The 107,242-nt window shown below is 59.6% G+C and overlaps 1 protein-coding gene across 1 annotated transcript; it reads left to right on the plus strand.

Annotated features, from left to right (window-relative positions):
- The first annotated feature begins 32,957 nt into the window (after positions 1-32,957).
- Positions 32,958-86,823, plus strand: LOC117643952. Its single transcript, XM_034383139.1, has 5 exons — positions 32,958-33,276; positions 48,347-49,441; positions 74,880-74,941; positions 86,461-86,575; positions 86,798-86,823. The coding sequence occupies exons 1-5, from the start codon at positions 33,111-33,113 to the stop codon at positions 86,821-86,823; spliced, it is 1,464 nt and encodes a 487-aa protein (XP_034239030.1). The 5' UTR covers positions 32,958-33,110.
- The last annotated feature ends 20,419 nt before the right edge of the window (positions 86,824-107,242 follow it).

Here is a 107,242-nt window from a genome sequence, read left to right on the forward strand (position 1 = left end):
CGGCCCAAGCCCTCCAAGGGTCGGCTGCAACCTAACAAGGCAGCACGCCTGCCGAGTGTCCGGAGAGTCGTTTCGTTGCTGCGTCTCTCTCGCACCAGTCCGAGGCGCCGCGTGAGTGCGACAGAGACAGAACGACTCCTCGAAATCAGTCTGCAGTCCGCGGTGGCGCGGTCTTTCCTGCGGCCACTTCATTGTCCGCGGTGTTTCTTTTCCATTCGATCACCGGACAGGAAAGGTGCAGTCACGACTAGAGTGTTCCGTTAGACAATGCTACGTTAAAAGCCTTGCAAATGCATATGGCACTGCGGATATAAAAGCACTCATCGAAGGCGCCGGTGCCCCCTCCCCTCCCCAACACTCCGTCACGCAATGCTCGCTCCGTAGGGTTTCTTCTAGCATTTAACCGCGCACGTCCGCCGTACATATACTACAACACATATTCAACAAATATTATTCACGACTTGATTTATCTGGCGGGGAGGAAGGAGTCGCAATAATTCTTATTGTAGAGAGGGTGCCGTCTTGTCGCGGACCGGAAATCAGAATATTCAGCGTCCGCGGCGACGCACGGGGCGGCCTAGGCCACACCCACCTGTTGCGACATTCCCTCGGACTTTTGGGGCCGACCCAAGCAAAAGGACCTTGTTTTCCTGCCCACTGCGGCCCGGCCCCGCTACCGGTGTTTGCGCGTACTGTTGGCTACTTTGCGAGGGGCCGCTTCGTAAAGTTGCACGGCACATGCCTGCGTTTGTCACAGCGGGGGAAAGCAGTCTGCATTGCAGAAATCTGAATCCGGGGTCGTTAGGTGTGGCATCTAATTGATGCCGGGACGTCTCGCGTGGAAATGTCAAGAACCGAATGCCGGCCCATCCCTTTGCCTGCAACGGCACCTGCAGCACTGGAAATAAAACGTTCAAAATTAAACTGTGTACACGGGATTCCCTTTTCTTCCTAATTTGTGGACTGCATGGTAAATCGTGGCGTCTCTTCCTCACCTTCCTCACCTTCCTCTCATCCTTGTCGGATTGAAGGTCCCAAGAAGGCTCGCTGACAGGAGTACTGACGCCTGGAGGGGAGGCAGCCCCAAATGCATCGCTTGAACATGAGACAGCTTCCAGCAGCAGCGTACGAGAGCGAAATTATCTGTCGGCGATGTGCGTTCTACAACTGTGTTTGTTGACTGACCGTGCCAGCGTCCCAGCGGTGGGTCAGCTTGTCTCCTCAGAGGTGAGGACGTTCCTTTCCCGGAGAGTCCCGAGTCAGAACTTCCCGAGAAACCGGCCCGCGCGGCGCAAATCTCCTCGGCGACAGAAGCCTGCGACGTCTGGTGGCCAATCAGGGAGCTGGCTTGAATTAGGTTGCTCGGCTTCATTTATTTTGCATACCTCGACGTGTGTTTTTGCCTCGTCGCCGCTCTAGGAGACTTTTTTACGCCGTGCGCGGGAGCGGCCGACATTGGTAGCGCGATTACTTCGATAATGGGTCGTGCACTATGCCTCTCATAATTAGAATGTGGGAAATTAAAAAGTCTATCGTAAAACGTTAATTTGAAGCGGACATGAAAATCGGAGCAGTTGAGGAGGCCGGCAAAAAGACGTGTTCGCGGAATGCAACGTATGCGTGAGTTGCCGAGTTCGTGGCGTTGCGTTGAATTTCGTCCGCGGCGACAGGGTAAGGTGGAAACGGCGCTCGTGTGCAACAAGGTGCGGCAAAAGCACCGCTGGCTCCGATTTTTGCTCCTTTTCTCTCCATAAGCAATTTCGGCGTGTTCGCTCATAAAAATTTACACGCAGTCGCCGCCACTGGGCGTGTTATCATTTCAATAAACGAGGGTGTTTTCTCCACTTCAAGACTCTGCTACTTGCTGCCTCGGCAGCGTGCGCATGCGCGCGCGCGAGAGCATGTGTGTACGTGTATGTGTGCGTTTGTGCCAAAGTGTGTGTGTCGTGTGTGTGCGCAGCAAACATAACATCACGCGAAACTACACTTTCCAGAGGCATTCCCTGGGTGACGTACGTACACACTTGGCTGGCGACGCCGCGCTACCCGACGTAGGTTTTCCATACACTACAGCGGTCGTCCCAGCTCGTTGAGAAGGCCTCCTGGATGGAATGGGTGAAGTAACTACCGGAAAGGACCGGTCTTGAATTGGCAGACCAACTTCTTAAAGAATTCGTAATTGCTGCTTTTTTGTCTATTAAATTAACTACATTCTTTTGGTTCAAAAACATGCCAATATTTCAAAGTTACGATTCCTACTCTTTTCAACCACGACGATTTCCGCTAAAATTTTCTCAAAATTTCAACGTTTATTGAACTTACTTTGTTTCGAACAAAATGATAATGCGTAATTTTGATCAAATCAGAAAACCTGTCTGGTGGATTTGCCATAATCAGCCAGGCATTTCATGTGCAAAGTTGGTGCCGTTCGACCGTCCAGGGTGCTGCCTGCCCTGCCTGCTCCGACTAAACTGTTCTTCCACGGGGCGTGCACAGGCTTTCCAGCCTCCGCGTGGTGCGAAGAAGACAGACGTCACGAAGGCTTCACGCCCGGCTGCCCAGCGCACACCTCAGGCAGCGCGAAAAAAAAATAGAGCCGCGCTCAAGTGTTTGAGCTTCCACCGGGCGGCTGCCGGTCCGAAACGGCGTAAGTCACGTGTGAAAGCCGAGGGACTTACGCCGTTACCTCCACCGCTGCAGAGGTGGGGCTCGCCGTCATCGTCCTCGCAAGCACGCCGGTCGCCGAACACTGCCCCTGGCAGGCCGCCGGGTACTCAGCGGCATGGGGTGGGCGAGTACGCCGGGACTGCACACTCACGACAGCAAGACTGCGCGGTGGACTGCCCCCACGCTGTATCACGGTCGTTTCGGCTCCATTTCAGACGTCCTTGGCGCTTTTGCCGTTCGCCGAGGAAGGCGAACTGGCGAGCGGCGGGGGTGGCACTTCATTTCCGTTATCGCCCTGGCCGCCCTGCCGCCCTGCCCGGTGCGCCGTAATGGCGGAGGCTCAGTATCTCGGCATCGCGAGTGCGTCGCTGCGGTTCAGCGTAGACACGGGATTCAGGCTTTTCGAGTGAATGATGCTCACGCACAGCCCCGGCTTCACATTCACATTCGCAATCACACACACACACACACAGGCGTACGTACACCGCGCTGTCGTGTACTTATAATCGGAGGGACACATCCCGTCGCGGGGTGCGTCTTCCTACTGCTGGACACGCCGTTTCCCGGCATTGCGTGGCGGGCCGGGCGGGCCGGGCGGGGCGCGCCCGATCTGGAGCAGTATTTCACCGCCAGATGAAAGTCCCCGGGCCGCCCCGCTCCTTCGCCCTGCGGTACGCGCAGACCGGGCAGACGGATGATTGGTTTTTGCAATAAAACGGGCGGGAAGGAGATGCATGTAGCTACACGCGGGGCGGGGCGGGGAGTATCAATGAACTGGCCGGCGAGTGGTGGGAGAATGGCGACTAGTACCCAGAGGCTGCGTTTCGTCGGCATAAGGCATGAATATGTTTCGCTGTTATTGCCGCTAGTGCTGCCGTCCTAGTGCTGCCCACCGGCTTTCCCCTTACGGGCCACGCGCGGCCACGCGGCCGTGCGCACTGGAACCACACATGCACGTAGTGCACGTAGTGCACGAAGTGCCGGGGGATGCGCACGTCCACAATCGCACGTAACTGCGGCTTTGTCAAATCGCCGCTACTTTAATTGGATTGGCTGGCGAGCCGTTTTAGAAACATAAACGTGCGTATAAGGGAAGGGTGTGGGGGTAGAAGAGAAACTGTGCGGTGGCAAAGACAATGAACCCGCTCCGATTTTCTCAGTTTTTCACGTGCAGCGAGCCGGTAATTTACAACCGCGGTGCGCGGGGCCCGGGCGGCTCATCGGCACATGCGATCGGTGTACGACGGGGACGTTGAAGGCGGGGATGGGAGGGCGGGGGGCCGCTGGCCGCGAACAAGCCCCTGTGCAGCATTTACACGGCCGACGAGTGCTTTACGCTTAGCGAACTGCCGCTGAAGTATGAAGAGAAACGTAGAGCGGGGCGTCGTTCGCCGTACACTTGGACGAAAAAGCAAAACGAAGGCCTTCGCTCTTTGGTGTCACCTTTGCCGGTCTCGCATTCAATAGAATTCCACTATTTGGATTATGCAATTGCCATCCTATTGGCCAGCATCTATTAAGAAAACGAACCTTCACTTTTTTTTGAACTCGTCAGTCATTACGAAAGACGAGTGTTTACCCAGTGAGTCATCCTGGCTAAGGTATTTTGCCCCACGTGAACCTTGTCCTTGGAAAAGACATAGTATTTTGACCAGGATGTACGCCTGGGTGCTCGAAGACTTATCAGCTACCGTTCCGCAGGTTCGACGAGTCTTGTCCAGCCCTTTCGAGTGGCACCGCCATAACCCCGTCCCCGCCACGCCGTGCCCAGCCGGGCCGTCCCGGACAGGCGCAACACTATACGGAGCGCGCACGCGAAATACGGTAATGACTCGAACACAGCACAGGCTGGTCGGTTCCGAACCCGGCTTAGATCGCTCCGTCTCCCTCGCGCCCTCAGGGTGTCCCCTACGGGTGTGAGAGAGACAGAGCAGCGGCGGCCCTGTTCGGAATCGGCTTGCAGGTAGGCAGGTATTTTGTGTTGCTGCGCGGAGGCGGCGCATAAACACCGGCTTCTCGTTCATTTATCCGCCACTCTTTCCGATCGAGGTCCACTTTGTCGGCGTCCTGCGTGCGACGCGGCAGTCTAGCAGTAGCCGAGCGGCAAGGGAGGCCCGCCTCGAGGCTCGCTCCGGACGGATGGCAAGTTATTTGCGGCGATTTCGGCCGGGAAGTTGAAGCGGGCTGACCGCGTTAGACGCGTCTCTGGGAAGTCAAAGAGAACAGTCACGATTCGCATTAGGAATGTGATCGACGGGGAAACGGACAGTCTGCAGCGGGCGGGCCGGTGTCTCTGACAGGGACTTGCCATGTAAAGCGTCGGTTTATGGGGCTTATGTGGACTGCACCATTGACACCTGAGCACATCGCGAGCACCAGATGCGGCGCCCGGAGCTGAATGAATGAATGAACCAATGAATGAATTCATCGATAATTCTACTTGTAAAAAGAATAAATTGAAAGGGAAAATTTTATCGTTTTCTTATTTTCTTCCACTGTTTGCCCTGTTTATTCTGAATCGCGATTGGGTGAGTGCTAATTCGCTACCAGTGGAAGCTAACCTATTTGTTGGGAGCTCCCTCTGCCGGCCGAGACCCGCCCGACCCGACCGCGTGTGTGAAACAAACTGGTTGTGGTCGTGTTCTTTGGCTTTTTGATGGAAACGTTGAGAGAGACTCGTGGAATACAAATCCCGTTGTCGTGTCACTCCTTATCGGGCGCATTTATCATATTCTCACTCGTTGCCAGAAGCTGTCTAGTGCATCATTTGCCTCCGTGCAGGCACGTGGATGTGTAATGGATGAGTCCAGTTTCCGAGGGGCTGGCATCGCCTGCCAGCGAAAGGCGGCTTCTTGGCACGCCCTGTGTGCCATTCCGACCGTTTTTGGCTCCATTCTAGTGCGCAGGACGGCCGTGGTGGACGGCGCGCTCGGAGTGCTAGGCGCTGTTCTTTGACAAAGTACCCCACCACGGGTTACATTTAACGGGTATCTTTACAGCGTGAACTTTCCCCAGAGTAACATTTCCTGTTTCAAAATTTGACATGAATTCCAGGCAGCCTTGTGATAAAAAATAAATGTTCACTTCCTGACCAGCCTTCTCCCCGCTACCGAAACCAAGGCGGCCTGTGTGCGTCACTAGGTCAGTGGTGCGTTGGCTTCCCTAACGAGGCCTGCGGGTTCATGGCCCAGGGGCTCTGCCCCAGCGCTGCCATTTTGGTAAGGCTCCTCGCCTTCAGTGCACGCCCTGCAGTGCCGCCTTGCCGCCCGCTGGCCGGGTGATAATTAGGAACACTAATTCCAGAGATGCGCATTTTAAAAGACAACAGCCCGCGGTGCGCGGCACACTGCACAGCGAGCTCTGCTGCGCGGGCAGGGGCGCGTGACGCGGAGCATAAAAACAAGTTGTGAGACGTCCAAACTAAAAGCCACCATTATTCTTCAGAATTCCTACATCTTGTAAACCAGAATCACACGAAGGCCGGCTCGCGATCTCATTTCAAGCCAGATTCCCCCGTTTTTCTTGCGGCCGCTCGTGCTGCCTCCCTCCCCCTGGCCTGCCCCTAGAGCCCCGTCCCGCTCTCCCGCCTCCCCTCTCCACCTTCTCCCTGTCGGTAGTCCATCGTTTAATTAATCGAATTAATTAATCACTGCGGCTATCGTCTGGGGCTATCGTGTTTATGGAGATTTTTCTGATGGTGTTTCCTTATTGGCGTTGGAAATTGTGTGGAACACCTGGGCCGGGGAATATCACGGCCTGGCCGACGCGGTGCTGGCGGCCACACTGCCTCCGCAGTGCGGCGCGAATCTCCGGATTCCAGCCATCAACGTGGGTGGGGAGGCCGCAACCCAATCCTTGTTTTCTCCTCCTTTTCCTCTTTTTCACGTCTGGATAAATGCGTTTTCCGTGGCCATATGCAGTGTGCGCCCATGGCCAAGGGCAGGGTCGATTTGAACCGATATCAATAAAACCGATTTCTCTGGAGGAAACTGATACTCTGGGGCATCCACGCGGCCCGCTGTGTGGAGAATGTTGCTCATGTCAGCCCAGGGCTACGACTTGGTGCACTCATGGCCGCTGAGCTGCCGCGCTGCCGCCCGCACCCATCAGCCCATGGGCATCAGCTACCCGCTGCCTCGCCGAGGCCGAGGCGCGGGCCGCGCAGCGCTGCGCAGCGCCGCGCGGGCTGCAAGGTGAGAAAACAGGAATTAATGGAAGTGCCTGGGCGAGCCAGCGAGCGGGTTTCCGTGGAGTAGGAGTGTTTCCAAGCTGGGGCCGGGCGGCTGGCAGGGCGCACCATCCAGGCCGGCCGGGCCGGGTAGTGTCGAGATAAACATCGCCTGGCTGGGGCCTACTGCCTATGCCATTCAGAAGTCACAAAGGCAGTCAGAGGAACTTGCCAAAAGTATTCAGGTTGATTTCGTCCACAAGCTCTCACATGAAGCAGCTGTCTGTGATTTGGAGCTCAAAATAAGTATTGCACACGTGTGACTCGTCGTACCCTATATGTGCAATGTGCATACCCTTCAGTTTTCATAAAATAAGACTTTCCTGAAAGACTAAAAAGGCATTTCGTTTCCTCTACGCAGCAACTCCTTTTCACGAACTTTGCTAGAAGATGGCACTGCTCTGAATGTTAAGTCCAGAGTGTTATCAGGGACCGTACAATGGATGCTGCATTAATAGCCTAGCCATTGTTTGGTACAGCCAAGCCGCGCAAAACCGGGTAAAGGATTTCAAGGTAAGATGCGTACACGTTTATGATAATAATGTGAATCGGGACCGCCACATCGCCGTCCTATTATGCGTAGGCAAACCTGCGCCCATCGGTTTGCATAGCAGTGCTGGTACAAACATGCTCCAGAGAAGGCTGGGGCCTCCGGCGAGACAACTGAATGATATATCTCTCATCTTAGAATCAAATTAGAAGAAAGGAACTCTATTGTAGTGGCCTTTTGACACCATTGCAAATATTTAAAGATGGAGTGTGGCGTATTTCGAATTTGAATCCTGCGATGTCCCTCATATGCCAACACTGTGACGGGATGCTGCGATGTAGACCCTAAGAAATATCAAGGGTCGAGAGCCGACACGTCGAGGTATCGATTTGTGTTGCGAGATATCGTGACGAGGAGCGAAAGCCGCAGAAAAAGGATGAAGGAAGCGAGTTGTGGGCGTGCTGGAAGGGCAGAGCGGCATGAATGAACTCAGCGTGCACTTTCCATGATTGATTGAAGGAAACCGAAGCGCTCTGCATATTCTGCCGAGCCTCTCCCGTTGCCGGCTTTGCAGCCCCCCTCACGACCCAGCCAGCAGGTCCAGCAGAACAAGATCCTGTTGCACATGCTCTAGGCGCCATGCGGCCTAAAGACGAACTGACTTTGCCATATTTTATTATTACTTCTCACTACAACGTTTGCAGCAACGCAGCAGGCTTTTGTCCCTTGCTCTACTCCACATAGCACGCGCCGTTTCAATGCATATTTTTCTGTCTCATCCTTTTGGCAGGGGGACCCAAAGTGTTTTGCATCCCCGTGGCTGGAGTGCCACTTCTGTTCCGCGCATGCACGCGCGCAAAAAGGACGCCTGATCGAGCAGCGTAACGTTCACTGGTGCATACAGGGGTTGCATTATGATCTGGTGACACGACCGGTTCGTCATTACGGCCTGCATAATTATCGTTGCCGTATTGATGTATCGATCTCTAATGGATTCCGGGCGGCACCGGAACTGCAGACAATGTTGTGTCGGTGCGACGCGCCAGTTGGCGATGGCAGCACGGAGACAACAACCCTTTGACTTGGACTCGGCTCTATCCATCAAAGGTGTTTGGAGCCGCGCATTTTGGGTCAGCATTTACGTAATCCGGGACGTCATCATCGGGACGTGCCGAACGCGTGTGTCAATTTGCGAGTCGGTCATTAGCCGGGCGAACAATGGGACGCTGCGGCCCGATGGCGGGCCTGGGCCGGGCGGCAACACGCTCTGAACCATGGTGACGGGCTGACTAGCCAAATCTACCTGCAAGCGTCACAAATGTCTAGGGTTTGTCACCAACCTCCAAATGTGTCCGTCTTGTCGGGCCGTGGGGTGCACCCCGTCCCGAAGGCACTCGCCCTTGCCTTTTCGCGCGACTTTGCTTCGTTGGCGGTGGCGAGCCTAATGAAGTTGTCCACGGCGCGGCCGCCGTGACGCCCTGACATGATTCAGTGCCGGGCGAGCGCCCCGTGTGGCCTACCGCACCGCGCCGGGGCGTGGCGGGGCGTGGCGGGGCGTGGCGGGGCGTGGCGGGGCCGTGTCGCGTGCTCTGCCTGCGCCCCCCGGAGGAGCCCCGCGCGCCGCAGCGCACGACATGTCAGATGCGATTCCCGTATTTCATGTCGGCGACGGAAATCGTTTAATTAATACGCCTGATCCGACGACAGCGAAAGAATAAGAGGAAAGCGGATATGCGTGCCAGGTTGGCCGACTTTGTGGAAATGCGGTGCACGCGCGCGCTCTCGGACTTTCGAGGTGAAAAATATGAATAATGATAAGTAATGACGCTGCTTTATTAATTATGAATTCCCCCGTCCCGGGGCTCTGATGTTGTCCCGTGCGCTACGATTCCTGGAGGTGTGGAGCGGAGTGAAAAGTTTGGTGTGCGGAACGGCATGCATCCTTGCAGATTCCTGAATATTCTATGCCTTCGCGTGCACGGCACCTTGTACGTCTTCATACTTGTTAGGGAATCCATCATAGCAATTCGTGGCGTTGCCAACAATTACCATGCTTTGCTTTTTTTCTGCAAAAAAAAAAATAAATAATAATAATTATGTATCCCTGGATAAGCTAAACACACTGGATAACCCACTTCACTTTTTTGTAGTTCTTGAGAGTGTGTGATGGGCGTTGCTGTGCTTTGCCGATCCTGTAGTGCTGTCAATGCTATGCTTCAACAGTGTGGCTGCATGATTGATGGCGGTGGCTCAGCCTCATGTTAATTCCTGTGTGTAGCTTGCGTAGCTTGCGTGTAGGTCCTCTGGATGGCAGTATGCAACAGCACCCCTCTCTCTCACAGATCCATCCTCTATTCTTCTGCACTGGGTCATTCTGAAGACACAAGTCCGTGCACAAAGGAAAGAAAAATTGCTGGACCGGTCAGTATTTACTTCGAACACGTGCTGGGAATTGGGTGAAGCAAACTATCCAAAATAAGGTAGCAAGCGTCGTTTTGTATTTTATCGGCATCAAGTCATCATTTCAACTGATTATTGGGTGAATTTCTTCAGTGGTAACTCGATTAACCACCAACTGTGTTGATTCTAGCTATATTTTTGTTGTTTGTTCGTGTTGATAAATTTGTCCCGCCTGATCGCAGTTCCTGCGAGCGACGTACGCATCAGTCGACACGAACGACATGAAGGAGGCATGAATGCACGAAGCCACCAATGCAGAACACATCGCAGCATCGCACACTGCAGCGGGAATGGAAGAAGGTACGCGCATGTGACACACGCACACACGCGCACAGCCATGTATCAATACAAAATGATATGCTGGAATCAAAATGCGAACGTCGTCCGCGAGTGCGAATAATTCTTTCCATACGCCACCCCCTCCTCTTCATTTTAGTTTGCTGGATTAATGGTGGGAACGGGGGCACCGCAAAAAACTCGACGTGTGTGCAATGCTGCACTCGTACTCCATAACTCCTCGCCACGACCTTACCAGAAGTAATCATCTAGTCATATTCCTCAGGGATACACAATCTGATCAAGTGCTGCTTGTTTTTTTTTTATTTCTTTCTGGAAATCCCGCCGCGCATTCATTCCGAGCCGAGATTGGTGTAGGCAGTGTGCTGAGTCACGCGGTTCTTCCCGCGCGTTTTCTTTTTCTCCCGCCTTCTCTGCGATTTCCCTTATCAACGTGAGCTCCTCCACCGTAATCCTGTTACTGCGAGGCGCAACCCGCTCCGCTACCGCGTGAGACGCCGTGCCGCCCAAGCGCGCCGCGCCGCCGCGCCGTGCACAATGACCTACCTCAAACTTGACCGCCCTGGCCGCGGCCCGGTGAATGGACTGCTTGGCTGCGTATCGATTCGGCGTGTTTTGCCAGCGGTATGGCCTCCGCTCCGCCGCGCTACCCGGCCCAGTGCGCCGGCCTCTGCCTCGCCGCTTGCCGCCGCCCGAGCGGAAATCGCCGCTTAATCCGTTTTGTGGAATCCGATGACCTGGTCATATTATATTATGCGATCTGCCGTGCCGCTGCGCGCTTGTCGCCCCCCCCCTTCTTTTCCCCCGTCCCTCTCCTCGAGCGTTATTTGCCTTCCTTTTACGCTTTGCAGTGCGCGGACTTATGTGTGAGGGTAGAATCTGCGGCGGATGGTTGGAACATCCGGCTGTCGGATGGGTTCTAACCCGTGCAGGGGAGGGGGCTTTCCGTAAGTCACGATCTGGGGACGCTATGTTTCAACTTTCCACTCCGGGTCTAGTGAGGACGCTCCTCCTGCCCGTCCCACGCTTAAAGACTAGTGAGCCTAACCCCTTCTAGACTCGGAGTCTCGCGGGGACACTATTCCTGACCTTCCCCCCGCCCCAAGTCTGGCAGGGGTCGCTGGCGCCCCTTGTGATTTACGCACGGTCCATCCCGCCCGATCGACGCCTGTCTGATGGAGCACGGCATGAGGAATGGGTTTGGCAATCACGGCGGCCGGGCAGGGCAGGCAGCCTGGCCATTTGTTAGACAAGTGGGGGATTAGACGGCAGACACACAGGCCGACCCCCGAATGCGATTGATATGCAAAATATTGGCGGTGCGGCGCGACCCGCGTGCCTCTCGGGGCAAGGATGCGCACGCGTCGCCTAGGTATCGTGGCGGTGCACACACACACACACACTTCTCCCCTCCATCCCCCCCTCCCCCTCCCACACCCACGCCCCCCTTTTTTCCCCCTCCCACTTCTTGAAGCGGCTCATCTCCTGGTTTTCCGAAAATTGAAAATCGATGTCGACATTGCGTTGTGATTTGGGCCCGGCCCCCACTTCATTTCGCCAGTGCTGTGGCAGACTCGTCAATGGCGGCAGGTGAAGGGAGCGAAGCAAACTGCGGCAAACATAACTCGCATACAAAACACGGCCCGGCAGACAAAAGCGGACGCGAAGGTTTTGGCTCGCAGGCCTGGCTGGCCTGGCTCGGCTCGACCCATATTTCGTTGGCGACGGACATCGTCCGGCCGTTCGCTCGGAAGGGAAGGGTGGAGAGGGAAAATGAAGGAAGACAACTCGGTACGCAAACCTGGCTGTTTGAAGAAAAAACGATAAATTAGGACAGCTGCGGCGGGCAAGACCCGGACGACGCGGGCCACCCCAACACACACACACACACATACACACACACACACACCAAGCTATTTATTTGCATGCGCCACAAAAAATGGACATACCGGATGCCATGCACTGTATGCGCGCGCTCACTCGCACATGGCATAAACGGACTTTCCCCGCATTTTCGCCATGAGCTAAAGACTTGAATAATCTTTTCATGGCTGAAGCTTTTCTCAATTTTTTGAAAGCGTCCCTTGTGCGTTCGAGCCTCTGTGCGTCATCGTGTGTGAGGGAGACTAACGAAGGGAGAGAGATTTAAGTTTAACCCGTGCAGCCGGCGCACTATAAATTTTAGGAAAAGAATAATTCGCTCACTGCTTTGCATAAAATTGCGTTGCGGCCGCGCGTCAGGTATCCGGGCTGGAGGAAATAATCAATAGATGTCGCCCGATCGGTCGATTCTTCGATATTCGTCACCCTCTGATGCCATCGGCTGCCATCGGCTGGGCCGGGGCGGTTCCGGTTTGGGGTGCTTTTTTGTACCGGCAGCGGAGGGGAGCCAGGAAGAAGGGCCACGTTGGCCGGCGTATTTACATATCGTGAAAGAAAGGGTTGATGGTACAGGGTGTTTAAGAACTTTCCATCGGCCGCTGGGCCTGGCTGGGCCGCGCCGCCACCGCCGAGTCCGACGCCGAGTCCGACGCCGAGTCCGACCCGCACGCGCTCGCCCTCGCCGAAGATGGTATCGCCGTGTCGACGCCCATCAGGACGCCGAGGCGCGAAATGATTAATGTCTCGTCATCAATTTGGTGACAAAAACGGGCATTTGGGCGTCCAGGCCTTGTTCGGGGAGCGTGATGGCGATATGGGTGACCTCGCGTCTCCGCGTCGCGTCGCGGGTATGCAGATTGGCTTCATAACAGGAAAGGCGTCGGGCCTGACAAATGGGACGTGTCTATAAGACTGGACGCTGTGACGAGACGTGAGCCTGGGCTTTGAAATCGCACGCTCACAACACGAACACACACACACACACGCAGGTGCAGCTCCACCTTCAATCTGAGCAAAGTCTTCATCGAGAGCGCGCTGCAGCAGGGTGTTCGTTGCTTTCAGGCTTTCCGCTGCCGACCAAAATGTTTCAACGTGCAGACTTTGAGAGCGCAATAACAGTGTACAAATGAAACGTGTTGTATGGCGGAGCTTGACCGCGTCGCTCCAACCCCTCCCCTTCCTGGACACGAGGAGCACGCCGAGCCATGACCTCACCATGACGGCCCGCTTGGGCTGCTGCAGCGCGTGGACGCTCTGCCACCCCACTCGCCGCCACGCCTTGCCTGCTTGACCAGTCGCGCTCGAGGAAGGGAGGGGGGAACGCGCAGGGTGCAGCGGAGGCAGGGGGAGGTAGACCTGTGAGTGACAACTTGTGTCAGCCTGGGTGGCAAACCTTGAACAGATTCGGGGAAAAGCCGGGATATTTTAAAAAATTCGTGTTCCCAGATGATCATCAAAATTATCTTTCATCGTTATGAGACGGTTGAAAAATATCAACAAATTGAATTGAATGTTTCACGAGATGCAGAGTGATTTTATCAAACCAACCGTCGACCTTCTGCTAGCACGTGTCTAGGTTTTTTCTCCTTTTTGTTAATCTAATCTCGTTATTTTTTTGGGTTCTTGATACCCCTTTTTTATGTGTCGCGTGCGTGTGGGGACGACCCAGGATCGTCTGTTTGTGGATTGGTCAGAATTGAATAAGTGTTGCATAAAAAGAGGGAGTAATCAGTATTTTTTTCTGCGACGCCGTGAGCTTAAAAAGTTTCATCCGTGTGGTGTGGTGCGGAAAAAATACCTCCTCCCAAAAAATAGTAACTAAGGCAGTTGGAGAGAGGTGAGAACACAGTGAGGGAGAGGGCGTGGATTTAATGCGATGCAGGATGCAGGGTCGGCACACGCTCAGAGTCGGCCTCTCTCCTAGCTGCGGGCTCGGAGAGCAAACCTTATTCAAAGCTGTGGTCTGGTTCATACTCCTCTAGCACGTGCGCCACTTTTTTGTCAACTTGCCTACTTGAAAAAATTCTTCTCTGTATTTAACTTTTTGAAAGAAAAGCAGAAAGTCGGGTCGGTATCGCCAGGATGTGGACCTAGTCTCGATCGGCCTTACGAAACCGTGGCATGCCCCACTTCGTCGCCCTCCGGAGGTCCCACCAAACGTGCCGGGGAATCGATGAGACGAATACATTTTGTAACGATACCTCTTGCATGGCGAGCGAACGGGGCGCGGTGCCTGCGGTGCGGCGCGGCTCGCGTCTAGTGCCGTCATCGGCCGTCATTGTCAGAAAGTAATGATGCCTCGGCTGGATCAGATTCGAACCTCGATTACTCTCTGTCACAGGGCGCCTACCTTAAGCCCATCGAAGGAATCGGGGAACTCGAGTCGTGCTTACGGGCCGCGCACACACTTTGTCGGGAAAGGGTCACTCTCTAGGTCGGTACAAGCCGAGGTTGGACTACTACAAGGAATCTAAACATATCAGAAATGGAACACGTAAGTGTAAGGATGGCCTCTCGAGGCCGCTAAGGCGGACCCCGTCGTACTGGTTGCGCATTGCATTTAGGTCTCCTCGCTGGAATATACAGCAAACCAGGCAAACTAGGTAGCAGCAAGACTGGCGTACAGGAGTTATAATTTTTTTGCCGCAAACACACTGTTACTTAAAAAATATCGGATTATTCTTTCTAGAATGTTGACAAGGCAGGGCCCGAGTGGAGTGATAGCGAGCCTGTGCGTATACTCACACATGGAATGATTACTTGAACTTTGAGATCGAATGATAATTCATTTCGCTTTTTGCTCAGAGACTCAATCAAAGGTGCTCAAACTCTTCTTTTTCTTCTAAAAAAAAATAAGATTACGTATCAAACTTACTTATCGATTTTGTCGTTACTGCGTGGTTTCCCTAGACAGGACCCTGCCAGCATGGACCACCATGCTCTCGCCTGCAGATGCTTTCTAGAAGCCATCTTTCGCGCCGCCAGGAGGCACTCGCGTAAAATTTAGGTTGCGGGAAAAACGCTCTTGTGATGGACAACGCTTTCGAAGAGTTCCTCCCGTAGTCCAGCTGCCGCATAGGTGTGCCTTGGCAGCCCGGCGTCGCGTTCCTTGACACGCTGTGCCGCGTGCCATATGTTGGGAAACACCGCGGCTGCAAACGCAACAATAAAAAGATGCACGGGGCTCACCTGCCTTTTACCTAAATAGGCGGCCCGCGGTTTTAGTGTTTCAACAATGACGGCCCCATAAGCTCCATTCCGCTGGCGCGCTGGCGGTGCTGGCAGTGCAGGCGCACGGCTCGAGGAAGGAGGAGGGGATGCTGATGTGTTTGTGTGTTGAGACAATGCGCATCGCAGACAGCAGAGGAGAATTTGGGACGATGGATGTCCTGGGTTCAGCACTCGGAGCGTAACGCGTTCGTCCCTACTTGGGCGCGTGTGTCGTCGCCTAATGGGGGCCACAGATATTGAACACGCTTGGATTGACAGAGAAATGAGGTCAGGCAGGAAATGGAAGACGCCCTCAGTCTTTGCGCGGCGCAGCTCGGCAATTACAATCGTCATTAGTGTAGGCGTTGCGCCAGGATTCATCAAAGCGTCTCTATTAGGCGGAGGGCGTTCTGTGCGGACAATCACACCTGGGGCGTTCTCTTTTTTCCGTTCAATCCGGGAGCAATTAAGTGTGACGCTGGGCGACTTTGCGGAGTCCGTTGGCGCGAAGACGGTGGGAAGGGTTCGAGAAAACAGAAAACCTGACGAGTCTTCGTAAGGGTAAAAAAGTGATCGATCGATTTTGCGTACATTGTCGATTGGCTGGTCGCGAAATTAGCAACGCTTCCGGGTTTTCGCTGCCGATGGGGACCGCGTTTCCCACTTCAAGAAAGACGGTTGCTAAAAAACGGGCAGTCACCTCCGCGGTGGCGGTATTTTCTTCATATGATTGATGGAAATTTTCGGCAAGAAGGGGTGAAATTGTTAATGATCACTCGGTGCTGACACGACTTGAGCAGTCACCTTTGCAGGGGAACTGGTACAAAACGGCCAACGCAAACCTTTACTTTCTTCTGAGCTAGTTTCGCCGGCGAGGGCAGCCCGTCACCGCCTTGCTAATGCTTGAGGAGCCCTCCGAAAAAGACTGTCGCCTGCACGCTAACCACGATGACCACTGCTCTGCCCTGCCTGGCGGCCGAAAACAAGCGAATCGTAGGTCCGCCTCAAGAACACCACGCCCGCCTCGGGGAAAGCGAGGGCTGCAGCTTGTTACAGCCTCTGAACCTTTCAGACAGATATGGTCAAACTGTCGGCCCGAACCCGATAGCACTGTGGCAGGCCGCTGCCGGTGAATATGCTTGGTCATGAAATGTGCCCAGATTCCATAGAGAAGGCCAGTTATTAATCACTCGCGTGGGTCCATGAGGTCCATGAGGTCACGGGGCCCCTGTTTCACATTTTAGCCGCGAGAGGGCGCAAGGCACCGCACCGCGGCACCGGCCGTTCACACTTGCTTCACGCTTGCCTTCATTTACACGTCTCATGAGAAAACTTCCACTTTGACAAGAAGTGAAGATTAATGGACGCACATCGCGCGGGGCCGCGGCTCTGGCCGTGGCCCTGGCCGGCCACACGGGGTCCTCCATACACCATCTCATTTTGTGACTTTTTTGTGCGTCGCGCTTCCTCCTCTCATCATCAGCACTGCCTTTGAAAACTCTTCAGAAAAGCAGGTCCCTTTGTGGAAACCTCTGATTTCGAGCGGGGAGCAGCGGTGGCGTCGCGCGGAGCGCGGGATAGTTTTTCTTCCTCGTCGTCAACAACCACCACAGTGTCATTATACGCCCCCTTCAACAATTGATTCTTTAATCCAACGGAATATCAGCTGAAGACCCTGAAGACGCGACCAAGTCCGTCATTGTCGAGTGACAAGACACATTCCCGGAGTTTACGCAACACGAAACCCGAGCGGGTCAACGCGGCGGCCAAAAGGCGAAGAGGTCGTTACCTGGAATCTCGGGTAATTACGACTCGGCATTAGGACTGTCGTGGGAGGGGGGCGAGGCTAGCTGGCTCTGCCGGCTTTGACAAGGAGGATCTAGCAAGCGGCGCCATTAGGGCAGCGTGCGCCAACTCGTTGTCCTCGCGTCGCTCTGTCTCTCTCGCGCGCCAACGGCTCGCCACATGCGTGCGACAGAGACAAGGCGGCGGTGCTCAGAATCAGCGTGCTTTAGCCCGCTAACTGGACCGCCCCTGTGCGGCAGTTACGGCCCGGCCGAGGCGCGGCAGGCACCCCGCGGGCCGCAGAGCGCGGCGCCCCGCGCGGCCGAGCGGACGGCAGCGGCCGCACGGGCCGCACGGGCCGCACGGGCCATAGGCTGCCGAAGCCGCGCTTGGCGGTGAAAGTCCGGCCGCGCGGCGGATTTTGAAAACGCTTGACGCATCGCCTGCGGATGGCGCGCCGGCCGTCTGAGCCCGAACAATTTGAATTCGGAAATAATTAATTTCCATGGAAATTCGGCGCGTCGTTTTTCGTGGCCCACCTTTGCTTTTCGGACGCGCACTCATCACGGCTAATGTCCCGTCAAAAAGACTGCTCCAGTGTGCCAGGCCCTCGGCCTCGGCGGCCCCGGCCCGGTCCAGCTAATGATGCTGCGCGGTCAAATCGGCCGCATCGGTCGCAGCCAGGAAACGCTGCCTTTTTCAGGGCGGGTAAAAAGCGCTAGCAAAACCGCGCGCCGCGGAGAAAGAAGCTCCTTAATTAAAGAATGGCAACGTGCGTGTTAATGTGGCCATTTTCTAATTTTTTTGCCGGCCGTGCGCCGCTGTGCGCCGCTGCAGTCTGACACATGAATACATGGTGCCTTAGATAAAGTCCCTCGCACGTCAAAACGCACGCGCGCACTGCTTTGCGGATATTCCCCGAGTCCGTCCGTCCTCTTCCCGCTAGGCACACAGCTCTTCTCGTGATTTTTTCCGGAGGGCTGCCAGCGTAACGGATCCGCGCGGGCGGCGAGCGTGACGCGCACGGGACGCGAGCGCGACGCGGCGCGAGGACGTTACGCGTGTTTAGGCCGTTTACACGCACTTTGCCGCACTTTGCGGACCCCTTTTTTTTGCCTTTCGAGAATACGTACCCATCAGCGACTTGTCAGTGAGGAATGGGCCTCCGGGCCGAGGGAGGCCACGGATTCCGGACTGAGCGCTTCCGGTTCGCCGCCAGGGGGCTTAAGTGAATCCTTTTCACGCTTTTTATGTTTTTTCGAGGGGCTCGAATCCGCGGCCTCGCGCGCGCGGCACGGGAAGGACCAGCGCCCGATTCGACCAAAAATGAAACAAAAGGAAAGCCGGAGACACCGCGGCGTGTGACGATACCAATCCGCGATCGAGATCCCCATTGAGTCCTTATTGGATTCCTTATCAGATCCAGCAGCGTAAGTGGCGGCGGCGTGACACGGCGGTAGTGTGTGTGTATGTGTGTGTGTTACAGTGTGACCTCCGGGTGAAAAATAAGGTGGGCGTGGTTGTCACTGCGTGTCTCGTCGCACGCGCCGTCTGGGGCCAGTCGGCCGCTCCGAAGCGCACAGCCCGGCAAATTGAACTTTAAAAGTCGTTCGGCAACCGCTTTCGCGCGTGGAGCGCCCAGCGGTGTCACCCCGAACAGTGCTCGGTCTCTCTCGGCCCCTTACGCACCGCCACGAGAGTGCGAGAGTGACGGAAGCACCGTTCGGAGCGCAATTGGATTGGTACTACATCTGCGCGGCTGTTGGCCTATGAGTATGACTCTGATTCCGTATGTATTTGTGATAATTTATTTATCGCGCGCGCTCTTCGGCGCCGCTCGCGCCGCGAGTTCTGTTAACTCCACAGGTGGCGCGCGGCGTGGCGCGGCGCGGCGTGGCGCTGGGAACAAAACAGGCAGGCGCGCCGCGGAGCGCCGCGAAGGCGCCGTGTCTCAGCAAAACGGTACAAATGCACGCAACACGCCAATTTGCAAGGCCCGAAATTTGGTGTATCCGCTTTCCGGAAATATTTAACCAGCGTTTCGCGGACGTCGCTGCGCGCCTGTTGGCGTCAGACAGTTTTCGATTTGTTGGAATCAGCCACAGCCCTGGTAGGAATCGGTGGAGCTGGACTAAATTTGGAAGCACAATGCCACTCTCTGCGTTCCTGCGCGGCCGCGTCGCCGCGTCCTTGCCGTGCACCTCCCAGCCACACACTGGTGCATGGTTATGAGGCGAAAGGCCATCCCCGGCAGCCCATTTGTATCATTATGAGAAGGCCGCGGCCGCCGTGGCCGCCGTGCCAGTGGACATGCGGGTCCCGCCAGGCTTCTCGCCTGCCCCCCCCCCCCCCCCCCCGATGACGAATAACATAGTCAATTGGTTCGGTTAGGCTAAAAAGGAATTCGTTTATTCTCGATTTGACGGAATGCGATCATTGGTGGGGGGCTCACAATGTCACTTGGCCCCGAGTCGTCCTCTGTCAGACGGCCACCTTAACAGAGCTCCATTTCTCGCCCAGCCCTGCCGGCATGACAGGGCCCTGCTGCGCCACGGCTGGGTATCGACTCGTTGAAGGTCAGTGGTTCAAGACCCAGTCCAGTGCGCAGATTGCTTTTTTTCCGCCATCTATTTCTCTGGCGTACAAAAACAGAGCATCATCGCTGTACTCGAAGTACCAGGCTCGCCGCTGCCCGGTTGGCTGACTGAACTCTTTTCTCTACATGAAAGCCCCCAATAACTTGAAGTGGAAAGGTGGACGAAGGAGAGGAGAGATGTGTGGAGATGAATTGGTCTATCCCTCTCTCTTCTGCTCCAGCACGTCACTCCTTGCCCTGGCCGGCAGGGTATTTTTTTTTCATCTTACATAAAAAGACACACCCGCCTTTGATTAATGATCGCAGGTGAGTATGCACACTTCTCAGAATTATCTTTATAAATGAAGAGGCATGATAATGAGACGCAGTATGTGTGCTGCAGAGGAACAATGTAATGATAGCAATGTTATTAAAGCGCATGCTGGGCCGAGCCAAGCGCGCCGCGCCGCCAGTGAGGGCGAAATTGCGGCGTCGCCCCGCTAAACCAGGAACAGCCCAAAGCAGCCTGGAGCAGCCTGGAGCGGTCTGGCGTAGACTAAGCAGCCGGGAGCCGCGGCCAGGCCATCACCGTCCAAGCCGCCGTCATCAGCATCCTGGCCTCCATCCTGGTCATGCTGGTCGTCATTGTCCTTTCGTTCGTTTCTCCTTGCGTTGGCGACCTCCAGGCATGCCAGGGCACTGCCAAGGCACTGCGGCAAGGGAAGCAGTTTCCTGCAAATACAAGCACGCGTGTCTTATCAGCATAACGGCCTGCACGGCGGAGTGGAGGGGGTATAAGGCCCGTATAGAAGTGCTGAATCCGCCAACGGACGGACGGTCGGAGCACGGCGGACGTGTAGTACATAATTGGCATTCGCCTATTGCGATCCGGCAGCAGTTTATGCCCGTTCGGGGCGCGGACGTCACGGACGGAAATACTTTTTCTCATCGTTGTGACTGCCGCTAGAAATGAAACTGCGTTGGCTCCTCGTAAAAAGGGGAAAATGTATGCGAAACAATGTGAAAATGTACTGGCCTTTGGTTGAAGAATTTTAAACGCCTGGACAGCCGTCCATGAAAGCTGACTTGGACAACACTGCCGTACGAGTTCCTCGCGGTGACGCGGTTCTTGCCGAAAGCGGGCTGCAGAGGACGATTCGATACGTGCACTCCCACGCGCCGCACCCAGTCGCCTTGCTGGGGAGCGTTTGAGATCGTCGGATAGGGAAAGTTCACCCGGTTGCGTCATGCACAGACCCATGGATAAATCAGCCAGGGGATGCCTGGACAGATCGCACGTCGTGCCGAGCCCCGCCGTGAGGTGTCGATGTGCGCGCCCCGTTTTGGGGCGGCTGCCGTTTGCAGCTGTTTCTTTGCTGGTTTGGACGCTCACTTTTAAGCCCACGGGTGTCATTTTGTTATGAAAGAAAATGTCGCACTTTATAGAGGTACGCACACACGCAGCGATATACGAGCCGTGTGCACTCTGTGTGTGTGCGTGCGTGAGTGTGTTTTGCCGTGAGTTCGCGCGGTCCGCGTGGCGTCCCCTCCGGTTCCCCCCGGCGCGTTCCCGGCGCGTTCCCGGCGCGTAACGAGGACATTTCGGTTCGGATCGGTCACTTTTGGCCGCGATAAAGGCCAGGTACTTTATTCCCGCTGCAAGTCGGCCGGCCTGGCCGGGCCTCGCCTCGCAGTGGCGTGGACCTGGTCGTCTTTATCGACAAGGCTGGCCAGCCGGCCGAGCTGGGCCCGGCAGCGGGCTCCGGGCTCTTTCCGAAACGCGCTGCGTCTCTCTCGCACTCGCGGCTGCTCTGCAGGGGTGCGAGAGAGACGGGCGCGGCTCGGAATGGGACGACGCTGGACGGCGTATCGGCCATCTCGCACCGCGCAGAGGCAGTGCGAGGCAGTGCAGGAGGCACCGCTCCCCCTGCGCGGCCCGGGCTGCCGCACTGCATGCCGGCCGCGCCGTTGCCTGGAGACGTGTGCCGCGTGCGCGGTGCTGGACACCCAGAAAAGCGTGTCCTCCTGGAGCGACTCGATTTCACACCCAGAAAAGCGTGTCCTGGACCGAGCATACTTCACACACTGGAAAGCGTGTCCTGGACCGGGCATACTTCACACACTGAAAAGCGTGTCCTGGACCGGGCATACTTCACACACTGAAAAGCGTGTCCTGGACCGAGCATGCTTCACACACTGAAAAGCGACCCTCGCAGGGTTTTGGTGACCTCTTCCCTGCATGGTGCCCGCCTGCTGCACGTGCCGTTTCCCGATCTTACCTTGACGGCCCGTGTTGGCATGTGTGGCTTTCCCTCCGAATAAGGCGTCGCATCCTGTCTGGCATTATCACCGCGTATTCCTCGGCTTGGTTTGTCCGCGGAGTCCCACCCTGCAGACTGACTCCATCGCTCCGTCTCTCTCGCACTCACGGGGCGCCTCTTTGAGGTGCGAGAGAGACAGAGCGACGGAATGAGCCTGCTGCTCCGCGGGGCGACAAATCAGTGGCGCTGCGGCGAGCGGCCAAGGATAATCAAGCAGTTACACGTCGGACTGCTAATAGGCTTGGCGCCCGCCGATAACCCATTCCGCGACACTCTAGCGGGTGAATAAGGACCGACGGACGGACGGACAGGCAGACAGACAGACCGACGGACGCTGAAAGGGGTCCATAAGGGAATTACACAGTGACGGCCACCTTTGCCCGTTTGGCTTATTGCAGCTAAACAGCTCGTAATAAATAAAGCCTTATATGGAGCGTACGCGCTTGATTGCTCATTAGGACAGGCCGGGCGGACAGAGCCGCGTGTCCGTGGGACACCCGTCTTCCCTCTCTCTTGCTCTCGCTCGCACCCCGCGCGACAACGCGGGGCAGTGCTGCAGCAGGTGGTTCTGCGAACGGAAGATTCACTATTCCCGCATAAAGTATCAAATTTACTCGGCGACGCCGTTAACTCCCCGCATTTAATGGCTGCGTCGCGCTTGACAATGTCTCGCCTTATTCAGATTCCGCCGCGTTTCGTCACCAATGCGGTCATTCCACTTTTTCCCCTGCCGAGTGCAGTAAGAGAACGGTTTGCATATTTTTGCCATAATCCACTGGGACATGACGGCGCGCAAGACTGCCGACGCTGGTGGTAATGGAGTAGTCGGCTTTTCCGACACCTGCCTCGCGCTGAATTTGCCCAAAGGAATGGAAAATGATACGTTGGAATAGTCCCGGTTTTTTCAGATGCACGACCATGCGACGGCAGTGCGCAATGTCACATACATTTGAACTTTGAAACGCGCGTGAACACACACACGCACACACAGCGTCTTCCTGCAGGTTTCTCGTATTGCGTGAAGGGAAACCGCTTCGGGACAATGCACACTTGAAACTTTAAAAAAGAAGTTCTTGGTTGTATAAAGGAAACAGCAAGGAGTAACCAACTCAAGATTTTCATGTATGCACTGATTATATTTAGAGTATGATTACATGTGATTTCTTTTGATTATTTTATTATTTATCACTGATTATAGAAGGTTATTATGTTGATTATTGGGAAATACTCGGGATTATTTGAGCGCCGACCTCGGAAAGCTGTTAAAGTGTCGGAAATTTAATATTGGTGACTTTGGGCAGCCACTGCGTCAAATTTAGTTGCGTTCATAGGCCTTCCTCGACGCCTTACTGTATTCTGAAGACCCTACTCTTTCATGCCCCGCCTCGGGAAGGCTTTGACCGCTGATAGTTTGGGAGCAGTGGTCTCGCAAAAATGGTCAAAAGTGATTGAATTTCAGAAAATCACCGTTTTTGCCGATTCTGAGCGGTCACTGCATCCAATTTAGTTGCGGTCAAAGGCCTCCCTCGACGCCTTACTATTCTGAAGACACTACTCTTTTATGCCCCGCCTCGGGAAGGCTTTGACCGCTGATAGTTTGGGAGCAGTGGTCTCGCAAAAATAGTCAAAAGTGATTGAATTTCAGAAAATCACCGTTTTTGCCGATTTTGAGCGGTCACTGCATCCAATTTAGTTGCGGTCAAAGGCCTCCCTCGACGCCTTACTATTCTGAAGACACTACTCTTTTATGCCCCACCTCGGGAAGGCTTTGACCGCTGATAGTTTGGGAGCAGTGGTCTCGCAAAAATAGTCAAAAGTGATTGAATCCCCGAAAGTATGATTGTCATTTCATTGGATGATGTTGATTATTTTACTGATTACCAACTAGACGTGCAATGATTATCTTGATTTGGGTACCCCTTGGGAAACAGCGGCTTTGCAACCTAAGGTAAACGTTCGTTTGACAATCATTGAAAAAGTTTCCAAAACCCAAGGAGTCCTGAGGTTTTCCATGAAAAAGCAAGGGTTCTACTGTCGGTCAGTTGCCAAATCGGGGCGCCCAGTTCCCTCCGATATTCTCGTCTTTCGTATACTAGTCGCTACCGGCCAATCCGAACCTGACTCCCCTTCCTGGCCAGGAAGTCTCGCGTGTCAGTTTATATACCGTAGTAACGTAGTGGTGGGGCTGCCGTCTCAGCAACGCGCCCCATTCACAGTGGACCACCTGCCAACAATGCAAAACGCCACTTTGGGCTTCATTTCGCAGAAATGGTCAAACCTCTCGTCTCTTTTCTTTTGTCACCAAAAGTAAAGCATTCCTGCTGCGATTTATCTTGAATTGTTTTTAGACTCTTACATTAAAATAGCAAGAAACAATTTTATTGCTCCAACTGTCGCTGTTCTGTTAACTGCCCCACGGTTGACGAAGTACACAAGCCCTCAAATTCCAAGTTTCGTCGAGTCGGCATTCTCCGCTGATGCTTCGGCCCAGTGTCGCCTGACTGCAGGAAGTGGGGCGCTAGCCGAATCCGCTGACTGAAGAGTGCCGCGCGCGCTGCGACACTGTGACGCCTCGCAGCGAGGCAAAAGCCACTGATTGAAAACGGCGGGAATTAGGAGTAATGCTCGGTACTCGCTCGGCACGGTTCCAAATTCGCATGATGATGCTCCCACTCTCGGCCTGGCCGGCGGGGCCGCCTCGCCGCTCCAAGTGGGCCGTTGCCTGGAAATTATCGATGCCTGGATATGGTCGCGGAAAGTGCAGCAAAACGGCGGCGCAATTGGCGTCTTCGACCCCGCGTCGCCTGCGTCGCCTGCGTGCCACTCCCCCTACAGGAACTGCCCGGGACTTTTTCCTTCATTTTCGCGCCGGAGTATGCGTCCCACACGCTGCATTAGCCTGGCGGCGCGGCGCGTGCCGCTGGGACGCGCTTTCCGTGGACGGCGACGCCCTGCGCCCCGCCCCGCCCCGCCCCGCCCCGCCCCGCCCTTGCCGCGACAGCGCCGGAAGCGACGCATCAGCGTCGCCTTACCTCGCGGCGGACGCGACCAAGAAAGCACCACCGTTAACCGATTTGATTGACATTCTGCACGCCGCCGCGACGTGGCCGATGACTCCGACGGCGCGCGTCGCCCGGTGACGTCACCGCCTGCTCCTGCCCCTCTCCAGCGAACTTGGTAATTGGGGCTGGGCCATCTACGGGCACCGTAGACAGTGGTCACGTGGAATCACTGCCTGCACCTCACTGCAAACCGAGCGCTGACTCCACTCGCTGCCTGGGGCGGTGGCGCCACTGGCTCCGCTCCCCGATTCCGTACACATCGAGCGACGTGGCGGCCGTGGAGCACGCGGCCGTGATCGTGTTTCCGTGACAGTAAACCTTGTCGCGCTTGTCACGGGCCAGTGTAGGACCCAAGCCGCTTCTCAAAAACTGTGTCTGCTTATCACGATTCATTTAGAGTAATCGGCGGCGCAAGTCCGATCCACCATCCATCATGCCCGGACATGCCGAGCCTCAACCACTGACTGCCCCCCCCCCCTCCTTCCCACATGTGAAGGTCGGTTTATCCACGTCTGCCCGCTATGATACCCCGATATGTCACCCTGTGTGCCTCTGCCTCAGAAGTCCGCGGCACCGGGCGTAAACTTGATCCTGCTGAAATGCGGTAGGCGACTCCAGAATCAGGGCTTTGCACTTCTCGCTTTCTGACTTGTGTTTTCTGCACACTGAGTACTTTCAACAAAAAATTATTGTAAAAAGCATCTTTTCAAAATCTTTTTAGAAATGGCTCCTGGCACCTCAGCGGGCTGGTGGTCCCTCTTCGCGGCACCCACATCCTGTTAGGCGGATGGAGGATCCGTGTCGCCCTGGCCGCCCAGGCGCGCCCTGCTGACGGACTGACACTTCGCTATTATTGGACGACCAGGTTAAACACCAACAGCTCACAGTCTTTCCATCTCATCAGCCGGTGTCAAAACACGGCATGACTTGGTGACAGACTACTTCCTCCGGTCACGCGGCCCAGCCCATGTCGTCTTCAAAAGCAAACTAGAAATGACGGCAAAAATAGCGTGCTGGCTTACTCACCGACTTTTTTTAATTTTTTGAATGATGATTTTCGTTGTGTTGGAGCACTGCTAAGGTCGTCGGCAAGGTGGGCCCCGCCTCTCACTCCCTCGCTGATACGTCCAAACAAAAGGCGCGGCCGTACATATTGACGTGCACTAGCTTTATACCCCCACCACGCCTTCTCAGAATAATCCAGCAACAGAGACTCATCACGCATGCGCGCTGCAGAAGGTTCACACTCACACAATGACATCTCGTCTAACCTTCTCACCTTCCTTGGCGCCTCCGAAGCACATCGTTCAAATAATAGTGGGAAGAAGGCGGTGAATCTCGCGAGACTGTATGGAGGCAGTGCTGCGTCTCTAGAAAAGGAGGAGAATTGATGATGCGACAAGAATGGAAGTGTAGGACGTATGTCTCCTCATTTCGGTGGATCACGGCGAGATTAATTATGCGCTCATAACCGCAGGACATCTGTCCTGTCCTGTCCGTCAGACAGGGACACGGCTTCGATCTCTCGTCTGCCCCATTGTTCGAGTATCGAGGTCTCGAAATGAGCACTGCGCCACAATCCTATTAGAATGCTGGAAAAGGGTGTGGTGAGGTGGCCTGGCCAGTATTTATGTAAATCGGCAGAAGAAACAAAACGGACAGGGTAAAATCAGAGAGTGAAGCTCGGTGTATGTAGATTGATGGTGCATGGCCTGATCCGTGTGTTCCTTTGTTTACGATATGTTTCGGTGACTGTTTACTCTGCGAGGCACCCGCAATAAGGGGAAAACGCTCAGGGATGATTTTATGCCCCTGTCATTGTTCCTCTCCTAGTGAAATCAGAGCCGTCGCCCCCTTTTTTCCCAGCAGAGTAAAGCCCTTTACTGCTTACTCAAAGACAGACAAGTTTTTACGAGCCTTTAAAAATTGTCAGGGGGAAATGGCCGTCCCTTTATCGTCGAAGATGTTCGATCTTCTCGCAAACTTGCGAGAGGGAAGTGATCATTCATTTTTTATTCGACCAAGCTGTACAGTTTTATACCCCGTGTCGCCCGCTCGCCTGCAGAGGGCGTTTGCGTATTCAGAAACAAAGAATACGCACGGCCGCCGCGCGTCTCCGCAAAACCTTTGCTTTCCCCCTTTTTTGGTCTTCGAGTACAAAAGAAATTTGCGTGGTGGTCACGGTAGGGCATGCTTGGAAACAATGGACAGTGGAGTGGCCGTGTCGTGTCGCGGACGTGTCATGAGGTAATCGTGGCTATCCCACGCCGCACGTCCAGGGAACATCGACCGGGACGCAGGTGTCACCAATGTCGCGGTGAAAAGCTCATATTTTGGAGGGCCGCGGCCGCGCGCCCATACGAATGCTCTGCTGCGCGGGGCCGCGGGGGCCGCGGGGCTCGGGAGGGGGGCGCGAACGGGGCATGGAATGTCCAAGCAGCAGCGAAGCCCGCAGGGTCCGCTGGGACGCGAAGCGACGCGAAGCCCCGCACGCCGTGTTTCTTTATAATATTTGGTGGATACGTGACGGCACGGATTGGTGTGGGGAAAGCTGGCAACCACCGCCATTTTCGCCCACGAGTGCCAACTCCGCCACTTTGTACGCCAGCAGGGGGGCGTCTGAAATGTGGGCATCTGTGCAGTAGGCAACCTGCCCAGCCCGCCCGTTGAATTCGGTGGCCGAGGCGCTCCACTGACTAATGGCACCGTTTGCATGCAGCCTGGTCGGCCGGCTCAGCCTGCAGCCTGCACACTGGTGCCTGCACCGCGCCTGCACCGCGCCTGCACCGCGCCTGCACCGCGCCTGCACCGTGCCTGCACCGCGCCTGCACCGTGCCTGCACCGCGCCTGCACCGTGCCTGCACCGCGCCTGCACCGCGCCTGCACCGTGCCTGCACCGCGCCTGCACCGCGCTGCACCGCGCCTGCACCGCGCCTGCACCGTGCTGCACGCGCCTGCACCGTGCCTGCACCGCGCCTGCACCGTGCCTGCCGCGCCTCCCGCCCCACCGTGCCTGCACCGCGCCTGCACCGCGCCTGCACCGTGCCTGCACCGCGCCTGCACCGCGCCTGCACCGCGCCTGCACCGCGCCTGCACCGCGCCTGCACCGTGCCTGCACCGCGCCTTCACCGTGCCTGCACCGCGCCTGCACCGCGCCTGCACCGCGCCTGCACCGTGCCTGCACCGTGCCTGCACCGTGCCTGCACCGCGCCTGCACCGCGCCACCTGACAGTATATCCGCCCCGTCCATGTCATGTCTTGGACACCTTCCAGTGCCTGCCTAGCAGTGCCTTGCAGTGCCGGACCGCCGGTTTCCCACGTGCTGCCGCAGCAGCATCGCCAGCCCCGTGGCCGTAAAGGCGGCCAAAAAGAAGGCAGGCGCCTCGCTTGTGCCCGGCCGACACGCGAAACGGCGCGTACCGCGTCAAACAGCAAGAAGCTCTTTTTCGCTCCTCCTGCTCATTACTGTGTATTTTATCATAAATCAGTATGGTTAGTTTAGCTTGATTGAACTGAAGTGTCTCGTGACAGCTTGTCTGCGAGTGTAAACTGGGTTCGAGGTACCGGCATTTTTTGGAAAGGCGACTTTTTTCCCCGCCGCTGGTCGCGGAACAGACACACAGGATGTGGTGGCGCCTTTGCAGTGCGTTGCCTGGCTTTGCCTCGCTTTGCCCTGCCGACGCATCGCTGCGTCAACTCGCCGAGTGTGGCCTGGGCTTGCCTGGGCTTGCCTGGGCCCCACTTGGGGCAGGAAACGGCCAGACCGCTACCATTTTCCAATCGCTGCGCTTGGAAGATGCCGCTGACGTAACATCCTCCCCTGACCGCGCGAACGTAAAAATAAAAACACGAACGTTTGCCGCGATTTTTGTGTGACCTGGACTCCTGTTTGGAAGGCACTGGAAACGCCAGGCTGTGGGTCGCGGCCGCAAGGGCCGCCACGCAAACCCTCGCCGTCGAGACTGTCGTTACTCTAGACACGCTCTATTCGCACGCGACGCACGCGAAAGAGCGTGCTATACGCACGGCGTTCATCGCGATAGCAGCAAAGGGTACGTCCACTCCGCAGAAAAATGTTGACGAGCCTCGGCCCTCCAGAGGGAAGGGGTCGAAATCTGCAGCATGGCCTCGTTATCGCTCCGACACCCAACGCAACGCCTTGGGCCGCTGGGGCCGCTGCAGCGTCAATGGCACGGCACGCGCGTCAGGAACAAATTCCCCGGACGTCCATTTTCCAGAGGGCCGCGTGCGAGGCGGCAGGCTGCCTGCGTCTCCGTCACTGCCGCACGCAGCCCTAGGTGCGACGGAGAGCGCCGGCCGCCCAGCGGCGGGTCCAGCCACTCCTAATTAATTGGTTGACGCTGTCCTATCGCGTCTCGTGACCGGGCACGCCGGGCACGCCGGGCACCAGGCCACGCCAGCAGCGCCAGCAGCGTGGTCTCCATCAGCGGGGCGAGGATCTGGCCGTAAAACTCGTCCAATTTGACAAAACCCGACTTTCCAGAGCTACCGTGGAATTCGTGTCGTGTGTCAGTCTGGCCGGCCCCTGTGTGTGTGTGTGTGTGGGGGGGGGGGGCTCCCGCCGAGACGGGCCGAGCCAAGGCGCCCAAGGGGCGCAGGTTTCTGCTTCATTGGGCATCGTCAATAAGAGTGAACGAGCACGGCCTCGTGCCGAACGGGGGCCCATGTCCGAGTTTTGCTATCATATCGGCCACTTTCCTCATAAAACAGTGTACGCGGCCGTGGTCGCTAGGACGGCCCGGCTTCTGTCTGCGTCTCCCTCCGAGTCCCCCTTTGCCGTGCGGTAAAAAATAAATCGCGAACCTCAGATGCAGCATTCTCTCCTCGACGGCGCGCGATTCCGCCCTCCTCTGTCATTACCACGTCCTCGCGCTGCTCGCGATCCCCTGAGGGTGTTTCGCGACCCCCTCCCCCTTCCTCGCCCCTGGCCTCTTCCCTCCTTCCTTGGTGCCGAAGACGTCCCCAAGCCGCGATCTGGATAAAAGTTCAGAAAAAGAGAGAGACAAAGTGAGGTGGGAAAGGCAGAAGCGCTCGAAAAAAAAAGTATCGCGTTTCGCGAATATTCATCCATCACCCCGCAGCGTGCGGTCATTGCGCAGATCTGTTTACGTAGCGAAGCTGCCGTCAACAAAGGTGACCTCCCTCCTGCCTTCCCGTTTTTTGCATAATTTTCGCTCCCACCGCGGAAAAAAAGCGCAACATGCAAAAGAGACGTTTTCTGCCGCATTATCCGGACGTGGGTCGAGTGGGGGTGACCCCGCAGTGAATAATGTGGAAATGGATACAAATGACGTGGCCAGGAATACAAAATGGGGCGAGATAATGTGTTCGCACTTTTTTGCAGGGAAAATATTTGGGTAAGAAGTGGCAGTCTTTTAGCGTCTTATTGATGCACAAAGGACGAGCTCCTGGCGATATTGAGATAGCCGATAAAGAGCGCCTAACTTAAGTTTTTTTACTTGAAAAAGTGTTTTACGTGCCATTTTTTGACGTCCTGCCATCAATAAACGTCCCTAGCTCCGTCTTTGTGTGACTCAAGTGCTTCTTCTCGGCACGTTGTTTCAGCGACCACATGCGGCGACGCCAAAATCGGCCAAATTTACCGTTATTTACAAAAGGCACACTTGGGTCGGCCTTTTTTTCCGGCAGAGACGACGTGGCTGCCGCGCTCGGCTCTGGCTCTTGAATTTGCACTCAAATGTGGCATTTGCAAAACGATGGGAAAGTAGTGCAACAAGGAAATCAGTGAGAGCTGAACCTGACCCCTTGCGGAACGGTGTGGTGACGTTCGTCCGGTCTGGCGCCACTGTCAGAACAAGGCCGAAAGAAGTAATTTCTATTGAAAGTAACGTCTACTCTGTGAAAAATTTCGTACTTATCGGTGTTTGAGATGACTGGTGAGGTTTGCCCTTGTTGTAACGATTTTCCACACTCCCTGCACGGCTCGTATTTGCACCTTTCCTGCGAATGGCACGCCACAACTCTCTCGTTAAAAAAAGGTACCGCGTTCCCCAAAATCAGAGGGCCAATGGTTGCCTCTATTTTTTTTCTGTGCAATTAGAAACACCGTGTACTTGGCGAAAGGTTGGCGGAAATTGTCCAGTCATCTTGCACTCGAAAGGAGACGAAAGGTGATCGATGACTGTTTTTGCAACGGCGGTACACTCGCGCGGTGTGAGAATGGGACGGGGCCAGCCCGAGGGCCGGGCAGGGGTACTGACGTGAGGTGGGACATCCTGGATTCCGTTCGCGTTTCACCTCGAGGGCGAGCTTTGTTTCTGCGGGAGTGTGTAGGGCGTTGCAAATTTCTGTGAAAAACCCTCTTCAGGTACCACTATTAGAATGAAATTTTCTTGGCACAGAAATATTTTTCTGTACGTGTTTGTCAGTGTACTACTTGAGGGCGTAGCTTCTGTGCAGTAATCAGTATCTATTGTCTTTCTCGACATTTCGTCCCAGCTTCCTGTAATTCCCCCCCCTCCCCCCCCTCTTTTTTTGCATTGGAGACAGTTTCCTTCCCGCTATCATCGGCGGCTCTCCTTTCTTTGATCGGCAAGGCGCTCTCGGTCCACCGCCCCACCTTAGACTCGGATTACATACGCAACTATTGCGTATCCTCCTCCATTTCATTCCTTTTTTTTTCTGCCATTTCATCCCTTTCAATCCTTTTCTTCCGCTCTGCCATAGCACGAATCCTTTTCAATTTTTTACACCAGAAAAATGTCCCCATCTTTTACATACACATTTGTTTCGAAAAATTTCGTCGTAGTTGTCTTTTTTTCCCTCTCTCATTTCCTCTGGCGACAATGCGGTCGAGCGGCAGCAGTGACGAGGCGGCGGAGGCTCAGATTCGGGGACCCCGATTTGAGGACGTTTTTTATCTTCCTGCGTTCCCCCACGTGTTTTATTCATAAATGTTTTACTTTCCCTTACTCTTTACCCCTTCTCCCTTGGCACCCCTTTCTTGGTGTTGTAAAAAATGACGCAACGGTTCACATGTAGCCCGCGCGGCTTTGTCCTGTCTACTTTTTGGCGAATGCACCTTGTATATAGGAAGATGACACAGCAGCTACTGTGTGCGCCGAAAACTTGCTTTTCATTTTACTTTATTATATTTTTGCTAGATGTGTAACCTTACTGGAAATGTCCCCAGCCGCGGTGAAGTCCATCCATCATGGTCATGGACGTTCTTGCCACATGACAAACCTGGTGCACGCGAGATGCACAAGGTCCTGGTCATCATCAACGCTGCAAAGGCCTCTGTAGCTCGTGGTGGCCACCTGGATATTTCTAGACGCAATGCGATCAACGGAGTGCGAGTCCCACCTGCTAGAGGGCGTGGTGTCATCGGCGGGCCGTTGAACAGATTGCCCACAGTGTCCACACACTCACACACCCGCTCAAGCTGAGGCCCACTCTTTCCCATGGCCGTCCGGGGCGCGGCACGCGGAGCGCACCTGAGGGTGTACTTCCGAAAGGGGCGCGCGGCACACGGTAAAAAGCGCCGGCAAAAGGCGGGCCATCCTGAGAAAGTCGGTCCGTCGCGGGGCGCGTCGGCGGGGCGTGGCGGGGCGTGGCGGGGCGTGGCGTGGCGGGGCGCCCTGTCGCTTCCGGGGCGCCGCGACGCCGCTCGGTGGGAAGCAGGCAGCAACAGGCCCGGCATCTCCGCGGGATGCGGGCTGCGCGCTGCGCGGCGTGCTGCGCGGAGGGTCGGGTCGGCGTCGGGACGGGGTCTGTCGCGGCCGCCGTCGCCGTCCTGCCGTCCACCCCTTTCGGCACTCCAACAGCTGAGCGCGCTGCTTTGGGCTCGCGCCGCTAGGAGCGCTACCGCCCGGCAGAGAGCGGCCCGGCCGGCCGGTGCGAGGGAGACGGCGGCGGCGTCGAGCCGGTCGAGCCGCGATCGGGTTGAGAGAGAAGGAGAGGCCGGCGGAGAGGGGGGCGTCGCGCGGTGTGGCTGCCGACGCGGGCGCGCCAGTCAGTCGCTGGCCGGGCGCGAGCAAGCATCGTCCGCTGTGCCAAGGGCGTGCGTGCGTGCCACGCGTGACACGGGGCGTGACGCGAGCGTGACGCGAGCGTGACGTGAAAGTGACGATGATGGCGTAGTGGCCCCAGGATGTCGACGCTCATGACGACCCCCACGCCAGGGATGGTCTCGCCGCCAGCGCCCTTCAGCCTGGACGCCATCCGCAGACAAGTGCTGCACCGGGTGGACATGCCGGGCCTGCACAAGGACGAGGACGACGACGAAGAGGACAACACCATGGCCGCGGCCACGCAAGGTGGGGCCCGAGGTGGCGCCGGCCGAAGTCATTAGTGTGTGTGTGTGCGTGTGTGTAAATGAGTGCCACTGTGGATACGGCACGACCAGTGAAGTGACCACCACCAAGTGATAGTGCAGTGATTCAAAAGTGATGAGTGTAGTGAAAATATGAAACGAGAATGGCCTGTGCCGACCCCAGCACGTCGCCGCCAGCGCTCAGTGCCCGGTGCCCTAAAGGACGTCCCTCCCTGCAAATTGAGTATAGCCTTCCGGTGCCCCGGCACTCCAGCAGTGCGACGCGCAGTGCGACGCGCAGTGCCACCAGGACTTGCTGCGGCCGGCGCGGCCGGCGTGGACCTGGACTACCTCGCCGCGCCGCGGCGGCCGGTGCTGTAGCGCTTTGGGCTGACAGCCTGCGGCCTGCCTACGGCCTGCCTACGGCCCAGCCCAGCCTGCGGTGGGTCCTGGGCTGCGCGCCGCTCGTGCAGCCACATACAAATTTATTCCGTATTATATTAGAATTTTACAGTTTGCATACATCGGCGAGTAGCCGCTTTCCGCGGCGCTCTGGGCTGCCCCGGCTCGCCGGCGGCGGCGCAGGCCCGGCATATCGTGACAATACACGGAGCGCACCCCGCCCCGCCTCGCCCCGCCTCGCCCCGCCCCGTCGGCCAATTCATCTCGAACGGCGCGCTACTTTTAGCCGAGCGCCGCCGCGGTTTTTTCCGTCTCTAGTCGCGTAATTTGGCGCGGACAGTGGTTTCCGAAATCGCGTCTCGCGAGGCTCGGACCGTGCGAAGCGAAATCCGGGCGGTGTTGTCGCCTCGCCGATGTCGGGACTGTTTACCTTGTCCTCTTCCCCGTTATCTTGGCGGGAGCCGCGTGGACGGGCCGCCGGACTAATCCTAATTTATTACGTAAAAACTGATGAAGGCCGTTTACCGGGTTCGGCCGTTCGGCCCGAAGTGGAAATCTTGGGCCCGAAGTTATCGCGGACCGATTATGAATTTATGCGGTCGTTTTGTAGAAATGCGGCGGCCGGCCGGGACGCGCCGCCAGGAGGATGCGCACTTTTTTCCCCGAATGCCCGGTCCGGGGGATTAGAGGACGTTATTATTGTCTTATTCTGCTGCATCGTTTCCAATCAACCTCTTTCCGTACTTTTTATTTATTTTCATCTTTTGGGTTCGGCCTTCCTTTCGGCGGGATCACGTTTCGCGGCCCGGCCCCGCGGCCCGGCGCAACGGCCGTCCGAGTGAGGCAACGCTTCCTCGTCTCGCGACTTTTTACCCATTGCGCTCCCCCAGAAATTGGGCAGCCTCTTTTTTGTTCAACTACTCGAATCGGGGTCGATAAGAGAATCATGCCACGCCATTGATAGCAATTATTATTTACACAACGGACGTATCGCGGCGCCGGATTCGCGTCGAAAAAATTGAGGCCGCGGGTGGAAAAAAATGGAGGGCCAAAAAAATGGGTTGATTCGGCCTCGCCTCGGGGCGCTTATCGCCACCGGCAGGGCCAATTGTGAAAATTCGCTAAAGCCTTCCGAAAGCCGCTCGAACCGCTTTCCGGAGATAAGGGCACTATCGCCCGCCGTGCGTCGCCGTGCGTACCTTCCCCTACACCTGCGGAGGCCCTGTACAGCCCTTGTTGTTTTTGTTGTTTTTGTTTGGGGAACCGGAAGTCGGCGCCTGATTTGCAGAGGGCGGGCTTTATCTTGCATTACGTATTAGAGTGATTGCCATTACGAAACGAGGCCGTCATCCGGCTGACGCGACGATTCGCCCAAATTTCGCGTCGGAAAGGTTTTTCTCTTATTGCGGCTCGCGAGAGGCGCCCGTCGCGGGCATCCCGCTAACAGGACGTACCGCATCCTGCCGTCGAAATTTCGCGACGGCGTTTCTGCGTTTGCGGGTGTAAGCTGAGAGCTCGAACACACACGCACACAGCACTCGGATCGGTTTCGGTACCGTCTCCGCCCGACCTTCGTTAACCTTCTTATTTTCAATGTTTGGTTGCCGCCCCGCCACCGGAACGGCACCGCCGGCTTTCGGCGTCGCGTCGCCCGGACGTGCCTTGCGCGGACTGAGGCCCCGCCGCCGCGGTCGTGGAGGCGTAATTTAATTCCCGCTCGAAGTGCCGCGCCCTGCATATGCATGCCGCGAAAGCAGTGCAGAAGTGGAAGAGTGTGCAATTGTGAAAATGGGGGCTACCGCGGCCTCCTGTGCGCGCTGCGCGCTCGGCCGGCTGCGCTCCACGGCCAGGGCGTCGTCGGGGTCATACTGCTGTTGTGTCTTCGCGACGCCCGGACAATGAGTTGCCTCCGAGGTGGCCGTCCAACTCAGCGACACGAGGTCCGCGATGAACGACAAACAGGTCGCGATGGTCTGGAGGCGGCGAACCGAGCGCACCGGACCAGCATGGTCCACCTTCCTCGTTTTCGAAGTGAAAGTAATTTCCCCTCGAACTGAATCGGAACCCTAGTGTTTTTGAAAAACAGGGTCGCCTCATGAGCATTTCCACGAGTGTAATTTGGTGAGGGACGGGACGGAAATGCGACGAAATTATGAACGCGTGATTTCTCATCCAGACTTTCAGCGGAGTGCCCTCTGGCGGTTTCACAGGGTGGTTGCATAGCCTCTCAAGTTCAAGTTCAAAGATATGCCACTCGAGGGTGGGTTGGGTTGCCTACTCGAGGCTCGCAGGCGCTGTGCGGGTCGCCTACTGCGGGGCTCGCGGGGGCCCCGCGGGGCACTCCGAGACCGTGGCCGCTGCCCGCGCTGAGCAGTATGCCCGTCCACGGACGCCTGTCGAGGAGCGGGGCCGCGTCTTCGTATGGAAAACACGGCGTCGCCTTGCGATCAAGTGCCTTTTTGAAGCGAAGAATCCTTTTCTTGGTTTCGGCCATTCTTCGAGTGCTCATTTGTAGGCCGGTCAAGTGTCCCCGCGTGTGAGGCTCTGTGAGCAGTGTGTGCCCGCGGCCACGTTCGCCGGTCGTGGCTTGGCCCCTCAGATCAGCATCGTCGTCCACCTGATGGACCGGATGACTTCAGTCCTGATAAAGCTCGAGTGCAATCAAGAGTTCGAGTGGCGAGTTATGTGGAAAGGCGATTTGGCATGTCGACACAGTCACCAATACCTAGAACCCATACTCGACACCCACATGCTCAGGATGACTTTGCGGTACAAAACTCAATGCTCATCGTCGGGGGTATTTCTCCGGAATCACTATCAGAGGAGCAGATAGCGGAAGGCTGCTTACTTGAGGCTCGATTGGTTATCCCAGTTTATGACAAAGATGTTAGGGGCCCCGGCAACGTGCGCGTGGATGATAGCGTCCGCTTGGTCGGTTCAGATTTGTGTTTCTGCGGCAAACTAACTGGTTGGTTGCCGGATCTTGGCAGAAACGGGGTCGCGCGCTGCATGTGTGGACACAGCGCTTCCTGAGAGCGAACGCGTAAACCGCCACCACAACGCACATGACGCGGGGCCGCTATCTCTCAAGTGTTTGTGCAGCTTGTAGAGGATTTGGGAATTGGTATACATCACACAGCACATTTCGAGGCGGCGCGGCGCGTTTTTCGTTTTGTATCGTCATTCCTGAGTGAAAAGGAGCTCTCCTGGCAGATAGCGGTGCGGGTGGGGTTACTTCGTCGGGGCGGCGGAGTGTCTCTCGAGAGTGCACTCCTTGGTGTCGGCCGCGACGACGACGCGGAGGCCGCCAGAGTGGAGGACGCCGTTGACGCATCTCTGCGCGGTCCCGGACGAGGTCCCGAACCTGCCCCACGCGAGGGGTGGCCGCGGGCCGGCCTGCCTCGCCCCACCGCCACCCCGTGCGCGCCCCTGCCTCCCCTCCGCCCCGCCGCGGCCTCCGCGCGTTCCCCGTTCTGCGGAATTTCGCAACTTGTTGATCAGGGGGCTCGCAGTGTGCTGGCAGTGCTCCGCGGCTCCCTCCGCGGGCCTCTGGCCGCCTGGTTGTCCCGGCCGCGCTGTGCCCCCCCATCCGCCCATCCGCCCAGCGAATCTGCCGAGGGCGGCGGCCCGGTTGGCGACCGCCCTGTCGTGTGCACTGTGCGGCCCGCCGCCGTGCCGCGCTAGTGTAGTGTGGTGCTTATGGTAATGTTTGCCGAGGCAGGATAGCGAAGCGGACGCGCGCAAAAAAGCGCTTTGCGTCTCAGGCGGCGAGCGGGCGCGTGCGGAAAGCGCGAGGAATATCGGCGGATTCCGTAAAGGAGTCTTTTCGCTGCTCTCTCGCACTCGTGGGGCGTCCCGCGGCTGTGCGAGAGAGACAGCGGACCGGCTGCTCCAGCAGCTCCGCGGCGACCCCGCCGCAAACCAGGGGGTGATGTACCGACCGCCGGGGCCCGCCTGCGACTCTAGCACCCCTTCCCCTGCAGGGCCCCTGCCTGCCCCGGCGTGGGGGGCGCGGAGGGGGGAGTCTAGCGGTTGTGTAATGGACGTGCAATTGCCTGTGTCGTTTCGCCCCCTTGTGTCTGGGACGACACAGCCACGGCATTGCAGCGGGCTTGCCAAAGTTTCGGTCGAACTTCAAACATCAATATTTTTAGTGGCGGCCATCGAGCGGCGGTGTGGGGTGGGGCGCAGGGCCGCGCTGAGGCTGGCACGCCGATGCGAATGCGCCGCTGCAAATACACCGGCAGGGCAGAAAGGGCACGGTCGGCCGCTCCACTGTCTTTTGTCTCCGGCTTGGCCATTTTTTCGGCGGCCGCGGCGTCAGCCCTTGACGCCGCCAGGGCGCGCTGCCGGCCGTCTAGCCTAGCCTAGCCGCGGCGGGGCCGAAAAGCGAAATTACCGAAAGGCCGCGTGGGGACGGCGGCACGGGGTAGGGGCGCCCCTGGGGGGCCGTGCTGGCCGTGCTGGCCGTGCTGTTGAAGGGGGCCCTGCCGCCCCGCCACCCGGCTTCCTGTTGTCCCGTAAATTACCAATGAGCCATTAGCGGCACTCGCCGCCCTTTGTTCTGGCCGGGCGACAATAAAATTATTTTCGGTAGATATGTAGCAAAATGTCTGGCCGGGAGACAAGGCGAGCGGCGCGCGCCCCTCGCGACTCCCCCCCCCCCCTCCCCACTCGTGTCGTTTGGCGGCTGCCAATTCGCTGGGGCGCCCCGCGCCCCCCCCGCCCCCCGCCCCGCGCTGGTCAGGCGACGCCAGGCGACGCCGTCAATGCCCCCCGATGCCATTTGCCACGTCGCGACGCGTCGCCGCGATCGCGGAAGTGTGTGTGCGCGGCCCGGGGGGGGGGGGGGGGACTTTGGCGGCCGCGCCACTAGAAACAGGACTCTGATTTTCGTGGAACACTTGCCCCGTCAGGTGACCTAAAATAATCGTTTCCTGAACCAAGATAATTTACCTACTGAAAAATTGAAAGTAAGTTGAATTGTTCGAAGTGAATGAATTTTCTTGAGCTTGAGGGCACGTGACGCAGCTGGAGCTACGCCACTGGGGACGTCACACACGGACCCTTGCCTCCACTGCAGCAGTCCGACTCGTGCGTACACGCGGCCCTCTCGTAGGCGCTCGCCAACGTTTTTTGTCCTTTGGCCGCGCGTTCGCAGCGCGTTTTGTCGTCGCCACAAGTCAAGACAAGGCGTCGCCTTGCCGTCTCGTCTCGCCTGCATGGCCGCGCCGCATGCTGCATGCCCTACCAGACCTGTTAACGGGGCCTATCTTAATGATGCGTTCAACACACTGCATTGTGTGGTACCCCGCCTCTGTGTTAGTGTGTCTGAGCGCGTGTGTGTGTGTGTGTGTGTGTGTGTGTGTGTGTGTGTGTGTGTGTGTGTGTGTGTTGATGCAGACCAGCCAAGAGGGCCAGGGCCTGACCAGGCCGGTGCGGCACACTGAGAGTCCTCCGGTGAGGCGGGCCCAGCGGTCGCACTGGTGCGCACGCGCGCTGCTGCGAGTGTCTCTGTCTCTCCCTCAGTCGCGTTCCGAATGAATGAGATTGCTTGCTTTAGTGCATTTGTGTATTTTGTTCCAACCTACTTGGGCTGGCCGGCCGGCAGGGCGTTGGTCTCCGAAACGCTCCGTCTGCCTCGCACGGAGACGGGCCGCGCCGCGAGTGCGAGAGAGACAGAGAGACGACAGCGCAGTTCGGAGTCAAACCGCTGGAGACAATGCCTTGGGTGTGTCGCGCGCCTCGTCGCCCGGAGATGTTGGCCGTGTTGGCGGCCTGCCCTGAGCGCGCGCACGGTGCACCGGCCGATTCAATGAACGCCACGTGCAAATCGTTTACAGCGAGTTTCACCCCCCCGCGTGCTCGTCGCGACACTTTGAGGCGGAAGTCTCGAGTGTCGAAGCAAGGCGTCTTTCTTCCTGCTGCCTCGCAGCGTACCGACGCACAGGGTGGCCGACGAACGGCGCGTGCAACTTTAAGAGAGGGGACATGGCCGGGCTAGCGCCTGCCCTTAATGGTAATGGCAATGGCGCGAAGGCAGCCCGGCAGCAGCGGAGCACGGCGGGACTGCCTAGGCAGAACGGCGTTCGAGGAGGCAACAAGCGCGCCGTTGCTGCCTTTTGCCCGAGTGATTGCGCTCGGTGTCGTCGCTCTGTCTCTCTCGCAGCCATCGGCGTTCCGTCGCGGTGCGAGGGAGACACACTGAGAGAAGGGGTCGGTGCCTCACGATAAAACTGTGTTTTGTGGAACCCCCCAATGGCGACAGTTACACGAGTTCAATCCTTGCAACTGTTCAGCCGATGATCACAATAAGACTGCTAAATAGTGAGAGTGACTGAACCGCCAATAATAGTCAGCATGAAAGGACTCGATTAAACTGGCTTTAGTCATAGGCTTGATCGATGGTCAGTAGTCGCGACTAAAGCGTTTAGGTGTGGCACCGAAACACTGGCGATGCGACACTCAACACGGAAGTCGCGATGCCATCGCCCAGCGCTCCGCTACATCCTCAACAGTGCGGTAGCTCAGTGGTCTCCGCGCCTGGAGGCTGGATAAGAAGCCGGGTTCGGGGGTTCAACTCCCCGTAGCGCAACCAGTTTCTCCTGGCATAGTATCTTTGTATACTATTGTGCTGTCAGGAGATGGACTGTGGGACACTTGGGACCCCAGGAAAGGGAGCGAGCTATCATTTTCTCGGTGCGTCCGCACACATTCGTCAGTCCAAGAGGCCCATCAATGCCGGCCTCTCTCAGACAGCCAGGTGGGCGAGTTGGTAGAGCGACGGACTCGTAACACGTAGGTCCGTGGTTCGATCACTCGTTTTGGAGTCGTTTTTTCATCGGTTTATGTTTATGTGTCAGGACTAAACAGTCAATCGTCAGACCTTATCGCATTCAGTCACTGTAACAAGATTTGGTTTAGTGGCAGTGGCTAAAATAGACAGACGACATGTTAGAAAAAGAGTACATCTCACAACTAAAGTAGTGCGACTAAACGATTTAAATGTGGCCATCGAACGTTTAATTGAACCCCCAGCGACCAAACAGATTGGTTGTCACAGCTGTAAGTTTAGGTGTGGCCCCAAAACATTTCCCTCAGTGCAGAGCGACGTCGGCGGGCCGCGGCATTGGCGCAGGCCGGGCCAACCGCGACGCGGTAAGCCCTGCCCCTCCCCCCCGCGGCCCGGCGGCGCCGCGGTTCTGGACGAGCGAAGTTTCGGCTCCGGTGATTCGGCATACTTTGCTATTGTTTCCGTGGAGGCGCGAGGCTGGCGGGGCTGGCGAGGCGGCCGCACCGCGCCATGCTCTTTTCGCGCTGACGACCGCCATTTTGGAATAGTTGAGACAATTACAGTGGGGCTGCTGCGCGCTGCGCCGCGCACTGCTGCGTCACGCTGCCCCGCGCGGGGCCCCTCGTAAATCATGTACGCCGGCCGACCTGGCGGCCTGGCGGCGCGCCCCGCCCCGGACGGTGATAACGGCCACCGCTTGTTCAATATGTTGCGACCGGGTACAGTTACCCGAAGCGGTAGCGCGTGGGGGCGGCGCGCGGAGCAATTAGAACCGTCGGGAGTCGAACCCGCGCCCGCCGGGCCGCAGGACGCCGCCGGACCGCACGGGATCCGCGCTTCTAAATCGCGGACCCGCGCGGCGCCGCCTTGGCAAGTGTCACACTGAGGTTTCTATTCTGCGGCGCGTACCTCCGCGCGCGTCGCGGCCCGGCGCGTGGGGCACGTCCAGACACGTCCACGGCGCGTCCCCGGCGTGCGCGCACGTCTCGTTCTATATAAACACACGCACCGTCGCGGCCAAAGACAATTGAAAAACTGTGCCGGCACCGAGGGGGGGGGGATGGCGGGGTGGAGTTCATTTCCCGACATTCCATCGAGAAACACTGAGCCTCGGACAGAGAGGGGGAAAGGGGGGGGGGGCACCTCGCTTACCCCCCCCCCCCCCCCCGCGTCGCCGTTGGCGAACGGAGTGGCCACCCTATGTGCATCCGAATGTGCACGGCGGCCGGGTGGCCACCCTACCCTCGCGCCATTCTGCCATCGACGTCGAAGGCCGATCGCCGAATTTTTGCGGCCGCGCCACGCTCTGGTGGCGGTGCCTGACTCGACCGCAAGGCGCAAGGCCGCTCGCAGCGGAGCGTCTTTAATGCACCGGGCGCGGCCGAACGGCAGGGCGTGGCAGGGCGTGGCAGGGCGTGGCAGGGCGTGGCAGGGCGTGGCAGGGCGTGGCACGGCGTGGCACGGCAGAATGCGTTGCGTAATTCGGATTCGGCGCCATTCGGAGCCCCGAAGCCCGAAGGCCCTGAATATGCATGGCCACGAAGACCTAGCGCCGGGAAGTCGCGGGAAGGATGAGAGGGCTGCTGTCTCACTCCCACCCCTGCGGCCCTGCGGCCCCTCGGGCCTGAGTGCGAGAGAGACAGACAGCGCTGTGCGTCTTGATGGTTTTTCGCGGCAGAAAGTGAGACGCGTATACGGCGGACGATGAACCGGATGTGGGCGCGGTGCGGTGCGAGCGCCGGCTGCTTCTTCAGGCGCATTTGTACAGCAAGTGACTTCACTATCCCATCCGAGGCGCGGGCCGCGTAGGGCCGCGCGGCGTTGGGCGGCATCGGCCACGGAGTGTGAAGTGCGCTTTACACGGAAAAGGTGTTTCCTGCCCAGACCATACTACCACGCGGCGCGGCGCACCGCGGCGGCACGAGAACGGAATCTACCGGAATGCCCGCCTGCGGCTGTGTGCGCGCCGTGCGCGTCGTGTGAGTGCGTGCGTGGCTATGAGTGCGTGCGTGCGTGCAAGGGTGTGTGTGTGTGTGTGCGTGTGTGTAGGGCAGGGGAAAAGGGGGGGGGGGGCTTGTCTACTTTAGTAGCCCGACCGTGTGTGGGTTAGTGTGCACCGGAGATGTTGGCGCGAGACGGAGGGTCGAGGGTTCGAACCCCGGGAGGGAAGTCCCAAACGCTGTGTGTGTGCGTGTTATTATTGGCATTAAGCTCTCCTCCTCCTTCTTCTTCTTCTTCTCCTTCTTCTCCTTCGCGGTCCGTCCGTCTGTCCGGCGCATTAATCATCGCTGCGCTTTGCATTTTACCTGTCGGCCCGATATTACTCCCATTGTTTGTCGAGAAATATGAGCTCGTCTCGCTGGACATGTGTTCTCGTGTGTGTGTGTGTGTGTGTGTGTGTGTGTGTGCACACGCGTGTGTGTGTGTTTGTGTGTGCTTGTGTGTTTCACTTAAAACTATCAATCATATGTCCATTCCAGCATGCTGATAAGCCAAAGGAGTCTTTTCCTGGAGACTCTAACGATACTTCGATGAGCCAGTTGTTATTTTCCTTGCCGCTTTTCGCCGGTGAGCAGCGCTTGTTGCGGGGCCGCGCCATATATCATGCCTGCATGGACGGTAAATGTCATATTTGCAATGTTCATGAACTAAAGCGGACCTTTTTTTTGCGTGCGCCCGCGGCGCTGGCCAGTATCAATAAAGATGAGGGATAATTATGCTGGGAAAAAGTTGACGAAGGCAAAATGCTCGGAATTTACGAGAAGCGGCAGCCAAAGGCAGAGTGCTATCGCCCGTCGCGCGTCCGATCCCGACAATGGAGTATGGAAATTGCTTCGCTTGGGGAGACAGCCTAGTGAGACGGGCCGAGGCGGGCGGGGTCGAACCGGATTGGGCGTGACCCGAGTAGAAACAGGATGAAACCGTGCTTTCCGAGCCTTGGCAGTGCCGTGGCCGTGCCGTGGCTGTGCCGCGCCAATGCGGTCTGTTGCCTCGGGGAAGGGCGAGACCCTTGTAAGCCTCGCGAGCAGCGTGTTCTGCGCGCTGAATTTCTCATACCACTGTCTCGGTAGGTGGTCCTGCAGCTCGCGGCGGCCGCGGCGGGGCGCTAGTGAGCCAGGTGTTTCGTTGTGGCGGAGAAAAAAACTCGCTCCTTATCAACGTGATATTGCCGGTGGATTGGCTTTCGGTGCCGTCACCTGTTTGGTCCGGCTCGTATTTGAGGGCTCTACACGGGCTGCTGGCGTGCTGAGTCAGTGCTGTGCGTGTTTCAGTGGCTTTCAGCTGCAGTGCGTCGGCAAAACCCCTCGGCCGCGCAAACATTGCAAAAACTGTTTATCTGCCGGCTAGCGCCGCCACGCCGCGACCTTTGGCCGCCTCAAATTCGGGTCCTTTTTATCTCGCAAACCGAGAGATATCGAGATATCGCATTGCCGCCTTGCTTCCGCGCCGCCGTGACCTCCTTTCGTTTCGGCGAGTCAGCCCGCGGGTTGCTTCCGCCAAAATTGTTGTTTCCTTTCCAAAAAACAAACAGCAAAAACAAACGAAATGAGAGCAGGCCACGGGAGTGACGGGTATTGTGCATACTCTCCGCGCGAAGGCACGGCTTGTCTTTCATTCATGTTCTTCTTTTCTCTCTCGGCCTGTCCGGCCGCTGGTCGAGTCACTGGTGGTGTAGCCTCGGCCGCTGTCAGCGCGTCGCTGCGTCGCTCGATCCGCGGGTTTCGATTAATCGAACGCCCGGCCGGCCGGACAGGTGTGGCTCTCGAGACTCTCGCCTTATTTTTCTGCGCGGAGTGATCTGCAATCGGCTGTGTTAATCCATTCGTCGTGTAAATGGACGACTTTTTTCTTCATTCTTTTTTTTTTTCAAAGAGAAATGGACACAGATGATAAGTTTTCAATTAGTCGCGACCGGACATTGGTGGGCTGACAAAGCAGAACCCACTCGAGTCGGAATGCGAGAGGCATTTCACGGCCGGGGAAAACACGGCGAAAGGCGAAAAAAGTTAACACGCCGATCAAGATAAAATCGTATTTATACAAATAAAAGGAAAGGCATGAGGCGGCTCGGTTCGCCGGCAATCCATCAGTCTGGCCGAGTGTCGACTCGTTTGTCCGGCACGGCACGGCACGCCACGGCACGCCACGGCCTCGGCCACGCTCGCGCAAAGGGCCCTAACTGGCCCGCGTAGCGTAGCGACACGGAATGCCCTTATCAGATACGTCAATTTCGACACCCCCCTCCAGCAACCTGTCCTCCCTCTAAACTGCAGGGACCACACCTGTCCGCTAGACAGGCGGCCTTCATCCCGTCGAGCGCGCAGTGCCAGCGAGCAGTCAACGAGTGGCGTAGTGGTCTCGGCCGTGGCGCGGCGCACCGGTGGTCGCGGGTTCGACTCCCGCCGGCGCCGTGACGCGCGCGTGACGAGGCGTGGACGGTGGAGATGAGGAACCAGTAGCGGGAGCCAAGTCCGGCGTGTGTGCTCTGCAAAGAATCAATGTTTGCCCGGTACTGTCTTCTCACACCTTGCTTGCACCGTTAGGCCCCCGCTGTCCCCGGCAGGACGCGCCACCCGATACCGCCCGCCCGAGCGGAACGACGCCCTGGCGTTCGATTCGGGGGAATGAAAAGGGAAATGGACCAGCGATAACCAGGCCCGCCGCTGCGGTGCTACGTGTTTCGTCCAGCTTTGCATGTGACTGCTGCGGTCGAGGCAGGGGCGCGGGGCCCTACCACTGATCCGCGTTTCGGCGAAAAGCAATCCCGGACGCGGCCAGCGGCGACGCTCGCTGCGTGCATCATTCCCCTGCCAGACAGTTTCTGGCAGAAACCGCGTTTCTGTTGGCATCGCTTTTTTCTCCCCTTTTAAAATCCCTCCACGCGGAGCGCTGCATGTCTGGGCACGACGCCACAATGCGTGTATGAATGCATCGAGTTCGATACGGATTCCAACAACAGCAACAACAATTTTTACGACTGTTGGACCCGGAGTACGTATAGTGGTACACGGCTGTACAGGGCAGCACCGCACGAATCGCTCAAACATTATGTCCGAAAAAAAACGGTGCACAATTATCTCTCTGTCTCCGCGCTGCGCCGCGCCGCCGCGCTCGCGTATGGCATTCCCGGGGCAAAAGCGCTGGCCCGCTTTGGTCAGAGGCACGGCGCGTAATTCTTGGGCAAAAACTGAATGAAAATGGCAAAAATGCTCCGCCCCGCTCCGGCCGTCTGTCTGTGCGTCCGCTCTGTGTGTTTGCGCGCGTTTGTGTGTGTGTGTGTGTGTGTGTGTGTGTGTGTGTGTGTGTGTGTGTGTGTGCGCGCGCGCGCGCGCGGCGTGTGGGGCGCCGGGATCTCACATGATGGCCCATTGTCCGGAGGAACCTTGCTCCGTCTGCGTCTCCGTCTCCACGAGGGAGTCTTTGCTTTTGCGCGCTGGACGCAGCAAAACTAGCGAAACTAGAAACTGGCCCCACCCCACTGCTAGCTCGCCCAGGAAATTGAACGATTGGCCGGCCGCGCTCGGCTCCCAGAAGCTGGCAGGGCTCTGCGGGGCACTCGATGTTGCCGCGGCGGAGGCAGAAGCGGGCAAGTGCGCGCGTCGCCCGGCGCAGTCGCGCTCTTCTGCGCGGGGAATTTCTCATCTGTTGCATGCAAAGTGGGGCCGGACGTTCGTCACCCTAGAAGTGCCCAGAAGAGCGAAAATCGTAACCTGGCGGTTCTATGATGTGCGTCGCGTCGCAGGGCGAGGGGGAACCTGTCCTGGAGAAATTAGAGAGGGGGACCCCACTGCCATCAAGACACGGCGACGCCGCACCTTTTATAGGGACACCTTGTTAACGCGGGTTGTCGCGGTTCGGCCGCCATGCTCGATGCTGTCTTTATAGAGGAAGGCCGGCCGGCGCCGCGACGCGCCGCGACGCGCCGCGACGCGCTGGTCGTCCGCGGCGGTGGGGCCGTCCGGTGTGGCCGGCCGCGCTCTGGCGGCGCTCTGGCGGCGCTCTAGCGGCGACCCGCGGAACTTCCTCGCACGCACACACGCTCGCCGAGTGAAGAACCTCATTTGCATGGGCGCCTCTCCTTTTCCAGTGCAGCGGCCCGGCGTCGTGACCCGAACCCTTCCTTCGTTACAGTATGGGAAATTCAGCCGCGAGGGCCTCTCGCGTTGACGCGGACGCGGCCGAGGCGACAGGTCGGCCGGGGAAGGGGCTGACATATCTATGGCCTAGGCGTCGACAGGCGGTCGCCGGCGTCCCCGGCGTCCCCGGCGTCCCCGGCGTCCCCGGCGTCGCAGCTGGTGCAGCCGGGCAAGACGGGCAGGACGCTCGGCGGCCAGTGGCGTGACGGCGGCGAGCGAGAGGGAGAGGCGAGCATTGGTACGGGTGATTGTTGGAAGCCGGGCATGACAATCGCTGGCACACTGTACGTACGACGTACCCGGCAGGCCAGCAGGCAGGCCAGCAGGCAGGCAGTACCAATAAACAACCGGCTGCACCTGGAGTGATTGAAATCGACCGGCGGCGCGGCAGTCTCGGCTCGGGCGTTTCCCCTCCGCTCTTTCTGCTCCGCTCCGTCGCTCGGGAACACACCCTCGTTTAAAGAGCGTTCCCGAGCGACGACGGCGCGACGGGACGCTCGGTTGGGCCGGTCACACTCTTTTGCGGCGTCCGGGGTCCGGGCCCGTCCGGCACGGGGCACTTGCCCTGCTCCTAGAAATGGTCCCACACTGCCACTCCGCGCGCATCCACTGCCCGGAGTTGGATTTGCCGCGGCTGTGGTCCTCGCTGCTCGGAGGGCTCGGAGGGTGTGGTGGGGTACCGCCTCAGCATCGCAGCGCGACTTTTACTGCCGAGACGCATTCCCCGGGCACGGCACGGCACGGCACGGCCTGCCAAGACAGCCGCACGGGCGGACTGACACGGTGACACGCCACTGGGGCGCCCGATTGCCTCTCTCTTTCTCTCTCTCCCTTACGCCGCTCTTTGCGAAACGATTTAAGATTGTGTGATTTGGACGATAGCGCGTTTCTTCGAAATTTTCGCGGAATGGAGTGACTTAATGTCGTCGACGGATTTCAACACCTGTCGTGAACTGAATTAAAATCGATTCTGCCCGCGTATACGCTGCGAAAAAGTCCCCTTTATCTCTCTGTGGTCCCGTTTCGACATCGATTGTTGTGTCAATGCCGCGTTTTTTTTTTTTATCGGCTTTGAGTTTTCGACGAAATTCGATTCTATGATGTCCAAATCGATAAACAGGACGGACATGAGTGGCCTGAGTGCATGCCTCGCGCCACCTGTGTGTGATCGACACACGTGTAGAAGTGTAGGGCACATGTGTAGAGGTGAATCGACACAATGTCGGTCCGATAGCTGGGCATCTCGCGGCGCGCGGCCACTCCCGGCTTTCCTGCAAATCACGCCAATTAATCGACGAGTGACTCCCCATCACCCGTGAATAGGCAGAACCTGTGACATGGGCCCGCACCACCCAGTCTCGGTGTTGGCACGGCTTCAAACTGCCGACGGACGCGGCTCTGTCCCTCTCGCCGGTCCACGGAACGCCGCATAAGTGCGAGAGAGACCGAGAGACTAGTGGTTTGGTGTGAAACGCAGTGAAACGGGCGTTGCCAGTGGCCCAGCCGGCTGAGGATGGGCTCGAGAGAGAGGGATAGGCCCCGGCGGCGCCGTGCTGTAGGCATCTCACTCGGCAGCCGTGTCGGCGAGCGGCCTAGCTCCGGGCGAGCGGTCCCGCCCGCCACGCGGCCACGCCGCACTTGCAGTGCAGCGCCTAGCCTAGGCAAGAAGCTATCGCCGAGGACAAGGAAGGACCCCTAACCCTGCTTACGGCTTTACTAACGCACTGTGTTTCTCCTTGCAGACGTGGGCATGAACGGGGACTGCGAGGAGGAGGACGCCGAGGACGAGGGCGCCGAGGAGGGCTGCAGTGTGGGCGACGCGGAGGGGGACGCCGACGGCGACGACGAGGCCCCGCGGCAGCCCAGCGCGGACGACGAGCCGCGCAGGAACAAGCGCAAGAACTTCAAGCCCCGCAACATCCTGTACGACGAGGACAACCCCCAGGCGCCGGGCGCGCCCGCCCCGGGACACGGCGGCGGCGCGTCGGACTCGGACGGCGACGAGCAGCAGCACGGCCTGCAGCACGGCCTGCCGCACGGCATGGACGCGGACCTGGCGGCCGCCGGCATCCTGGACGCGCACGGCGTCAAGCGGCGCAGCAGGAAGCCGCTGTTCGCGCCGCAGAAGCGGTACGCGGCGGAGGAGGGCGGCTCGCCCGTGCCGAGGTTCGGCGCCCTGGACCTGAGCGCGCAGGGCCTGCAGGGCGGGCAGCAGCCCGAGAACGAGGACGACAGCTCGGCCTTCGGCGAGGACGACGACAGCAGGTCCTCGTACCCCACGCTCAACCACCTCAACAGCGGCCCGGAGGACGAGAGCTCCGACGTGAACCTGAGCGACGGCGGCGGTGGCGGCGGCGTGGCGCCCAGCGTGTCCATGCTGAGCCGGAACCACCTGCTGAAGCCGCGAGTGCAAGTGCGGACTCACATGGAGCGGGACAGGGACAGCTCCAGCGCGGCGGACGGTGACTCCAGCCTGGACTTGTCCAGCTCGGACGGCCGCCTCTTCGGCCGCCAGCAGGTCTTCGGCGCGCCCGACGCCAGCCCCCGCGGCCCCGGCAGCAGCTCGCCGTCGGCGGAGGACGCCCTGGCCGCGGACCTGTCGCGCGCCAGGGACCTGGACGGCATGCTGGGTGCGGCCAGCCCGCTGGGCACCATGGCGGCGCACATGGCGGCGGCCGCGGCGTTCCGGCGGCAGGGCGGCGCCATGGGCCCCGAGCAGAACGCCATGAAGGAGTTCGCCGAGAAGACCATGAGGGAGCTGCTGGGCATCTACGGCATCGGCGCCGCGGACTTCGGGGAGCCCCTCAGCGGCCTGCCCATGGCCAACTTCGCCTCAGGTAAGCGGCTCGGTTCGGTTCGGTCTGCTGTCCGGGGACGTGCCCTGCCCGTCCGCGAAGTGCGAGTCGGCGCAACGTCCTGGCCGTGGTATACAAGCCCGTCCGGGGACGGGCGTGGGACGGGCGGCCGGTCTAGTCTAGCGCGAGATGGCGGCAGTGAATGGATCTGTCCACTTTTACAGCCGTGCTCTGGCAGCCTTTGGCAGGCCACGCCACTGTCAGAGACTTACTGCGGATAAAACTCGCGCGCGAATCGCTCTTCTTCGTCTCGCTCGGAACAAATTGTATCTCTTTTATTTTTTTCGGAAGTTTGTTTTTCGACGCATGACGGTTGTCGGACCTTGTGATTCCGAAGGCAGCGGCCACGCGTTTGACAATGCGACGGAATACATGTGTGTTATTTGCTCGGAGCCCTAATGGACGCACGGAAATGGGTCAGTAGGGACACTCGGCCGGACGGGGCGGGGCGGGGCGCGGCGGGGCGCGGACGCGCGGACTCGGGGGAAAAACGTGCGGCGCATGTTTAATCTGGTCGTTGGGATGTCATGCACCACGCCGGAGTAGTGCAGCGGCCTGCAGGCTGTCGTCGCTCTGTCTCTCTCGCACCCATGGGCGCGCCCCCAAGGGAGACGGACGGTATCTGTGTAGCACGGTGTAGGTACGTGCGCGGACGTCCACCCAGGACCGGGCCCGTCATTATTTGGTCGTTACTCTGGACGACTTTTGTCTATTGGGACGGCCAGGCCAAGGGCCAGGCCAGGCCGAGGACGGCGGGGAAAGGAGAGGGTTACGTGAAAGCCATTCTCAGCAGACGGGCTCTACGGACGCACCGCCCAGGACTCGGGGCAATTATTCAAACATCCGTCGTCATTTTTTGGGGAGGACTTTGTGTCTGTTTCCTTCCGCTGCCTTTCCCCGCAGTGTTGTGCGAAATCACCCCCTCCTCCCCCTTCACACACACACTCGCCACTCCTGCGCGCGTCTCCAGTTTCGCGCGGGGAGCAATTAAATTCCACCGCGTGCCGAAAACGCGCTCAAAGCCGCGGCGTTTGATTGGCGCCCGCTCGCTTTTTTACTGTTTCCATTTTCATGTATACGCTTTTATACGCGCGCCGGGCTGATTCCGAACGGGAGCCTCTGTCTTTCTCCCTCTCTCTCTCACCCGCGGGGCGGTGCCGCAAGGGGAGAGAAAGAGAGAGACAGAGCGACAAGTCCGCTCGTGAGATGATAATGGCGCTCGTCCCATTGGCCAGCGCCGTCTCCTCGGAATGTAATTCATCGCGTTGCGTCGCTGCGTCGCCGCGTCGCGCTGCCCGTCAACGGCACTTTGGGGCCTCGCAGTGCGGCAGCGCGGCAGTGCGGCAGTCGGCCAGGCCGTCTTTACTCGTCATTACACTGTTTGCAGTGTCCCCCCCTCCCCTTTCCAACTTCACGCTCCGCGGCGCCGCTCCTCACAACCCTTTCGGCTGTCTGTCGAACTGTCGCCGAGGTCTCGAAAAAGTCCTTGGCGCGCGCGGACGTCCTCGTCGCCCTAATCCTGTTTGAGAACTGTTTGACGCGGCCAACCGAACGGCGCGCTTCGAAGTTGTAATTGTTGCCGCGCATTTCCGGTTGGAATTTTCGGCTGGACACGCTGTTGTTGCCAGCAAGGAGGCCCCGGAGGCCACTGAGAAGGACTCCCCCCCCTCCACCGCCCCCTTGAGCGATAAGCCCTGCGGTGCTTGCAATTAGTGCGCTCATTTGTTTGTTGTGCGGGCTGCCTAACAGCAGATTTGTTTGCCGCCGGTTGCCGTGGCAACGAGCCGAGCGGCCGCGCCGTGACGTCACGCAGCCGGCCGGCGGGGCAATAGACAACGCCGGCGGCGACGACGACGACGACGCACTCGCGCCCGCGATTTCCGACTCCCTCCCCCCCACCCTCTCTGTCTACGCACGTCTATGAGTACGAGAGAGAAAGACTGACCGGCGGCGAAGTTTAGAGTCAATCTGCGCCGATCTGCGCAGACTTCCAGGATCCCTTTGTTTGTCTTGGACGCCGAGCTGGCCGAGCTCTGAGCTGAGGGAGGGAGTTTGAGGTCCCGGGGCCCGGGGGTCGCTGAACGCCGGCGTCGTCCGGAGGACAGCGGGGGAGGTTCGGAAAAGAGAGATGAGGAGAGGGCGGGGCGGGGCGGTAGGGGTGGCTATCACAGTGACGAGCCTTGAGCGATCCGCCGCAGCGGGGGGCGAGAACACCGCACGACAACGGCGCACAGCCGCAGGTGTACACTCACTCACACACACGCATGGCTCCGTGGACGCGATTTCCCAACGACGAGCCCCACACTCACACACAATAAATGAATGGCGCTAGGCTCGGCTAGGCGTGTCTAGCGCGGTCGAGCACTGCGGGGAGGGGTCCTTTTCAAGACGCTTGATGGCCGTGCGGCGCGCCGCGGTGTGCGCTTCGCGGAGTCCGTGGCGCGGCGCGGCGTGGTGAGGCCCATCAAACACGGAATGGTACCTGTATAGTGTATAGGTACACGCGGCGCCATGAAAAGTCACCGCGGATCGCGGCCAACAATGAGACGTACTCGGGGTGCGCCGCGCCGCGCCGCCCCGCGCCGCCCCGCCCCGCCCCGCGCCCTCTCACACGGGCGGCTGCGTGGCGGCGTGGCGGCGCACACGGCCCGCGGGCGGTCCTTGTAGGCGGCCAGGGTGCCCGTCGAGGATAACCGCTATCACCGCGGCCCGGCCAGGCCCGCCCGGCTCGGGGAATTAGCATAGGAATTGCATTAGTTGCCAGACATTCGGGCCGAAAGGTGATAATCAACTGATAAAACCAGGAAATGGAAGCGCTGTGAAATTTTGGAAGGGGAGCAATGGGGTCGGCGTCGTCCGGCAAGGCGAGGCGAGCGAGTCCGAGAGTCCGAAGGTGCAAGGAACGAGATAAGGGGGCGGAAGGGTTGAGGGACAGCGCCGCGGGGCAGGGCCGGGCAGGGCCGGGCAGGGCCAGGCAGGGCCAGGCAGGCAGGCCGCCTCCGGACGCCGCCTCGTCGCTCTGTCTCTCTCGCACCCCCACGGCACGCACCGAGAGTGCGAGGGAGGCAGGACGCTGTTCTGAAGCAAGCCCGCAGGAATCACCCGCCCGCTCGTAATTAATTTCGGCTCTGGAAAAAGTAGGCATTCTCGAGATGTGCCCGCACGGTAGATTAATTGATATTTTTTTTCTCGGAAAGGTTGGCATCAGGGAAGACGTGCACGCGACGCGCGGGGGAGGGGGAGGGGGAGGCACTGCCCTCGGTAAACACCCTGGCCGGCCGGCCACGCCACCTTGGGGCGCGAATCACGAAAGTCAAGAGAGGAGTGTAATTAGGGGGAAAATATTCCTCGAATGTATATCTGTTGTGGTCGTTAAAGTGGTTGGGGGTTCGTTGTGTGGAAATGACCACAGCCTTTACCCCTTCTGTGGCGCCCCTCCCCCGGCCGTGGCGTGCCGTGCCGTGGCGTGCCCTGGCCGTGCCGGGGGGCAGTTAGCTCGCGGTGGCGGTTCACGGCCTTCGAAGAGCTTCGCGCGCCGCGTCGCCGACCACCTCGTTTTCGTGAAAATGCTTCTCACCGGCCGGCCCGCGACAAACGATCTCAACAGCCGGCGCCGCCATTTTTCCCGCCGCTTTTTGTCTTTTCGCTTTTCAGTGTGGTTCGCTCTAGTCCGTCTAGTGGCGTGCCGCGGCCACGCCCGCTCGTTTTCTAAGTCGTTAGGTCCGGACATTGATTGGAGCGCGCTGCCGCCCGGCCGTGCTGCCCTGCAGCCCGCCGTCGCCAGAATTAATCAGAAAATGACAAAACTGCGTCGCGCGTGATCCCTTCATTAGCGCTAGAGCCGTGTCGCCCCGTGAGTCCCTCTCTCTCCCTGCTGCCCCGCTGTGCCCCGCCCCCGCATTCCGCGAGGGCGCGCCGAGCACGCGGTGGCGAGCCGGCGGTGTTTCCTCGCTCGCCTCCATCCGCGACGTGTTTTACATTGTCGCGGCCCCCAGAGAGAGTCGCACCCGCGGAGGGGAAGAGGAGAGAGAGCGGCCCGTCGAAGCAGGGCAAACAGACACCGCGGCGACTTGAAAACCGCGCGCTTCTTCGCGACTTCGCTCCCCGTCTCTAGACAGTAAAAGGCACGCCGTGACTCATCGAGCCTCATTTCACGCGAAACACAAGAGGGCAATTTGGCCGAACGGCGGCGAGGCGGCGTGGGGGCAGGACAGAAGGACGGAGGGAGGCTGCGAGGGGCAGGGGGAAGGGGGCGCACTTTTTGCAGACGTGCGCCGCGACGACGTCGCGCTCCCCTGGGGACGCCGAGACACAGACACGCTTTTCTGGACCCCTCCCCCCTCCCCCTCCCCCAGTTCGACACGCACCCCGTCCCCCCGGCCGCGCGCGCGTAGCACCGCGTAGCCGGCCGGTGTGCCCCGTGTGAGTTATATGCGTGGCCGCGGCCAAGAAATAAATAAAGTGCAGTCTAGACCGCGGCAGCGCGGCACCACTGTCTTTAATAACGCAGGGCGCTCCGTTTACGAAGCACGACAATGACACCGATGACGGCGCTAACGACACAGGGCAGCGCGGCACGCGCGACGCGGCCCGCCCGCCGGGGCGCGGGTTCAAATCCCGCCCAGGGTGTCACTTTTTTTTTGCGTGCGGTCAGTTTGTGTGCCGGGTTCAAAGTGCGAGGTGTGAGGCGCTCCCCCCAAGACGGCCCGGCCCGCCGGTCCGCGCGTTCAGGTCAGTGCCCACACCGCTGACGCCGCTGACAATGTAGCAGCAGCCGGCGGCGCTAGCGTCGCGTCGGTCCTCGTCAATCATTGCCGCGCCCCTGCGGCCCGCTGCCGCTCCGTCTCTCTCGCACTCGCGGGGCGTGCCCAGGCGCGCCGCGGCAGTGCGAGAGAGACAGAGTCCATGTCCGCGCGGCGCGGGGTGCAGGCAGCGCGGTGACATTCGCCATGATTCCCGTGTGAGTCGGTTCCACTGCCCTGCCATGCCGCGTGTAAACACATTCCCTCCGCATGGGGGCTGAGGCCCCGCGACAGTTGTCCCGTCTCTCTCGCACCCCCGCGGGACGCCCCACGAGTGTGTGAGAGAGAGAGACAGGCGCGACCCGCTGCACCGCCCCGCGATCCACATCTGTTACTGCGCAGGGCGGGGCGGCGGGGCGGGCGGCGGGGCGGCGGGGCGGCGGGGCGGCGGGGCGGGGGCGGGGCGGCGGGGCGGCTCGCCGTCGCGGTGGTTATGATGAAGCCGGTGTTGCCCCGTCGGCGGAATCCCTGTTTTACGGCCAGAAACGCGTGTTTTCGCGGTCGCGCCTTCACCGCGCCCCCACACTGTTGGGCTGTCTCTCACTCTCTCGACACGCACTCACACACGCACAGGATTCCCTCGGATTCAGCGGCGGGGCGGCAGACGGCAGTTTAGGGCGCCGTCATGTCATCCCCCAGGTGCGCGGCGAGGATGAGTTTGAGGGAGGAAAAGTGGAGGGGGGAACACCGCGGTCCGCGCGCCGCGTACACACACCGTCTTAATTTCGTGATAAATGGCAAGTGGGGCGCTTGCTGTAATTTACGTAAGCACAGATGTGAGACAAATGAACCGCGGCGCGGGCTGAGCCGCCGCCGCTGTGGCTTCGTCGCCTGTCTCTCTCGCACCCTTACGGCACCCTTACGGGACGCCGGGCGGGTGCGAGAGAGACAGCGCCGCTCGGCCTGCCGCGCGGCTCAGCCGGGCTCAGCCTCACGTCTAGTGCCTTGTCCTTTCTATTCATTCTGACGTGTGGAATCTCACAGCGCGGCGTGGCGCGCGGCGGGGCTTCCCCGTGGAAGGCGTAAGGCGCTGGCTGAATAATTATTGCCGTATTCATCTCCGCGAGTGCACGGCACTGCAAGGCACTGCACTGCAAGGCACTGCACTGCAAGGCACTGCACTGCAAGGCATTGAAGGCCGTCGCACCGCCCCGGGGCTCCACCGCGCTGTCTCTCTCGCACTCGACAGAGACAGAGCGAGCTGGCCGGGCGGTCGCGCGGCCGGAGCGCCCGCCGACCGGGCGATAGGCAACACTGCGCGACAGGGCTAGTCGGCGGTGCGGTCCACCCGGCACGGCGGCCGGCCGGCCGGAGTGCCACTTCTCTCTCTCTCTCTCTCTCTCTCTCTCTCTCTCTCTCTCTCTCTCTCTCTCGCGATGCACCATGCAGCGCCCCGTCGTTGAATACGAGTGTCGAATGGGGAACAATTGCCTCATCACCGGATTAATTGCCGCCCGCTGTAATCCCTCTGAGCGACAATCGGACGGACGGACAGACAGGCAGACAGACCAGCAGTCCGCCCTCGAGTGTGGGACTGCCTGTCTGTCTTTCTGGGCGCACCGCCACAGCCCTTGCAGGAAAGTAGGTATCTCGTACAATCTTTCTCCCCTCTTTTCGGGTTCGATTCAAAGGCGCGGCATGACTTTGGTCTTGCTGTGCGGCTCTCTCGCACACATACACTCACACACACGCGGGATATGCCGTGCTGTGAACAATGGGCGTGTGTGAGTGCAGCAGCCTGATGCTCGTCATTGCGTTCGACTTGTGTGTGTGAGTGTGAGTGTGTGTGCGAGCCTGACGGGAGGTGTCGACTCCCGCGGAGTGATCCCCGCTCGGCTCGAAGGTGCGCGGTGCCTCGCGGTGCCGCGCGGTGCCGGGCGATGGAGGGTCGCTTGGCTGTTCGTTTCGCACCTCGTCCGCCTCTCCTTTTGTTTCGGTCGACCTCGACAGACAGACATCGGCGTGCGGCCGTCCTGGCGGCCATCTTTGTCTCATGGATTTCACAGTGGGGCCGCAACCTCGGCCGGATCGATATAGGCGAGGTAAATCGGTGCCGTCTCTCTCACACTCGTCGGGCAGACCCGGCCCGCGTCCATTTGTTGACGTCGCGACGTCGCTTGGCGGGGTTTTCGAATTGTGAGGCGGGGCCGCCGGAATGCGAAGAGGGAGAAGAAGAAGGAACTTGCAGTGGGCCGTCGCCATGCCGTCGCCGGGGAGAGCTGCTTTCTGCGGCCGAGCTCCATTTTGGAACGGAACTCGGCACAGCGGGCAGGGCGGCCAGGGCGTATTTGATGAAGATCTAAAAAGTGCGGCCGCGGCTCTAACAGGACTGAAATCCCTCCGACTCCTCGCGCGACCGCCGCGGCCCCGAGGCAGCAGGCCTCCATTTTTTTGGCGGGGCTCGGCGCCGCGCTGCAGTCGACGGCGGAAACGGGTGCCGCGCGGGGCGGCAGGGCTGCGTCTGAACCGCCGTCGCTCTGTCTCTCTCGCGCCGCCACGGGCCGGCCCGCGAGTGCGACAGAGACGGAGCGACGTTCGGAGTCCTTCGGACGCAGCCCGCCGGGGCCTGCAGCGCCTGCAGCCGCGCGGCGTGGCGCCTTTTGGACAAAGCTGTGGGAAGACAATTACGGCTAATTAAACAATCGAGGGCTTTTAATCACAAGAATGCGTCCGATGCGTGAGAGTCGCCCTGCTGCGCCCCCGCGCCCCGCGAGTAGTGCGGGAAAGCCGCTCAATCAGCAGCGAGGCGAGGTTAGCCTCTGCCGCGGCGGCGCGGGGAGCGGAGCGGAGGTTCGAAACGGCCAAATAATGTAAGTTCGGCTGGAAATGGGGGCGCGTCCTCGGCGGGGCTCTGGTTGCGCCGCTCTGCGCGACTGTTCGCAGCGCACTCCCCGCCCGGGCCGCCGTTTTTGGAATGAGGACTTCCTGATTAAGTCTCCCACGGGCACCCCGCTTCCTGGATTGGGGCATTGGGGCAGCCTGAGTCCTGGAGGGCCTGGAGGACACCCAGCGGGCCGACAACGCGGCCTCCTTTTCTCTTTCCCTCGGCAAATTGCTGTGCGCGACTTTGGCGACTGTCACGACACGCACAGCGCGCTGTGGAAGTGGCAGAGTTTGGCACACTGGAACGCTCCGTCCGGGCGGCTGGGCGTTGGCAGGGCGTTGGCTGGGCGGGCGGGGCGCCGCGAGTCCTCCCGACTTCTCCAGAGGCCGGGCCGGGCCGGGCCTCGCCGAGCACAATGAGACCGCAGGAATCGAACAAGAACATCTCGATGGCTCTGGTTTGGACTTGCGCCTCGGCTTGCGCGCACGCGCCACAGCGTGGCCACAGCGCTCCGCCGCCACCGTGATTGACTCGTGTTGTCGAGGCCGTTGCCGTCCGACCGCGGCCCCCGCGGCCCCGCTGTGGCCGCAGCTGCTTGGGCAGTCCGACGCACTTGGGGGATTCTTCCTCGGACTGAACGAGTCTCGAAGCACACTCCGCGTACGGCACGGTTCCGAGTAGCCGCCACGCGGGTTGCCTGTTCCACCGTGCTGGCTTTGAGAGTGCCTGTACTTGTAGCGGGCAGTAAGGCGCCATGCATTGTCTCTGTCTGGAGCGTGGGGGGAGTGGGGGGGGGAGAGGGGCACTTGTTGGCGCGCGGCACCCTGACACGTTAATGCGTTTTATATCGGGACCCAAATTACACCGGTTTTCGCTTAAAACGCTGCGGGGACGACTTGGGACGAAATGAACCCATTCTGCGTGTGGCGGGCGAACCTTATCGTCGCACACACACACACACACACACACACACACACACACACACACACACACACACACACACAAAGAGGCACGGGCCATGCAGCGCGACAATGGCCCCAGTGCGGATAACATTTTGCCGGTCTTTATGTCCCCGCCTCGCCCCGCCTCGCCCCGCGCCCTGTGTCCGGCCCTTCAGTGTGTAATTGCCAAACTTGCCATTTTGCTGCCGAGGGCTTTACTGCACGCCGGCCACACACACACACACACACACACAATGGGCCATGCAACTTGTGCCGGTAATGTGCTTGATAACGTCGCGCGGGTTCGATCCTCTCCGGCGCGCTCTTTTTCCTCTTGTTCTCCTTATTGTTTAATTCGGTGCGGTCGGTGGCGCTTTCCCGAGTCCTGATAACGCGCGGTCCGATAAGCCCTTGCCGCATTGCTGGCTTTCCCTGTAATGGATATACATTGTTGCGCGCAATGAAGCACTGAGCCGCGCGGCCCCGCGGCCCCGCGACGCGGCGGCCGCATGTCGCGACGCGGTGGCGGCAGGCAGCCGTCTCCCTCGCACCCCTGCGGGCCCGGCCCGCCCAGCGAGTGCGAGGGGGACGGCGACCTAGGCAGCAGGGCGGCGACGGGGCGACCCTCTCGCGGTGAAGTATTTTAGTCGGAGATCGGGTGCGGATTCCGCGGGGGACTTATTGTGCACCTCCAAGGGGGCGTTCGACGCGGGCGGGGCGGGGCGGGGCGGGGCGGGGCGGGGCGGGGCGGGGCGCCCCGGCTGGCTGGGACCTGTTGCGCTCTGTCCCGGTGGCGCCCCCTCCCCCACTGCGAGATAGCGGAGGGCCTCCGTTCTAGCCGGGGAATCGAGTTGGCAACGGATTTCGAATCGCCCTCCTCTGCCCGCAGTGGCCGCTAGCCGTGCCGTGCCCCTTCAGACGAATGCGAGGTGGATTTTGACGCGGGCTATGCCTGTCGGGTCGGGCGCCGGTCGCGGCCAAGCAAAACATGTTGTGATGTCGTGTTTTCCGACATCTTGACTCAAATCCTTGCATCCACTTTTCCCCTTGTCATCGAGCCTCAAAGTGGGCATTGAATTCGGGAACAGGTCGTTGGAGAAGTGGTAATCCGTGCTGCCGCTGACGCTTGTCCGCGCGGTCCGCGCTCCGCGGCTCCGCGTTCCCGAAACGACTCCCAGAAAAATGGCCTAGCGGGCATTAGGGTCCTATCCGGCAATGGAGCCGAGCCCGCCGCTTCCAAAAGGAGGACCCAACACATCAACGGACGCTGCGGACGCTGGACCGCAGAGCTCTCGAGACGATCCTATTTGTGTATAGAAGATGAATCACCCAAGCATCTCCTGCCTCGTCTCGCCTCCCCCTCCAGGTCGAGAAATCCGCAGCGTTCACCGGAACGTTTGAATGCTTCATTCCCGACCGCAGCATTCCCCCCTTTGCCTCATATATGCCCGTCGCGCCATATGCAGCAGCGAGTGAGGCTCTGTACACACTCACACAAGCGCACAGCACACATGTGTACGTACGTGTGCGTACGCTGGGAGCGCGCCGGTCCCGCTAGAAAATTCTGACAGGAAATGTCATCGGGGTGGAGCCGGGCATCTGTGTGTTTGGGCGTCAAGCTTCGTCATCGGGGCCTTGGTGGCTTATGGTGTGCAAGCGGTTTCCCAGACTCAGCCTGCACGCAAAATTCAAAAACAAAGTGAACGAAAAGTCAATTAAGACTCACTTTCGCTTCTTGACGGCCACCTTGGGTTGCGTGATGTAAGCCGACGAGGAAAGTGCTCCCGGCGGGAGTCGAACCCGGTCCCATTCATTCGTCCTTCGACTGACCGCCGTGGCAGCCGATGAGTGACTCGACCACACTAGAAAGCCCAACCCGCGAACGATACCCAACATGGCAGCCGTCGTGATGCTTTTATTTACTTTGGACGTGGTGTTTTTTTGGCCGCTGAGGCCGTGGAGGCCGTGCTTGCTGCAGCAGTGGAAGAGGCCCGGCGCGGCCCAGCAATGTTCTCTCTGCGTGTTTTGTTTATTTTCGAGTGTCATTCTCTCTCGCTTGCGCAGCTTGCGCGTGTAGGCCGTCCCCTCCTCTCCCCGCCTCTCCCTTTCTCCGGGCCGTATGTGTGTGAAGTGCCCAAGTGGGCTGGGGGCCGCCGTCTGCCATTTTATTAAGGAAGTAAAAACGCAGTCCATCGCAGGCCTGGCGGCCAGCCCGGCGGCCAGCCGGCCAGCCAGCCAGCCGACGGCCAGCCCACCCGCGCCTCTCTGGAATGAATTTACAGCTGGCTTTATGGTGTTTGGTTTGATATCGTCGTGTTGTCTTTGCACCTCTTTCCCTCACTCCCCCATTTAGCGACCTCGAGGCCCGCGCGGCCACCGCGTCGCCGCACCCAGTCTCGAATTTGCCAATCCGTCTTGCGGACCGGACTGTACTTTCGGCGCGAACTCCTCCTGGACCCGCCTGTTGCCGCGTGAGGGAGTGAGATGGCACGTGCGGGCCTCTGCTTTTTGTGTAGAGAGAGAGAGAGAGACGCACGGCTGGACGATCGGCCCCGGAGTGCATATCATCGGGACCCTTTTCTTCTTCTATTCCCCAGTCGTGTTTTCGTGCTGCGGTTCCCCTCTTCGCCTCCGCGGGTTTTTGTTAGGGCCAAGTGAACGGTGCACTGTGAAAAAGCAAACAACGCCGCCCTGTCGACAACCTGCAAATACTACTGCGTTTCTTTTTTTTCGGATTTTCAGTAGCTGCGTTACTGACAATATGTAGGCCATAAAAATTTCGAAAATTAATACTGAAATTTTTTTAATTAATATGCATATTTCTGAAAAATGAAAAGAAGTATTTTTGCGCGCTTGTGACAGCTATGGACAGGTGTCTTGGGATTTTGGTTTGGTTTTTCGCGGAAACTGGGAATAGCGCTGGCGATATTGAAGACGCAGCGATAAGTCTGCCCCCCCACTGCCCCCACTGCCCCATTCATGTGTCGGCATATTGAGCCCGGTCTAGGTTTGCATATCGTGCCGCGGGCCCGCGGGCCGCCCTGTGGGCTGCTTGCGGACAGCGCCCCGTCGCTCTGTCTCTCTCGCATCCGTACGGAGCGCCCCGCGAGTGCGAGAGAGACAGCGCGACACCTGTTCGGAAGCGGCCGTCTGGCGGGGCGGCCGCTACCCATAGCAAATGCTGCCATTCAGGGGCCACTCGTTAATATTCAAATACACTTCCATGTTTAGTTATTGTTTGGAGATTGTCCCGGCCTGGTCCGGCAACTCCGCGAGGTATAGTAAGGCGGTGCGGATAGTGCGGCTTAGATATCTTCCCCTTTGTGCTGGCCGCGGTCCGGGGCCACCGGGGGGACGGGGGCCGTCCAGGACCGTCCAGGACCGTCCAGGACGCAGCAAGTCTATTTCGGCGTTTTCGAGGGAAGTCCCTTCTAGAAGGTGCTGTCCGCAAGTGACGAAGGTTATTGATTTTTTCTCAAGAAAAATACGAGGTGCTATTTGAACATGTAGTTTGACGGGCGGAGGATAGATGAGTTGGACTGTCTTGAAAGTGGATCGGACCCACTTAAGTGGACTCGCTGGCCCTTTTTCGGAGCCTAGCCGCGGAGATTGCCGAAATGCCAGTACAACCAGGTCAATTCGGCGTCGCTGAAGTCAAGCAGTGGAGCCACGACTCGTCATCATCCTTGCTGGCCGGCCTGGGCCTGCTGCGTGTGGCGCGTGATTCAAACGGACGATTGGGTCGTGACGCCGCGATCCGTGTCGCGGTGGTCAAGCGGCTCTTGCCGTCCTTCTCGCACTCGTGGAGCGGCCCGCGGGGGTGCGAGAGAGACGCAGCGGCGGACGCACCGTTCGGAACCAAGCTGCGGCCGAGCCGTGCTGAGCCGGATCGTGAACCTATCGGTGTTTTCGGCGCTGGCCCGGCCGGGCCGGCGGTGGGGTCCGCGACTATCCGCATCCGCCCTCCTCGTCCCACGTTTTGGACAAGCGCGCGCCTTTTTGAATTGTGTCCGGTTCCGCACCTTGATGTGAACTGCAATGTGGATCCAGATCGCGAATACAAACTGCCCCACGGCCACCGCCGCGCCGCGCCCCGCCCCGCCCCGCCCTCCTGTCCGCCGCGCGCCGATTTATTGCTTGGACTATGCAAGCGAGCAGCGCGGCACCGCACTGCAAATCGCTCGTTTCCGGCGGGCTTTGCTGCTTTGCTGCTTTGCTGCTTCGCGCCGCTTGTTGGTCGTGTTGCCTTTTGCCGCAGCTCGCGTCGCTTTTCCCCTCTTTGGAGGCCGCCAAAACGGCCAAAACGGAACGGGGTGCCGGCGCCGTCCCTCTCGCTCGCCCGGACGCCCCGCGCGTGAGTGCGAGAGAGACGGAGCGCGCAGCTGACCGGCCGATGGATAGAGGTGGCTCTTCATTCATATTCAGGTGGCGGTCGCCGAACCGCTCGCTTCCTCTCTAAGCCCGGCCGCGGCGTGGACGAAGGAAACACGTTCTTTCTCTGTCCGTTGTCGTCGCTATTTCGTGCCTTTCTCGGATCGACTTCCCAATTTGTCTCGTTTTCTCGCCGTTCTAACGTATGTTCCGTTTTTGTTACAGGTGAGCATGCGAGCGGGCCAGCGGGACGCGCCCCTGCTGCTGGTATGAGTGGCCAACGCCTCAATCTCATATTGTGGGACAAATTTAGGGAACTCCATGTTTAAGGTGTAAGCCACCAAAGATTGTTCTGGAACACCTGCCAAAGCGATGACGACAACGCCCAAACTATCCGTTTAAAAAGTGCAGTTCGGTCGTGCATGTGTGTGTGTGTGTGTGTGTGCGCGCTGTGTGTGTGTGCGCGCTGTGTGTGTGTGTGTGTGTGTGTGTGTGTGTGTGTGTGTGTGTGTCAGTCCGACTGCGGCGCTTCGTCACGCGGTGCGGGCGCCGACAAAACCTGACGGAAAACAGGCGTTTGTGGCATTAACGCCCCCTAATTTGCCTCCCGGCCCACGATTACGGCCCGATCGAGCGGCAAGGAGGGGGCAGGGGAGGGGGGAGTGTCCGCGCACCGTCACCGCGCGCCGCGGCGCTGCTCAGATGGCGTCAAAGCAGACCCTTTTCAGCGTCGCCATCCGGCGAGCAAATATGTCAAAACTGTGTAATTACGGTGGAAGGGTTGTAGCACTTCCCTCCCCCTCCCCCTGCCGACGGCGCCCTCGCCGCCCCCCGCCGCCCCCGCCGCCCCCCGCCGGCCCCGCCGCACGGCTGGACGGCATGATTGAAAAAGTGTCCAACTGTTGGGGAATAACAGGTGCTGGCACTCCGCGTACTCCGTGAACTTGAAGGTGTGAATACAGTGCGGCAGGCCATGATTACTCTGAAAGAGGCGCTCACAATCGTGGGGTCATTTTTACCCCTTTTACGACACCCGCCCGGAAGAACCGCTCATCGGCGCCGTCCCGATAGAGATCCGCTCATGTGCGCCGTCGCGAAAGAGAACCGCTCATCTGCTCGGAGCGCGCAGAGAACCGCTCATCAGCCCTTTTTGAAGAGGTTAGGTTGCCACATTTAACTTCTTGCCACCGCGTCCCTTTCAGAGTTTCGTTTAAAACTATGTGACCGTTTGATTTCTGCACGTCCTCATTTTCCTTTCCGTATGTTCTAGCAATGGATTCATTGGTCATGTAGAAATGCGGAGCTATCAAATCTGCGAGGTGAGGAAAGCGCATAAGCGGTTCTCTGCGCGCTCCGAGCAGATGAGCGGTTCTCTGGGCGCCCAGAGTAGAAACGTGGTTCTCTGCGCGCACGAACCGAATGGGCGGTTTTCTATCGGAATGGCGTAGATGAGTGGTTCTTCCGGGCGGGTGTCGTTTTCCTCGTAGGGCCTCGTGGGGCAGGGCGCGGCAGGGAAGCGCTTTCAGTGCCGGGTCGTCCACTGGGCTTTCAGCTCGGGGCTTTCAGTGCCGGGGCGTCCACTGGGCTTTCAGCTCGGGGCTTTCAGTGGGCCGCCCCGCCACCGCACTGCCTGACGGCCTCACGGTCTGACGGCGAGGCTCGTGGCCCCGGCCGGCCAGGCGGTCGGTGCGAGTGAATTAATTTGAAAGTGCGCGAGGGGCGGGCCGCCTCGCCAGTGCTGACCTTAATGGCTTTATCGATTTAAGTGACCGATAATGCGCGCTGTTTTCGGTCTTTTAGGCCCACTGCCTCCCCCCCCTCCCCCCGCGAAACGGGTCCCTGTCGCGGTTCGCGCTTCGCGCACTCGCAGTGTCGTCGGCGTGGCCGCCTGTCCGCACCGCGTCGAACCATGATGGCCCTTCATACCTCCCATTCCAAACGGCGCTCTCTGTCCCCCTCGCACCCCCACGGGGCCACGGGGCGGCCCGCGCGTGCGAGAGAGACGTGGCGACGACAGCGAGCACTGTGCGGAATCGGTCTGCCGCTGGCCGCCAGCCCCGCCTGCCCGCCTGATTGGAAAAATGATTGTATTGCCTCTCGCCTCACCATAAAAATGAAAAACGGCTGCACAATCGAGCCACTCGCTGCCGTTTTGTGTTTCGTTTTGGTGTCTCCGTTGATCCCGCTTGATCTCTTTCTCTGTCTCTCTCTCTCTCTTTCCGTCCGTCGTGTCTGAGTGTGTGTGTTTCGCCCGCTCCCCCAAGCTGGCTCTGATTAGAGTGAAATGTGTTCCGTGTCGCGTGATTTGCGATCTCTGTCCCTCGCGTGCCCTACCTGCCCTACCGGCCCTACGAGTGTTCGAACGGGCCGGACGCGGCCCCGCCCCGCCCCGCCCCGCCCCGCCCCGCCACCGGGAGGTGCCCGTCGCCGTGCCCGTCGCCGTGCTGGTCGGCTCCCTGACGAGACTCTGTCAGCGACTCTGCGCCACGCCTCCGCTGATACGCAAACCAACAGACAGCGCGGCACTACAGTGTAATTTGCGAAGGGCGGTAGCGCCTGAATCACACAAGCCCGTCTTCCCGCTTCCTCGCTCCCCCGTCTCTCTCCCTCTTCCTTCTCCCTTCCCCCTTTCCCTTCCCTCTCTTTCCCACTCCGACTCTGCGCGCTGCGAACTCTACACTCCGCCCGTTTTTACTGCATTCTGTTTTTATCTGCTTCTTCATGGTGCTTCTTTGAACCTTTTTGTGCTGGGCTGCGCGCTGCCGCTGCTGCATCCATTGGAATTTTAATCTTAAAGAATCTCATAAAGCAATTTATGCTTCTGTGGCGTCTGCGGACTCTCCGCTCCACTTGAGTCGCTTTTCCGACTGCACTCCACCGAGGGAAGGGCGGGGCCTGAGGGCGAGCCCTACCAGCCCTGCGACACGCGTTTCATGCACCCCCAAGGGCCAAGGGCCTTCCCCGGGACCGTGCCTAAGCGGCCAGCCCTTGGCAACAATGCAATGGAAATGCAAAAGGGCAGACGCCTTAGCGACGGCCCCCGCGGCCTGCAAGCTGCATCTCCAGCTGCTGCTCCAGTGACTCCAGCGCTGGCCGAGGGTTCACACCTGAATCGGTTCTCGAGAACTGCCCCGATTTTTCCGTTACCCACACAGCCGCAGCCAACCCGCCGCCGTCGGCTGACCCGGACCCTTTTCCCTGGAGGCAAAAAGGTGGATCCAAACAACACATATTTTTCGAGCAGAAACACGTCCAAAGCGCCTCGTTTTTTACCGAATGACTCTTCTTTTTTTCCATTAGAGGCGTACCTCACGGCGCTTGGCCCGCCCCGCCCCGCCCCGCCCCGCCCCGCCCCGCAGCGGAGGCGTCTCAGGATCACCGCCGGCGGAGTAGCGGGGTCGGTCCCGATTCCCCGAGTGGACCCGAAGCCGGCGGCGCGAAATGCGAAATCGGAGTTCGTGACGGGGCGGCCGCCGCGGAGCTCGAAGTCGACTTCCTTTTTTGCGGAAAATATGTTCCTCAATCGGTTAATTAACCCGAAACCGTGGTGAATATTGTGGGCGGCAAGCAAGCGGCAGCGCCCCAAGCAGGGAACGGGTCGGGCCTCTCTCCAGGCAATAGGCAATCATCGGCCGCGTACTTTATGGGCAGCGGGCGGGGCGGGGCGGGGCGGGGCGGGGACGGTGGCGCGGCGGCCGGCCGGGGCCCACACACACAGCGACCCACTGAAATATTGCATGGAATCTGGAATTATTGGTCTCGTTCGGCCTGTTGGGCCGCGCGGTGCGGCGCGGTGCGGCGCGGTGCCCCAGCCGGCCAGCCCTGGCTTGCCCTGGCCTGTGCCTTCGTGTGAATGATGTGGGTTTGCGTTTTGTAGTGGTGGCTGCTCGTCTGACGGACGCTGGCGGACGCTGGCTGCCCGCTCGGTCGGGGCGACGCTCGTGTTATGGATGGATTGGCGGCCCTGATGTGTTTCCAAAACAAATGTCCGCTTAATAAACGGTCTGGCCGCGGTGGGGTGGGGGTGGCGGTCACGGGCAGGTGGCCGCAGTGCCCGCACTGCGCGGCAAGGCCTTCGCGGAACGCCGACGCGGCCAGAGAGTGTTTTCGCGCGGCAACATTCGCACTGGACCAGCTGCAAGGCTCACTCCGAACTCTCTGTCTCTCTTCCCAACTGGGTGCGAGAGAGACAGCTCAGCCTGCTGCACTGTCTTGTTTTGCATGGACGTTCACTGAAAAACCAAACGTGGTCTAGACCACATCACTGGTGTGGTCAAATGGGTGCCATTTTGACCGCATCAGTTGGTGTGGTCTAGACCACGTTTGGCCACGTTTGGTGTGGTCTTTCGCACCAAACGTGGTCTAGACCACTTCAACAGATGTGGTCAAAATGGCACCCATTTGACCACACCAGTTGGTGTGGTCTAGACCACGTTTGGTTTTTCAGTGTTGGCGCGTTGGTACACTGGGTCCCGCGCCGGGCGAACCATCCTAAACGCCCTCTAGACGATCTGCCCCTTGTTTTCTCATCTTGGATTTCCTTCCTTCCTGGCGATCATCTGTATTACGCGGTCTGAGCCGCGCGGAGCCGAGGCCCGAAATGAACCTGAATATGAATCGGGAGTGGGAGGGCCCGCCGCTGACATATACCGCTGCTATCCCGATCCCCATTTTTCTCCGGCCTGTTTTTATCATTTGTATTTTATTATAATTCCGGCTGCTGGCTGCTGCTGGCGGGCGCGGTGGGCTGCCACGGAGGTCCTGCGGGTCCTGCCGACGCTACGAAATCCGTGAAAAAAGTGTATTCAAATGTAATGAGCGTATTTCCAGGACGGCTGGGGCGTCTTTTCTCTCTCTCTCTCTCTCTCTCTCTCTCTCTCTCTCTCTCTCTCTCTCTCTCTCGGTGTGGCGTGCCCTGGGCCTCCCTGCAAGACTTATCGACGTTGATTCCAACTAGTTTGCCTCTCGCCCGGAGATTTATTTTGAGCTCTTGGTCTGGCGACGGGGAGGGGGAGAGGGAGGCAGCTCCTCTTCGTCATCCGGACTCAGAGCCATGCGCGCCGCTGACATCCGTTGAAGATAAGGAGGGGTTGACTTTCTCGCGCCTGGCACACTGGCTCATCATCCGATGTGCTTTCCGGCTGTCCAACCTCGAGGTTGCCATTTCGAGGTTTTGGCTTTCCTGAACCATCTCCGATACCTCCACCTTCTCGCAGTGTAGCTGCCGTCGCGACGCGCGCCAGTTTTTCCATCGCCTTCCATTTCCATGCGCCGCCTTTGTGAACGGTTTTGCATGGCCGTTTCTAGAAATTAATCCGAGACAAAAGATTAGCCGGATCGCTTTTTTTTTGCGCCCGCGGCGTCTTTCGCGTCTATTTCAGTGTTCTTGTCGCACACGAGTAGCGGCGCGGGTTAATATGAATCGCGTTTTGCTGCCCCCGTCTTACCAACGTTACCGCTCAAATCATGAAATGAAAAAAGTCGAAAGAAGTCGCGGTTCGGAGTAGTAGCGTCACTGCGAATGATCGGAACGGCCGCGCCTCCCAACGTCACACTGTTTTTGCAAGGGAAATACACGTGGCCGTCGTTTTGGAAATAATTTCCCAGAACACTTGAGCGGCGTAAGTACCAAACACTTTCTGTCTTATGTATACAGAATAGGCCATGAGCTGAATTAATGCGTCGACGTGTAGCGACATTTCCATTCCGTCTTTCGTTTTAATCACTTTTTTATCCTAGGATTATTTATTCCGGCCATCTGTGTGTAAGGACGGCCGAGTGTAAACTCATTAAAAAGAATATCACGGCGGTGTTATGGCAGTGCGAAAACGATAAAGGCACCTCGGTTCGAACCGTCAAACGCGACCGTTTTTTCCGCCGAGTTGAACCGATTTCAATGCTAAGAAAAAATGATTAAAGTGAACTGGACCTGGAGCGGAATGAAAGCCATAATTCGCGAACGATAAACGAGTTATCTGGCCATGCAAATGACGCGCTTGCAGAGCTTCCAGTGTGCCTTCCTCAGCCGCCGTCGACAATTGTGCGCGGGATATTATTTTTTGTTGCGCTGTAAACACGCGTAATGTCGGCCAGTGTCGCCAACCGTGCATCGATAAACATTACGCGTCTTTCGTCACATTTTTATTCGGGGAGGTTGGCCAACACGAGTGTGACCCTGGCCGCCCTGCTGGGGGGGGGGGGAGGGCTCCTCAAACCAGGGAATCGAGTTGGCCTTGCGTTCTCAAATGTTGGCTTCGTTTGCATTCGTGCCCAAGAGATCATTTGCTGGCGCATCTATATGAAGTAAAAGCACAGGCATCACTTGAATTCAAACATTCAAATCAATTTTCGTTTCCTTTTTTTGCATGGCACTATTTTTTTGGCAGAAAGCCTGCCCCTCCTGACTTGACAGTATTTGCGGAGACGCAGACGTGTCTTTCGTGATGAAGGGTTTGCAGCAACGGCGACGTCGCGAGGCGGCGAGGCGCGGCGAGGCGCGGCACTGCGCGCTTTTCCCACGAAGGCCAGCCCAGCCCGGGTGATGCGCTGGAGATGTGACTCCTTGCCATCCTTACCCCTTTGCCGCTTTGCCGGTGTGCTTGCTTTGCCGGTGTGCCTGCTTCGCCGCACCTGAGCAGCGGGCCGCGGGTCCCGCATTGATTCAGCCCTCCCTTTTCTCTGGCCGGAGTTTCCGCATCCTTTACCGTCATTTTAACCCCAAATAATCTCTTTATACACATACGGGGCCGCGCCGCGTTTTTTACCCGTTTTGTTTTGTCTCGTCGGGAAGAATCGGGCGGAGAGACGGGAAGGGGAGACGACGCTCTTCGGGCCGTCGTTCGATGTTCTCACATTCGGGAATCCCTTTTTTCTTCTCTTTCCCCGGCCCACCTTGGGCTCTTTTTTCTCGGATTCCACCCCAATACTTGTTGCGCGGCGGCGCACCCCGCTCCGCGCCGCGAGCACCCCGATGATGCGTTGCCCAGCGTGACCTCCCCGCGCCGCCACGCACCGCCACGCACCGCGGACAAAGGGAGGGAGTGGAATATAAGACGATGACCGCGCACCGTCTCAATACGTGGTCGCCCCCCCCCCCTCCCTCCTCGCGTCGCGAAGGTCGAAGGGGGATGCCGCGGCGAGGGGATCCCGAGGGGTGCCCACGCCGATCGAAATGAGTGCAAAAGGGGAAAAATCGTGACCTCATTTTTCACGGGCATTTGGCTCACAATGGCGAATGAGCCATCGATAGCGTGTAAGTAGCGCGTCTGTGTACTTTTGGGGCGACCCCCTTCACCCCGCGCGGCCCCGTTTTGTACGACCGCGCCGCCGCGCCGCCGCGCTCGACGACAGAAAAGGTTCTCGAAGCGCGCAGATGAACTCGTCCGAGTGCAGCACGGCGGTGCAACCTGCTGGCCTGCCGGCATCGGATTTCACGCCAACTTTTTTACCATTTCTCTCCCAGGCCGATGCCGCGCGATTTATATTTTTCCTATTTTGCTCCCCATCGCGTTTTTCGACCGTTTTTTCCGCTGTCTCTGGCCGCGGAGGGGACGATGTGTCCTTATCTATTACTAAATGGGTGCTGGATCTATTATTTTACGGAGGGTCGCGTCCCGCGGTGCTTACGGTCCTCACGGTCGATATCCCCAGTGTGTGTGCCAGCGGCCCGGCCAGCCCCCCTCTCCCGTCTCTCTCGCTCAATCGGCACCCACAACATGTCAAAAGGGGTTACGTCAGTTTTTTTTTTTCGGCGCTGTGTGTGCGTGCGCGTACGTTAGTTACCCAGGAAGTGCCCAGAATATGAAACGTTGCCTCGCCGGTTTTCCGTACAAGACCGAGGCGGCGGGGGGAGGGGGGGGGAGTCTGGCGAGGGCTCTCAGCTCAAGGGCTTTATTCCCGCTGGATCCGTTGGATGAGGGCAGGGCTGAGTCGCTCTGTCTCTCTCGCACCCCTTGCGGGCCTGCCGGACGACCCGTGAGTGCGAGAGAGACAGCGAATCAGTCTGGCGCGGCGGGGGTTCGACGCTTTGTTTTGGCGGGCCCGGCCGGGCCCGGCCGCCTCATATCGACTCTGTTTTCTGAAAGGATTAAAGGAGCGGTCCGTTGGGCCTTGGCGCGCCTTGGCGTGCCTCGGCTCGACCCCGGGTTCAAATACCCGCCGGATTTCGCGCGCATTTCCATTTGGCGTTTTTTCTCGACTCGAGGCGGGGCCGCCATGATTGCGCGAAGACACACACACACACACACACACTCACATGCACGCGCACACACAGAGCACACACTTGTTGGGCGCAGAAGAAGGAGGAGAGGTTCTCTGTTCGGGAAAAAGCCTGGTGCACTTATCTCATTTCATGCTAATGGCTCTGCGCGGTGTGGCGGTATACGAGTGCAGGGCAAGTGCGGCCCGCGGCGTGTGTGTGTGTGTGTGTGTGTGTGTGTGTGTGTGCGTGTGTGTGTGTGTGTGTCCGTGTGTCCGCCGTGTGTGTATGCAACTTGTGTAGCTGGCAAAGCGGGCGCCCGATTTGCATAGGTAGAGTGCGCGGTGCTCGGTGCCCCGGGAGGAGCTAGACACTTGCGCCAATTTTGATTTCAAAGTCGCGGCGTTGGCGGTGACGGCACCCGCACTGGTGAGGACGGCTCTCGCTCTGTCTCCCTCGCACCCCGACGGCAAGCCGGCACGCCCCGCGAGTGCGACGGAGACGGTCTGACTGGCGAATCGCAGCGTCCCAGCAGCCCCCTCTCTCTGGATTGAGTCGTCCGGACACTCAAGTCACCGAGTGCGTCCTGCGTCCTGGAGCCTGCAGCCCGGCGTCTGCCCGTCAGGTTGGCGCGCTCGGCTCGGCTCGGCTCGGCTCGGCTCGGCTCGGCTCGGCTCGGCTCGGCTCGGCTCGGCTCGGCTCGGCTCGGCTAGGATGATGACGAGTTCCTCCGAGTGTTTGACCACGGAGCAGAATGGTATGGAGGATCAGCTATGCACGAAAACCGAACTACCTTTCGCGGCGGCAGTTGGTGCTTGCTCCGGCCGCCACCGCGCGGCGCTCGCGTCGTTATGGCTCTGCCCCGGCCGCTGGGCGCCTCTGCCGGCCACTGTGAGGCATGGACCGGGGACGGTTTTTCGGCTGTAAATCCTAAACCGTTCAAATTAAATGGGTAGAGTAAGCGAGGCGATTGTAGGTCTCAGTCTAAGCTACAATCCGCTCGCTTAGTATACCCCTCTAACTGCAGCGGCCTAGGAGCTAGGACTGAAAAACCATCTCCCGCCGGCGCCGGCAGCCCCAGGCCCCAGCCCCTGTCTATGCTTTTCTCTAGAGATAAAGAAAAACATTATACAATCCATTAATTTCTAATTAAATTGCATGATTGTGGTTGAATATTGTTCAGCTAAAATATGTTTAGGAAATGGTGTCATTACAATTGCTGGAATGCACATTGTTTTAGAAATCGATTAGTCATGATATTTGACGGAATTTACTTTATGATGCCTGGTTTAAAAGCTTAAGTCAAAATGAAGACTTTTGAAACAAATCAGTACAGTTGTCGTGACTTAAAACTGAAATCATTAAAGATGTAGTCAGAAGGTGACTTTACGTTTGCTTTTCAAGTATTGCCTGATGGCACATGAAGCGTCAATGATTCTTTATTTTTTAATTTTTCAAAAAATCTGAGTATAATGCTACTTTATGCTTTCAAGCACAGTTATTAAATTGAAGCCAATTTTATTAGGTTCCCACAGTTTCCTCGCTTGCCAAAGCTTTTGAGCCAGGCATTACAAATTAAGTTACGTCAATTACTATAGGTTCTTGATTTCTAAATCGAAAAGGCTATGCAGCCACTGTTATGGTCTTATGTCCTGATAACAATTAAACTATGCAATACCGAGACGCAATTATGCAGTTTTATTGAAAGCAACTGGATTGTTTTATATTTTTGTGATTGTAGTATGGACCATGGGGCCTGGGGCTGCCGGCGGGAGATGGCTTTTTAGTCCTAGCTCCTAGGCCGCTGCAGTTAGAGGGGTATGCTAAGCGAGCCGATTGTAGCTTAGACTGAGACCTACAATCGCCTCGCTTACTCTACCCATTTAATTTGAACGGTTTAGGACTTACAGCCGAAAAACCGTCCCCGGTCCATGCCTCACAGTGGCCGGCAGAGGCGCCCAGCGGCCGGGGCAGAGCCATAACGACGCGAGCGCCGCGCGGTGGCGGCCGGAGCAAGCACCAAGTGCCGCCGCGAAAGGTAGTTCGCCAGCCCTATGCCGCTGGGCCTGATCCGTTGCTCCATACCATTCTGCTCCGTGGTTTGACCATAAATGGCTGGCGAAACGCCGCGCGCGCCTCTGGTGGCCGCGACGGCTAGTCGACGGCTATGCGGCCTATGGCGGCCTATGGCTGCACGTCCTTCCCCCGGACGGCCGGTCTGGCCGCCACGGCGCCAGCGCGCTCCGCCACCTCAACCACCCCTCCACCCCGGCGGACGGACGGCGTCGGCCGCGGCTCCAATAATCCCAGTTTGTGCGGTATTCCCGCGGCTCATGACTCAGGCCGGATTCTTCCGCCGCCATCTGGCATCTTGAGCGGCGCCGCGGCTAGCGGGCCGTCGCCCCGTCTCTCTCGCACTCCTGCGACTCCCCGTGGGTGCGAGGGAGACAGACTGCGCTTTTTCGCGCGCTTTTCCTTGGCTTTCCCTCTCGGCGGAAAGCGCCGCGGCGGCTCGCGTCTAGCGCCGTTATTGTGTTTATGAAACGCTTTTACAAGCCGGCAGGCCTACCGCTATCGCCGGAGTCACACGCACCACTCTGCCTCGCCTCGCCTCGCCCCGCGGCCAGCCTACCTTTTTACAGCTTTGCGAGTTTTGCGCGCATGGCGAAGCTAATGTTGGCGGCCTCTAGATTTACTGGTGGCGATCCGGGGGCGCCCCCTGACCGTTAGCGCCTGGGGGTGGTTTTGGCGGCAAGGGCGAAGGGTGGTCACTGTAGGTCACCGGCTCGTTTGCCTACGACGAAAAATGAATTGTACACCGGTATCGACTTCTGCATTACTCTAATCCGGTGCACCGACCAAATGCTGAAGATTCTATCCCATTGTTCGCCCTTTGCACTGTAAAAGCAAGTGGCCGGAAATAACATTGGGTTGGGCAGTGCTTTCTTCAGCGCACGAGGCCGGCTGAGGCACTCCCCGAAATACGTACACCAGAAATCTGGAATGGGTCTGCTCACTCCGTGCCTCGCTCTGGTCGCTCTGTCTCTCTCGCACGCACGGGGCGTCCCGTGGGGGTGCGAGAGAGACGGAGCGACGCTGCAGCAAAGTGGATTGAGCCGTATGTTGATGCGGTCGGCCATTATTTCTGAATCAAGGCGGGCAATGTCATTACAAAGCAAACACTGGAAGCCAGCCTCTGGAGCCTCCAGCAGCCCGCTCCAGTCGATGGAGGCCAAAGGAGTCCGTCCGGGAGTTCAGGCGGGCCGCGGTCCCACAGTCCCACGTCCTCGAGGTAACCTCGACTTGCGCGCAAACGGTGTAGGGGCCGAACGCACTCACCATCTGGACGGGGAAGCGCGGCGCGAAAGCTGCGCCGAGGACGCCGCTAGGTGTGGCGGACTGTCTCGGCATTATTCGGTCCGGTCTCGTATTCCACTCTCTGTCTTATCTCTTGCCTGTCTTATTCACACGCACACACACACGCACGCACGCATTCGCACTGGCGAGCGGGACGCTTAATAGTTTAATAGCCGGCGTGCACTCGAAGCCCTCGTAAAACGCCCATAACTATGTTTCGCATCCGATGCGCCGCGTTCGCAAGATTATTACGTCTGTTTAGGGCTGTTTTTGCGTCGTTTTCCATTTAGTTGCGATTTTCGATCCGGCTGGCAGCGCGCTGCCCAGACCGGAGGAATGCAAAAAGTGGGGCTCGGTGGCCGTGTGGCGCGCCATGGCGGTGTGACCCCAGGAACAGGTGTACCAGTGTACCCGCACGGCCGAGCGGCGCTGTGGTCATTTTGACAGGCAACTAATGGTCGTTCCCTCCCTCCCCCCTCCCCCCTGGCTCGGCGAGCCGCGCCCTTCGACTCCAGCCTTTCGGAAAGAAAAATGACGCTCTAGCATGGCCATTGAAGGGGCCTTGATTTTACCCTTTAATGCAGATCGGTCACGTTGCCTTGCGGCCTTCCTTTATCCTCGGCCGCCCCGATGCTTTACATGTGCCCCGCCCCGCCCCGATGGTTTCCCCAAAAAAGGAATCATCGAATCGGTCTGGTCGTCACCGGGCCGGCTGCCTGCTGGCCGGTGCCCTGCCCCGAGGGGCCCCAAGCGTAGTGCGGTCGAGACGCGCAGCAGAGTGGGTCAGGCCGGCCAGCAGCAGGGCGTCTCTCTCGCACTCACGGCGTGGCGGCGCGAGAGAGACAGAGCGAAGCGGCAACCGCAAGCGGCACGCCAAGCTCGCGCTTCGGACTGAATGAACTGACTGGGTTTGTTTGTCGTTTTGCAGGGAAGATGCTGGAGGCGCTGGGGGGCGGCGCCCTCAACCTGGGCTTGGCGCGGGCCGCCGCGGCGCAGCAGCGGCTGTCCAGCCCGCCGTCGCAGCCGCCCACGCCGCCCAGGACGCCGCTGTCGCCGCAGCAGCAGCAGCCCGCCACGCCGCAGCCGCCCAAGTCGGAGTCGCCGCCGCAGCAGTCGACGGGCACCCCGCCGCAGCCCTCGGCCGCCTACCCCACGCCCACCCCGCACCAGCAGCAGGCGCTGGCCGCCGCGCTGCAGGCCGCGGGGCTCACGCCCGCCGCGGGCGCGTCCACCGAGTTCGAGGACTTCAGGGGCAAGCTGGCCGAGAACATGGCCAAGCTGACGGGGCTGCCGGCCACCTCCATCATGAACGACCCCAGGGTGAGTCCCGTGGAGACGCGTCGGTCGAGTCCAGCAGGTGGCAGGCAGCGCCGCGCCGCCGTGTTCAATTGACAACGCTCGTGTCCGTTTTTAGTTTTTTGTGGCCGTGTTTTTGTTCAAAACGTGCCCGCGCACAGATCGGGCGGGCCGCGCCGCGCCGCCCGTTCCCCATCTGTCGAGGCGCGCTGCTCCGCCTTCTCCGTCTCTCTCGCACCGCCGCGGCGCTGGCCACGCCACTGGCAAGCCACTCGAGATTTCCTTACCACTCGTCCGCGCCCCGAATTTCTCGAAATAAAGGGTGCAGCGGCAAATCGGAAGAAGGGGGAATCGAGTGCACCGCGCTGGCGGGGTCGTTGTCGGCGAGCGGCAGACACCGCGTCGTCCCACATGTTACGTCACGCCGTCGCTCCCTGCGCACTGCCAGTGAGTGCGAGAGAGACGGAAAGCCTTGGACGTACACTCTAAATGTAGGGTGTCCAGAAACTGGGCGCCTTTGTCGCCTGCCCCACTTTTTAGGGTGCCAAATGTCGCCCAGTTTCTGGGCACCTTTGTCGCCTAGTCTCGGGGTGGACAAACCATTAAGGAACCTGCCTTCACCCATGGCTCAGCAGCGACTAAGGTACCAAAGGTGCCCAGAATCTGGGCACCTTAGTCGCCCAGGAACTAGACACCTGTGCATGCTCTACCATGGGAGAGGGCCGGTTACTGCATGATTAGTCCACCCCGAGACTGGGCGACAAAGGTGCCCAGAAACTGGGCGACATTTGGCACCCTGAAAAGTGGGGCAGGCGACAAAGGCACCCAGTTTCTGGGCACCCCATAATTAGAGTGTAGGCGCGTGTCTGGCCGTTCGATTCGGACCTAGTTTACAAAAGAAATGTTTTACCGCCCCACTTGACTTGGGCGCCACTAATGTGGGCCCCGCCATTAACAAACGAGAAGCCGCGGCCGTGAGAACGCCCGTTTTGCCTCGCCTTTTTAGTGCCGAAACGAGCGGGGGGCTGTGTGACCCGGCCTGCCTGCAAAGTCCTTCTTTGCAGTGACGTGCCGAGAGCGCGTCCTGGCAAAAGCTGGAACTCTGACGGTTTAATCCCGTCGGCTGGGCGAATCCTTGACAGGCTTTTGACGTCAGCCGGCCGCACAGTGCAGCACCAGGCTGCACCCGTAGCGGTGCCCCGGTCCGGCCAGCCCGGCCGGACTGTGATGGTCTTGTTTCGCGAAAATAAAATTATGGCATATCCGGCTGAAACTCATGCCTGCCCTGGCGGCCTGGCGGCGGCCGCGGCGCCCCTGCGCGGTATTGCCGCACTTGCGGGGCTGCCGGCTCTAGCCCTCTAGCCTCCCCTTCGTGCATTATTTTGCTCCCCCAGTCGGTATGCATACCGCGGTCGGCCCATTTTTGCCTCGATCTGGCTTCTCGCACACGGCGCCGCCGCCCTGCCCGCCACGCCCGGCCCGTGCCCACAGTGTAAGTAGTGCACTCCCAGCGTACCTGCCAAGTGTGGTCACTCTGGAGCGTACTAAGGAAAGTCCACTCTGGAGCGTACCAAGTAAAGTCCACTCTGGAGCGTACTAAGTAAAGTCCACTCTGGAGCGTACAAAGTACAGTCCACTCCGGAGCGTACCAAGTAAAGTCCACTCTGGAGCGTACAAAGTATAGTCCACGCTGTGCAAAGTACAGTCCACTCCGGGCCGGCGCCGCGACCTTTCGTGGAGGCGCGGGTCACGGGGCCGGCCGCGGCGGGCCGCACCGGGCCGCACCGCGGAGCTACGGCGCCTCTCGACCCGTGAAAAGCAAGGCGCGCGACGAAAAATGGAATCCGAGGCGGAAACAAAGAAATGTCATTAGAAAAAGAAGAGTTTAATGGAGCGGCTTGTGCGGGCCGCGGCCGCGGGACAACGAGCCGGAGCGAGAGAGACGGCCGGTGTGACCTTCTCAGATATTACTCGAGTCCAGGGGGAAAGGAGGAGAAGGGGGCCCTCGTGGTGCCACCACTTCACGTCGCTATTGTTTCATCGGGCCAACACTTTTGCCTGCGTGTGTGTGAGTGCCTGTGTCTGTGTGCGTGTGTGTCGACGGTCGTATGGGGCCGGGACGCATGATTACTCTAGAAGGGGGTAAAAACGAAATCCGGGAGAAAAAGTTGTTTGGAGAGGCGGCCCTGGCTGGCTGCTCGGTCTGGCTGGCTGGCTGTGTTGGTTGGCCCCTCCTCGCTGCGGTCGCGAAGGCGATTGGCACTCTGGAGGTGCGGCCGCCCCGCCGCCCCGGCTGCCTGACAGTGTGACAATACGGTCCGCGCTGATTGTCGACACCGCAGAATGCATTACACTCTTTCTTTGCCTACACGTCCTCCTCGCTCGGTTTATAATGCCTTTCTCCTCTACTGGCCCCCTCCTCTCCCTCCCCCTCCCTCCCTCTGGCCGACGACACCGCGCGCGACCGCCGTGTTCTTTCTAAAACGTTGAGTTATTGTGTGCAAATGAAGGGAATATTGAATAACGACAAACTCGAACGCGACGCGCGGCGGAATGAAAGCGGCATCATGATTTGCGCCGTTTTCTGTTTCGCGCGACTCGCGGCCCCGCGGCCCCGCCAGTGGAGTGGAGAGGTGCGCCGCGACACCGCTTTGGGCCGATACTGTACGGTTTTAAGGGTGGCGCGTCGTTAACGGACTGTCACGCTCAGAAGCGTCGAGGTGCTTCTGTCGTGTTTATTTTCCCTCCATTTCCCCGGATAGCGCTGGACGGCGGTGAGACAAAGACCCGCGTGGAGCATCCGCTGGAATCGATACTCCACCGCGGCGACAATCACACCCAGCACTCGCTCTGTCTCTCTCGCACTCGCGGCCAGCACCGCAGGGGTGCGAGAGAGACAGGCAGAGCCTGCAGCTGACCGGCCCCTGCCCGCCAGGCACTTTAGAAGACAGAAGCAAAACGGAAAACAAAAACAGAATCAAAATAAAGCGTATTAGTCCGGTGGTGGCGCTGCGGAGGGCGCGGAGTCGTAAATAAAAAGAAAAAGTATCTAAAAATTGGAGTGGGCGTCAAATGCCGTCGATACATCACCAAAAGCTGCCGCTGACATGGAGGAGGGCGCGAGCAGGTCGCGATTTATCCTCCAGTCTGTCTCTCTCGCACGCACGGGGCCTCCCGGAAGGGTGCGAGAGAGACAGCCAAACCGCCCCGCTGGACGGCTGTCAGGCACCAAGCTCATTGTCATGTAACCGGGTCATCCAAGTTCCAACTCATTTGTTTGCGCGCCCCTCCAGCAATGCCAGCCACCTCGCGGTGGCCGCGTGGTCAAGACAATGTCTTCCGGGCCCCGTGGTTGCGGGTTCGAGTCCCGCCAAAGTGGAACCCCGTGAGTGGCCCCGAGGCCACCCCCTCTTTATCAGTGTGGTATCTAAACAGGTAAAAAACGGGACGCACGGAATGAAAAGCCATCAAGCAGACGTGAAAAATGACCCCCGAGTGCGAGAGGGCGGGACTGGCGCGAAGGGCGGACGCCGGCAGCGCGCGGCAACGGGGTGGATCGGTTGGAGGGAATAATTTACAAGTCTGAAAATTTTAACGTCACTCGCTGGCGCGCCACCTCCTGGACGTAAGTTTAATGACAACTAATCCGGTAAAGATCGAAACATGCCATGACGTCATTAGGGTGTCGTTGTGTCGGTGTGCTGCCAGCGTTGGTGCGGCCGGGCCCCGCGTCCTCGTTAGTCGTCGCGTCGCTTATGCCTTCCCGGTTCCCGTATAACATTAGGCCGATTAAAAAGTTGACGCTTTTAAGGGAAATGCCGGTCGAGTGGCCCCTCGCTTTGCATCGCCCTTCCCTTTTTGGAAAAACTTTGCATACCGGAGTGCGGGGAGAGCCACGCCGGTCCTTTGGGGTGCAAGCGCGGCAAAGCGTCCCCGCTCGCTTTCCATATTCCGTCCCTATGACCCGTTGCATATTGCAGGTCGGCCTGGCGACAAAACCGCGGAGTCGTCCTGTCTCGCGCACTCGGTCCAAATCAAGTCGAGTGGTTATTGATTTTCCTCCAAATGTCACGTATTTTAAGACGAAATAACTTTCAATTCAAAGTCAAATAACTTAAGTAGTTTGATTTTTTTTTAATTTTGAGAGCTTTAGCGTCAAAAACCCATCACTTCCTTTAAAACCTGGGTACTATACTTGAGAGAAACTTCGCTTCGACCTCGACAAAACTTGAAACTCAGCTTGAACTTGAAAACTCCGTTTCCCCTCCACTCTTTTGTTCGCTCCAAAGAACGACGACCCTCGGCCCGACGAACGCCACGAGGGGGAAATCACTCGCGTAATAGTCGGGTCACCGATTCCTAGTATTACGCGTAATAGTAATAGCGTAATAGCCAAATTTTTAAAGATTTTCCCTATGGGTCCGATATTAGACTAAATCTGGATATTTTCGAGCGTAATAACCTTGTAATAGCTTGAACGTAAAACTCCTTTTCGCCCACAGTTTTTTAAAAAAGACGACCCCCCGGAACGCCATGTGGATTACGCTGATCCGGAAGCCAATGCTCCGTCTCTTTCGCTCTCGCTCTTACCCCCCGGGCCGCCCCGTGAGTGCGAGAGAGACGGCGTGACACGCGGCGTCTGTGACGCGTAGTATTCGGCGCTCGGCGGCAACGGTACCGAACCGAACGGGGTGGGGCCACGCGGGCTGGCGGAAGGGCGCGAAAGTTGAGCTGCAAGACAATGGCAAAGACTTCGTGTGTGTGCGTGCGTGTGTGTGTGTGTGTGTGTGTGTGCGTTGACGTGATCGGTGGGTTTGTGGCAAGCAGCAGGGGAACGGCGCACCGCAGCACGCGGTGAGGGACAGGCGAGACTTGGGAAGCGCCGCGGTGAGGTTCGTTAGGCCGGTGACGTCACCTGTGTGGGCGGGGAAGCCAAGGCGTCGTCCGTTTGCTAAGACCTCTTTTCAAGTGTGGCTCTAGTTGTTGGTTTTGTTTGAAAATGGGCGATTTCTCCCGGTTTCCTGACAGGGGGTCCTCTCTCCCTCCTCCTCCCCCCGGGACCGTTGGACAGACAGATGGCCGGGCAGACAGACCGGCAGGCGGACTGGCAAAGGGCTTAGTGCGCTCGCGGAACGAATCATCGAATCGCGGTACGGCGTCGCATATTAAAATGGTTTTGTTTCCTTTTATAACAAAATAATAAAGCGATGCAAATGGTGCATGCATGACAGGCGGTGCGGCGCGCTGGCTGGCTGGCTGGCTCGCCCAGACGTTGCCCAGCAAAAATAACGGAGCGAGCGCGGCGTGTCACAAAATTGTTGTTTACAAAGTATTTTGAGAACTCTAATTTCTTTGCCGCTTCGCGGAACTGTTCTTCTGACACCGCGCAGCAGTGAATGAGAGCAGCGGCAGGGAAAAGGGGAGGGAGAGAGAGAGAGAGGCAAGTGGGAGACAGTGAGAAGCAGGAAACCCAAAGACGACTCATCTGGGACGTGGCGTACCAAATTACCTTGTTGTGTGTGCTGCCCATCACTGCAAACTGCTACCGTTCCGCCGTCCACGCCCCGCCCCGCCCCGCCCCGCCCGCCACGCCCCGCCACGCCCCGCCACGCCCCGCCACGCCACGCCCTGCCACGCCCCCGCCGACGCAAAGTTCACATGCCAATCACCAACGTGGGGCATTTGCCGGTGCTGCCGCGGAGATTTACCGACATCCGATACTCTGTACGCCCCCCCCCCCCTCTCTCTCCCTCTCGCTCTCTCGCTCTCCTTGGGCGTCTGCTCTTGTTGCCGACAGCTCGTTGTTTTTCCCTTTCCCCGCCTTTCGCCGCTAACAGCGCGAGGCAACGCGAGGCAACGCGGCTTGCCACATTCGGCGGCGACTTCGGGCGGGGCGGGCGGGGCGGCGGGGGGGGGGGCGTATCGTCCTTCCGGCACACGCTCGCCTCCGCACTCACGGGCCAATTGCTGCTCACGCTTTTCTCGGGACCGCTTCGTCAGGTCGCTTCTGTTGAATTTCTTTCGTGCAAATTTGTAGTGTGCAGAGCCACAACAGCCCGTACACAAAGAAAAAAATATTTTAGGCTTTTGTGGAAATTTCCTAAATGACTTTGTCCGTCCGTCCTTGTGTGTGCACTTGTCGGAGTTGTCCACCCTCTGCGACCGCACTGCTCGCGTGTTTTCTTGAAGGGTCTTGAAAGTGCGGGGCGTGCAGAAAGCCCCTCGGTGCCTCCACGTAAGACCTGCCTTCCGTGCGTGGCACGGCACGGCCTGGCGGTGTCGCGCGGAGCATGAAGCCTCCTCGCCTCGCCTTCCTCACTTACCTGGCCTCTCCTTATCCTATTTTGCGTGGCGCTGCGGCGAGCCGCGGCCGCCGCTTGGCCCGAGTTAGCCTCTGCCCTCGCCCAAGATGTAAACGGGTTAGGTTGTAGACCGCGCCAGCTCACAGTGGCCCAGAAGACCGGTGGAGGTGGCAAAAATTCTTGACGCGTTTTGAGCTCCAGAGTCGCTAAGTGGGACTCGAACCGAACGTGTGACCCCATCAATAGATTGCTCTCCGAGCGAGGAATCCATTGGTGGGGTCACACGTTTCGATTCGAGTCTTGTTTATTGACTGTGAAGCTCGAAACGCGTTTTGAATTTTTGCCGCCTCCACCGGTCTTCTGGCCCACTGTGCAGCTTCTGCGGGCTCACTCCGTCCCTCTCGCACCCCCACGCGGGACGCCCGTGAGTGCGAGAGAGACGGAGCCGCCGCGCTAATCCCTGGAGCGGAGATAGTTGGGGGTTCAGTTCCAGTTGGCCGTCGTGGTCTTTGTATCCAATCAGATGATATCTTGGGCGACCGCAGTGGGGCGAGCAGGGTCCGTCCCGGTGCTGCCCCGAGGCCTGGCTCGGCTCGGCTCGGCTCGGCTCGGCTCGGCAATCAAAAGGATGGACCGGAAGCGGCAGACAGGAATAACGAACCAAATTGAGTAGCATATGGGAAACACACGCCACCGCTACACTGCTTTTCCAGCGCGCCCCGTTCTTGTTGTTTGAAGGAGTCGGTGTTGTTGTTGTTTCCGGGCGACACCGCGACGGTGATGGCCATGGAGATGAGTGCGGCCCGCCCCCTCGTTACACCGTCCGAGCGGGGGACTCCGAGCAGCGCGCTCTGTCTCTCTCGCACCCTTCGGCGCGCCCCGTGAGTGCGAGGGAGACAGAGCGCCGCCCGGGACCGGCCCGCAGGAGCGCGGCCTGCTGGACTCCAGGCACTCCAGGAAAGGAAGGGCTGATGCGGGATGATAATTGAGAAACGGGTAAAAACTGGGCCGGCCGGCTGGCTGGGCGGGGCAGTGCCAAGGCAGTGCAGTGGCAGCGAGGCGGCCAGGCGCGGGGAAGGACCTCGTGACCCTGGAGGCCCTGGAGGCCCTGGAGGCCCTGGAGCTGGAGGGGTTGGTCAGTCCGGCAGTCCGCGGTCGCGAATGCGAGCCCGTCCATTACACTGCGGTGTAGCAGCCTGGCGGAGAGACCGCGGCAAAAAGACCGCAACTGCGCTGAGTTTCTCCGACAGTTGGGGCGCTCTTCTTCGGGCTGACTGCCAGTGGTGCTTCCGTCGCTCTGTCTCTGTCGCACTCACGGGGCGCGAGGGGCGCGAGCGAGAGAGACGGACGATCTTATTGCGGGTCGATTAGTCCTCGAATTACTCGCCTATCATTAATGCCGTTCTAGCAAGAAATGGTCCAGCACTCCCTCGCCGACCTCAAAGACCTCAAACCACATACGGACGGGACGGACTTTGGAGGGCATTCTCTCGCCAGCTTCCGAACGGAATGAGAGTGCTGGTGATTGGGAAAAGGGAGGGGGATTTTGCATTACATCGTGGTGATGAGAACCAGATGCCCCACAAGGACCTCGCAGGCGTGGGAGTGCAGTCAGCGGGCTGAACTGCAATGTGGTTCCGTCGCTCTGTCTCTCTCGCGCCCCCACCGGGACGCGACGTGAGTGCGACAGAGACAGTCGACTCGTTTTTCCCGCCCAAATACTGTACGCGCGGTGGTCCGAAGTGCAGCCGAAATGCATTCTGTCGAGGCGGGTGCATTCGAATGCGAGTGTCCGTCCGCGAGGTTCGACGCGATCGCCCGCACTGTGGGAACATCGCCCGTTGTCTCGCCCCATTTCATTAGTCGCGCGTTTACGTATTGGGGAGTCGCGGCCAGTTTTGGGGGCCCAAGTCCACGCTGGGCAGCACGCTTGGCAGTGAGGTGGCCGCCGGGGCACACACTCGGTCACTTCCACGAACGACTGAATGCCGTCCGATGCCACTCTATGGAGCAGCTCTGGGGGAAGCAGTGGAAAGGGGTATTTTGACGCGACGTCTTGCTGGCGTGTATTGATTTCGATTCCACCGTCGTTAGTGTCGTCCTCTCTCTCCCCCCCCCTTCCTCCTTGAAACTTTTTTTTGACAAGCGGATAAAGCGTGCCTCACATCGACGTCCAACCTCACTCCGCCTCGGCGCCCCACCGGTCACCAAGTTTCCGGCCACGGCACGCCACGCCACGGCACGCCACGCCACGGCAGGGCCATTAAACGAATTGCAGCGGGTCGCTTGAATATTGACGTGGAAAGCACCTCGTTACTCGCGCCTCAATCGGAGCGTTACTATTTCGCCCTCTTCACTTCGTCGCGTCGTCGCATCCCGCGGCCGAAAAGTGGCTATGACGCGGCGTCGGCCCGCTGCCAGCAAAGCCTCTCTCTCGCGCCCTCGCGACCCCCGACAAGCCGACAAGTGCGAGAGGGAGGAGAGAGAGAGAGAGAGAGAGAGAGAGAGAGCGGTCTGCCGCGCAGCGTGTGTGTCCCTTGTGTTTTCGCTTCTCCGTGTCGCTGCCAACAACCAAAACACGCGGAGGGAAAGGAAGGAAAATCAACATTTTCGCCTTGGACGAGCGGCCGACACGCACGCCGGTGCTCGGCCAGGACTTCAAAAGGACGTCTTCGTTGTTTTAGGAGTCCAGGTGCTTGTCCCGGGGACGGACAGTGCCGAAGGGCGCAAGTCTGAAACTTGACCTTGTCCCTAAATAGGGCTCCAATCGAACCCTCGAACGTGCCAATAGATTCGCGGGTCGAAGGGCAATTCGCTGGTCCTGTCAGGAGCTCGATTCGAGATCTCGATTCGAGATTCGAGCTTCGAGATTGGGGCGCTTTTGAAGGGCGATAGGTCGATGGGATCGGTGTGGTGGGCCAAAGTAACACCTCCGGCCGTGCCGTGGCGAGCCGCGGGGCAGGGCCACGCATCCATCAAAGCGGCTCGCAGTGTCACGCAGTGTCACGCAGTGTTGCGGCAATTGGATTCCTCGCAATTAAAAGCCTTATCCTCTGTCCCTCTCGCACCCTGCCGGGCGGCCCCGCGAGTGCGAGAGAGACAGAGCGCACGGCGTGCGTGCGGCGCGGTGACGATTCGACAAACACCGCCGCGATCCGCCTCGATCTGAAATCGGTGGCGCGCGGGCCGCCGAGGTGAATACACAAGGAGCCCCCCCCCCCCACCTCCCCCTCCACGCCACGCCCCGCGCGTGGTTAATGCAAGGCGGTGGCCCGGGCTACTATTTGTGGATGATCGGTCGCGATGGAATATTACTCGGCGTAACTAACCCCTTCGGACGGCAGGGCCGCCATCGCCAAGCCGCCAGGACCCAGAAGGCCTGCTGAATCATTCACTTTCCAAACACGGGTGAGGTTTGGACGCGCTGCCCCCTCCCTGTCCCTCACTCAGTCTTTCCTCTTCCAATCCAGACGACGATGACGACCGCAGGGAAGTTAAGTGATGAGACCAGGAAAAGGGGTTGGATAGTAATTAGAAGACAAACTGCTCATTAATTTAGCCGTAACTTGCATTAGTGTGGGTCTTGTCAAGTGGGAATGACCAACTTGGAGTGGGGGGGGGGGGCGCTCTCACCTAATGGATAAATAAATATCGGCCCCTTGTGAATACCGAATAAGGGGCGGGGCCCAAAGTAGTGTACAGTGTACACGTCAGCGGACGATTGTCGCTGGTTCCGAGAATCACCGCCGGGAGTCGGCCAGAGGTCGCTGCTGTTCGCGGCGTGGGCCCGCGTCGCGGTTTGATCCTCCGAACTCGCGTCGTCGCGACGCGGAGAAGGAAGGGCGCCTGATGTCGGAAGGTTGAGCGGGGACTCGGAGCTTGAGGCGCGGACTCCATTAAGACGCAACTTAGTGTAATGGCCCGGCCAGAAACCTCATCAAACGGACAAGGAGAGCAGCGCTCTAGTAGTGGGCACACGTCTCTCTCTCTCTCTCTCTCTCTCTCTCTCTCTCTCTCTCTCTCTCTCTCTCTCTCTCTCTCTCTCTCTCTCCTCTCTCTCTCTCTCCTCTCTCTCTCTCTCTCTCTCCTCTCTCTCTCTCTCTCTCTCTGCACGTCCAGGCGCTCCAAATCAATTTGACTGGCCCGCGGCGGTGACTGGGCCCATCGACGTTATGGGTCTACGGCGGTGCAAAAGGAAGGACGTGTGCATAAATATGGCTGCCGCCGCCCGCAGCTGCAGCTCACACACACACGCACACACTCACAAATATATACTTGATATACACACATATACACATAAACCTGGAACGTGTAATTACACGGCGCGGCAATTTTATATTTGTGTGTGTGCGCGCCACTGCTAATGGTCTCGCCTTGGCGTAACACACACACACACGTTAACGCGAGGCCTGACGACGTGTGTGTGTGTGTGTGTGTGTGTGTGTGTGAGTGTGTGTGTGGGCGCGCGGAATATTGAGACTCACGGACTCACGCACGACGAGTGTCGAAAAAATGGCGCAGACGCGCTTTGGATGGATTCCCATTGTAGCGGCTGGCTCTCTGGCTCCAGTGACACCTCAATGCAAACTCCGTACAAACCCATAGAAACCCATAGACTCCACTTGTCAGGGAGCAGTGACTTTTGACTGTTTAGGACAAGAGCCAATCGCGAACGGTCGTCCGCCGTCCAAAGCGTCTAGCAGTCCGTCGAGCCGGCCACGTGACGAACATGCACGAAGCATAAACCCCGGGGCCGGGCACATCGGTGTCAGGATGGCCATAAAGCGCCTCGCCATCACGGCGCGTCGTCCGGGCGGCAATGCCGAGACGCATTGGCGATTTCCTTTTCTTGTTGATCCCCGGTAGTGCGGATTCCTGTACCGTCGAAACTGACCGTTGTTCCTGTTCCAGGTGATGCTGCCCCAGAACCTGCACACCATCCTGACGCTGGCGGCGCTGCAGGACCAGGGCATCGCGGCCAAGGCCATCCGGACGCCCTCCATGCCCATGCTGGACGCCAAGAGTGGTGAGTGTCCGGGACCGTCGACGGAAAAATTGGACGCGTTTGTTTTCTGTTCTTGTTCTGACTGTGGGCGGGTCCCGCTGCCCAGTCGGGGCGCGTGGAGTGTTTTTCCTCTCGAGGGGCTGGAGCGGGAACTCTGTCGCCACCACCAAGGCCCTCGTCGCGACGCACTGGTAGAAACTAAGGGTTCTTTACCACTCAAAAAACAACAAATTTTTGCGCTAGAAATTCCAAACTCTTTGAATTTTTGAACGGCAACGTGTTTTGCCTGTCGTCTTCGACGCGTTTCGCCGTGTGACCCCAAATTCGTCGTCCGGAGTCCGCCTTCTTTGTGCCTCTCCGCCTCGGAAGCGTGTCATTTTCGGTTGACCCGCGTGCACAGTGTACGTGACACGACAACGCTTTTTTCTCCCTCTCCCTCGCCCCGAGTTATTTCGTAAAAGAATGGGACGGAATCCCCGAAAGTGGCCCCGCGGGCCGGACAGCCAACGAACCGCTCATTACGGCCCAAAAAACGGGCAAGGCCTGGCGAGGCTCGGCAAGGCCTCGCGGAGCTCCGAAAAGGCGGTGAAGGGACCAATGACAGTGTAGTGCCGCACTGCCGCACGGGGCGAGGCGAGCCGTGGTGGCGCACCGTGGTGGCGCTCCGTGGTGGTGGTACACCGTAGTGGTGCCGACCCATTCAAAACAGCCTTCGCGCTGTCACGCCCTGGCGTGCCATGTGGAAATCGACCGATATTTTTTTTCCGTCTCCGTCTACCTATCTCTCTCGCTCGCTCTCTCAGAGGTCCGTGACTTAACATAATGCGGGATTTCTGGGGTCGCCAGAGCCGCGGCCGCGGGGTCAGGCTTTTGGCTGTTTCAAGTGCGTCGTGTCTCAAATTAATTTCAAATGCTGCCGCTTCTGCCGGGCGCTGCCGCGCCGACACAGCAGACCGATTCCGAGAGTCGGTTTCGTCGCTCTGTCTCTCTCGCGCTCATGGGGCGATCCGACTGTGCGAGAGAGACAGAGCGGCGAAAACGACTCTCGGCATCAGTCCGCTGGCGTGCCGATTCCGGACCGTTCCGGACCCCCTGCGGCCGCGTGCCGCGTTTCAGTAGCGACAAGCTCCAGGAGCCTCTCCAGGAGCCTCTCCAGGACGGCGGCGGCCGGCTGGCTGGAGCAGCTCAATCCACGCAGGAAATCCTCGATCATTTGCGAGTCGGCAGCGACGCCAGCGAGCTGCCCCCTTTCCAGCAGCAGCCTCGTCGCTCTGTCTCTCTCGCACCCATGGCTCGGCCCGACGCGGTGCGAGAGAGACGGAGCGACGAAAACGGTGTTCGGCCTGCAGCGGGCCTAGGCGTCGGGCGTCGTTTGCATGATAATGAAATCTCGGAATTGGCTGCGTCGTTTCGAGGTGCGTCGTCCCGACGCCGTCACATTCACATTCACATTCGCATTCACATTGGCAGTGGCTGCGCAGGTGCAGCGTGCAGGCCCACATGCGCGTTCGCGCCAAAGCCAAAAAAACATTCCGTTTTCTCGAATTTTCCGCTCGGTTTCTTTGGCGCGGTCACTCTCACGAGCAGAGCGTCGCAGCGGCGCTCTGTCTCTCTCGCACCCTGACGGGACGCGCCGCGAGTGCGAGAGGGACAGACCGAGCGACGAACGCAGTGTGCTGGCTGTCCTTTGGCTGTCAATGGTCGCGGCGTCGGTTTGTCACGCCGAGTCAAATATTGGCAGCCCCTCGAGGGGCCCTTGATTTTGTCTCGTTTCCGCCCTGATTGCGTCCGATGCCCGTCACAGTCACAGAGTCACAGCGCAGGATGTGACGACAGCGAGCCTCGTCCTCGTGGTCCTCGTCGTTCTTGTGGCAACATTAAGGACGCGAGGAGGGTCGGCATGATTAGAGGAGACCATTTGAACGCCACACGACCGAAACGTAAATAAGTAAATAGGAGAATAAACGAGTGGAGAATGACGGGGACGTATGGAGCGAGGAGGGGGGGGAGGGGGGAGGCTGAGATTGAGGAACAAATGGGCGAGTGACGGGCATGAATTCTGTTTTATTGAAAGCAGTTAAAGGGAATCCTTGAAGTGGTTTCAAGAGGAGCGTTGCCGGGGTGGTGGCGATGGCTCGGCTTGGATTTCATGTGTGCGCTGGCTGCTCTCTGCTCGGATCCGGCCGCACTGCGACGCACCGCGACGCGGGACGCGGCGGTCGGAACGGCAGACCATTCTCCTGCCGCCGAGCCGAGCCGAGCTGAGCCGAGCCGATAGCTGAGCTGAGCCGAGCTGAGCCGAGCCGAGCCGCTCGGATGGAGCCACTTTTCGCCCGTTTGCGAAAGTCCGCTGCAGCAAGGTGCGCGTTTAATTTGCTCTGGGATTGTTTCCAAACAATTGTCTTTGCTCCTCGCGACTGGGTGACGTCCGCGACTTTGCCTGCTTGCTATTGTTGTGCGTCGCGGGCAGAACCTCTTTGACGCCCCCCCCCCTCCCCCTCGGCGTGCGGGGGCACAACGCGACGGCGGCAAGCAGCCGCGCTCCCAGAAAACGGTTTCGTCAGATAAAAGTCAAGCGGTTAAATGGAAGTAATTGTCCGCCACTTCCAGTGGCGTAGGCAACCCGCGAAGTGGCGGCCGCGTGGGTGTGACGGGGCGACTCGTTCGGCGCACCCTGCGTCTGTCTCTCTCGCACTCGCGAGGCGCACCACGGGGTGCGAGGGAGACAGAGCGACTTGCTTGGAACGGGCCCGGTGCGATCCCTGGAGTTATGGTTACGGCCGGCGTGGCGGCACCGCGTCGTTGACGAGACCCTAGACCGTCGCGCACAACAAGTAGTCCATTGTCGCGCGGCCAGTCGATGTGGCCGCGGACTCGGCGTGCTTCGCGGTGGACGCGGTGGACGAGACCGCCGTGATGGCCGCTCCACCTGCTGGAGCGCGGCGGTGCTGCGGTGCGACCGGGCGTCCGGGACGTAATCCTTTGAAATGCTGATTCTCGGTGTGTTTGTGTTGGGCATTACCGCGGCGCGCCTTCCGCGCCTTCCGCCCGGCCGTCGAACCCCTCGAGTCCTCGGCCTGCTCGGCCTGCTCGGCGGCCGCGGCGTGGCGGCGCGGCCGTGGGGCGCTCATTTGTCTCTGCCCGGCGCGCGGCTCGCGCTCCTCGCCCGCGGCCTCGAACGCCGCCGCCCGGTGCGCGCCGCGACCGCGCCCCGCTTCCAGGTATTTTAAGTAAATTTCTCGCGGCGGCAATTTTTCAATCCGTTCCGAGGGCCCGGCCGGGAGGCGACTCCATTTGCCAAGAGAAATTTCCGCCCGTCAGGCCGGCGTCGTCGTCGGCGAGGTGCTGTCGTCGTCGGGGTGCTTCCCCGCGCCCGCCGTCGCGGTCCTGGCCGCCCCATCACCCACCTTCATTTCTCGGCCGATTGCTGGCGGCCACGGCACGCCGCCCTGCCAGTATGTGTGCCTTCGTCTTTAGAAATGCACACACACAGACACACACACACACACTCAGGCGCGCGGGGTTTTCTTCTTACGCCGGCTCCTTCTTCCCGTGTTGTCGCTCCCATTCTCGGGTTTTGGTTGCCGCCGTCCGTCAAGCACGCCGTCGTTGCGCGATGGTCACTTGGTGACAGGCGCCTTGGTGGCGCTGCCTGAACGGAGCCCTCCGCGAGGAGTCGCTTCTGTGATTGTGTGAGTGCGTCGCGTCCCTGCACCGTAATTGCCATTAACATGCACAAGACACACAAACGCGCCGGTTATCTCGCGCCGGGATCTGCGTCGGCGGGGAGAGGCGCGGCTAGGAACCTCCCACAGAAGCGCATTTTTCACCGCAAACCTCGTCCCCGCCGTGCCGTCGTCGGGGGCCTCGGCCTCGCGCGGACCTGGGGGACCTCCTCGTCGCGACGCGGCAGCCCTCACTCAATTATTTCTGAATTTTTCATAAAGCGAATTTCAAAGGCGCCGCTGCCCCTCCGCCCCCGGGGCCGCCCCGCCCGGCCCTGCCGGTATGATGGACTAGCCTCCGTAATTATTTGTGTCATTTCGGCCTTTCGACCACGTCGCCCTCGCTTAGCGCGCGCGCGGCGAGATGGCTTTATTGTTGGCACTCGCCGCGTTTTGTCCCGTGTAACACGGCGGATCTGTCTCGCTCTGTCTCTCTCGCACCCCTGCGGCCCTACGGCGCGCCCCGCGAGTGCGAGAGAGACGGAGCGCGGCTGGCTGGTCCGCCGGCTGCAGCCGCGGCGGCGAGATGCAGATAAAGGCCCCGCAGTCTCCCAAAATATGACGACGCGAGGTGCGGGGAAGGGGAGGGGAGGGGTCCGCGGCGAAGTGAGACAGACGGCTTTGATGTCTCCTCAGTGGTCAACCAGGCGTCGCGGTCCCCCTCCCCTCCCCTCGGCGAGCGACCGCGACGCTCGCGGGCTTTAGTTCCGCGGGGTTTGGTTTAATAGAGCGCGCGTTGTCGCGTGGATCGGCGGCCTCGCCTTGCAGACTTACAGTGTGGCCGCCGTGCCTCGCCGCCTCCCCGCCCCGGCATCCGCGTTATTTCCGTTATTTGCTGGCCACTTGGTCGCCCCGTCTCTCTCGCACCCGCGCGGCGTTCCGCTGGTGTGCGAGGGAGACGGGGTGCTTTGCGTTCTGCGCATTCCCAGTGTACGCGTGCGGGACTCGACGGCCTGCCTGCCGGTGGCTGCCGGTGGCGGTGCCGGCGGAGGCGCGCCCGGGGGGCTCTCCATCTAGGGCCCATTGTGGGGACACTCGGAATGCCTCGGCCCGGCCGCCTCGGCCGCCGCGCCGTCGCATTGACCCCTGGCCTGCTCCCGCTCTCTCTTCCTCTCTCTCTCTCTCTCTCTCTCTCTCTCTCTCTCTCTCTCTCTCCCTCACGCACACTCACAGTGCGCCGCCGCGTCCAGCAGGCCGTCTCCCTCACGCTTAAGGGCTGCTGTCCTGGTCGGAGCGCCTGGCGAGTAGGCCGCACGCCCACACGGCTGTCGCCGGGTAGCCTACTCGCCTCGCCAGCCTTCTCTCTGTCTCTCTCGCACCCGAGCGGGACGACCCGCGGAAACAGTCCGCTGCTAGGGTGCTGTTCGACGCGAGATTCGACAAGTGTCGGCACAACGGAAAACGCCACGACACACTGGTGGAGGCAAAAAGAGCGGCAAATGGCTAAAATTAGTCCCTTGCTCGAAAAAGAAACAAACTTGTTTTCTCATTTTCCGTCACGTTTCCTGTGCGTGGCGTCTGCTTTTCGAGGACCACACAGCCAGGATGTCGGACGTCGAGTGATGCGTCGTCAGGTTGAACATCCGGACGGGCGCCCCGCCCCGCCCTGCTCGTCTCCCCGTCCATCGACAGGCACCCGCCGCGACGTCCTTCGTCCTTCAAAGTGGAATCCCACCCCGTCGGCGCGCGGGGAGGCATCGGGGAAGCCGCGGCGGCGACGGACACACTCACGCGGCGCCCAGCGGACTGATTCCGAGGAGTCGCTCTGTCTCTGTCGCACTCACGGGGCGTCCCGTAGACGCCCGAGCGAGACAGAGCGCCTCTTCGGAGTGGCTCGGCGGGCGTGGCGCGGCGGCGCAGGAATCCATTTCCGCGACGATTGTGTGCCCCCACCCCCCTCCCCGAACCTTGTTTCGAGTCACCTCCGTCACGTCGTCGCCGACGTCGCCCGCGCGGCGAAAAATAATCCTACGAGGCCCCAATAATAATTCCGAGCGGCCGTCGAAATGTAACGAAAAGGAAATGAGGAATACTTTGGGATATTCAAAGCTCACCTGCCCTAATGTATCCGGAGGGGGGAGGGGGGACGTAATTACCAAGCTTCTGGCCGCTCGCCGTCCTCTGTACTCGCACCACGTCTCCAGGGCCGCGGCCGCCAGCACGGCCAGCATGGCCAGCACGGCCAGCATTCCCTGCGAGCGAGTCCGGCGAAATTAGTGTTAGATTGCAGGTTTCTCACACTGGGCCAGGCCAGGCCATGCCAGGCCAGGCCGTGCCGCGCCGCCTCGGGCCGGGGGCCATCAGGGCCGCCGCCGCGTGGACGCCGAGTGTCAAGGATTTGGGCGAGGGAGGGGGAGGGGGCATGTAGTGCGTACGGGTCTCCTTTTCCCCGAAACCGGGTCCCACGCGCGCACGCACCTAGCGTACCGCGCGTCACGGCTGCGCGAATTAAAAATCGTTTTCGCGGATCGCTGCTCGCTTGGAGGCTGAATCGTTTGTCTCTCTCGCACGGCCTGCCGCCCAGTGAGTGCGAGAGAGACAGAGCGACGGTGCAGGTGATGGTGATGGCCGATCGAAAGGCCGCCCGCGAAACACCTGCGCTGCATTAATTACCTGCAGTGGCGGCTAATGATGGAATACCTGGCTGGCTCGCTGCTCGGCCTAATCCGTTTACGCGGCGCGGCGGCGCGGCCCGCCCACAAATCGGAGCCCGAACAGGTCGGCGTCACCCGATGCGCCGTGATGCGCTGCCCTGCCGCCGCGCGAGCCGAGCCGAGCCAGGGCGGTGTGCAGCCGAGCCAGGCCGAGCCACGGGGAGCGAGCCGAACCGAGCCGAGCCGAACCGAGCCCATTTCACGGTGTGTCCGCACGCCACGCCGCCACGCGGGGCCTGGGTGCCACCACGGTGCCACCCACCCCGGCCATGACCTTGGCGACGCACGACCGCCGCAGCCTCCCCTTCGGGCCCCTCCCCCCTCCTGGACCCGAGGGGAGCGAGTCGCGAGCAGGGGGTGGGTCAAGGCACGCCACGCGGAGCCACGCGGAGCCACGCGGAGCGGACCCTCGGCTCCAAGGTCACGCGTCACGCGCACGACACGCTGCGAGACCCGCGAGTGGTTCTGTTCGGTTCGCCTTGCGGTTGGCCGTGTGGGTGAGGCGCGGCCCGGCCGGCCGGCCTAGCTGGCCGACAAGTTTGCGCGGGGCATTGCCACAAGGGGAAAAATAACAGCACGCCGACGACCGGTCCTGGCCGCCCCGCCCCGCCCCGCCGCCGCGTCGCACCTATAACCCGGTCGTCGCGAACAGTTAGCTATCGGGCGGTGCCGCGCGCGGCGGGGCGCCCGCCGGTCCGCGAGGAGCCCGTAGGCTCCACGGTGCTTTCGCTGCTGTCTCTCTCGCACTTATGGGGCGTCCCGGAGAGGTGCGAGAGAGACAGAGCGACGACGCCGTGTGCGGAATCACCGGGCTGCGTCCGCGGCGACGCGGCCGGGCCAACGTCCCCGCCGGCGAGGGAATTACAAGCCTCGATTAGACAGGCACGGCGTTTTAAACACCTGTACGCCGCGGACGCCACCCGCACACACCGCCCGCGGCCGTCCGACTGGCCGACTGGCCCGGCCGGGAGTCGAACCCGCGACGCCGCGACGCCGCCGAGCCGCGAATGTGGACCAGGGCGGCGCTGCAGCTCGCTGGCGTGGCCATGGCGTGGCCGTGGCGTGGCGGCGCGCGGCGCGGTATTTAAATTAACCGTGGACGCGCGGCAGCTGTGCCGTCATTACACTGTGATCTGTGGCCGCGTCGCCGCGTCTCGTTTCCACTCTCGGTGCCTTCCTCGCCGATTCGGAGCTCTTCCGATCGTCGTCGTCATCGCCGTCGTGTCCTTGGCGGCGGCGGCGCGGCACATCTGGCCGGACTCGCTGTTGTTGCTCTTGTTGGTCTTGTTGCTGGACAGGTGTCGGCCGTGCCGCTATTATTGCAGCTTCATTTGCAATTCGACGGGAAAAAACGGATCGGCGAGTTCGGCGTGCTGCTCGGGGGAAACTTCCACACACACACCGCGCCTCGCCATTCACGAGGCCCAGGCCCTGCCCGTTACTCCCCGTCCCTTTGCTGTCGTCGCGCTCCTTGAGGCCCTCTAGGCCGGGGCCGTGGACGGGAGGCGCGCTGGTTCGGCCGGCAGTGCTTGATTGAGGTATTATGTCTGCGGGGCCGTCGCCGCCACGCTGCTTGCTAGCGAGCCCCCCGGCCCATGGCCGGCCCATGCCCCGGCCCATGCCCCGGCCGCGCCGCCGTCCCCAGCGTCACTCATCTTGTAATCCCGTGTGTCGTCTGCTGCTCTCCTGTTTCTGCCGGCCCCCTCCTCCCCCGCCTCCCCCAGAGTGTCACAGCCCGACTCTGCCACGGCCTCTCATTTTCGCTTTCGCCCCTCGAGTTCGTCAAGTTGTCTTGCGGGCCGGCCAAGCCGAGGCCAAGCCGCGCCTGACAAATGCGACCCTACTTGCTCCTTCTCCTTGTTGACGGCGTGCTCGTTGGCGGGGACGTTTGGCGGGGGCCTTCCGCGCGGTTCGCTCCCAATACCGCCTCCGTGCCGCTCAGATTCTCTCTGTCTCTCTCGCACGTATACGGGGCGCCCGAGTGCGAGAGAGACAGAGCGACGAAAAGTACTCGCGGAATCAGTCTCCTTGCCTCCATTGACGTGGACGTGCGACGGCAGCGGCGCTCCGGCCGCCGCGCTCAACAGGCGTCTATCCGGTTCCACCCCCCCCCCTTTCCCCTCCCCCGCGCTGGACCGCCGCCTCGGGGCTTGGGGCGGGGCGGGGCGGGGCGGGCCCGGTCGCTCCTCCCACCGCGGAGACTCCGCGAGACCTCCTCGGCGCCATGCTGCCATTGGCGGACGGCGCACGGCGGCACGGCTTGGCGAGGCAAACACGAACACGCCTTCCTTCCGCGAGCGGCGCGCGGCGAGCAGGCGGGGGTGTAGAAAGAAGGGGGTTCCGTTTGTTTTTCGGAGCGAGGTGAGCGTTGAGCCAGCCTGACGAAGCCAGTGTCTTCTCGGAACAGACCTGCGGGCTGCGGGTTCGTGGCTGGCTCCGCCAAGCGCCCGGCGGGTAGGCAGCCCGCGCACAGGCGTGCGCGCCGGGACACCCTACGACGGCAGGGGCTTGGGGCCGCCGCCGCCAGCCATTGCCACCCTGTATCACAGATCGCAGTGGACATGACGTTTGAATCGCGAGGCGTGAAAATAGGAGCGGGCCACTTAATTGGGGCCCTGCCTTTGATGTGGCCATCCTTTGCGCCGGCCGAACGCAGTCTGTCTCTCTCGCACTCGCGGCGCGCGTCGGGGTGCGAGAGAGACAGAGCGACGCGGAGGCCTGCATGGATAAAAGGGACAGCCAATTTGGTCGGTACAAAACGCGGCGGGAGCCTAGCCGCGGCCTGAAAGCCCGAAGGCCTGAAGGCGCGCCTTGTTGCAGCGCGGCTTTTTGACGCCGCCACTACACTGCGATGCCGCCGCCGCGACGCCGCGCCCCGCGGACAGGTGCAGCAGTACTGCTGTTGTTTCGGGCCGGCGGCCAGCCCCCCTCCCCCCTCTCTTTTGTCTCTTTCGCGCCTCGCGTGCTGCCCGCGGCGGAGTGTCCCGAGTCCTGGCGAGCGATTCGGAAAGATCGGTTCGTCGCTCTGTCTCTGTCGCACTCGCGGGGCGCGCCGTGTCGGTGCGAGGGAGACAGGCGGCGCGTCGAATCGCGTCGGCGAGGAAAAGGACGCGAGATTGAAAACAAATGGAGTCAACGAGGAGCTCCGCAGCGCGTGCGCTGCAAAGGCCGTGGCGAATGGCCGCGAGGGTCCGCGTCGCTCCGTCTCTCTCGCACCCGTGCAGCGCGCCGGGCCCGCCGGGCACCGAGCCGGGCACGCCCCGCGAGTGCGAGGGAGACGGAGCGCCGGCCGGTACACCACGGCGCCGCTTTTTGCCCCGGCGCCGCTTTTCCGGCCCATCCGGCCGTTGTCGGCGTCCTCCTTTTTGGTTTGCATGTGCGACGAGGCGAGCTCAACTAGACCGTAAACCTGTAAGTCATCCGGACGTTTGCCGGCGGACCGGCCGACTGTCCAGGGCGGCAATAAAAGCCTCATCTCCTCCGCGGACACGCCCCTCCTCAGTGAGCAAGGGTTATTAAACCTGGGCCGTGCGGCCAATCTGACCCCGCCCCGCCCCGCCCCGCCCCGCCCCGCCCGCCGACACACACGCCCCACATCCGCCACGGATGGACGACCTTTCTGATTTTATTATCGGATTGGTGTGGCCCTCGGGTCGCGGCCTGGCGCACGGCGCGACGCGGACAGAGACAGACAACGCGTGCTCTCTGCTTTCAACCCGCGTTTCCAATCACTCATACAAATTTTAAAAGACTAATTTTCTGTCGCGACATTAGTAAATTTGACTGAACGGGTTGCCACGCCGCCGCGCGGGGTCTTCTTGCCACTCGCTCCGCTTGCGCAACGCCCCGCTTCCGCTAAATGGCGAGCCCCGCCAGCGGCGCAGCAGCGCCACTGCAAAGTCGATTCTGTCTCTCTCGCACTCGCCGGCCGGCACGTGAGGGTGCGAGAGAGACGACCGCGGGTGACACTGTTCCGTTCGGCATCGGCCCACCAGGACATCCCCGCGCTATACTTGAGGGGCGTACCTCGCATTCCCCCGGCGAGCGCCAGCCGCGCCAGCAGGTAGCCCCTCCCCTCCCCCTCCCCTCCCCCTCCCCTCCCCTCCCCTCCCCTCCCCCTCCCCTCCCCTCCCCCTCCGAGCACTCCGCTCACCTCCCAGATTCCTCGCAAAGGGCACGCATTTTCTGGCGGCCAGTGGCGTCCCCCTGACCCCCCTCCCCTCCGCGGGCCACTTGTTGGTCCCCGTGATATTTCGCGCGGTATTCGGTCGGCCCTGCCCGAGGCCACCCACTGCTTCTCCGTCTCTCTCGCACTCGCGGGCTGCCCCGTTGGCGCGCGTGGGTGCGAGAGAGACGGAGAGTGCGGAATCGCCCCGCCGCCACAAAGCGCCCCGTCCCGGTCTAATAATGCGAATCGTCTGCAAAACCAGCGCGTTAATTGCGGACGACGCTTAGCCGCGGCACTGCACTGTGGCAGAAAGACGAATCACATTCTGCTCGGGGGAAGGGCGTCGTCTGGTGTTCCGTGTTCGATAGATGGGATGCAGCGAGCGTGGGGCTTAAGGCTCGCTATCGAATGCGTCTAGGAGGGGGGGGGGCAATGCCGCGCTGGCAGTCACTGGTAGTGCGGGGCATGTCTGCTGGGGGTCGTTCCGACGCGTCGTGCTCGCCTGGTATTTGGGTGAACCCCGTGCCCCCCCCCTCCCCTGCTCCATCGGCAAGGTGACTCTCCCCCTCCGCTGCAGTGCTGCATCTCTGGCTGGCGTCGCCGAGTGCTCATGCATGGAATTGCAAATTGGTCCCCATTTCGCTTTGTGTGCGTCGCGGCGCGTCGCGCTGCGTACGGGCGCGAAAACGGCCGGCGGACACGAAAATTGGAGCCGGCCGGGGAAATGGCTGGCGGGGCGAAAATTGGCGGGGCCTGGGCGGGAGTCGAACCCGCGACGAGACGGCGTTTAGGAGGGTTATGCGGGGGACGACGGCGACGACCGGGACGACAGCAGTGAAAGGCGGCGGGGCGTGGGAGCGACGCGGCGACGCGGTGGAGGCCTGCGTATGTGCCTCTCTCTCTCTCTCTCTCTTCCTCTCCGTCTCTCTCTGTCCTTCTTACGTCCTCTTTGGCGTCAATCTTTTATCTTCGTTTCATTTCATTCCATTCAATGAGAGATGGTCGCGCAGTGACTTGCACACAAGTTCAGTCAGTCTGTGTGTGCGTGTGTCGTGTATGTGTGTGTCGGAGAGAGTGAGCGTGTGTGTGTGTCGGCCGGGGCAGTGTACAACCGGTGAAGGGGCTCAGACTGAGCCGAGAACGTCCGTAATGGTCCCAAAATGACATATGTCGTCGCCGTGGTGGCTTGGCCGTGGGCCCCGGCTCGGCCCGGCTTGCCCTGGGTGTTCCGAGCACAATGAGGCTGGGCCGGCCGGCCGGGAGGGTCGCCGCCGTCGCCGCCGTCGCGCCGTCCCCGCCGGGCTCCTCCAAGTAGAGCCACATCCGCCTCGAGCCCTTCGGGGGCCTTCGGGCCTTCGGGCCTTCGGGCCTTCAGGCCTTCAGGCCGCCCCTCTTCGTTATCACGGTGTTCAAGGGGCGCGCGGCGAGGCGCGAGGCGCGTGGAGCGGAAAGCCTGGCGAGGCGACACAGCGGATCCCGAATTGGACTGGCGGGGTTTTATTGGGCTCGGCTGGGCCAGCCTGGACTGAAGCACGCAGTGGCTCGTGGCTTGGGTGTTAGCGCGACCGCGCGCCAAGTCCGAGGACCGGGGTTCGAATACCCACGGCGGCTCAGATTTGTGAGCGTTTCTCTGTCCGATCGGAAGATGCGGGCGGCGGGTTCCGGCCTGCCGCGGGCCCTTCTTGGCGGGCCGGGGATCAAGGACTCCTTTCTAATCTACGGGACGCTTGCCGCGGCACGGCCAGGGCACGGCCGCCGGCAGCCACGATCACGGGGACCGGGGACGTCGCCGACGTCGGGGACCCTCGGGACCAGCGGGGACCCATGCCAGGACGGCGGCAAGGCTCCGCCGGGCTCCACGACGTCGCCCTGCCGCCCTGTCCCGCATTCGTTTATATTATTCACTTGAGGGCGCGACCGTCCAATCTGGCGAAGGAAAAGGTGTAAGAGGAGAGAGGAGAAGGAAAGAGAGAGAGGGGGAGACAGAGAGAGGAGAACTATGCACTCAATACTTCGCCATCTGTCTCAATCAAGTCTAGCCTCTCGGCGGACGCGTTCAATTGGTTAATTTTCCACTTTGGAGACACACTCACACAGCGGACCAGCTCTCTCACACACACACACACACAACCTCACACACTTGCGCGGTCGCAGTCGGTCGAAGAATGGAATTTTTCCCCGTTCCAATTTAAATTTATTTCAGCCTGGTGTCATCGGTCGGCGAGGCGTCGCTGCCCTCCGCTGGGGTGGGGGTGGGGCGGGGTGGGGGGTGCCGAGCGCGCGGGGGTTGGCGGGGTGCAGGGTGGGTCCGGCGGCCACCTGTTGCAGGCCTTGGCCACGCCCCTCTAGGCGCCTCCGCCTCCCGGCCGCCGCCATGTCTGCCCGGACCGAGACGCCTAGCCGCCTTACAGTGTAGTGTGTCGTTTACAAGTTGACGCTTCCCGCCGCCGGCAGGCGTCGAACCCGGGACCGGGGCGGGACGGGCGGACGGGCGGCCCCGCGCGCCAGCGCTGCCAGCGCACTGCCAGATGTCGATGCAATTATCATAAAGACAGGAAATGGAACCGTATAATCCACGCGGTGTGATCGGCGTCCGCTCGCGTCGATATACACGTCTCGGGATGAAGGGGGCGTGGCGATCGGCGGGGAAGGGGGGCGGCGGCGGAGTTCGCAGGGTTCGCTCGAGGTTTCCCTGACGGTTTCCCTGGCCGCGAGGCAGTCGAGACAGTGTAGCGTCCGTGGGTGGGCCTTCCCCGGCCGCGTAGAGTCGAGACGGACTCGACTCCTGGGGACACGCTGTCCTCTAATTGGGTTGCCGTTGTCCTTCCCAAAGGGGGCGAACGCGGATGCGCGGCCGTGGCAGCGCCTTGCTGCCCCCGTCGTGTCCCCCGGCCCGGCGTCGAGGCGAGGCCTGCCGGGCCTGGCCGAGCAAAAGCCCGGCCTGCCTGCATTCTGCTGTCCGTCTCCCTGAGGCCTGCCACCGCACTGCCACCGCACTGCCACCGCCGCAAACACACAAACATGCACAAAGTCGTCCACGCTGCGCTTCTTCTTCTTCTTCTTCTTCTCCCTCTTCTTCTTTTGCCGGGCTTGTCCGCGAGCATTGACTTTGCAAATGAGAATCCGCAGCGCTGCTGGTTGCGTAGCGAATACACTAAAGTGCGCTCGCAGTTTGGAGCCGAAGACGGCATCCTAGTGGAGTTGCAGTCGCATGCATTTCGGCCTTCCCTCCCCATTTCGTCTCTTTTTCTCTGGGCGTATCTTCATCACGTCGCGCTGGTTTGCAACTGCGTGTGTGAGTGAGAGAGAATGTGTGTGTGTGTGTGTGACCCCCGACGGCGCCATCACCACCTGCGGCGTCTCTCAACTGCTTCTTGTGTTTCGTAACAAAATGTCCGATGTTCCTGACAGTTGGCATCAAGGGGCCTTGTCCTCTGCGTCCGCGCCAGTGTGCGTGTGTGCGTGCGTGTGGGTGTGTGTGTGTGAGTGTGTGTGCGCGCGCGCACTATTTCTGACCCGCAACTGTTCCATGGCGAGATAGTCATCTGGAGCCGCCGTAATATACGAACGCATGTGTGTATGTGTGTGTGTGTGTGTGTGTCGCAGTGGTGTGCACGCTTTTTGCGATAACGAGACAGAGGCAGAAAAATTTGAAAGGAGGAGCGAGCGAGTTGGCAGCGCGATCGAGGAAGCAGGACGACGTGGCCGCGCCGTGCCGCGCCGATCTCGCGCGGTCTTTTGTCCCGCAAAGAAGCTGTTTGGGGACCTCCCCCCCCCCCCCCCTGCCCCTCCGATCTTTGTATCGGCCGGTGGATCGCGGGGACCTCGCGGACCTTGGTGGTCGCGGCGTCGCCTGCGTCGCGGCCTAACCCTTTGTGCAGCCGCGGGCGATCTTTGGGTTCGGAAGGGGGGGGGGGGGGGGGTGCTCCGCGGAAGCGCGCACACGTTGCCGTCGTCAATGGCAAGGGGAGCAAAAGTGTGTATTAAATTGCTAAAAAAAAAAAGTTTCACAAAAAAGTTTGGTGCCGTGGTTTTCCTCGCGCAATGACAGGCAAGGCACCGTGGCGCGGCGTGGCGTGGCGCGGCCTGCTCATCCTGACCGGCAACTTTTGCCTCTGCCGAATGTGGCGGGCCAGTCCGTCCTGTAACGTGAGATTCGCGAGATCGCGCGACGTGTTCGCGGACGTCGCCCCAAGAGGGTGTGCTGGTCTTTCCGATTTCCGGCTCCGCGATGTCACCCGATGCCGAGCGGCCGACGAACGGGGTGCGACGTAAGAAAGGGGTGCTCGCTTTCTTTCGGTCCGACTGGGTAGTTCACAGTGTTGCAGCACTGCTGCTCGCGGAAACGATTGCCATTCGAGTTTATTGTGTCGCCATTTCTTGAATTATTTCCTGGGCGGCGCGGTGTGGGGCGGGGCGGGTGGTCGCGTCGCGTCGGAGGTCCCCCCACTCGTGTGTCGTCTGCTGGCGTTCAGAAGGAACTGCATGCAATACCGTAACGCATTGCTGCCCCCTCCCCCTCCCCCTGCCCGCACTCGACGTGGCGAAACTGCTGCCGTGTGCAATCGCCCAGTGCCATTTTTCAAACATCCGACCGACGAGGATAATTCAGCTTTATTCAAATGCGGTGGCCCTGGACGCCACGGCCAGTAGTCTCGCTCCGAGCAGCGCCCCGGTCGCCCCGTCTCTCTCGCACCCCTGCGGTACGCCCCACGAGTGCGAGAGAGACTGAGCGACACTGTTCGGACTCGGCCCGCCTCTGTTTGATGAGCACCGCAGTATGTCGGTGGCCCTCTCTCCCTCCCTCTCTCCGTCTCACTCGCTCTCTCCCCTTCGCCAACCCCCGGGCACGCCGGCCACCCCGACCGGTGGCCGTCCCGGCCGTCCAACCGGTCCTGGGCTGGCCGCGACTTTTGGGGGCTGCTGGCGGGCCACACTCAAAATCCTTCCCCTCTTGTCTCTGATTGTCATTTTCGTTTTTTATGCATTTGCTTCCAGTTTGATTGCGCAACCGTCTCCTCTTTACTTTGATTTCCCTATTGAGCTCTAATCCCCTCGCAGCTGGCCGAGAGCCGAGCCGAGCGAGCGCAGGTGGAGGCGGGTGACGACGCGACGACGCGTCACGGACGCGGCACGCACTCGCCAGAGGTGTGACGAGTGTGCCGTCCGCAAGACAATCAACTTGTTTTGCCGACAAAAACAGAAACGTCCGCGCCGGATTCCGGCGTGGTATTGCGGAGCCGGACGGAGCAGGGCAAGGCAAGCGCTGACGCGGCTCGCTCCGTACGCCCCGCTATTTGGGGTCAGCGCTGTGACGTCACTTCCGGGAAATGCGTCGGTGGTTTGGGGCGCGGATCGCGCGCGGTGCCAAAATTTCGGCCGCCTTGCTAATGCTTTGTTTCTTTTGTTCGCAGGTAAGGAACGCGCGACGCGCCGAGGGCCGACGCGGCGAGGCGGTGAGGCTAGTGGTGGAACTACCCCGCGTTGCGTTCGAACGTCAGCGCACGGGGTAGTGCCGACTATAGTGCCGACTGGCGGTCCGGGGTTCGTACGCTAATGATGGCAAGCCGCTTACCGAGGTTTGCAGTTGGCCGCTGCGGGGGATACGCAAGGCAAAGCTGTGTCAACACACAAAGATTTTTCTTCCCCGCCTTCGTGCGCGGCCCGGGTTCAACTACCGGCACAGCGTCGCGGCGGCGCTCTTTTTGCGTCGCGAGCCTTAATTTCCATTTAGTAATGACGTTTGTGGGACGAGGGGACGCCCGCCGCGGCCTGGCTGGCCTGCCCGGCCTGGCTTGACTCGCCGAGTTACTTTTAATCTGCGAGTGACAAGTGAACCCCGCGGTCGCCGCCCTGGAACGCTCCGCCCCGCCCTGGAACACCCCGCCCCGCCCTGGAACGCCCCGCCCCGCCCTCAAGGCGGCCCTGATTCAGCACATTTCGCTCTCCTGCCGTGCGGCGCGCGCTGGGGGAGGCCGGGCAGGCCGGGCCGGCCGGGCCGGGAGTTCGGAAAGGGGTAAAACTAACCGTTGGCTACCTCGTTAAGCTGCTGGACGCGATAAGGCCATGATTCTCTTTTTGTTTAATGTTCCTTCTTGGAGGGGGAGGGTTAACTGGGTTGCCAGCTGCCATGGGCTGAGCTGCCTCGGGGGATGACTGTGAGTGTCATCGCCCGTGCATATGTCCGGTCTTTTCATTTATGAGTGATACTTTGTTGTTGTTTTTTTGCCCCCCCCCCCTTCCCATCCCCGTCCCCTCCCACCTTCCCCCGTCGTTACACATACTGTTGATGGGGAAGGCATGCACGCCGCGCACATGTCACACCTTTTTTGACCTCGGTTTCATTTTATTAATTTTGGGTCGGAAATTTTCGTCTTCCCGCTGAAACGGTTCCTTGACGGGCACCTTATGAGTATTGCCGGTAGGAGTACTTCGGCGGAGAGGCGACGGGGAAAAAGGGAGGAGGGGGGGCAGAGCTCGGCAGGTACGATTTACGCGCTTCTTTAAAGGGTCGGAGGTAACCCAACACGGCCGCACAGTGGTGTGCGTGTGCGTCTGTGTGTGTGTGTTTGCGCGCCGCATGGGGATATTTCGCGAGGTGGGCCTGTCTGGGACCCGAGCGAAGGGGTTAGCACGGGGGACCGCCGAACGTATGTCTGCGTGTGGGAAAGCGTGTGTGTTGCCCGTTTTGTCCCTAAATATATATTAAGAAAAAGGAAAAGTTTTGTGTCGGTGCCGCACCGTACCGTACCGTCTGCGCAACCCTTTCCCGCCGCCGAGTCCCCTCCGTGTTGTGTTCCTTTCCTTTTTTCACCCCAAATCGTTTGTCTTGGCTCTTACCCCTTTTTTCCCCAAATCCCGCTCCAACAAAGACGCGCTATTTTTGCGAGCCGCGACGTCTGAAACCCTACACTTTTTAAGATGCGTGTGAAAGAAAGAGTTGAGAAAACACGGGACTGCGAGGTGTTTCTTGGGTGTCCCCGGCATTCTTCTCGCTGTTCCTTCAATGTACTGGCACATTCGTGGGATCCGCAGGACAAGGTGCGCGAGGTCGTTGCACAAATTTCCCGTTCTGTAGAAAATTTTTCTTCTCAAATAATATACTTTTTGCCAGCTGTGAAGTCCACCAAGCGAAACCGCGCAATCAAAGCCACAGTCGTGAACAAATATGGAAGAATTTCTCTGCCCTTGCGTGCACGCCACTGCGCAATCCATGAGTCGGCCGTCCGTAGAGTCGCCACTACACTGCAACGGGCGCTCGCGTCCAATCGCGCCGTTCCGCGCGTAAAATGCGATTTGCCTGCCCGAATGATGCCCCACCCGTTAGCCCGCTTGTCGCGGTCGGCTTTCCCACGATGCTCTAACCCTTCCACGTCTTGGAAAACGCCGGCGAGATCTGATAATGAAAAGAACCGAATAACAGTAAGAATATAGCAATGAGGATGTATAAAAAAAAGGATCCATCGTAAAAAAAAATATAGCTGAGCTTTGAGGAATCGAGAAAGGGGTGAAACGTGCAAAAAGGGGTGAAGGCTTGCCGCTGCGCTGCGGAAGGGTTGTGTGAATGCGAGGGGTGGGGGTAATGATGTATCGGACGCCGGGCCGCGAACTGTAACCGAATCTGCAGTAGCGGGGCCGCCGGGGCCGCCAGGGCCGGCGGCGCGGACAGGTAGAGAGCTATTGTAGCAACCGTAGGCAAAACCTTGGCGCGGCTCGCCACGGCGCGGCGCGGCGTCGCGCGGATCGATATATTGGGATACTTGGCTTTTGTTCTCGCACCTCGCGGAGCGTATATTACCGCCGTGCCAAGACGCGAAGGGGGGGGGGGAGGGGAGTGGAGGGGGCAAATAGATGATGCAGCACTGCGCATTCCAGTACGGTGTGGACCCCCTGGGCCCCGCGGCCCCACGGTGGGCCCCTTGAGGCCGGGCTGGCCGGGGCCGGGGGGCCCCTTGTAAGGAACGGAGGAGGACTCTTTTCGTATTCGGAAAAGTGGGCCGCACACCTCGCCGCGGCTTGGCTCGGCTTGGCGAAGCGGCGAAGCAGCGAAGCACAGAGGACAGCGAAGGCCTCAAGCGGGGGCCCAGCGGCGCGCGGCGCGCCCAGCGGGCCCGGAGGGAAGACCACTAGCCCCGTTTCAGTTTTAGAAAGCGACTGGCTGGCTGGCCGTCACTTTGACAATTCTCAGCATTTTTAATTTTTTGAAATTTGCCTCGGCTTTAGTTTATTTTTTGGCGAGTGGCAATGATCCTTTTCTTTTTTCGCGTGTCGAGGCTAGTGGACGAGGGTGACGGACACGGCGGCGGCGGGGGAGGCGGGGGGCGGCCGGCGTGTGCTTGGCTCGTGCCACTGTTCCTCCTCCTCCTCCTCCTCCTCCTTTTCCTCCTCCTCTTCGACGTCGTCGTCGTCGTCCAGGTCACCGTGCCGGACCTCCCCTACGCATTAGTATTCAATGCACCCCGACGACGGACGCTTATCATCCCCCCGGCCTTCTGCGCGCACTAACACACGCGCACTCACACACGCACACACACGCGCACTCACACACGCACACTCACACACGCACACACGCAGGGACACGCAGGTGGACACGTACGCTACTAGTCCCAAAGACGGAACCGCCCCCGCAGTATGTATGGGTTTGCGTGGGGAAGGGGAGGGGGACAATTAGGCTCCGAGCACGAATTACGTGATCCACGTTTGATTCTCTCCCTCGCCATAAAGGACAGGGCGTAGGACTCCCCTTCTCGCACTCCATTCAAAAACCGCCAACTGTCACCTAGTTTGGCCAATAAGGCCCCATAAAGTGACAAATTCGGTGATTTGTTTACACCCTTCCCGGACGAACGCGGGCCTCCCCTCTCGATGGGATGGCTTTGCATCCCCGGCTCCCTTCGTTGCCCATTGTCCCCCTCATTGTGAGGTGTTTTGCATGCCGCTCCTAGATTCGCGGCCGTGCCTCTGTGTGTGTGTGTGTGTTGGTGTGTGGGGCACGTGCTATTCCTTGCCTGGCGTGCATATAAAAACCCCGGACTCTGGCTTGGAGTGGAGGACTCTGGCGATGGTCTTTGTGGCCGTCAGGCCGAAAGCGGCAGTGGCGGTGGTCCCCGTGGTCCTCGCGTTCCCCGTGTCCCGCCTGGAATGTGGTGGTGGCGGTAGCGGTCCCCGACGGCGCGCTTCTGGCGGGAGTTGAACCCGTGCCAATCGGGGAGGCGCGGCGGGGCCTCGCGGGGTCGGGCGGGGCCTTGCGCGATAGCGTGTTGAGCTCTTGTTGATCGTCCTGGGGAATCGATGAATAAGTAATTTGAGCGCCGCGGTACAGCACAGGACGGTACACTGTGACTGCCAACAAGGTGACTCCCAGGCCTAAAGTGGAACATTCACGCTGCGGCAGCGCGGCGCAGCATCCGCTGTGGGACTGGCACGAGAAACTTGTCTTGGCTCGATAGGAACTCTGCACATAGGAACTCTCTCCGAGACCAGTGCGAATCCAGACACACATTGGGCTCTTTTTGTGGGCTTTGCCGGTACAGTACGTCGTTGATTCTGAAAGGCAGTTTCTCCTTCCGAGTTTTTATTTTCGTTCTCGATTCCAGCTGTGTCGGCTTGTTCGTCCTTCTGCTGGCGTCCCCGCCAGCGCCCTGCCATGCCCTGCCATGCCCTGCCGCTCTCAAGCGGGTCAATCGATCATTAATCATCGAATCACAGTTCGTCCTTCCCTCTTCTTGCCTCTCTCCCGTCCCCTTCTCCCGTCTTCTCTCTCTCTCTCTCTCTCTCTCTCTCTCTCTCTCTCTCTCTCTCTCTCTCTCTCTCTCTCTCTCTCTCTCTCTCTCTCTCTTTCCGCCACATCCATACATACGTAAGAACATATATATCGACCACACCTGAGACTTCACATTCCAATGTCACTTCCCTTTTCTTGTTTTTTCACACATTGTGTTATTTTTCGAGGGCATTATACAGTCGGGCGTGGATTAGTGTGCGTGGAGCGTCTTTTATGACGGGCTCGGTGTGAGTGTGTGTGTGAGAGGGACCGAGAGAGCGATAGGGACTAAGTGAGACGGCGAGTCGAGGGGTCCCTGAATGGCGCAGAGCCTCGCAGTGCCCATGAGATCTCTGCAAGCAGAAGGGACCGTCCGTC

Source organism: Thrips palmi, unplaced genomic scaffold (assembly GCF_012932325.1).
Source record: "Thrips palmi isolate BJ-2018 unplaced genomic scaffold, TpBJ-2018v1 HiC_scaffold_17, whole genome shotgun sequence".
NCBI lineage: Eukaryota > Metazoa > Arthropoda > Insecta > Thysanoptera > Thripidae > Thrips > Thrips palmi.

Excerpts from the sequence above, each read along its gene's own strand:
- LOC117643952 (XM_034383139.1), top strand. The coding sequence starts at position 33,111 with ATGTCGACGCTCATGACGACCCCCACGCCAGGGATGGTCTCGCCGCCA. Across the intron at positions 49,442-74,879 it reads CATGGCCAACTTCGCCTCAG|GGAAGATGCTGGAGGCGCTG; the intron begins GTAAGCGGCTCG and ends GTCGTTTTGCAG. Across the intron at positions 74,942-86,460 it reads GCTTGGCGCGGGCCGCCGCG|GTGATGCTGCCCCAGAACCT; the intron begins GCGCAGCAGCGG and ends TTCCTGTTCCAG.